Source organism: Lycium barbarum, chromosome 11 (assembly GCF_019175385.1).
Source record: "Lycium barbarum isolate Lr01 chromosome 11, ASM1917538v2, whole genome shotgun sequence".
Taxonomy (NCBI): Eukaryota; Viridiplantae; Streptophyta; class Magnoliopsida; order Solanales; family Solanaceae; genus Lycium; species Lycium barbarum.
Genome location: NC_083347.1, coordinates 14420983 through 14537515, shown reverse-complemented (window position 1 = coordinate 14537515; position 116533 = coordinate 14420983). Strand labels below are relative to the sequence as shown.

The window sequence follows — 116533 nt, the reverse complement described above, 5'->3', positions numbered from 1 at the left end:
GTGAAAAACATTCAATTCAATAATCATAAGTCTGAAAATAATAAGTATATATCATGAATGCCGAAATATGATAAGGTAGCCAACGAGGCTAACTTAACTAACATCTGACTAGTCTATGAAATCTCTAACATGAGTCTGACTGCGAAACCGACATACCTTAGCTGCACAACTAACATAAAAGTAAAGTAAGGATAACACCCCGAATGGAATGAGGCTCACCAATAGGTGATACGAGCACAATCCTGACGAGCTGATCTGACGTCCTGAAAATCTGCATCGTGAAATGCAGGCCCCCGAGCAAATAAAAGGGGCATCAATACATTTGAATTGTAGTGGTACGTAAAGTAAATGAATGAAATAACATGGCACATGAAATGATAGAACTGAAACTGAAACTGTAAGCTGAACATGAACATAAATATATATATATATATATATATATATATATATATATATATATATATATATATATATATATATATATATATATATATATAACATGAGTAAAACATTTTTGGTGGGAAAGCCATAGTATAACCGACATGTAACCACCACGTAAGTACGTGGCGTTTGATCTCTGTCCGACCAGCTAAGCCATCCTGTACCTTGCCGGGGTACAAGACATGAACATGAATGGATCCAATAACCTTCAATGGGTAAACATAAAGGTATCGTCCTAACTGGGCAGAGCGATTCAGTTTTAGGCTGTCTGAGCCTTCTCGGTAATCTGTACTACTCCCAAAACATGAGCATGGATATAGTTGGCTTAGAAGCCCATGAATTTCATAAACATGACTTGTAACATGGTATATAATTATAGTTTAACATGAACATGGATACATAATATAACTTGTATGACATGTAGGATTTCATGAAAATAAGCCTAATAGTTCATATCTTGCATGTAAGAACCCATGGAATGCAAAATATGAGTTTTCATGAATTACAGACAGATTCTCAATAACCAAAATGGAATATCAAGAATATAATAATGAATTATCAATACAAACATGGTATATCATGGTGCAAGAGCTTAGGGTTATCACTTATCATAAACATGTCTAGAACCCGAGTTTTCGGTAAGCTTCATATAATCAGGTAAGAACGTGGCGTGGGGAAGAACAATGAAGTTCCCACACATAGATAGAAACACTACATACCTGTAAGCGCTCCAATCCAACGAATTATCTTGCTTCTCTGATGAAGAACACCCAAACCCTAACTTTGAATCGTTGGAGAAGGATTACTGATTTTCGTAGCTACTGTTGATAGCTCAAATTGCACTGCTTCGGACCTCCAAATCAAATCTCCACTGTTTATATTTAAGACTTATATGTTATGAATACTCAGGTAAAATTTGGGATCGATCCAACGGTTAGATTATCAAGAAACACCAATAATACTAACTCTTCTGGTTAGACGGGTCGGAGTGAAAGCCTATAGATAATACTAACTCTTCATGACTCTTGATTTATAGGGTGTCGGGGTGGATGAATTTATTCTAGGGGTTTAGAAATGATGTAGTCTTGTAGAATACAAAGGCTCTTGATTAAAAGATTTAACTTGGAGGAAACCTTAGGAAACTAGATCGCCAAACCAAACTCTTGACGGTTTCTTGATTGCAAGAATGAGTTTCTTGCGGTTCTTGAAGGATTGGAGTGCCTAGGTTCTTTAGGGATGGAGGTAGAGAGAGAATAAATAGTCTCTTAGGGTTTAGAATAGTGTTAGGAACGTTTTTACTTTATAAAATAATAAAATAAGGAGTCCCAATTCGAGTAGGAAAAGGCTAAAAAGCGTAGCCCAAAATTTGAAAATTCTTCTCCGACCAGCGTTAAACAAACAGGCATAACTCTTAGCATAGAGCTCCATTTGAGCTGCACCATATATCATTAAAAAGTTATTTCAAAAGGCTACAACTTCTATTTTCTTGAATTTTCTCAAATTCCTTATAGATTTTTCCGAATACTCGCTTTAAGTGAGGCCTTGTTCAAACTCACTTGAAAACATGGCCCGTAGAGTAGCTTCCGACTATAATTTGCCCAAAGACTTCTTATAACTTGATTGGTTTTCGAAAAACTTCCTATACTCCTCATCTTGGTTCCATTATGTTCGCATCATAAGGGTCATACCTTAGCCCGAAGGTACGAGGCGTTACATGAGTTCATTTATGTCCTTGGCGTGAAACATGTGTTTCATTCGTGCCACTAACCACGTGGCAAAATCTGGTAGTAGTAGCCAGTAGGGCTCCGTCAGTAGTTAATGGCATGAATGAACCAAATGTGTCACGGCAATGACATAAATGAACTCAACTATTAACGAGTAGCATTAATGAGTCATTTCGAATAGTTCGATGACACATTTAAGCTTTTTTTCCAAAAATATTAAGGCGGGATTCGTTTTGTTTTTTATTGGAGCAGTGAAAGGATAGTACAAAATGCAAAAAGTGGAATGTAATGCTGGAAAGTTGTTTCTCTAAAACTATAATATAAAGATTGTTTTGGATATATTTATAAAGAAAGACCAGGACTATAATATTTAGGACATCTTTCTCGAAGTCTAGTAATGGGAGACTAGCTATGTAGTTTTCATTGTGGAAAATTTTTGTGGTTTATGGGAGACATATGCTTGTGATATTCTACATTATTGGAGAAAAAAGTAGTAAGTGTGGACAAATACTTCCCTAAAAATTAAAAGCTGATTGAGCCAACAAAAAAGTTACTCCATGCAGATAACTTTCCAATAAAGGTGGAGTTAATTAGACAAAAAGCTGAAGAGAAATATGAAACACGTTGATCATTGGGACATACACTCGAGCTAGAGGAGTCGGGGATTCGTTTTTAAATTATGTACAATGTATATATGAGATCGAATTTTTTTTAATTCCTTCCTGTCCTTTTTATTGTCATTACTAAATAACTTGTCGTCATCACTAAATATAGATGGTCCAAAATAGTTGTCATTTTAGAAAATCACTATAATTAAGAGCTTTTTTCCATTTGGCTCATACTCAGTATATGCGGAGAGAGATTAATATGGTAAAAAAGAGAGTAGTAGTATTAAATTCAGATAAAAGAATAAACAAGGATAATTCAGTCGAATTACCTTTTTAATTAATGTTTTCTTAAGAGGTGTGCAAAAAAAACATGATAAATAGAATGGACCATAGGGATTATGTATATTAGTAAATGTTGTATTTTCATGGTGTATTTGTGTACTTACTTCTTTATATTTTAAATTCATTGATCAATATCATAGCTCCACCACGGCATAGACTATTTCCCGATATTCTTTTCCAACTTCAAAAATTACTTTTTTAAAAAAAATTAAACCAAATCTCGTCCAAGCACCATAATTTAAAGTTCAAGTGGTCTAACAAATGGTTCCTGAATAAGAAGCCATTAGATAGTGACTTAAGTTGTTTGGCTAAGCTTATAAGATGGCCAAACTGACTATAAGCACATTTTACGCGCTTCGCGTGTGACCAATGTGCACACAATAATTTACATCGAGAATTATACTTTTTATTTGTCCTATAATTTAATTTAAATGTGAAAAAAACCAATCATATTTACAGGGGAAGTGTTGTTTTGGCATACAAACTTACTTAATCACGCGGTTGGAACTTAAAAGTAGTGTAATCGTTAACAATAGATAGAAAACTTAAAGGAAAAAAAGATATGTTAACACTTAACAGGAATTTTATTTTTGATAACATAAAGGTTCTTGATTAAAAAATTAGTATTTATTCCTTCCAAATGATTCAAATAGCAGTGGTGATGATAGTTCAAGTCACAGTAGCTATTCCGGTGAAACAAGTTTTCTGGATAATAATGATTTCAAACTAGATAATTTGAAACCCCACCTTCTTATAGAGCGTAATGATGATTTTGCAGCGTGAAATATTAAGATCCACAAGAATATTATTTCGGGTTACGCCGAGAATGGGCATATCGACATAACGAATCAGAACGTCTTGTTCGTGACTTGAAAAATCTCAACGCTCAAATCCAACAAGGTACTCAATGACCATGCCTCGAGTAGGTCCAGAAACTTGCTAGCTTTCCATACAAAGGATTAGAAAAGAAAATAACAGAATGCTAGCAAGACGTAGATTTTACATGCTAAAGTTGGCCAAAGAACAAACATCATTAACAAGTAGAGAATTAACATCTACAGAAAGAAGATATGCCTCAAGAAACGCAAAATATTATTCTGAGGACGATATTGAGGACTTCTATTCTGATGATGATTAGGGGTTATTTTGGTTCACTCTCTTAGATTTTGAGTCATTTAAGTTTCGGACTCATGCGGTTAATTTGTATTTTAGTTTATGATGAATTCATCAATTTGAATATTTTTAGTATGTTTTTAATTTGCTTTGATTATTATAGTATATTATTAATTTATATAAACTTCTTAGATTAGTACATAAAGGGTGCGGATTACATAATAAATGAAAACGTGCAACTAGTAAAAACAAAGTACATAAAAATAACAAACTAAATAGAAAATACAAAAAAAAAAAAATACATAGAAATATTAAACTTAATAAACAAAATACATAGAAATAATAAACAAGAAGAAGAGAGCACAGATAATCTTTCAAAATTTCAGTTTTTCTTTCAAAGCATTTTTCTCGTGTTGAGTGTCTCTAAGGTTAGCCTTGAAAAACTTCATTTTTTGTTGGATTCTTTCAGCAAGACCTCCAAAAGGTCAATTTTTTTGGAGCTTCCATAAGCTTAAATTGCAAGTCAAACTTCACGGTATCTCTAGTGATACGTGAGGTCGCAATATCTCTATCAACAGGAGGCTTTTTAAACTTCGCCGCCACCATTTTATCCACGAGAATGCTATCTTTCCAACGAAAATGGTTGCAACCACCCATATCCTATAAATATTACAAGAAAATCAGTTTTTTTTTTAAAGTAAAATATGTAGATAATGTGAAAAAAATTTAAACCCTAAATAATTATAAAAATACTTACTTCCGGCACTTTACAACGCTAAAAACGACGCCCCGGATTATCTTGGGTCCTTGATGTTCTTAGCTTACAATAATGTGAAATAGTGAAAATGAAGGAGATGAAGAAGAGTAACTTGAAAAAATGAAGGAGATGAAGAAGAGTAACTTGAAAAAATGAAGCTGGTAGGGTTTTTATTAACCTCTATTGTGTACTAATTTAATGCGCAATAAGACTTAACTGCACTAATTTAATGCGCAATAGGACTTACTGTAAAAGTGCAGTTTAGTCCTATTGTGCACTTCTCTGATTCAATCAGGGGGCTAATCTGTTCGGCCAAGTGATTTTTTTTTGTTCTTGAACCTTGGCCAACTCAAGTTGATCCAAGGTTCTTTCGGTCTCGGACCAATCCCCTGGCTCTTCTTCAGCCGCGGGAAGGCTTGGTTCTGTTGAAGTGTGCAAATGGTAGTTTGGTAATTTTTTTTTTGTGGGTTATTTTAGTTTTAAATCGCACTTTTTGGGTCATTTAAGTTGCGGACTCTGTTTTGGTAGTCTTTATTGACACTGACTGAAAACCGCATCCGTGTAGTATTACTGTTGGAATTATGTACTCTTATTAACCGAACGCAACCACCCTTTTCTTCACTTTACCGCATTCATTTACACTCTTTTCTTCTTCTTCTTCTTCTTCTTCTTCTTCTCATTTCTTCTTCAGTTTTAACTAGAGAGCAAATAGAATCTAAAAAAGCGTATGGAAGAATGTCAGCTTACAGGAGAGAGTAGTAATAGGAGGAGGTTGAGGCGTTTCAGCTTTGGTAGGCGAGATGCTATTGCTTATGGATCTGCTTATCAAAAAGCTGCTGCTTTAATTTGGTTGATCTTGTACGTGAATTCTACTCACCTTCAATGCTTACTGGCTATTGACTTTCATTTTTGAACTGGAATTATCCCTTCCTTTGTTATTAATGCTCTCCATGGAGTAGAGTCTGTAGAGATCTTAATAGATAGGCTGCTAATTGTGAACAACTTAGTGAAGTAGTAGTGTACTAGTGTTTGGGCTGTTGAAACATTTGACCTTTTGAAATCAGATACTTAGAGTGGTAAAATGGGGGCAGTGTCTAGTGGTCTAATTCAAGAATATATTGAGACCATTCCCAAAAAAGAAGGGAAATATGGACAATATGAGATGAGATGAGGCATACTAATGAGTGTCTGCAATTGCAAGGAAATTAATTTTCTGTAGGAAGTTTTAAAGACTCAAAGAGTGCGAAAAATCTGGGCGTGGACCCTTTTCTATATTTCGTGTGGTGGATACAGTACGAGACAACAAGAAAAAGAGAGAAGATATTAAGGAACTTAGTGACTTCCCCCAACATTTTTGCTTTTCAAATGTTTCAGACTGACTTTTTTTAGGCTTCCATTCTTGTGAAAGTCAAGGTCCTTTTTATTTTTTGGGTCAAGAATTCCATGTCCAACACACAACATTGTGGCAGGTTTTATGGAGAATCACTTTTAGCAAGGAAATAACTCTTCCTTTGTATGTCTTTTTGCTATACAAAATCTTCTTTTTTGTCCAGAGAAAGAAGTTTAAAGCAGACACTCAGATAAAACCTTATACTGAAGGACAATAGCTGAATATTCTATGATTTTTGCGTCCAAACAAATACTTTTTTGTCTCAAGAGAATAGGCCTGGATTGACCTGCAGGGTTATTAGTAATAAAATGATTTAACCGATTACTCTATTCAGTTACTCAATAGAAAAGCCTTGAGAATAATGGTTTGAAACGTGAAATAGTGAAATAGTTTTTTTGGATGATAAATGCTGAAATTTCGATGTTTCCCTTTTAGTCATAGTTTGGTGGGATATTAATCCCAGAAGTTATCTCATGCAGGCTGAAGACGGTGTTGGTCTACCTGAGGAAATTCTTGAGGGATCGAGCTTTGAGAAGGCAGCAGCTTTGTACTTTGTGTTTATTCGTTTTGACTTCCTCTGGTCACTTAATTATCTCGCACTAGTAGTTCTAAATTTCCTTGAGGTTTGTACAGTTCCCTTGCTGTCTATTCCAGCTTCAGTCGTTTGTATCTTTCCTGCGTGTTAAATTGACTTTATACTTCCTACTTGTTCGTTGAATTTAGAACTGGCAATTATAGTTTCAGTTATTTCCTGTTCATATTTTTCAGAAACCTTTGTGGTGTTCCAAGCATTTGGCTGAGTCTTGCAATAACCGAGACTACTACTATCTAGGAGAGCTGCCATATTTGACTGGTGCTGAGTCCCTTATATATGAGGTAAGCTTGTGCATGGCTGGTCTGATTGCTAAATACGAGTCTTTAATAGGCGTATGTGAAGAAGCTAATCAGAACTATCAATGGTTCCGAATTTTTCCTAATACAGCGAATTTTATTGGTTTCGGCCGTCATCAAGTTGATTATTCTGAAGAGCCTTAGGAGATGTTACCTCCTAGAGTTCAGCATTGATGCATGTGCTTCTGCATGGAAAGTTAAATTAAATCTCTATAGGAAGCTAGATGAAGTGTATTAAAGACTGTTCCCGAATTCTCAGCAAATGTTGGCAGGAAATAACGACATAAAAGAGAGATGGAGAGGATATTTTGATCAATTGTTCAACTCAAATCACTAGGATAACTTCGTAGATACATATAACCTTGCACAAGAATATTATTGCGGGTTATGCCGAGAATGGGCACCAGTTAAAGCTATGTCCACCAGAGAAGTCGTTTGGTGGATGTTAGAAAAAGGGAATATCATAGCTTTCTCTATGTCTATGAACATCACGCCTAGATTTTTCTTCCCCACGCGATAAACTTCCATCAATCTTCTCAACAAAGATATAACCTCCGCTGTAGATCTAGCAGGAATAAGTCCAAAATGGTTCTTTGTCACTTCTGTAGTGTCCCTAATTACACACTCTTATCACTCTTTCCCAAACTTTTACTGTGTGGCTCATAAGTTCAGTGCCATGATAGTTCGCACGACTTTGAATATCTCTTATGTTCCTACATATGGAATCCGGATACTCTTTCTCCACTAGTTGGATATCCTACCACTTCTAGCCAGGGGCGGAGCTACAATGTAACTGGGGGGTTTGGCCGAACCCAGTAACTTTTGCGTAGACCCTATATTTGTACTAGAAAATCTAGTAAGTTTATATATTTATTTGCATCTGAACCCACAAATAAATGCAAGCTGATGATTCAGTGGTTTGAGGCGCGGCTTGTAAGGCCCTTTGTTTCCCCGAGATGTGGGTTCGAGACCCACATGTTTCATTTTTAACGCTAGTTCCTATTTTGCTATATATATGCTCTCTTTTTTAAACAATAAAATAATATAGCTCACTCTTGTATTAGTTTTTCCCTAGGCTTTACTCAGAAGCTTTTTTTTTTCTTTTTCCTATGTGTAGGTTTTTATTTTTAAAAAACAAAACATAAAATTAATAATTGAAAAAAAATAAAAAAAACAACCTTTGCTCTAAAACAAAACATCCGACTGTTTAATATATTTATTTCAATATATTAATTACCGGTACTTGTTCATTAATTTGGCGGTTGTTATACATTAACTTGAGGTCATTGTCCTGTCTTAAAATTCCGAACCCACAAACCTCAAATCCTGGCTCCGCCTCTGCCTCTAGCATAAAATTAAATAGCTTGACCAGTCAAACTACTCCACCTCCTCAAAATACTTCCAAACCTCTATACGGATACCATCTAGACCAAACAACTTTTCTGATACTCATATATTTCATGGCATCCTTTACTTCTGACAATCTAATATTACGAGCGCAGGAAGAATTTCTATCGTGCAAGGTTATATGTATCTACGAAGTTATCCTAGTGATTTGAGTTGAACAATTGATCAAAATATCCTCTCCATCTCTCTTTTATGTCGTTATTTCCTGCCAACATTTGCTGAGAATTCGGGAACAGTCTTTAATACACTTCATCTAGCTTCCTATAGAGATTTAATATAAGTTTCCATGCAGAAGCACATGCATCAATGCTGAACTCTAGGAGGCAACATCTCCTAAGGCTCTTCAGAATAATCAAACTTGATGACGGCCGAAACCAATAAAATTCGCTGTATTAGGAAAAATTCGGAACCATTGATAGTTCTGATTAGCTTCTTCACATACGCCTATTAAAGACTCGTATTTAACAATCAGACCAGCCATGCAAAAGCTTACCTCATATATAAGGGACTCAGCACCAGTCAAATATGGCAGCTCTCCTAGATAGTAGTAGTCTCGGTTATTGCAAGACTCAGCCAAATGCTTGGAACACCACAAAGGTTTCTGAAAAATATGAACAGGAAATAACTGAAACTATAATTGCCAGTTCTAAATTCAACGAACAAGTAGGAAGTATAAAGTCAATTTAACACGCAGGAAAGATACAAATGACTGAAGCTGGAATAGACAGCAATGGAACTGTACAAACCTCAAGGAAATTTAGAACTACTAGTGCGAGATAATTAAGTGACCAGAGGAAGTCAAAACGAATAAACATGAAGTACAAATGTGCTGCCTTCTCAAAGCTCGATCCCTCAAGAATTTCCTCAGGTAGACCAACGCCATCTTCAGCCTGCATGAGATAACTTCCGGATTAATATCCCACCAAACTATTACTAAAAGGGAAACATCGAAATTTCAGCATTTATCATCCAAAAAACTATTTCACTATTTCACGTTTCAAACCATTATTCTCAAGGCTTTTCTACTGAGTAACTCAATAGAGTAATCTATTAAATCATTTTATTACTACTAACCCTGCAGGTCAATCCAGGCCTATTCTCTTGAGACAAAAAAGTATTTGTTTGGACGCAAAAATCATAGAATATTCAGGCATCATCCTTCAGTATAAGGTTTTATCTGAGTGTCTGCTTTAACTTCTTTCTCTGGACAAAAAAGAAGATTTTGTATAGCAAAAAGACATACAAAGGTAGAGTTATTTCCTTGCTAAAAGTGATTCTCCATAAAACCTGCCACAATGTTGTATGTTCGACATGGAATTCTTGACCCCAAAAATAAAAAGGACCTTCACTTTGACAAGAATGGAAGCCTAAAAAAAGTCAGTCTGAAACATTTGAAAAGCAAAAATGTTGGGGGAAGTCACTAAGTTCCTTAATATCTTCTCTCTTTATCTTGTTGTCTCGTACTGTATCCACCACACGAAATATAGAAAAGGGCCACGCCCAGATTTTTCGCACTCTTTGAGTCTTTAAAACTTCCTACAGAAAATTAATTTCCTTGCAATTGCAGACACTCATTAGTATGCCTCATCTCATCTCATATTGTCCATATTTCCCTTCTTTTTTGGGAATGGTCTCAATATATTCTTGAATTAGACCACTAGACACTGCCCCCATTTTACCACTCTAAGTATCTGATTTCAAAAGGTCAAATGTTTCAACAGCCCAAACACTAGTACACTACTACTTCACTAAGTTGTTCACAATTAGCAGCCTATCTATTAAGATCTCTACAGACTCTACTCCATGGAGAGCATTAATAACAAAGGAAGGGATAATTCCAGTTCAAAAATGAAAGTCAATAGCCAGTAAGCATTGAAGGTGAGTAGAATTCACGTACAAGATCAACCAAATTAAAGCAGCAGCTTTTTGATAAGCAGATCCATAAGCAATAGCATCTCGCCTACCAAAGCCGAAACGCCTCAACCTCCTCCTATTACTACTCTCTCCTGTAAGCTGACATTCTTCCATACGCTTTTTTAGATTCTATTTGCTCTCTAGTTAAAACTGAAGAAGAAATGAGAAGAAGAAGAAGAAGAAGAAGAAGAAGAAGAAGAAGAAGAAGAAGAGAGTGTAAATTAATGCGGTAAAGTGAAGAAAAGGGTAGTTGCGTTCGGTTAATAAGAGTACATAATTCCAACAGTAATACTACACGGATGCGGTTTTCAGTCAGTGTCAATAAAGACTACCAAAATAGAGTCCGTAACTTAAATGACCCAAAAAGTGCGATTTGAAACTAAAATAACCCACAAAAAAAAAATTACCAAACTACCTTTTGCACACTTCGACAGAACCAAGCCTTCCCGCGGCTGAAGAAGAGCCAGGGGATTGGTCCGAGACCGAAAGAACCTTGGATCAACTTGAGTTGGCCAAGGTTCAAGAACAAAAAAAATCACTTGGCCGAACAGATTAGCCCCCTGATTGAATCAGAGAAGTGCACAATAGGACTAAACTGCACTTTTACAGTTAAGTCCTATTGCGCATTAAATTAGTGCACAATAGAGGTTAATAAAAACCCTACCAGCTTCATTTTTTCAAGTTACTCTTCTTCATCTCCTTCATTTTCACTATTTCACATTATTGTAAGCTAAGAACATCAAGGACCCAAGATAATCCCGGGCGTCGTTTTTGGCGTTGTAAAGTGCCGGAAGTAAGTATTTTTATAATTATTTAGGGTTTAAATTTTTTTTCACATTATCTACATATTTTACTTTAAAAAAAAAACTGATTTTCTTGTAATATTTATAGGATATGGGCGGTTGCAAACATTTTCGTTGGGAAGATAGCATTCTCGTGGATAAAATGGTGGCGGCGAAATTTAAAAAGCCTCCTGTTGATAGAGATATTGCGACCTCACGTATCACTAGAGATATCGTGAAGTTTGACTTGCAATTTAAGCTTATGGAAGTTCCAGAAAAAATTGACCTTTTGGAGGTCTTGCTGAAAGAATCCAACAAAAAATGAAGTTTTTCAAGGCTAACCTTAGAGACACTCAACACGAGAAAAATGTTTTGAAAGAAAAACTGAAATTTTGAAATATTATTTGTGCTATCTTCTTCTTGTTTATTATTTCTATGTATTTTTTTTTGTATTTTCTATTTAGTTTGTTATTTTTATGTACTTTATTTTTACTAGTTGCACGTTTTCATTTATTATGTAATCCGCACCCTTTATGTACTAATCTAAGAAGTTTATATAAATTAATAATAGACTATAATAATCAAAGCAAATTAAAAACATACTAAAAATATTCAAATTGATGAATTCATCATAAACTAAAATACAAATTAACCGCATGAGTCCGAAACTTAAATGACTCAAAATCTAAGAGAGTGAACCAAAATAACCCCTAATCATCATCAGAATAGAAGTCCTCAATATCGTCCTCAGAATAATATTTTGCGTTTCTTGAGGCATATCTTCTTTCTGTAGATGTTAATTCTCTACTTGTTAATGATGTTTGTTATTCGGCCAACTTTAGCATGTAAAATCTACGTCTTGCTAGCATTCTGTTATTTTCTTTGCTAATCCTTTGTATGGAAAGCTAGAAAGTTTCTGGACCTACTCGAGGCATGGTCATTGAGTACCTTGTTGGATTTGAGCGTTGAGATTTTTCAAGTCACGAACAAGACGTTCTGATTCGTCATGTCGATATGCCCATTCTCGGCGTAACCCGCAATAATATTCTTGTGGATCTTAATATTTCACGCTGCAAAATCATCATTACACTCTATAAGAAGGTGGGGTTTCAAATCATCTAGTTTGAAATCATTAGTCTACTTTTCTTTCAAACTTTTCCAAACCCTATGTCATTAATCCACATATGATAGAACCAAAAGAAAACATTTCAATTCATAGAAGGTTAAATAGCTTCTAATTCATTTCCAGGAACCAGCAAGACAAAGATGCAGTAATTTGTATGGGAAAATATATCAAACAAACCAACAACAATAAGCAAAAGGACTAGACAAGTATTAACTAAAGGTCTCTTCTGCCAGTCCTCACAAATCACTCACAACAACAACAACAATAAATAAATAAATAAATAAATAAGATAATCAAGCTTCGCCTCAATTCCAAACTAGTTGGGGTCAATAACAGATGAAACATGAGAACTCTCCGCGGGTCACCCATCCTAGTACTATTCTCGCCCACGCACATTTAAAGTTCTGACAGGATCCGGTGCATAAGTGTTGGTATGATTCCATCCCTCAAAAAGATTAATTTTTACACCGGCTATCAATCGAAGACAACCTCAACTCAAGTAGTTCTTTCATCTTAGCACCTTATCTCGTACGAAGCAGCTTTAGTGATATAACGAACCCACTCAACTGTGTTGTAGCCACTCTTCTCCCATACCTGCACAGAATTGACTTACATGAAGCAGATATCATACCAAAAGGAGACCACTATTGAATTGTAAGTTTGGCAAACATACCTTAAGAAACCGAACACGCAAACCAGATGCTGTAAACATGGGAACCTGCAAAGCACAAAAAAATTGTCATGAACTCTAGCGCCAATAGAATAAACCATTGCAAAACAAGGAAAGAATGCCATTGTCGAAATTAATTTACTCCACGCTACAAAAAGCCTTCCAAAAGATCGATCCATACAAGGGATAAAGAAAATCGTCAACTTAAGCGAACACAGTTATCAGGTCTCTCCGGAGGGAAAATATTTACCTGAAATTCCATCTGAATTGGCGGCCAAGTCAAGGACTTCTTCTCTGTGATTGTCAAAATTAACTCAACCTCAGCACTCAATGTTGACTCAGTTTGTCTCGGAAATTTTCTTATCCTGCACCAAGTTGTCCATATTGAAGATCTGTTTTTGAAGAAGCTAGCTTTAATGCAAAAGAATGTACATTACATGATTAAGTAAATGAATACTCACTTCCAGACCAAACAGTCAATGGCTGGATTGTACTTTGCTTTCCCTGATGTCACCTGGAAGTTCGTTTTTCGAGTTTTCTTTAGCACTGGAATTTTAATAACTACTACAAGAGCAAACATTTTTGCACCAAACAAACTCTTAACCTGAAAACAGTCAAAGTTAGCAACAATAAATCATATAAACACAGATTGATGTTTCAAATCAAAATTCATTCCATATCAAACCTTAACATTCACTTCCGTACGTGTACGGCCTAATTCTTTGATAGTTGGTAATACACGGAAAGGAAGATTTACTCCTTCAGTAATGTGGTACTTGAAGAGAACCACAGGTTAACAATTTCAGACACTATTATATAAAAGTATGCACATGAATATCGGTATAATCTGAACCTCCTCCAAATCAAGTGATGTACATATTTTGAGCTTAAAAGCCAAACACAATCTTTATACTCTGGTCAATGAAGTTGGGATGAACTATGGAAGCTAAGGTTCAAATCTCCGTAGAGGTAAAATAAACATGTGGTGATTTCTTCCCACCTATCTAAGTCTTGGTAGACAAAGTAACTGTGTTGGTGGGAGATAGCAAGCACCCAGTGGACTAGTCGTGGTGAGCACAAGCTGGCCCAGTTAGTAGCATTAATTTAGCGTGACATGAAATGATTTAAGGAAGTTCAGCATTTGCTGACAGTCTTTTCTAAGTTGAATCTTGTCAAATTTACACATTGGTGGAAAGTAACATCATCGAGCTCAATAGTTTTACCACTGCACCAGGCAGCAGAGAAACATACTACGTTAACAATTAGACATAATTAACTATAGATGCAACTGCTGAAACTGATAGGACCAAACTGATACTCCCTCCATTTCAATTTGTTCGTCTTACTTTCCTTTTTAATCCGTTTAAAAAAGAATGCCTCTTTCCTCTTTTGGCAACTCTTTATTTCCAATATTCCACATAGCATGTTTAAGACCACAAGATTAAAAGCATTTTGGCACATTCTACATATCTTTAATTTAGGACCAGAGGATTCAAAAGTATTCTTTACTTTCTTAAACTCCGTGCCAACTGCCAAGTCAAGAAGACAAACAAATTGAAACGGAGGGAATAGATAATTACATGTTTGAGAACAGTTAGCATTGAAAATCTGCAGATAAGGAGAACCAACTGAAAGAAGCTGAATGCAATGATTATTATCTTTACTCTTTAAGGTTAATAAATTGAGGAGATGAATGACCAGTAAAGATAATGCTAATTTTTTCCTTTTTGAGGAGATCAAATTTGGACTTTGAAAGAACTAAGGGTGTGTTTGGTATGGAAAATGTTTTCCAATTTTTCATGTTTGGTTGGTGAAGATGTTTTGGAAAACACTTTCTTTAGAAAACAAGTTCCTTAAAAATGAGGAAAATAACTTCCCTAATGGCAGTCGGGAAAGCAAGACCCTCCCTGCGCCAACCGACCGCACCAGTGACTTGCAATGTTGCATTTGGAACTGGCTTATCCACATGCTGCAGGATTTTTTTGCATTGTGAAGGAAAAAAACAAATCAATGCTATACTCAAAATTCATTTTTATTATGTCACTGCATGATATCCCTCATGAATGATTTTATTAAGTAAATCAAAGAGGAAGCTTATAAAAAAAATAATTAAATAAAAAAGATAGATAATTTTAAATCTATTGTTCAAATGTTTTTTGCCATACTACGAAAGCAAGCACGGATAAAATAACTAACCTTTGATGAAAAGGATGACCTAACACCTTCCTGAGTAATGTAGAGTTTCAAGATTTCAAGTGAAAGATTTTGAGGGTAACCAAAATCCATAATTTCTGCAGTTTTAGACAAATAAAGGAAATAATGATTACACTTTTAGACATAAAAACATGAAGCCAATACACATTGCACTCTGTGGGTTCTAAGAAGAAATTATTAACCTTGGAAGATATGTGTACTTAACTTTTCCATAAATGGACTCGAAAGGCAACAAAGAATTGCCAATAGATGGTGTAAAATTTTTATGAACTGAAATGTTGGTAAACGGACACACTATAGGAACAAATTCTCAATTGACTCTGCACCCCAGCTTATAGTACTAATTAGGACTAAGAGATGAAAGAATAACTATCAAATAAGCAGAATGTTGAGCATTTTTAGGCTGACGAGGTAGACAGACCACCAGCCGTAAGTCAAATCTTGCATAGAATGAAGTTGAAGAGAAATCCACTTTAGGATATCCTAATGAAATGTTTAGATATCACCAACTAGTGGACTTGATATCAGTAGAGGATATGTCAAAGAGGATCCGTGCACCTGTCCCAGTGCTTTGAGCTGAAATTCTTTGAAGGATAAATTAATGATACAAAAATAGGGTCTCACCAAAGAAAACCAAGGTCAGTGTCCACCTACTTTTTTCCTTCCAATGATAAAAGAGGCTTCGAAACACTCTTAACCAAGACCTACATATTATCCCCTATACCTAATTCATGCTTTGGGCAGTGCTGTCAAAGGCATGCTTTAAGCGAGGTGGAAAACATGTTGAGCGCTTCACCTCGCTTTATGGGCGCTCCAGTGGACGTCAAGATTCATCTATTTACCAACTATGGCCTGGAACCTGTTATATCATTAACAATCATAATTAGTACCAAAAACTCATCACCAACTACCTTGAAAAGCTTCATTTGAGATCCCTAAATCCAAGTGAATGACCATGATCCAACTCTTTGTATGGGAAACTAACTGTGACTTTAAATTCACTACAAGAAAAAATATATCTGGCAACAATTTTTTTTTTGTTGCCATAGATTGATTATTGTTGCAAAAAGTACTTTTGGCAACAATTTTTTTTTGTTGCATGAACTTTTCCCAACGTCTGTTATTGTAACAACGTGCAACAACTTTTTTTTTTGGTTGCCAAAAGTACTTTTTGCAACAATATTCAATACTATGACAACAAAAATAAATTCTTTGGCAACAAAAAAATAATTTGCCAACAATAAAATTAAGTTGTTGCCAAATGTAAAAAAATTTGTTGCGATTTCTATACTTTCTTGTAGTGATTAAAGCTATAGGAATAGACTCAAGTGTATCAATATTGTTCAGCAACTCTACATAATGTTTCATATAATTGCTCCAATCAGTTAACAAGTAGAAAACATATACTACTTGTTTTTTCCTAAATCAATAAGCAAGAAGACATTCACTGTTGATCTATTATAGCAGTTCATTACCTGAGATCCATCCCAGAACTGGCCCCAATAAGCACTTCCAAAACCACCTTCTTCAATCCTGTTATCATAATTAAAATTATTTGTAGCAGAGTGGGTCTCCTTCAGAGAAAAAACCCTCCATGTTGGCTCCTTCTTCGCTTGCCCTTTTCTGTATTATTTCAAATCAAAAATCAATAACAACTAGTACAACTAGTCCCAACCAAGTTCGAGTTCGGCTATATGAATCCCCGCTTCTTCATTTAAAGTTCATTTCAAATGCAAAATCGAAAATCAATTCAGTGTAAAGGGGAAAAGAGAAAGAGGTTCCTGCGCTTCAATAAGCAGTATTTCCCAAATCAACACAACAAGAAGGCTACACAACAAGAAATTATTCAAATAAAACTAGAGGCTTTCAGTTCAATATATCATTCCAACAAATGCAATAGTGTCTACAGCAGTCTAGTACAAAACTTGTAAAAACAACTTAACATAAAGCTTAATTAGAACAATACAGTGATAAAGGTAATAGCTTTGAAGGAATTTAGTAAACATACAGTTCTGAACCCTTGACGCAGCAAAATATGGAGGAAAAAGCCATAGCTTTGGATTTTGAAACACCTAAACTCAACTTTCCCTTTTTTAACACAACTATATATCAAATTAACAAATGTCAAATACAAAAAATAAGCGCGTCAATCAAGAATCAATCTTTAGAACTCCATAGCACAAAAGAAGTAAACAGAGATAAGGCTAAAATTCATAATTGATCACTGAGTAATTATCTTGTAATTAGTTTCCTGAATATTTTAATTTTCAGATATACTTCAACAGAATTTGTGAAGAATGGAAGATAATACACCACAAAATAAATAAATTATTTGCACCTTCAAGCTTGGATAATTCCCTATATTCCTTTACATTATCTCCATTTTCCCAACCAAAATTTTCCAAAAGTTCACTCTATCTTAATTTGTCTTCCAAGTCCTACTACTCCTTAGTTCCTACTATATATCTATTCCTAGAAAACACTGCAATGATAACATGTGAAACGACTCTAATCTAACTCATAAAAAAGGTACTAAAACTGCTCAAACTACTAATGTTCAAAGTGATATATAATTGACATAAAGAAATACTTGTAATTATTAATTTGACTCAAAGGTACTATTAATTTTTTTGACGGTATCTCTGTTCTGACATTTTATCAAACACCACATAGGCTTCTTTAAGTTTCCCTCTTGAAGAAAACACTACACGTGATCTAGTATGAGCAAATAAATCAAAATTGGACCAAATCAAAGACAATATATATTGAAACAAATGAATCAGACTAAAGCTAGTCTCCAAACATAAACAAAATAAGCAAAAGTACCCTATTTTGACTCTCGTATTCTGAACGACTTCACACAAATTAGGTGTTTAGTCACTAGCTCCCATTTGTATTTTGATAATAAATCTTATGAGGTACAAGCTATATGTATCTGAAACAAGCTTTTTTCAACTAGTCCCCCTAGCAAATTTCTTAGCCAAGAAAACAAAGAAATCATACCTCAAATGGTTGGCCATGGACGGCGACAGCAACGACTGTACTGGTAGGGACGGCGACGACGGTGACCAGCAGGAATGATGGTGACGACATTATTAGGGTTAAGAGAGAAAGGGGGAGAGAAATGGTGAAAGGAAAAGATAGAATAATGCGAAAAACAAGGGTTTGGGTCTGATTTTAATTTTATTTGACTAGTTACACCGACCTCACGAGGTCGGTATATTTAATTATTTTATTTTTAACTTAAAATAATACCGACCTCATGAGGTCGGTTTATTAAAAATAATTTATAATATTTTTAGTTAAATAACCCGACTTCATGATGTCGGTAATTTTAATTATTTTATTTTTAATTTAAAAAAATACCGACCTCACGAGGTCTGTTTATTAAAAATAATTTATAATACTTAGTATCAAATAAATTTCCAACCTAATGAAGTCAGTATATTATTTTTTCAAATTTTAGTACAATATTACCGACCTCATGAGGTCGATTTATTTTTAAAAAATTGAAAAATAAATATTACTACTTTACCGACCTCATGAGGTCGGTTTTTTTCAGACCTCAACTGAGGTCGGTTTTTTGAGGTCGGGAAATCCTGTTTTTTTAGTAGTGATAAATTCCATGAAGGATATGTACGAAGGACCCACCACTAGTATGAGAACTTTTCCATTAAGGTAAGGTAATTACAAAAGTTTTCTATAACCGTGACACTGGGCCCGTAATTATTTACCCTAACTATGGGTAAACTAACACTATATTTGATGAGGTCCTATGATGTATACTGTTTGTAGACATATTGTGCTAATTGACAAAACTAGCAAGGTTGTCAACCAAAAGCTTGAACTATGGAGAAATACTTTAGTGAGCAAGGACTTTAGGATAAGTAGAAGAAAAATTGAATAAATGCAGTGCAAATTTAGCAACATATAAGAGTGAAGCCGAGATGAGATTAGCTAGAATTGCAGTGCTTAAATGCACAATTCAGATACCTAGGATCGATAGTCCATGAAAATGGTATGATGAATGAAGATGTTACCTAGAGAATCAAATAGAATGGTTGAAATAGAGAAGTGCTAATGAAATGTTATTTGATGGAAGGAACCTATCAAAGTAAAAGAATGGCTATAAGTCCAACAATGTTATATGAGAGTAATGACTATAAGACCAACAATGTTATATGAGAGTAATGAGCCTCTAAAGTCTACAGAATGGCTATAAGACCAACAATGTTATATGAGAGTAATGAGCCTATAAAGTCCATCATATTTACAAGATGAGTGTCACAAATATGCGGTTGCTAACGTATATTTGATATGCTCAAATTACACTAGTTAATAGCATAAAGCGGACGTTGTCAAATATAGTAGCCCAACTAGGTTGGGGTCGAATTCCACAGGAAATATGGTGTGAAAAGTTTACTAAACGAGTATTATACTAATCTTGCGGTCCTGGTGTATTCCAGAAAAAGGGTTTTATAAGAGTTTTGGTTTGTGGACTAATTTAGAGTGACTAGTAATTGAGTTGTGAATATATGGGTAAAAAGAACCAAGGTTGTGTCCCCGTCAGATAAAGTGTATGATCATGGGTCTTGATCTTGATATACTTCTAATAGATCTTTGTATGCATTCACTTAACCTCTATGTGAATCTAGACTATTTCCCAATAAGAAAATATTATTTCTTTCTATGCTTTTCTCAAAGATAAGAAAGTGTGCATGAAGAACGGTTAATTATGCCAAGTAAATTCCTCTTAATCCTAAGTGAATTTATTAAACAAGGTTTAAAGCCTTGAGTTTTTGTTATTTGTTCTTACCAAACCCCAGTTATTTTCCCAAATAAATCAAAGTTTATGGCGTTAGCTGATGTTTGCAACTAGTAACTATATGATTAAAACGAAGAACAAATAAACCTTAATAATCCATTATGCGTATATTAATCATAATCCCCAATCACAAAACACCCATCCTTAGGTTCACAACCTTAGTAAGGGTGTTTAGTTACTCATGACAAAGAAGAAGAAATAAAAGGTTGAAGAATTCATAAGTGCTTACTTTTGATGAAAAGAGAAATTAATAATACTTGAATTGATGTCGAAAGCTCCAAAAATAAAAGAGTATTGAATGCTCTAAGTCAAGAGTCAAAGTATATCAGATGATCCTAAATAAAACCCTACACTGAACTATTTATAAGATTCAAAAACATAAAAATTACAGAATTGCACTTTAGTCCCTGACGGCACCAATTACGGTTTGGATTTCCTGCTGAAACGTGGACAAAATCACCATTTAGTTTTACAGCCCGTAATTCATTTTACGGTCGGTAATCCACTGACTGTAATTCTTCATCTCCAAAACTTGTCTCTTTGTTTCATGACATATCAATTTTTACGTTTTGAATTACGGTCCGTAACAGTTGTCCATAAAATTTGATATTATTTTTTACACATTCTGTTTAAACTTATCCTTCATTACGCTCCAAGATTATGGACCGTAATGCAAATTACGACCAATAATTCTTCACAAAGGTAAATTCTACAACTTTTCAGTTTTTGTCCTCTAAATGCTTATCTACCTGCAAAACACTAAAAACATATTAAAACGACACTGACTTGCTTAAAAACAAGTAAAACTTAAGGTAAAAAAGCATCAAATGTGCTATAATTTCACGGCACATCAACACCCTCAACTTAAAGTCTTTGCTTGTCCTCAAGCAAGTAATACGACACAAACGACTCAACTAAACTTAGATACAACAGAGTACTAATGTCTACAATGATTTTAACTCCGAACTACAGACACACATATTTATCATCAGTAACCACCTCATTTTTTAAAAATCCGTACATGACTCATATTAAGGACACTACAACTCACAGTGACGTTTCAATCCATGACATAATATTATCAGACGTATCAATGTACACAGAAACGTCGCTTTTTTAGGGAATGCTCATAATTTAATCCTAATGCCCTCACATAGACCAAAGAATGTCCCTCACCTATATGTATAACGAGATAGGGACGAAGGCAAAGAAGAAGAGAAACACTCTCACTCACAAAGAAGTTCAAATATCACAAATGCACATACCATAGGCGTGCCCTTATTTTCGATGCTATACACTTCGAACTGTTTGATTGAGATCACTCTAGGACTTTTTCGGGTTGTAATGTAGGCTTCAGGATGGGAATGGTACATATTTGTATATTAGTAATTCTACCTCCTTGAACACTACACTATTGTTATCTCATTTCGCCTTTTCTTCTCCCTCTTTTTATTCCTTTGCTTTCGGTGTGGTTTTATCAACTTATTTCAAACTGCTATTTTTTTTCTTCAATCCTTTTTTGAATTTTCTTTGTTTTTGACTTTTTTTGTCTAGTTTTATATGTACTTACACAACTACTTACTCAACCACACCGATTTCTCTACTAGGTTACTCGCAGCACCCTTAACTTACGCTTTCACACACGTTTAACCTCCAACTCAGGCTTTTAGCCTCATTTCATCAATTCCTAGTGTCAAGGAGGGAACAAGTGCAAACAATGGGATATTTTCAAACAAGGGTACGGGCTAATTACGACTAGTCAAGAAAAGGCTAAAGGCTCAAAAGGGGAGACTAGTGATAATATTCAGGGACTGGGTAGACTTTTAAGGCAAAATTGGCTTCAATATTCACACAAAGAAAGCCTAGGATCATTTCAACAACCAAACTATCCTTAGTAATTAAGCACGACTAACGGGGCAAGTTCTAGATTACAAATGCAAATACATAAACATATACGAACAACTTACTCACACAATGGCATAAGGATTTCAACTTAACACAACATCCCAAGCGATCATTTATCTTACACGATACCCTCATAATCATTATGTCATGAAAATAACCAATCACGTCAATTCATAGCTACTCCTAAGCATGCATGCAAAATTTGAGGGGTTCACCATTTCTAACAAAAACAACACAAACATGCCGTAAGTTACAAGAGTACTACCATATAAGTCAAAACTACTCTATTATACCTAAACACTACTTAAACATGCCAGGTTTAACATAAAATAAACCCTTTGGGAAAAGAATACATGGCAAAGAAAAGTCGATGAGGTCGCTAAACTCATATATCCATTACACAAAAGATCAAGTACTCCCCACCCCAACTGAAAAATTATGCATCGCACCTGATGCATCAAATTAAGTATAAGTAGGAGTACATAATAGCTAGGTGCCCTAGGCGCTATGCTCATCCCGAGCAGGCTCTGTAGCAGCTGGTCGTCCGTCAGGGGATGACTGGACGAACCTAAATCCTGGAGCGACTCACTCAGAGAAATGCGCATAGCTTGTCTCACATGATTTTACTCCTCTCGCCGCAATCTCTGGTCCCTCTCTAGTGGGGTCCTTCTCTAACGGGTCTATCTCTTCCATTTTTCTCTTCCCTTCCATTAGTGTACGGGACTCGTCCCCATCCTCTTTCTCTGAGTTGAGCAAATTTATAACCGGGATCTCCAAATCCAAGTTAATTTGTGGGGCAGGAATTGGCTCATCTACTCGCTCGTGCGCCTTTAATGCCCCAAAGTTGGCCTTCAACTTGGCCAATTCATTCCTCAATGATGTCGGACCACCTTCGGGTGCGGTCATCTCTAAAGCAACAAGTATCGTCTCAAACCCATCTTATCTGGACTAGAATACATGGTGAGACTGTTGATATTTTTCTCTGATTTCCACCTTTGCCTCTTTGATTTGTGTTGCCACCTGAGGCTTAATCTGAGCCATAATAACCCCAATCTGCTTCTCCGCCTTTAATGTCCTGAAGGATATCTCGCGACAATTAGCTTTGGAGAAATTTAGCAACTCTGCATCTGAAGACGCTGCTCGTGGTGGAATAGACGAAGCATTGGCACCCGTAGAAGTCCCGGGCACCACAGCAGATGGTGGCGGCAGCATAGCATCAGTAACTGTAGTAGCAACAGGCACCAGAACTGAGTCATCAGCAGTGGCAGGGGCATTAGTAGCAGTAGCTGTAGCATCAGTACTAGTCGCTACGGGAATAGTGTGATCAAGGGCAGCACCCTCCTCAGTATGGCTCGAATTCACCTCAAACTGAGTCTCATCTCATCACCGGGCCGCTCTAACTGAGCATCATCCTCACCTCTATTCTTAATCTTCCTCTAGTCTCCTACGTGAGTTTCTTTGGTAGTATGGTCTCTCTCGGGAATATCTTTTACCAACGCTCTCCGACATAATTCTGTGATGAGATATGGAAATACCATAGAGGACTTAGGCTGGTGTGCTCTGCCTCAAATCTCTTCACTGATCAGAAGCCCCAGTTTCGGGCCATCAATGCAGCGACTGTTACTGCCTGATTAGTGGAGAGAACATTATTAGCTTGAGTCGGGAGCACTCTGCATCTTACTAAGCTCCACCAGAATTTGCCTTCGGTAGTCAGACAACTTTTGAAAATCTGAGCTTTTGAATTTGTTATCCATTCTTGATCACCCTTAGCTATCAGGGATGTGACCCACCTCTTCATAGATCTCTCATCATTTCTTGCTCTTTTATCAAGGAACTCATGTTCAGCAGCTGGCTCTACGAAATCATCGCCAAAGTATACCCGATTGATTGCTTTGGAGGAGATGTCTACCTTGACATTCCGAACTATGACAAAGTCAAGCATGGGAACTTCTAGCCAAGGGATATTGGGTTTCTTCATCTGAAATAAGACAGCCCCATAGATAGCACAAAACTCCCGCACGGTCTGTGGACAACACTCCTCTGGCGGAAGGCTAAGCACACCGAGCTAGTATAACTGTAAAGTCTCTGCAAGGCCAAGGTATGTAGACAAACCCTCGAATACCAACATCCGTTCTTCCAAAATATTCCTTTGCGGCTTCCCTCATTTTTTCGTTGGAGCTAACCCAGCATCATACAATTTTTTGGACCCTTTAACGGAGAATCGAAGTTTGTTTTCCTCCAATTTCCTCGTACGTATGGCCAATCGGCGACCCTCGCCTCCTTCTCCTAGATCCGAAGACGCCGCATAAACCTGGGCCTGGCTAGAATCTGGCTCAGAAGAGCCACTTGCTTGTTCTGTTCCTTCCGTTTCCTCAAGTCCCGATGTGGCCGAAACTGACTCCCCCTCTTCAGACTAAGAGGAGCCAGATTCGGACTATGACAGTGTCATTACTTCGGGCTCAACCTGTAGGGCCCCTCTCTTTTTATTTTCTGGGGGAACCTCCTCCTCCTCTTTAGACTGGGAGGGGGAATCATGTAATGCATGCTCAAGTTCAGGTTGTTTGCCTCGGCCTCTACCTCAGCCCGAAGCTCGAGGCCCCGTACCTCTTCGTGTACCATACTTCATTGTCATTTCTGTAAAAGAGGCACTTATTAGCTACAAGTAAACAACTAAGTAATAAAATGTTTTTAGATTTTTTTTTTGTTTCTGTGACCGTAATTGAAAGTTATGGACTATAATTTGAATTACGGTTCGTAACTGAGTCCGTAATTTTCAATCACAGATCACAGTGTACCTGAGTTATTATTTTTTTCTGTCTGTGATTTGAGTTACGGTTCGTAATTAAAATTATGGTCCATAATCACTGGGCGTTATTTTCCATGTATTAAAATAGTGAGTCTGATGATTTTCTTACCTGTTATCGCCCATGTGGTCTGCATTTTCATCCTGCACCAAAGCAAACGTTACCCTATATACACATTATCTAAGTTACAAAAATTCAAAACAACAAACATTAACATGGGTTTCCTTCCAAGAAGCGCTTGATTTAACATCGCGGCACGACAGTGGTGCCCATTTTTACTCTGGATCAGGAGTGTAGCCATGTTTCAGCCTGTGTCGGTCCATAATTCTATCTCCATCAATGCAACCTTGATAATGCTTCACCCTCTGCCCGTTCACTTTAAATGTTCGAGTTCTATCTCCGGACTTCAACTCAATTGCACCATGGGGTGAACCACTTACCACTTCGAATGGATCAGACCACTTTGATTTCAACTTTCCAGGCAACAGCTTCAGTCTCGAATTATACAGCAGCATCTAATCCCATTTTGGAAAATATCTCTTGAGGATCTTTTTATCATGGTAATGTTTCATCCTCTCTTTATACAGTGCTGCACTTTCGTAGGCCTGGTATCGGAATTCATACATCTCGTTAAGTTGAAACAACCTGAGTTTGGTCGTTCTTCCTAATTCATGTTCAATTTCTTCAAGGCCCACATAACCTTATCTTCTAGTTCAACTGGCAGGTGAAATGCTTTACCAAAAACTAGCTTGAAAGGCGAAGTCCCAATTAGAGTCTTGAAAGTAGTCCGGTAAGCCCATAGAGCATTATCGAGCTTGCAGGCCCAATCAGTTCTGAATGCGGTTCTGTTTGCATTCACCATTTTAGCCAAAATACTCTTTATCTCTTGATTAGAGACTTCAACTTGCCCACTTGTTTGAGGATGATAAGGAGTTGCCACCCTATGCTTGACTCTATACTTCTCCATCAATCCAGCAAAGACTCTATTGCAAAAGTGAGAACCACCATCACTGATTATCGCCCTTGGGGTACCAAAGCGAGTAAATATGTTCTTTTTCAAGAATTCCATGACGCTCTTGGCTTCGTTATTAGGTAAAGCCACTGCTTCTATCCATTTAGAAACATAGTCAACAGCCACCAAGATGTATTTCATGCAACAAGAGCTCACAAAGGGCCCTACAAAATCAATCCCCCAAACATCGAACACCTCAACTTCCATCACAAAATTCATAGGCATCACTTGCTTTCTACCAAATACTCTCTTGTCGTTAGCACTGATCACAAGACCACCCTATTAATTAGCATCATGAAAGAAAGTAGGCCAATAGTAACCACATTTGAGAACCTATGTAGCGGTCCTCGTACCACTATGATGTCCCCCAACTGGAGAGTCGTGGCAAGCCTTCAGAATATCTAACACCTCACTCTCGGGAACACAACGCCGAATAATGTTATCAGTGCATGTTCTGAATAAGTATGGCTTATCCCAGTAGTACTGACGAGAACCGTGCAAAAACTTCTTTTTCTAGTAAGATTTGATCTCATCAGGAATGATACCAGTCACCAAGTAATTAGCCAAATTCGCATACCAAGGTGCCACTTACATAGACATCGCCAAAACTCATTCATCCAGAAAAGCATCATCAATATCAAGTTCCTCTGCTGGCACCCCAGCTTCCGCAAGCCTAGAGAGATGCTCAGCAACCCGATTTTCAGACCCCTTTTGATCTTTCACCTCAAAATCGAACTTTTGCAACAAAAGAACCCAATAAATCAGTCGTGGATTAGCTTCTTTCTTTGCCATAAGATACCTCAATGCAACATGATCAGTGCACACCATAACCTTTGTTGGGGTCAAAGGTTATGGTGTGCTAGTAGGACTCTTAATACGGCGCAGATGAACTTCTCAAAAGCATACACTATAGCAAGCAGCTCTTACTCAGTCACTGTGTAGTTCATCTGCGCCGTATTAAGAGTCCTACTAGTATAGTAGATTGGGTGCATAACTTTATTGTGCTCCTGGCCAGGAACAACACCAATTGCAAAACCACTCGCATCACACATCAACTCAAAAGGCAAGGACCAATCAGGAGTAACAATAATTGGAGCAAAAGTGAGATGCTCCTTTAATTCATTAAACGTCGTTTCGCACTTGTCATTAAACATAAACTTAGCCTTTTTTTCAAGAAACTTGCACATTGGGTTAGCAATCTTGGAGAAATCTTTGATGAAGCGCCTGTAAAACTCAGCATGTCCTAAGAAACTCTGGACTCCTTTGACTGAGATAGGTTGAGGAAGCTTTGCAATCACATCTATCTTAACTTGATCGACCTCAAAATGACACTTCTCCCAATTCAGCACAAGATCTGTCTCTTCACATCTTTTCAATACTTGACCCATATGGTCAAGAAAATTATCAAACGAATCGCCCATAATAGAAAAATCATCCATAAACACCTCCAAGAAGTCTTCTACTATGTCAGAAAAGATCGACATCATGCACATCTGAAAGTTTGCTGGTGCATTACACAACCCAAAAGGCATTTCGCTGAACACAAATGTCTCATAAGGACAAGTGAAAATCGTCTTCTCTTGATCTTCTAAGGCAATGTTGATCTGATTATAGCCAGAGTACCCATCAAAGAAGCAATAATAAGACCTTCTAGCCAGCCTATCAAGCATCTGATCAATGAAAGGCATGGGAAAATGGTCTTTACAAGTGGCTGAGTTTAGCTTCTTATAGTCCATGCAAACACGCTATCCAGTAACATTATGAGTAGGAATCGGCTCATTCTTTGCATTAGGCACCACAGTGATACCTCATTTCTTTGGAACACATTGAACTGGACTCACCCACTTGCTATCTGCAATCGGATAAACTACCCCAACATCTAACCACTTTATGATCTCCTTTTTCACAACCTCTTGCATGTTTTCGTTCAATCTCCTCTGATGTTCAACGTTCGGCTTGCTATCCTCCTCTAGCTAAATTTTATGCTCACAAATACCAGAAGAAATACCCCGAATGTCTGCTATGGTCCAACCAATAGCACACCTATACTCGCGCAAGATCTCCAATAATCGCTCAATTTGTTTCTCAGTCAGTAATGCTGAAACAATCACTGGCAATGTCTTATTCGAACCAAGGAACTCATACCGCAAGTGTGATAGGAGCTGCTTAAGCTCACGCTTTGGTGGCTCAACAATGCAATAGTTTTATTTGCAAGGTCAAGATCAAGCTTTCTTGGGTGGTAAGTATCAGAACCCAGACCTTCAAGCGCATTTACAATTTTCACATAGCCTCCATGTCATCGGCATCAAAGTTCATCAGAACAACAACAAAAGCTTCTCCCAAACTTTCTTTTTCCATTTTATGTTCGACAACATCATCAATCCCATCAAACGAATTAATAACCGAGATATTCTCATACGTAATTGGCAACTTCATCCCCTTACTTGCTTGGAAAGTCACCTTTTCATCATTCACTCAGAACTTGATTTCGTTCTTTTCAGAGTCCATAGGCGCTCTGCCCGTAGCAGGGAAGGGTGTTCCCAAGATGTTGGGAGTATCTTTATCAACCCCATAATCCAGAATAACGAAATCAGCCAGCAACATGAACTCACCCACTTGTACCAACACATCATCTACAACCCCAACTGGTCTTTTGATGGATCTGTCCGCCATTTGTAATAGAAGTTGGTCTAGGCATTCCCAATCCGGATTGCTTATAAATAGCAAGAGGCATTAAATTGATACTCACCCTATTATCACACAAAGCACGAGCGATACACGGAATGCTAAACGGCCTCAGATCTCCCTTTTTCTGAATTGTGGTAGAAGCAATAATCGAACTTATGTGGTGAGTTAAATTCACTATCTCATGTTGAACAGACCTCTTCTTCGTAAGCAAGTCTTTCACGAACTTAGCAAATTCGAGCATCTCTTTCATAGCTTCTAAGAATGGAAAATTTACCGTTAACTGCTTCAATTGATCGTAGAAGTTCTGACACTTAGCATCATCATTCTTCTTTGCCAACCTCTGAGGTAAGGGAGGTTTTGGATTGTATATCTGAGTCAAAGGGCGAAGGGCCCCTTTTATCGTCTGTTTACTAGTATCAGCATCAACATCTAGAATATCAACAACTTTCTCTTTAAAATGGACCTCATCATCCACATTAGGCACATACGACTGCACCACTTCTTCCTTATTAACCGGATCTAGATCAACCACATGTTATACCCTATTTTAACACGAGTCAAAATAGTTTACAACATCCCGGTAATTCCGGGGTTAATTAAAGTTAGGAGTCGCCAACTAATTAATTATGGTGAATTAGGACACCTAAAGTTCATTAAAGTTATTTTTAAAATTAACTCCGTTTTAAAAGTCTGTGAAACCAAATGATTCTAGGTACGGGTTCAACTAATTTAAAAGGAAGGTATTAGGCATCCTTTAAATTCCATTAATAATGGTTAACCGACCGGACTTAGGTGAATTAATTAAGGCTAAAATGCAGATGTAGTATTTTACAACATTTAAGAAAATATCTTATAAGTACTGCTAAGGTTATAGATGGACATATAAGAACGCGATTTAAAATAGGACTTGTAGAAAATAATAATTTGTATAAAGAGTTTAATTATAAGTAAACTGAAGGAAATGCGGGATTGTACAACGTTGTATAAATATTTGTGAAAAATAAGTTATACCAATTAACAAAGTGAAGAATCATTATAAGACTAATAAGAGTAAAGTTTTAAGGTTTTAAAATATGACGAAATCATTAGAAGTCTGAGAGGACCAAATACGATCCAGGCCTTTCATTATTTAGAACGTTATGAAATCAATATGATTTGGTTCGAAAGGTATTGTTATTATTTGGCCTTTAAATAGGTGACTTGAAAAGAAAACAAGTTTAAAACATTTTTATGAACTTAGTCCACACGTTAAGGTAACGGAACAGGGGTATACCACTGTTGGATAAAACAAAATACTCTCTTAGCTACTAACTAAGGTGAAGCTTAGTATAACCGAACCAGCCTAAACGTTAATCATGTTATTCGCACATCACACAAGGTCTAAAATTATGGTCAAACAATCATCCAAATAGACAAAGAAAAACACATAAACAGAGCATGAGAATAAGAGTATTGAAAACTATTAATAGGGTGTCCACTGTTTTGCTGCGCCCCTTCTCGTTCGTTCTCCGTTTGGATGTAGTCCGAGAGGGCGAAAGGAGTAGATGAGTGACATGAGGAGGAGATGTTATCGGATTTGGTGGCGGCATTGTCTCCAAATGAGACCGCTCGGGCAGCGAGTCTTTATGAAAAACTCCATTTCACCCCGAGGTGTACATGTAAAAAAAAGATAAAGATTAGCATGGAACAAATGCGACCAGATCACAGAACTTCTAAATTAACTTAAGAATCAAATATTAGCGTTTGAGCAGGTAGTAGTACTTATAACAGAACCCCTTTTAGCTGTTAGTATAGGATGAACTAGTTGAATATATGGACAGACTTTACTCTACCACCTACTCTATTCTTGAAGAAGGGAAAACATAATAAGACAGACATATTCCAGAAAACCCAAGTAATGCTGAAACATCCACAAATTTGTCAATTAAACTAGGCTGACTGGTCTACTCTTCAGACTACACCATATTGATAGCTAAAGATCCTAACATATTCAAAACGCATGAATCATGATCACATGAAAGGAAGTGGAACCAGATTTCTTAGTCTTTTAAATTGAACTACAGGCTAATCACATGAACAAATACATCATGCTACTATTTAGATCTACATTGGAAGGGTGTCACGATAACTTCATGTTTTCTACTAACGCACGTTTAAACGAATCCTAGTACTAACCGCTTACCCAATAGATTGTAACCAAACAGGAACAGAATTGCAGAAAAACATCAAACAAAACCTTAAGGTGAATATAGGAGACTTACTTATCTAACTCTAACAATGTTCCGGAACTAAACTAATCTATAACGAAATTGACATACGTACAGAACTTAACAAAAGGAAATAAACTGAGATGAGGAAGAAATCACCTTTCTTGGGTGCAGTGAACGAGGCTTTTAGGTCCCGGATCCATGCTCAAATGCGACGAACGCGAAACCACTCCGATTAGCCGAAGGTTTCAAACAGGAAAGTGAAAATATGGTAGTTTTGAATAATGTAGGGCTGTATTTTCGTTGTTTTTCATTTTTAGATCCAGACCTCGTAACCCCTTCCTTATACTCCGAAGAGGTATTTATAGGAGAAGATCGAGTACGATTTTAGGCCGGATAATGAGACTTAAAAGTTTTGAAATCTCGTTAAAACTTATTTGAAATTCGAACGTTTGAGGAGTTTTTTGGACGAACTTGTCCTGTTCACGTGATTTGGTCAGATTCATACTCAAAGTGGTGAGATTTTGGTTTGAATTCGGGTTTGCTCTGCTTTAGTTTTATCCGGTTTTGATATGTGGGGAAACTTGCACGAAAATGGGAGGGTCAACATCTGCCATTGTTGTTGGAAATATGGACCTTGTGTGAAAGGGGAAAGAAATGAGATAGGAGGCGTGGCTGCTGTTTTTGTTGACTAGGGTTAGATGATATTGAAATAGAAGACGTGGGCCGGGTCAGTGGAAAGGGATAATGGGCTAGTCGCTTGGGCTATTAATTAACGAATTGGCTTTAGCCCAAGTAGTTTTAGGATGGACTGAATTAATATTTTGGGCTTCTAACTTAATAACTAGTACAATATATATTATGTGAAGACAAATAATAATTAGTATGTAGAAAGTAAAGGATTTATATTAAAATAAAATTAATTTAACGAGTACAAAATCCGAAAATAAAGTGATGACGAACCCCTTTGAAATTTGTGATAAAGTGATGCTAGTAATAGTAAAAAAATGCAAATAACGATATTAATAGTGAAAAATGTTTACCTCGTCAAAAAATCAGAAGCTCCAGGAAATAAATTGAAATAAAGGAGGGACAAAATTGGGTGTCAACACCACCTTCTTGTCAGCACTTTGAAGTATTTCGCTTCTCGTGCTAATAGCAAAAGAACGCTCTAACCCACCACCTCCATTCTTAGGGTTTGGAATAGTATCACTAGGAAGTCCTCCCTTTCCGAAGTTACCGTTATTGTTGTTGTATCTACTTTGGTTTGATCCACCATAGTTGTTATTGTAGTTCCCTTGGTTGTTGTTGTATTCACTTTGCCCTTTTTGAGGTCTCCAGTATCTTTGAATTGGCCCAGGAATATCCCTTTTTGTTATGTAGTCTGCATAGTGAACATTTTCAACTGGCGGAGGGGGATCCTCTTGGACTTGGTACATACCAAGCGGTATGCCTGAGATATCTTCACAAACGTTTACTTTCTTCACCTCGCTCTCATCAAACTTCTTTGTCAGTAAAGAGATATTAGTGGCCAGTTGTGCCAATGTCTATTGCGTCTCTTGGCTATCCTTCACAATATTTGAATCAATGGTGTCCCAAGTGATAAACTATCAGAATTACTCGAATGCCATGTTTGCGATCAAGTATATCAGTAATATTAGCATAGGACTTATTCATGAAACACCCACCAGCAGCATTATTGGCTATTGCTTGAGTCATAAGATCCAACCCTCTGTAGAACTTCTCTTTCAGAATATGATCTGGGAAACCATGGTTCAAACTCCTATCCAAATATTCTTTGTACCTCTCCCAAGCTTCAAAAAGTTGACGTTGTTTGAACTCGTAAATCTGATCACGAATCTCAGCTCTTTTACTCGCGGATACCACTTCCTGAGAAACACTTTGACCATCTCATCCCATGTAGCAATAGAGTTTCGGGGAAGCTTTGTGAAACATTTTCTCGCATCTCCGGCTAATGAATATTTGAAGAGTTTCAACCGAACAGCTTCTTGAGGCACACCCTTTTGGATATGATAAGAACATACCTCCAGAATGTTTGTTATATGCTGGCGAGGATCATCATCAACTGCATTCCGAAAGTATCCCTCTTGTTTGAGCATATGATAGAGGGACGTTTCAAACTTAATAGTAGTAGCAGTCACCCTAGGATAACCTATTGCAGATGCAAAGTCTTCCTCCATATCTGACTCATCACCAAAAACGTTCTCGACTGGAAGTGTGTCGTCTACCATGATTACCTAGTTTACAAGGTAGCAAACAAGGTGTGTTGGAATAGGACAAAGACTTTAAGAAGAGTAAACACTATTTAGTAATTTCAAAACCGTATTTCCCGGCAACAGCGCCAAAATTTGATACGCTCTAGTTAATAGCATAAAGCGGACGCTGTCAAATATAGTAACCCAACTAGGTTGGGGTCGAATCTCACAAGGAATATGGTGTGAAAAGTTTACTAAACGAGTATTATACTAATCTTGCGGTCCTGGTGTATTCCAGAAAAAGGATTTTATAAGAGTTTTGGTTTGTGGACTAATTTAGAGTGACTAGTAATTGAGTTGTGAATATATGGGTAAAAAGAACCAAGATTGTGTCCCCATCAGATAAAGTGTATGATCTTGATGTACTTCTAATGGATCGTTGTATGAATGCACTTAACCTCTATGTGAATCTAGACTATTTCCCAATAAGAAAAGATTATTTCTTTTACACTTTTCCGAAAGATAAGAAAGTGTGCATGAAGAACGGTTAATTATGCCAAGTAAATTCCTCTTATTCCTAAGTGAATTTATTAAACAAGGTTTAAAGCCTTGAGTTCTTGTTATTTGTTCTTACCAAACCCCAGTTATTTTCCCAAATAAATCAAAGTTTATGGCGTTAGCTAATGTTTGCAACCACTAACTATATGATTAAAACGAAGAACAAATAAACCCTAACAATCCATTATGTGTATATCAATCATAATCCCCAATCAGAAAACACTCATCCTTAGGTTCACAACCTTAGTAAGGGTGTTTAGTTACTCATGAAAAAGAACAAGAAATAAAAGGTTGAAGAAGTCATCAGTGCTTACTTTTGATGAAAAGAGAAATTAATAATACTTGAATTGATGTTGAAAGCTCAAAAAAAAAAAGTATTGAATGCTCTAAGTCAAGAGTCAAAGTATATCAGATGATCCTAAATAAAACCCTACATTGGACTATTTAAAATTTTCAAAAACATAAAAATTATAGAATTGCACTTTAGTCCCTGACGACACCAATTACGGTCTGTAATTTGAAATTACGGATCGTAATTCATTTTGCGGTTTGGCTTTCCTGCTGAAACTTAGACAAAATCACCATTTAGTTTTACGACCCGTAATTCATTTTACCGTCAGTAATCCACTGACCGTAATTCTTCATCTCCAAAACTTGTCTCTCTGTTTCATGACATATCAATTTTTACGTTTTGAATTACAGTAAGTAACAATTGTCTATAAAATTTGATATTCTTTTCTGCACATTCTGTTTAAACTTATCCTTCATTACGCTCCAAGATTACGGACCGTAATGCAAATTACGGCCAATAATTCTTCACAAAGGCAAATTCTGCAACTTTCCAGTTTTTGACCTGTAAATGCTTATCTACCTGCAAAACACTAAAAACATATTAAAATGACACTGACTTGCTTAAAAACAAGTAAAATTTAAGGTAAATAAGCATCAAATGTGCCATAATTTCACGGCACATCAATAGTCATACAAGATTAGACCAGATTAAAAATGATCACATTCAACAGAAGGTGCAAGAAGCATAAATAGAAGATAAATCGAAAGAAGTAGCTTGGGCTGGCTTGGTCATGTCCTACGCTGACCTCCAGATGCATCCGTCTGTAGGTGTCTAACCATCTGGTGAGTGAAGGTGTTTGAAGGAATGTGGTAAACCTAGAATTACATGAAAGGAAATTGTCCTGAAAGACCTAAAATCTCTTGGAGTCCATGCACACCTTGCGAAAAGTTTGGCATAGTGGAGAGAATCTATTCATGCAAAATCAATTAGTTGGGGTTAGTTTTGGTCATATCAGGGCATTTACTTTAGGTTGTTGCTATGAGGTTTTTGCTCGTCGTCAAAAAGATTATGCCGGTAGAGAACATCTAATACCAAATAAGCTTATTACTGTTAATATTTATTGATAGTTGTTGTTATTGTTATTGTTGTTGTTATAGTTATGGTGAGACGGCCTTATTGGTGAGACGTGGATTGTGAGAATTCATATAGCCGACCTCAACTTGTTTTTGATTGAAGCTTAGTTGTTGTTGTAAAGGAAGCTTGAATAAGGAAAACTAGGACTTCATGTTCATTTTTAAAACCATAGCTGCATTATTATTACACGAGAATTAGGGACAGTTCTTATTTGCTCGTGAGGATTTCTTTTTCATTGTTTCTTGTTCTTATTCTTTACTGGCTTTACTATGTAGCATTAAAAGAGGAAAATTCTTTGGTCTAATATTGAACAATAGGGCCAACTCTGGATGCATAAACATTACTATCACATATATGTAGTTAGCTAGGTAGCTTGAGAAGAGGAACTTCTGTGGTCATATATGAGGCTGTAGGAGAATCGTATGAGATGCACAAACATTAACACCAGTGATATCTACTTAGCAGGGTAGACTACCCCATTCTTCCTGGGCTACTAACATTTTCTTTTAAACTGTCATCTGCAGGGTGTTAGTCTTCTACTTCTTGTAATACACATTTTATTTCCCTTATCATATGAAGGCTGCAATCTCTACTGGAAAAGTCGTTTCAACAGACTGAAGGTATTTGATACCTTTTTTTATGAAGATAGTCTGACTCTGAAGTTAGTGCTTTTGCATTGATGTTCTTGTCACCCTTTTCCCTAAAAGTAGAAGGAGAAATATCTTGGTTGTGGTATGTCGGATTTCTGCAGTTGAAGAAAAAAAAACATGGTAAGATGAATAATGCATAACAGGGAACTCATTTTTTCCAAAATTTCTTACAGCAGTTGGCAATGGATGACTGAAAGAACAAGTCGTCGAAGCGAAATCGAGAGGGACTTAGCACCTTCATTTGATACAGAAATAAAGACTACCAATTTGTCATTAAGAAAGGCATCATATGGAGCCTGCAGTTGGTCTCTTCTTCCTCCTCTCCTTCCCCATTTTCCTTATATTCTACATTCACCATCAAACACCGGAAGAAGTAACTCTTTTAGCACGAAATATCCTTGGAGGTTGGCTTATGGAGTATATTACTAATTGGAAATGAAAAAATAAAATTATATTACATTGGAAAAGACTGGCTCCACCTCTGGTTCTGCTTAAACTGTTTTATGGTCAAATCTGACCTGCAGAACTAGAGTTTTCATAATGTTTTTGGAGTAAAGAAATTGTTGGAAGGTTCTTTTGAATTGGTGAATCTTAGGTTGCTTAACACTTCCACAGAAACTGATAGTAAAATTTAGTTAATAACAATTTCTTTCTTATTTGGCTTAATTTTTCAGGTCAGTTTGCTGTTAATCTTGGTTGCGGATATTGTGGTCTACATTCTCTTTCTAGCAGACTTCTATTATATACCATTCCGTATTGCACCCTATCTCCGCGTGGTGTTCTTTATTTCGAATATTAGGTACGCCATAGTAGGATCACCACTATTTTTCATTCTAGTCACAACCTCATTATTTATGTTTATGTTTTAACTTTCTTTACTCGGACTTCTCCCTCCAAGTGATCTCACTTTTCTCTTTTCTAGTTGTTTTTTTTTTCCTTTTACTTAAAAATGTGACATGTGATATTACTGGGAATATGGTTTTTATACGCAATTTGTAACTTCAGTATTATATGTGAAGGACCTTAAAGAAGTGAGCTTTTTCGCTGTTGTTTCCCAAAGTATTAAGTAAAATAGCATTGTGTTCTACTGCTGTTAATCAATTAAAGTTTCATGCTTATGTTCTTTCACTGTACATAATGTTTTTGCACCCTCCACCACCTCACCAAGGAAAGGTGGGCCTGATCTTCGGTGGTTCTATGAAATGGCTGCATTTTATCAACTTTGAAATGAATGGAAGGGTCCAGATATGATTTTAATTACTGTGTTCTCCCTCTCTCTGGTCATGTTGCCATCTTTGACTTGCTGTATCAGCTTCAAATGTGTCAAATATGTTTTGGAAGGTTGTGGAGGTGGTTGGTGGTGAAGGTAGACGTCGGTAGTTGTGTGGTGGTGATTGGTGGTGGTAGTAACGGGCGGCGGCTGCCTAAGTTGAAGTGATAATCAATAGAGTAGGGACAAAATGTTACATTCATAGGAATCTTTAAGTGAACATCTTAATGATTTTAAGACTCTATACAAAATATGAATGATTCAGACCTATTAATAAGTTGAGATCTTAATGACTCAGATTCAAAACTCTATTAAGTGCAAAGAAATGGGGCCTAAGCAGTGTAATCCACCAGATGTTCCTTCTCTTTTTCTCCCTTTCTAAGGTTCAAAAAGATGGCATGTTGGTTCCACATCCTGTACTTCATTTTTCTTGATTTACTTGGTTTCTTAGCTGTTGTTGCTAATATGATTTTTAATTTCATACGTTTGACAATAGGGAATTACGAGATAGCTTCTTCATCCTTGCAGGAATGCTTGGTACCTACCTTAATGTTGTGGTTAGTTATCCTTGTCTTTGAGGGTTATTGGTTATTTCATATCATAGGCTTTAACAGACACAATATGCTAAATGATATGATAAGCTAAAAAATTCACACCTGAATATTATCATCTTACGCCCTCTCTCCAACTCATTGCTAATCTAAACCCTTCTCTTTTTGTCTATGTTCTCTTTCCTCCCCAATGCAGGCTTTATCTGCTTTATTTCTTCTGTTCTCGAGCTGGTTAGCATATGTCTTCTTTGAAGACACACGGCAGGGGAAATCGACGTTTACTTCGTATGGCACCACGTTGTACCAAATGTTTGTTTTATTCACCACATCAAACAATCCAGATGTCTGGGTTCCTGCGTACAAGTGAGTGCCGTAGAAAATTGTCTTTAGTTCCCTTTTACTCTCTATAATATTGTTGAAGTTAACCTAGATCTAGAATCTTTAATGTGTAAGAAAGTTTTCGCCATTCCTTATAATAAAAGAATTAGTTTTTGCCATTAAAAGCTCTTAATTTTGATTATTTTTTTTTTGCTATAATTAAAGATAGTGTCTCCCACCTTCATAACAAGAGCGCCACCAGGGCAAAGTACATTTTGCTCTCATCGTCAAGCTTTCTTACTGAGTTTTTACTCTTATTTAAGTTAATGTTTGAGTTAACTTTTATTTCTATGTAAATTTCCGACTTGAAACCTGTAGTATGTATTTGTCCTTTCAGGGACTCACGTTGGTATTGCCTGTTTTTTATTCTGTACGTGCTATTGGGTGTTTACTTTGTTACCAACTTAGTTCTTGCTGTTGTATATGATAGCTTCAAAAGTGATGTAAGGTCTTCCATCGTTTTTGCTTCAAGCTATCAGAAATCATTGCTACCATGTTACTGTTTGCAATAGTTCGTACTTTTCCTGTAAATTCTGCACTTTGCACGTATTTATTTATTATCTTTTGGCTGTAGCTTGCAAAACAAGTGGCTAAAAAAGATCGTATGAAGCTAGGACTTTGAAGAAAGCATTTAGCTTGATTGATAACAGCGTGAGTAGGACACTTCATAACTGGTTCTCCAATTGAGTTTCTGTGGTTTACATGCATTTAATACCCTTCTCTTCCTTCCTTTTACCCATGGAAGAGAAGCTTATATCCCTGTTCTTCCTTTTCCAAAAGAGTGGCAGTAACAGCTGCCAATAAAAATCTTCTCCCTCACTAATCTCATGTAGGCATCCTGTATATTGAATGTAGTTGCCTGCCTTTCTTGCGCACAGATCAAATTTAAAGGGAACGTAATTTAGCACCAAAAAGAAGAGGGATTATTATTTATTGCTAAAGTAATAATTTTATTAACGGAGAAGGGCCAAACGAAGTGTCAAAAAAGTGTCTAATAAGAATCTTTAATGTGACGGGATTCTATTCAGTATTAGAAGATAGATTATACTTAGAGTAGAAAGAGGTAGTTGATACAGTTCCGCATGGGTCCACTTGACAAACACCTTCTGGTGTATCCAAATTTGATCTTAGATATAAGATTCAGAAGGGGTTTTGTGTGTCCTTAACTCTTTTGGTTGCCACTCCTTTTATAATTGTGTTCTTTTGGCATTGCAGAGCTTTGGGGTCCTCTACAAGAAGCAGTGTATCCTTCTGTTTGAGGAACTTAACAAATACAGGTAAAGTTCATTATCCGTCTGACCTCCCAATGCATTTCATGCGTGTTGGAGTTCTGCTGCTATGCTGTAGTTCTTTTCATTAATTGTCTTCATTTGTGGTGTGGCTCTTACTGCCATTCCTTGAAACTGAAATTGAACTAGCTGTCGCAACTTGAACTGGATAAGGCCGTTTGACAAAATCCAGATCAACATGCTGGCTGTAAAGCTTTCCAGCTGATAATGCAGTGAATCTGTGTTTTGGACACAGCATCCCCAGTACTGCACAGTGTTGTCAAAGGCGCACTTAAGCCCTGAAGCGAGGCTCAAAACGCATTGAGCGCTTCCCCTCGCTTAATGTGCGCTTCAGTGTCGTCATCAAGGTTCTACGACATACTTTTCCTTGCCAATGAGTGTCTCGTAGAGAGGCAACACTAAACAATTGATATATTACTTTATCGTAATTATTTTTTCAATTTCTTTGTCCATATATTTGTTTTTCATGCTTATAATTATTAGTCTTGAGCTAAACATATATATATTTGTATGTTTTCTCCATTTGCGCCTTTAAAGCCCACGCTTCATTTGCTCTTTGCGCTTAAAGCCCCGACGTACCTTAGAACTTTTTTACGCTTTTCGCTTTTGATAACACTGTACTGGCATGAGCCATTATTTAGACATGAACCTTCCACTGTTTTAGCGGCTTAATCGGGATATTGTCGAGGTTGCGCACATTGTAATAGTTGTGTGGGAGATATCATCCTTAGTGGCTTCATTCATCATAAATCTAATTAGATCATTCATGGCCCACTAATTGGATCTTCAAAATCCACCTATGACCTTATGAAGAATTTCTCACTTTTAAGTGGTGGTTACATGAGTGAACCTTTTTCCATTTTCTTTTGAGAGGTTGAGCAAGGAAAAGAAGATACCTTTACCTTTAGTTTTCATAAAAAGAAGTCTTGCATTTATCTGAGATAAAGGAATATTTGAATTTTGTCTATCATGTCTTCCATTTATCTGAGAGAAAGGAATATTTAAAGGGAAAATTACAGCTAATACCATTCGGCCATCTAGTTTACAAAATATGTACACAGTGTATAGGTAGTATATAAAGTATACTAAATATACATGTAATATACATACCTTTACACTACCTATTCAACCGAAGTGTATACTTCGGCCATGTTTGGTAAACTAGACGGCTGAAATGTACACTTAGGTAAGTTTCCCATATTTAAACAGTGATACTGATATACTTAGGAGTGCAATAACAAGATAGGAGGCATTCCCAACACTTGTATTTGATGGTTCACCTGTAAATTGCTGATTGTTCATGTACTAGTACCTGCAACTACACGTGTCAGTTTGCTTACCAGGATTTAGCTTGTGACACTGCTAGTTCATATGTGTATAATAGTGGGCCATATTGGTTCAATTTTGTATTCATATACCCCTGCATTCATGATGCCTCTCCTTCCTGAATTACTGGCCAAGGGGACACCAGTGAAACAGTAATCCCTAATATGAATTGTGAAAGCTGATCATGGTTATGAGCTAGCAGAGTGAAAAGGAAGAAGACAGTTGATTAGCTTATAGATAAAACTCATTTCATACCTTTTGACTAAGGTGCTTACTGGTCAAGTGGTCATTGTAATTGTGACAATCAGTTGTTGACTTGACGATCATTTTGGAAGTTTAGGAAACTCCTCTTTAACCTGAAGTCACTTTGACAGAAACACCTAAGATTATTGCATATATTTTCATTACAAGCTGGGCGCCCTATGATATAAGTTTAGCTAGTGTCTTCAAGGAGTTTGAGAAGGTATTTTCTGTTACTAAGCATACTGAGTAAACAGATCCATGTAGGGGAAATACAAAACCAAACTGAGTTCAGGTAATTAAAAGTAAGCATAACATTTTACGTTGTGATTAGGGATTTGATTCTTAGGAATAAATCTACCCTTCATACTCTTTTGCTTTTCTTAATTGTTATTGTCTTTTGAAAACAGCCTCTCTATCTCTACAAGTTAGAGGTAAGGTCTACGTACACTCTACCCTCCCTAGACCCCACATTGTGAGATTACACTGGGTATGTTGTTGTTGTTTATTTGTTTGGGGATAGAATTAAAATTCTTTCTTTTCCTGTTTCCAGATACTGCTGCGTTTGTATTGACTTATGTTATCTTATCTTTGGATGCATGACTATGTCATGCCCTTTTTCTTTCACATATATCTGTCAAGGTTCCACGTCGCAGTACACATTGATACATTATCATTAAATGTCTTCAGGACTTTGCCGAAAATATCAGGAGATGATTTTGAGTCAATATTCGCTGAGCTGGGTGATACGGGTGGCTTTAAGGTACTTATGAATCCTTTTGAATTCTCTGATACAGTGAGGTACTTTCATTCTCGTTACTCTCCATTTTTCTTGGTTTGTACACATTTGAATTGTTCTCATGATTGAATGGTGATTTTAACAGCTTATGTTAGTAATTATTTTCTTTGGAAACTTTTGAATTGTTTTGGTATTGTGAGGTGGTTACCTTTTTTCTATGTATATGTTGTTTGGATAGTGACCATCACAGTGATGCCCCTATTTGCGGAACTATTTATTGTTGCCAACAGTAATAGCAACTATGGCTCTTCTCTTACTGTTATGCTTTAGCTTTATTTTCATTTTAAACTTTATCTTGATGATCTTGACCACACAACAACACACAGAAGTAGATTTTATGTTTATAATGGAGTATACAGAACTATTAGCCTTGCCAAACATTTCTAGGAACATTGTTACATGGAAAACGGATTTTAAACTCTTTTAACTTGTGTCATTGATATTTATTCTTTTGAGTTTTGTACTTCAATGTCTCAAACTTGAATTTACCCTTAAGTTATGAAAACATATGTGGTAGATTAAACTACGGATTATGTATTTTCCGTTTGCTTCTCAAAGTCGAAATTTTTGGTTTATCCTATCAATACTTGGTGTATTATCGGAAAGGGTAATGAAGTCGAATGACGAAGCACCAGAGTTTGATGTTAAGCAATAAGCACATCTATCTTCTTCTTTTTTTATGACAAATAAGCACATCTATCAAGTACCTTACCATTTCAAGTTGTTAGATATTCTTAAGTCTAAGAACTTCACCTTTCTTATATTTATTCATGGAACTAGATGGGTGTCTGAATTAAAGGAATCTGATCCTTTCATGGACGAAATCTTCTCAATCACTAAAAATTCCATCTTCATTTTTGTTCCCACTTTTCTCATGAACTCCTCTGTTTCAAATGCAGATAAATTTGAAAGAATTTAATGATCTGTGCATTGCAATTGGACTGAGATTTCCAAAGGAAGAATCAGTGAGTCCATTTACCCTTTCAATTACAGGTTGAAGGTTAAACCAGAGAATCGTTCATGTTCAGTTTTTTATTGCAGCTTCCAATCTTTGAATATTGTCCAAATTTCTATCATTCACCAGCATCAGAGAAGTTGAAAGACTTTGTCCGTGGCGCTATGTTTAAGTACATAATAGTGTTCATTCTCCTTGTCAATCTTGCTGCTGTTATTATTGAAACTACAGTATGAATAAACTCTGTACAATCTATACTTGGATTTTGATCCAAATATATTATATTTCTACGCTTAAAGTAGCCCTAGAATACAGGTTTGTTAGTGGTGGTCTAATTTGAACTTGTGAAGTGATACTAACTCCTTTTGGTATCTGATCTGTTAATTCTTGAACAATCATGTCTATAAAGTAAAATGATATGGAGAATATACATTACCATTAGATTACCAACCACTGATCCCTCGACCTAGTCATAACTAGCAACTACCCTAATTGTTAAAACTGTGATCTTGATCAAGCTTAGTGTGGCGTGACTGGCATCCTTCCCTTTGTTATAAGAATGAGTACCTCCTGACTCCAACCACCATGCAGCTGAACATTGAACATGAACAATCGAGGAACTTTTGTCCTTTCTGCTTTATTTACTGTCTAGTGCTTTCGATACTGTGTGGATGAAACTTCAAGGGAGGGGGTTGCTCTTCTATGTATGATAAGAATAACACATTGACACTATACAAGTTTCTGCTTAAGTACCTCAGAGAAATCTCCTCTTCCAAATCATTTATGTTTTAAAAGACCGGCACACCTTACTGACCACCTGAGTTTTGAGGAAAGCATCAACATTCTCACCCCAAAAGAAAAATCAAGATCCTCAGATGCTATGATATTTGTGATGGTTTCATTTATTTTTTTACTTTCATGGATGTCAAGGGGTCCGCTCTTAACCCCTTTTTGTTTGCTTTGGCAATGGACGCACTGACAAGCCACATTCAAGGAGAGGTGCCATGGTGCATGTTGTTTGCAGATGACATTGTGCTTATTGACGAGTCGCTGAGCGGTGTTAACGCGAGACTGGAGGTTTGGCAACAAACCTTGGAGTCGAACGGTTTCAAGTTGAGCAGGACTAAGACAGAGTACTTAGAGTGCAAGTTCAGTGATGTGAGTCAGGTAGAGGACGAGGACATGCAGCTAGATACTCAGGTCATCCCGAAGAAAGAAAGTTTCAAGTACCTGGGGTTGATCATCCAAGGGAATGGCGAGATTGACGACGATGTCACACATCGTATTAGAGCGGGATGGATGAAATGAAAGCTCGCATCGGGGGTGTTGTGCGATAAAAAGGTGCCGCCTATACTAAAGGGAAAGTTCCACGGTACAAAAATATAAATCCACATCCACTTCCACAAACTTTATAATGTAGAAATATAAATCCACGTCCACAACGTTCCTAATGCCAAAAAGATAAATCCACTTCCACGTCCACATCCACAAAATCCACAGTGTGAAAATATAAATCCACATCCATTTTCAAAATTGTATAATGCAAGAAAGATAGATCCACTTCCGCGTCCACAATGTTCATAATGCAAAAAGATAAATCCACTTCCACGTCCACAATATCCACAATGCAGAAAATAAATTCACGTCCACTTCCACAAAATTTTATAATGTAAAAAAAATATAAATCCACTTCCACATCCACATCCACGGTAAAAATATAAATCCACATCCACTTCTACAAATTTTATAATGTAGAATTTCGTGTCCATGTCCACAAGATTCATAGCATGGAAATTTAAATCCATGTCCACTTTCACAAATTGTATAATGCGAGAAAGATAAATCCACGTCCACGTCCACAATATTCATAATGCAAAAAGATAAATCCACGTCCACACATCCACGATATTGAAATATAAATCCATGTCCACTCTCACAATTTGTGATGTAGAAAGGTATATCCACGTTTATATCCACATCCACAAAACCATTCGTGAAGAGATATAATTCCACATCCTAATCCATGTCCGGAAGTTAAATCTACAATTGTCCCCACGATTTAACATATGATGCAAGATTTCGATCCTGTCATCTCATTAAATATCACATTCTAAAAGAAATTGTTAGCGACTTGAAATAAATAAATATGTATAAAGTGATTACAAAATTGAGGAATTTAACCGATAACAGGTGACCATGTCCGTATCCACTTTGAAGAAGGTTAAATCCACGATCATGTGCCCTTGATCCATCCAGAAATGCCACGAGCGCCCTTGGTTGAGAAGATAAATTCATGTCCACTGTTGTGATCAAAATTTCATGAAGAATGGAACAACGTCCACCATTTAGCGCAAGCTAAATTTATATCCGCATTGAAGAATATTTCACTTTTGAAGAAAGCTAACTCTTTGATCAAGTCCACAATTAACATTTGAAGAAGAGTCAAATATGTGCCACATTCATGTTAATTGAACCTGTCTCATCAAAGAAAAATTGTGAGTTTAAAAGAAAATTGGTTGACTTGTGCATATCGGGGAACTTGGTCCTTGAATTGATTCTTGTCTCAGTCGCGCCCACGTTCTTCGAGGCCCCACCGGATGTTTTGCTTTGCCAAGGAGTTTCAGTAATAAGTAATAAAGAACGTCTTTTGAAATTAAGAGTAATGAGATTTGGATGACTTCGAAAGGGAATACTTAGTGGCTCTAATAGATAAAATAATTATGAAGACTCGAATTCAAACTTATCAACATTTTAGCAAGACATGGACGAACTTTATTTAAAGTTATTGAACATTTAAGACCACTTTTGTGCTACTTCTAAAAATTGTCCCAGTTTCCAGTCCTGGAGGCGCTTGGTTCTAAACAATTGAAAAGTGAGAACTTATAATGAAAGCTTTTGGAAGCGATTTGACCGATTTCAAAAATTTGTCCCAGTTTCAAGATACTAGGACACATGAATTTAAACAGTGGGAAGACCAAAATCTTATATATAAAAATCCTTATGTATCTCATAGGGACCAAAATGGTTGGACAAACCGAAGATATTGAAAATTTTAAAATAGAAGGGCCGAACCCGCCTTGGGTTGCTTACGTATCCCAATGGAATCAGGCCAGACGTAGTTCGTGAGTAAAAATAACAACTTTTGAGGTTTTTTTTATTTATTTAAAAGGAGGGCCGAACCCGATGTGGGTTGCCTACGTATCCAAAAGGAAATCAGGCCACACGTAGTTCCAACCCACAAAACAAAGACACAGAAATATTTTGAAAAGAGCGGCCGAACCCGATATGGGCTGCCTACGTATCCAAAGGAAGTCAGGCCAAACTTAGTTCATTACAGCAAATGACAAAGTCCTAATTTAGAAAGGCCGTAACAAATATAGAGGCGACATGACAAACAACTAAAAAACAAAGTTTCTAGCTTATGACTCCGGCCTATTACAAAAGGAAATTTATAAATTACTGAAACTCCCGGCGAGCCGGGGCTGAGATGCAAATCCAATTCTTCAACTCGGGTCCTGGTTCGGCAGCCCATAAGGTCGGTGTTTCAACAATGTCTTCAATTACCACAGCATGATCATCTTTATCTTCCACGAACAAGTTCTTGATCCCTTCCATAATATCATCATAGGCAACTTCAACAGTCAAATCTGAAGTTTTGGAGATGGCAGGTTTTGAGAAAGTTTGATCAATGGTAGGAACTGGTTTTGGCAAGAAAATCTCCTTTCCTTTATTCTTTCGTGCTTTCTTCACTTCTTCCTTAGTTGGTTCATATCCCAAACCAAATATAAACTGTTGCGCAGGGAGAACTACAGGCTCAACCCGCCCATTTAATGTCTTCCCTAACCCAAATCCAGGTTGGTACCCATTTTTCAGCATTTCCTTTGCAACCATGATCGCGGCGCATGACATTTTTGATTCTTGAGTTTGACTCCCTTCAACCACTCTAGTAACATTCATAACCTCCCAAGCATGGTAAGTTGTTCCATCAAACCCTCATGTTGCCTCAATGAATGGGATAGATTGCTCTCGATAGATGGACCCGTCACATTCTCCTTGTACGCATATTTGTTGTTGATCCCACTCAAATTTGACAGTCTGATGCAAAGTAGATGGCACAGCTCCAGCCAGATGGATCCACGGTCTTCCTAACAACATGTTGTATGTCGTGGAGATATCAAGTACTTGAAAATCCATAATGAACTCAGCAGGTCCGATCAGCACGTTTAGCTCTATTTCTCCAATAGGACGCCTTTGGGCTCCATCAAATGCTCGAATATTCACATCACTCGTCTTAAGCTCGCTAGTGTTATATCTGATCTTCTTCAGACTCGTTAGTGGACAAATGTTAAGTCCATAGCCCCCATCAATCAACACTTTAGACACAAACATGTTACGACACTTGACCGTTATATGGAGTGCTTTGTTGTGGCTACATCCCTCTGGTGGTAGTTCTTCATTATCAAAGCTGATTCGATGACTGTCAAGCACGCGCTCAATCATTCTAGCTAATGTCTCACTAGTTGTTTCAATCGGAACGCATACTTCACTCAAAATCTTCAAAAGTGAATTTCTATGTATATCTGAACTTAAAAGCAAAGAAAGGATAGGAATCTGGGCATTGGTCTTTTTCAACTGATCCACGACTGAGTACTCGCTGGCCTTAATTTTTTTCAAAAAATCTTCTGCCTCGGCTTCTTTCACAACCCTTTTGGGAGGCACATTGCTTTCTTTAGCTTGCCTCATTCTAGCTAGCTCTTCAGGGGTATAGCACCTTCCGGACCTTGTCATTCCTAACGTCTTAGTCTTGTCAGTGATCGTTTCCTTTCCTCGACACTCCATCACAACTTGTTGATAATTCCATGGTACGGCTTTGGTATCAAGCACTGGTAACTGATTTGGTGCTTAAACTACTTCCACAGGTGTTGATGAAGCTCCTAATATCTTGACAGGCACAAAACCTCTTACCACTATAGCCGGAGAAGCAACGGCTACAAGACCATGATCTTTCACGCTATCCACAGGCACTATAAATTTGGCCGGATCGTCATCATTTTCATCTATTCCAATCATATTTACCGAGGCCCCATCATGAGTCGGGAGTGGATTGTTAACCACGTTTGGTGCCGGTTGTTTGACCATGATCTACTTTGCTTTAATAAGATCTTCAACGTTATGTTTCAATGCATAACAACGATCAATGGAATGGCCTTTTATCCCCGAATGATATGCACACGTTTTAGTGGGATCAAAACTTCTAGGTAGTGGATCTGGAATTCTACCTTCCACAGGATATAATAAGCCTGAAGCTTGCAGTCTTTCAAAGACAACGCTCAATGGCTCCCCTAACGGTGTAAAATTGCGAAAAGGTCTATTTGGGCGAGGTGCGGATGTATTGTTTGGATGATGAAATTGTGATGGTGGAGCTGGGTATGTTGGTGGTCGTGGAGCTCGGTATGTTGGCTGTGTGTTGTAGACGGGGTAGGAAATTTGTGGTGATTGAGGCGGGTAAGATGACAAAGCTTGGTTGTATGGATGTGACGAATATTGGAAATATTGTGAGTGGGGAGCGTTAGACTGGTACCGCGGAGGTTGTTGATGGTGGTATGAGGTGCTTCCCAGAGCCATTACCGCTGCCGCGTCCTTTTTTTTTTCTTTCCATTTCCAAGAGCACCAGTTTTTATGGCCTAACTAGTAGACTGCAATGCCGCTAGACTTGTTATTCTCCCTGTCTTAATGACATCTTCGATCATGTCCCCAGCTTTGATCACCTCTGCAAAAGTTTTTCCGCCCATTGTCACCAAACGTTCATAGTACTCCGGTTCTAGTGCCTGAATGAAGAAAGTAACCATTTCTGTTTCCTCCATGGGCGGGTGTACCCTAGATGCTTCCTCCCTCCACTGTATAGCATATTCGCGGAATGATTCGATTGACTTCTTCCTTAATTTTGTAATTGAGATTCTGTCAGGAGCGATCTCAACATGAAACTTGTAATGATCCACAAAAGCATTTGCCAAGTCATCCCAAGTACGCCATTTGGTTGTATCTTGCTTGGAATACCATTCCAAAGCTTTTCCACTCAAACTCTGATTAAATAGTTTGACTCTTATCCCTTCATTCTTCCCCACACCAATCAACTTTTCACAATAGACCTTTAAATGGAAGAAAGGGTTTCCCGACCCATCAAATTTCTCAAATTTTGGAATCTTGTAACCTGGTGGAAATTCTACCTCAGGAAATGCACATAATTCTTCATATCTCACACTTTGGTTACTACCGAGTCCACGCAAACTTCTCATAGCATCTTCCAAACTTTTGAGCTTTCTATTTACCAATTCATCATTAACTGCCCTTGCCACCTTTTCTACTTCGACATAATGATCAACGTTTGTGTGACATAGTCCTTGGGTTTGGGTCATAGGTGGATCTGTGGTATAAGTATATACCGGCGGAACTTGATGCGCATTGGTGACATCATGTGCCGGCGGTATGCACTGAGCCTTTGAAGAAGCGGTTGTAAACAAAAGAGGAGCATTTTGAGTAACTAGGTGGGCGAGGGGTTCGGAATGAACTGGTTGAGAAATGGTAAAATAGTTTTCTTGGTTAAGTTCATCCAAGTTTGGGAATGGAGGTGGCATAGGCAAAGTCTGACGAACCTCATGAGATAGAGTCATATGTGGCGGAGTTTGAGAAAATGACCGATTTTGAAGTACCATGTGACTTAGTTCAGCAACTCGTCGCTCCAGACGAGCAATGATCTCCAAATGTGTTTCTGGTTCATTAGAGGATGTGGGATCACTCGTGATCGGTAAACTAAAAGATGGCTCAGATGAAGTGGTTGCATTGATCAAACTTTGCTCCATTTTAGAACGAGTCTTTTTAGTTAACCAGGTGATTAGTGATGAGTCAGAGTCTCATTTCTTGGTTTTAGACCGTGTGAAATATGGATGCTCCGCCAGTTCCCCTTTAGCACAAGTCAACCTTTTTGTTTTGAAAATAAGTTTAAAGAAAAAGATAAAATAAGAAAAGAAAAAGGAAACGAGTCAGTATACGGTAAGGACATATTATTGCATATAAACACATTATTGCACATAATACATCGCGTTCTATAATGCAAGGGACCTCTTTATGCCAGAGGTAGGCCTAACGAACATTTGAAGGACAAACATGTCTTTTATGTATCATTCCACAACTCTTCCTAAAACTAATTACAATAATAAAAATTTATTACATGCCAGTTAATAATACAATTCTAAGATATCTAATACTTCATCTCCATTGATTTCTTTCGGTTGTCTTCAAACCTCCGGCATTAATTGGATGCTCCATGACAACCTGCAACAAAATGTCAGCTTTCCTGAAATATTTATCTATAGAGTACTAGGTCCACATATTCCTCACATTTGTCCTTCAAATAATGCACATAAATAGTGAATAGTGTCACTTAGAGTCATAGACTCATTCGGACATTTGGTAAGGTTGACTAATGAACTCAATACGCCAAGGGTATTAAGCCTCCTAGGTTTAAAATGATGCATATCCTTACAAGGTTTTGGTTTTTGCTCTACCCTAGGTAGACTAAGAATTGGTTTCCTACGACACAAGGCTCCCCCAAGTGAACAACTTGGGAGTGGAAAGTCTGTGGCTGTCGACTGCACCGCTGATCGACTAAATCCACAAGATCGATCCAACTAAAGGGATAATTTAGTAGTGCACGGCCGCGAACCGCGAAACCGCTTTAAGTGTGTGAATTTTTCAGAAATGGAGGAAATATGAACGGAATGTCAGTTTAAGGAAAGCAGTAACATAGAAAATTTCTCATAATAAAACAGTCATTTAAAAGCACATAAGAAAACAATAAAGCAAAAATAAAGGCAAAACATCCAATTAATTAATTACTAACCTAAGTTATTATGGTTAAGAACCTAAAGTTCCCCAGCAGAGTCGCCAAGCTGTTATACCCCATTTTCAACGGGTTAAAGTAGGAGTACAACATATTGGAGATTCTTATCTTGCTTATTTTAAGGAGTCGCCACCTAATTAATTTAACGGTGAATTAGGACACCTAATTTATTAACTAAGGTAAAGTTAACTAAACCTCTGTTAATAGTCTGCTTAATCAGTGTGATTCTAGGTAAGGGTTCTATATTATCCTAAAGGGAAGGGGTTAGGCATCCTTTAGAATCCGTTAACTACGGTTATCCGACCAAACTTAGGTTAATTAATATATGGCTAAAAATGAATATTTTGAAAATATTGTACTAAAGTATATTTATTAAAATCTTACAAAATATGCATGCATGCGTAAAGCACTAAAGTAAAAAGTAGAACATCTATTAGTTTAAATTATATAAGTATAAGAACATAATTTGTGCCCTCCGAAGAAAATAAAATGTAGCTAATTTGTAGAAAGCTTCATACTGTTAAAAATAAAATATTGAGCAACATATGGGAAAAATGGTGACTTGATTTAACGAAATTGATAAAAGTAGTAAATTGACTTCTGGGCAAATTTGAAAAAATGTGATTTGATGTTTTTCTGGGAAGTCGTTTGAACTTAAATTTTGACTTATGAAACAAGTAAAACTCTTTTTTGTGGACTAAAGCTTGGTTTATCGATTAAGAAGGTTTATAGAATTCCATTACCGATTCAAACTACTTCATTAATTAGACATGAATCCTAGGTGTCAAGTGGCAAAGAGTGACATAACATTAAAGCATATAACCCATACTAATTCTCCCAAGCATCACAAAAGAGTAGGGGGGTAGGGAACTACTTCCACTATTTTTGGCTTTTACATAGTTAAGACAAGAGAAGATAATAGTCCAAAGAAAGTGACTCCGGGTCCACGCTCGGGAAGAGTCTTGCATTAAGACTCCATGTTTGCTCCAAAGTGTTCATGCAAATAAAACAAGACAATAAAGATTAATATGGAGAATCCCTAGATCCAACTTAATGAAAGCAAAACTAGACTAAATCTCAACAAAGACAACAAGAAAATAACGAATGGTTGGAAATCAAGACTTCTGAACTTAGCAAATTACTCTAAAAAAAATGGAACTATTCTATATTTGTATCTAAAATCTCAAGTTGATTACTAGTGTATGACATATTTGGATGGTTGTTCATATGTTTACTAATTAATTAATTAAACTACTAAAGCCATATGTACTTCCCAACAATGACGCCTCAGGTAAAATAATAATAATAATAATAATAATAATAATAATAATAAAATACAATAAAATAAAATAAGTAATAAACCATGACCTCATTTAGATAAATACATTAAAATAAACTCCTAATACCGTGACATCTAAAAGTTGAGAGAAACAACAATTCAGAATATAACTCACAAGTACATATTCAAGCTAACAGTATTTGGAAATTAAACATGCTACTAATACGTATTTGTGGAGATGATGCTAAAAGGTATCTCCAAACAAAATAGAAAAATAAAATAAAATTTGCATCCCTATTTCATGTGAAAGGAAATGGAATCGAACATATTATTCTCTACCATATTAAAAACACGATATTATATCCTAAGCTTTCGAGGGATGATTTTAGTACGGAAGATGAAAGCGAAACATAAGTAAAACATAGCTTCGTAACGCATGAAAATACCCAAACAAATGCAGCATATGTTGTACTCGGACTGTCAAAAAAATGGACAGATCTATTTCATGATTTTTCTGAACAAACACAGCGATTCAAACATAAAAAGTAAAAGCACGGTGTCGGATTATTACCTTCCACGGGAGCAGTGAACGAGGCTTTGAGGTCTTAGATCCACTACTACTCCCCCAATAAAATGAGAATTAAAACTTATAAATAACTAAAGTAGATAGATAAGAACTGAGAGATTTTTATTTTTATTTTGTTTCTCAAAACTCCCTTCTTCTTTTTTAAAAAAAGATTTTAGCCACTGGAAAACCTGTTTTTTCAGAGAATAAACGGGGGTTTTTCGATCTGTTCCCCAAACTTTAATTTTTCATGGGATTTTTTTTTTACCACTGGAAAACTCCTCTTCAGAGAATAACTAGCAATTCATTTATAGGGTTTGTCAAAGAAAAGAGAGAGGGAAGGAGCGGGAGAGAGAGAGGAGTAGGGTAGAGAGGAGTGGGGGAGAAGGAGCAAAATTTAGGGGAAAAGTAACATGCAGTCAAAAAGAAAAAGAGAAAACGTGTCGGGCCCAAAAAAAAAAAGGAAATCAGATGAGGGAAAGTTGGACTTTTGTCCAAAGAAAAAATGGAGCAGAGATTGAAAGAAAGAGACGCATGCTCTTTTTTTTTTTTTTTAATTGAATAGGGAAAAGGGGTAGATAGAATTATCAAGAGTTTTCCCCTTGTAAAATAATATTTTGACGAAATAAAAATTATAACACGTCGTTTTAAGATACGAGCTTCAAAATGAGTCTAATATTGATATACTTCCTAGCAATATTTAAAAATAAAAAAAATGCGATCAAAATGAGCCGTAATTCGTACGTCATTTTTAATTAATAATTTTTTCGAGTTAGACGGGACGGGCCTTGAAGAACGAAAATGATCGTTTGAATAGAGAATCAAATCTCTGAAAATGTGGATTTCTTCGAAAAGTTTTCCTTTCGTTTGACCAAATCGTGTGAAAGAGATGATGATTTTTAAAGACTTTCACCAAAATAGGCCTACAAATTCTGGTTTAGAAGTGAGAGAGATTGACTTTTGTTCATAAAAGGGAAAAGAGGTGGGCGGCTCTTGCTGGAAAAGATGAAAAGTTTTGCACCTTAATTTTGTTTCTAGGTTTTGTTTGGCTGAAGAGGACTTTCATTTGGGCTGGTTTGGGATTCATTTGGGTCAGTGGGGAGGGAAAAAAATGGGCTGCTGAGGTTAATTTTGATAAAAGGGCTTAGACAGATTTGGGCTTAGTTAAGGGAATTGGGCTAGAGGCTAATTGTTGGTTGAAAATGGTGTTGGATTGAATTGGCTGAACTAGTGGCCTTTTCCTACAACAACATTTTCTTTAACTTCCTTATCTTAATAATTTTAAATATGTTATAATTATAACACAGACTATTTACTATATATATATATATACATACTGTCACACCCCATTTTAACCGGGGTCGATTTAGGGAGTATGACGTATTGGTGATTCCTGTTTATTTTGTTTTAAGGAGTCGCCACCTAATTAATTTAACGGTGAATTAGGACACCTAATTTATTAACTAAGGTAAAGCTAACTAAACCTCTGTTAATAGTCTGCTTAACCAGTGTGATTCTAGATAAGGGCTCTATATTATCCTAAAGGGAAGGGGTTAGGCATCCTTTAGAATCCGTTAACTTACGGTTATCCGACCAAACTTAGGTTAATTGATTAAGACTAAAGATGTAAATATAATATTTAAATTTAAAGAAAATAGCTTGTAAATACTGCTAGAGTTTTAATATAAAATATTGCTTAAGATAAGATTTAGGGAAAATATAATAATTTGCATAAAAGGATTTCAAATACCATTTAAAACGAAATTGATAGAAATTGATAAAACTTTAAATAAAAAATGCTATTTGGAATGAGATTTGTAGAAAACGTGATGATTTGCATAAAAGGAAATTTCAAATGCCATTTAAAATAAACTTATAAATGTTGATATGATTTGGAATACTAATGCTATTCTTTGCAATAAAACCTGCAAAGATAATTTATATATGAATAGACGAAAATACGAGCTTATGCGACGCTTTCCCGAGATACTTGAAATAATTTAAATGGTGAGATGTTTATTGATTTTTAGGGACAAAATACAAAGTAGCTATTGAAAGTTTTCTTGATCCTTTCCATCACTTTTATTAACTATGCTTAGCCAAAAATATACATATGATTGATTCAAAACTTGAAGAGTTGTTTAAAATATATTTGAATTTATGTTTGCATATTAATGATGTTTTGAAATTAAGACAATAAGAATGTGACTCCTTTAATTCGTAAAATATGGATTTTATACTATCAATTATTCTAGAAGTAAATATTACGAATACTATAAATACTTTAATATAAAAAAGAATGGAATTTGTAGAATTGATTATTGGTCTTCTATAAGCTAACTCCCATTACTAGACTAAATCTATTAACTCACTAAGGTTTATGTAAACCAAATAAGAACAAACAAACGGTTAGTATACAAATTAAATGCACAGAATAAGTAAAGAAGAGATAATTTAAAATGGGCTCAACCCATATTTTAAGAAGGGCTGCTATTAAATGGGTCTGGCGAAGCCCAGCAGATTTCTTTTATATGCTGCTGCGGATTGGCTGTTGCTGTGTGGGCTTTGGCCCAATGACAATTTTTATATGCCGTTGCGGATGGACTGATGGGGAACGACTCGAGAGGATTTTGTTGGGTTTTAGCCCAACATCGAATGTGGAAAGGGACGAGTCCCTCGGACTCGCACGCAGTAGTCATGCATAAAATGAGAAGGAAAAGGATTAGAATATAATCAAATGAATAAGATTTAAACATATAAAATATAAACTCGAAGAAACAGATCAGTTTCAATATTCAAGACAAACAAATGAAGGCCCAACAGGTAACAATTTAAAGCAGCAACAAGCCCAAAATTCAAGAACGACCATAACATCAGTTTAAGTAGTCAAAATTCAGGTCATGATAGGTTACTGCTTAGTTATAAATCTAATGACAAAGGGAACAAACCTTCCTGATGTTCAAATCTAAAAGAGAAAGAAAGGAAGGGTTGATATGGGATGTCTTAATCTTGGGAACACATAGACAATTTCAAACACAAAAATATACGCAACTAGACACTAAATCAGTTCAGACTCATATGCACTAACTGAGCCTTTGACTCCACTACAGCTCCTATAAAGGTCAAAGATTGAAGAGAAGAGAGAGGCGCAGACCGTGACCATTAAAATTTCTCCTCTATCGTCAAGAAGAGGACTAGACAGAGAAGTGGAACAAATACTTTCTGGTAGTTGAAAAAATTATACACTTACAGATGCTTTCTAGTGCGAAATCTGTATAAGTATGCATTGTGGACATGTATATGATTGGATATACTTGACACTTATTTAAATCGTCCAATCAAAGAGATTTCAAGAAGTATGCATAGACTTGAACATGCATATTTCCTCTTATAGCAAGCACATCATTAGCTTGAATAAGCCTTAATCTCAACGCGTTATAATACTGTAGTCATTAAACCATTTCAGGCATAAGCAACATTTACAAAGATACTGCATACTATTATAAGCGAGTAAAGTTGAACTCAGGTTGTAAAATTGAACTCAAGCCTCTACTGGTCATGTTTAAACTTAAACAACAACAACTGAAATGGTCCTAGCAGTTCAAACTGGTACATAAACTCAACTAAGGGTATAAGCAAAATGCAGTGCCTGTATTTAGGCTCAAATATTCACAATCCCATCCAGACACATTAAAGTAGAGAAGGTGAAACTCATCTGTAAGCAGCTGATGAACTCATATAACAGCTAAACGAAACAGAGGACCAAAAGATTGTTTCCATATTTCATACCCATACCATAGCCAATGCAAAACTTAAACATCCATGAAATTTAATTAACTGACCATATGCTAATTCAAACATTCAACTGTCGTTATTGTTGTTATCGTATTGCCTGATGCTAATTTTGAACAAACAGAAACAGGGCTGGAAAACTACACACAAACATTAAAATATAATGTAACCATAGCTAGCTTATTTGATCACATGTATCAATTAAACGAGTGAGGAATCAGTACAACCAGCCACAGGGGAACTAGAAAAAGGACTGAAATAAAACTAAACTAAGTCAACACATAAGCATATAGCCACTGTTAACTACTAAGCAAGATTAAGACATAAGCATTTTATCAAATCCCACCAGCATATCACATGCTTCATAACCCATAAACTGAATTAAATATAAGACTGTTAAATCATGAAGACAATATAACACATGAACATTCCTCTTTTAGGACAGTAATCATAGACCCAAGCAAGATAAAATGACGGGGACTTGATACCCTTATTCTAATACAAGAATAGATAAGACCAAACACACAGACCACAATGACTTGAAAACTTAACTTGAGCAGATACGGACATGTCTCAGATATTCCAAAATCAATTGGCACACTACTAAAAAAAAACAAAGAGTTGAGTATGCTAGTCATGATGTCAAATAGAACAGTTTATGCATAATCTAATGTATCTTTAACCATGCCGATCAAATCCAACACCCATTAATCCATATTTGACATAAAACAGTTAATAGGCTGTCCAATCATAAACAAATTTAAGCCACATAGGCAGGATTAGTAGAATTCTGGGTCATAACTGAATATAAAAACTCATCAGATGTTATAGCAGTGAACCAACAAACCCATATTTTGAGTACAAGCGAAGATTAACATCACTCTTCTAAACAGTACATGGAGGCAAATCAAATAGGCATGATAATAGTTCCTGTTAGATCCTGATCAGACGAGATTCAGACTAACTAATCATGGAAGAAGGCTAATGCATACAAACACGATTAATAGGTCGCCTAATTTAAACCAACACATGATTAATCCAATGACATACCAGTCGACAAATATAGGCTTAAAGCACCAGGTTAATTCTAAACTTGCATATAAAATTAACGCAATCGCAGAACTGAACTAAACAGGGTCAAATATGTTTAATACGACTAAAATAACTGCTAACGAAATTGAAATACAACTAAGCAAACAAACCCATAAGCAGTTTCAGACATTACAACAAATACCAAAAGTAACTTAAGGGAAGGAAATTTACCTTCTTCGGGTGCAGCGAAGTGGGGCGAAGGTTTCGATATTTACCTCGAACACTTCAAATTCGATGTTGCGAGACTCGGATTCACAACAACCGCAGAACAGACGAAGAAATTGTTTGAGTATTTTTTGATTCGATATTTCGTGATATTGTGACAGCTAAAAGAAATTATTTTGCAAGGGATTCCTTGAACCGAAAATCAGTTATTGAGAAACTTTCTGAATCAAAGATTTCGCTCTTTTGGGGGTTTCCGATCAAGCTCCCAAAAAATCCTCCGTTTCTTGAGGTAATTTTTATGAACCCGAAAAAAAATCCTCTCCTTTATAAATGTCTTGGACAACGATTATATATAGGGCGAATTAGGGTTTTGTTTGAGAGGAGCGGGGGGGACAAGATGAAGGTGGGGAACAGAGCGAAGTGGGAGTGGGGTAGGCGGCGTGGTGGCGGGGAACAGGGAATAGTGGGTGACAGCGCAGGCGGCGGTGGTGGGATTGGGAGAGGCGAAGAAGGAGAAGGGAAAGGGGAAGGGGGTTTGAGCGGCGGAAGGAGTAAAAGAATAAAGGGAAACCCTAGGGTTTCCCTTATGTTGGAGCTGATGCGGGTCGGACCCGGTATTTTTTGGACTGGGTCCATTTTTGGACTGAGTATTGAGAATGGGCTAAAATTAAAAACATAGACTGGGTTTAAAAATTGAGATAAAAGATATGGGCTAGTCCAAAAGATATTAGGAGTTAATCGGACTTTAATTTGGGATTCGGTAAGTCGAAATGCGGACTGAGTGTAAGGAACCGTTTGTCTTCCAATATTTAAATAAGAGACTCATTTTGATTAACGATGTACTGAGAATGACATAATATCACATAATACCAAAATGTGTAATTATTAGAACTCGGGTAATAAAATTATATGATGTTATAATAGTCGTGCAATAATATTTTTTAAAAATTCACAGTAAAATAAAATACTATTATTTAATTATGCAAAGATAAATGCGATGCGTGTGCGTAAGCTGGCAAAATACTAAAATGATAAAAATTGTGAACTGTAATAATAATAATAATAATAATAATAATAATAATAATAATAATAAGTAACTGAAATATAATAATGAAACCCCGATTTTGATAAAAGGCTAATAATCATAGTAAATACAATATACATATTTTTTTAATTTTCCACAAAATGTTAGGAGCATAAATAGGTATTTTGGAAGAGAGGCGGGACAAAATTGGGTGTCAACAACTTGTCCCTCTTTGCCCGGTAATGATGAAAGAGTTATCGGGCAAAGACGTTGACTCAGTAGCCTATTTTGTCCCGGCTAAAAGAAACTTGAGAGGATTATGACCGAACTCCGGCCTCTGAGTTGCCTACATATCTCGGGCTGTACGAGAATCAGGTCGAGTGTAGTTCTGGGATACTTACGACACTTGAACCCCGATTGGCGCGAAGCTTGCAAAATATTGTCCCAGTGTTGAATTATGATAACACTGGGTATTATGATAGAAACTTGAGAATTCTTGAAAAATTGAATTGATAGAATGCAAGAGAATACTTGTAATTAGAGATGAGTGTTCGAGGTAGATCTTTGACCCGTGTCGGAAAGTCTGATTATCCTTCCCGACAAATTGCCCCAGTTCGCTGCCGAAGAAAAAGTTCCACGATTTGATGTGTGATGCCAACTTCGATATTGTTCAAAGCCAACAGCTAACAACAAATGTTAGCAATAAAGAAATATATGTGTAAATAAGACAGGGTTGGAGAAGTTACACTTGCAACCCCTGTTTCGAAAGTTGAATCCACATTCGGAGGTGGGTGCCTTAGTTGAAATATAAAATACCCGCATTCGGAGGTGGGTGCCTGAACTGAAATATAAGATACCCGCATTTGGAGGTGGGTGCCCGCATTCGGAGGTGGGTGCCTGAACTTTGAATATAAAATACCCGCATTCGGAGGTGGGTGCCTGAACTTTGAATATAAAATACCCGCATTCGGAGGTGGGTGCCTGAACTTTGAATATAAAATACCCGCATTCGGAGGTGGGTGCCTGAACTTTGAATATAGAATACCCGCATTCGGAGGTGAGTCCTGAACTTGAATATTAAATACCCGCATTCGGAGGTGGGTGCCTGAACTGAAATATAAGATACCCGCATTCGGGGGTGGGCGCCTGAACTTGAAATATAAAATACCCGCATTCGGAGGTGGGTGCCTGAACTGAAATATTAAATACCCGCATTCGGAGGTGGGTGCCTGAACTGAAATATAAGATACCCGCATTCGGGGGTGCGCGCCTGAACTTGAAATATAAAATACCCGCATTCGGAGGTGGGTGCCTGAACTTAAATATAAGATACCCGCATTCGGAGGTGGGTGCCTGAACATGAAATATAAAATACCCGCATTCGGAGGTGGGTGCCTGCACTAAAATATAAGATACCCGCGCCTGAACTTTGAATATAAAATACCCGCGTTCGGAGGTGGGTGCCTAAACTGAAATATAAGATACCCGCATTCGGAGGTGGGTGCCTGAAATAAATATAAGATACCCGCATTCGGAGGTGGGTGCCTGAACTTGAAATATAAAATACCCGCATTCGGAGTTGGGTGCCTGAACTGAAATATAAGATACCCGCATTCGGAGGTGGGTGCCTGAACTGATAGATAAAATACCCGCATTCGGAGGTGGGCGCCTGAACTGAAATATAAAATACCCGCATTCGGAGGTGGGTGCCTGAACTTTGAATATAAAATACCCGCATTCGGAGGTGGGTGCCTGAACTTTGAATATAAAATACCCGCATTCGGAGGTGGGTGCCTGAACTTTGAATATAAAATACCCGCATTCGGAGGTGGGTGCCTGAACTTTGAATATAGAATACCCGCATTCGGAGGTGGGCGCCTGAACTGAAATATAAACTACCCGCATTCGGAGGTGGGTGCCTGAACTGAAATATAAAATACCCGCATTCGGAGGTGGGTGCCTGAACTGAAATATAAAATACCCGCATTCGGAGGTGGGTGCCTGAACTGAAATATAAATCCACGTCCACTTCCACGGTACAAAAATGTAAATCCACATCCACTTCCACAGTGCAGAAAAATAAATCCACGTCCACTTCCACAGTTCAAAAATATAAATCCACGTCCGCATTTCACAGTACAAAAAATGTAAATCCACATCCACTTCCACAGTGCAGAAAAATAAATCCACGTCCACTTCCACAGTGCAAAAAATATAAATCCACGTCCGCATTTCACGGTACAAAAAATGTAAATCCACATCCACTTCCACAGTGCAGAAAAATAAATCCACGTCCACTTCCACAGTGCAAAAATATAAATCCACGTCCGCATTTCGCGGTACAAAAAATGTAAATCCACATCCACTTCCAAAGTGCAGAAAAAATAAATCCACGTCCACTTCCACAGTGCAAAAATATAAATCCACGTCCGCATTTCACGGTACAAAAATGTAAATCCACATCCACTTCCACAGTGCAGAAAATAAATCCACGTCCGCATTTCACGGTACAAAAAATGTAAATCCACATCCACTTCCACAGTGCAGAAAAATAAATCCACGTCCACTTTCGTGGTGCAAAAATATAAATCCACGTCCACTTTCACTGTACAAAAAATAAATCCACCTCCACTTTCACAAACTTTAAAAATAAATCCACTTCCACGTCCACAATGTTCATATGAATCCACATTCTTTCCCACGATATAAATCTACTTCTACTTCCACGTCCACATCCACAATGTAAATCCACGTCCACTAAAAAAAATAGTATTGTAGAAAGGTATCCACATTTATATCCACATCTTAATCCGTGTTCCGTTTGTGAGGGAAGTTAAATCCATAATTATCCCCACAATTTAATATACGACGCAAGATTTCAATCTTGTTATCTTATTAAAATACCACATTCTAAAAGAACTTGTTAGCGACTTGAAATAAATAAAAATGTACAAAGTGATGACAAAGTTGAGGAATTCAAACCAATAACAGGTGTCCAATGTCAGTATCCACTTTGAAGAAGGTTAAATCCACGATTATGTGCACTTGATCCATCGAGAAATGCCACGAGCTAAAACAACTGTTAGTGGTAAGAATATGTAAATAGCTGGGTTTGAAAGAATTACGCTCGCAGTCCCTGGTTGGGAAGATAAATTTATGTCCACTGTTGCGATCAAAATTTCATGAAGAGTGGAACAACGTCCATCGTTTAGCGCAGGCTGACTTTACATCCACATTGAAGAATATTTGCCTTTTGAAGAAAGCTAACTCTTTGATCACGTGTATAATTAAAATTTTAAGAAGAGTCAAATATGCACCACATTCATGTTAATGAACCTGTCTCATCAAAGAAAAATTGTGAGTTTAAAAGAAAATTGGTTGACTTGTGCAGGTCGGGAAACTTGGCCTTTGAATTGATCCTTGTTTCGGTCGCGTTCACGTTCTTCGATACCTCATTCCATATTTTGCCTTGCCTGGGGAGTTTCAGTCATAAAAGTGTATTTTGCAAAAATAAGAATAACGAGATTTGGATGATTTCGAAGGGAAATACTTAGTGGCTCTAATAGGTAAAATGATTAGGAAGACTCTATTTTTGAATTTATCCGCATTTTAGAAATATATGGATGGACTTTTATTTAAAATTGTTAAACATTTAAGACCACTTTTATGCTACTTCTAAAAATTTGTCCCAGTTTTCAGTCCTGAAGACACTTGGCTCTAAACGATTGAAAAATGAGAACTTATAATGAAAGTTTTTGGAAGCGATTTGACCGATTTCAAAATTTTGTCCCAGTTTCAAGTTACTAGGACATATGAATTTAAAAAGTAGGAAGGCCAAAATCTTATATAAAAATCCTTATGTATTTTATAGGAACCAAAATGGTTGGACAAACCGAAGATATTAAAATTTCAAAATAGAAGGGCCGAACCCGCCTCGGGTTGCCTACGTATCCCAAAGGAATCAGGCCAGACGTAGTTCGTGGTAAAAATAAAGACTTTTGAGTTTTGTTTTTTTTTTTATAAAAAAAAAAAGGGGTCGAGCCCTATGTGGGTTGCCTACATATCCAAAAGGAAATCAGGCCACACGTAGTTCCACCCATACAACAAAAACACTGAAATATTTTGAAAAAGTGGCCGAACCCGATGTGGGCTGCCTACGTATCCAACAGGAAGTCAGGCCAAACGTAGTTCCAACCACAAACAAAGATACTGAAATGATTTGAAAAGAGTGGCCGAACCCGATGTGGGCTGCCTACGTATCCAACAGGAAGTCAGGCCAAACGTAGTTCGTTACAAAACAAAAATGACAAACTCTGAATTCAAAAAGGCCGTAACAAAACATAGAGGCAGCATGACAAAAGGAACTAAATGTTCTAGTTGATGCCTCCGGCCTATTACAAAGGAAATTTAAACTTAAATTACTGAAACTCCCGGCGGGCTGGGGCTAAGATAGAAGTTCAATTCTGCAACTCAGGTCCTGGCTCAACAGCCTATAAAGTCAATATTTCAGCAAAGTCTTTGATTATCACAGCATGATCATCTTCATCTTCCACGAACAGGTTCTTGATTCCCTCCACGATATCATCATAGGCAACCTCAATAATTAGATCTGAAGGTTTTGAGAAAGTTTGATCAATGGTAGGAATAGGTTTTGGCAATGGAACCTCTTTCTTTTTATTCTTTCGTGCTTTCTTCATTTCTTCCTCAGTTGGCTCATATCCCAAACCGAATGTAAACTGTTGCGTAGGGAGAACGACTGGCTCAACCCGCCCATTTAATGTCTTCCCTAGCCCAAATCCAGGTTGGTACCCATTTCTCAGCATTTCTTTTGCAACCATAATCGCGGCGCATGACCTTTTAAACTCTTGAGTTTGACAGACTTCACCCACTTTAGTGACATTCACAACCTCCCAAGCGTGGTAAGCTGCTCCGTCGAACCCTCATTCTGCCTCAATGAATGGGATGGATTGCTCTCGATAGAAAGACGTATCCCCTTCTCCATGTATACATATTTGTTGCTGATCCCACTCGAATTTGACAGTTTGGTGCAAAGTAGATGGTACAGCCCCAGCCAGATGTATCCACGGTCTTCCTAACAGCATGTTGTATGTCGTGGAAATATCCAGTACTTGAAAATCCATAATGAATTCAACAGGACCAATCAACACTTTCAACTCTATTTCTCCAATAGGGCGCCTTTGAGCCCCATCAAATGCTCGAATATTCACATCACTTGTCTTGAGCTCACTAACATTATATTCGATCTTCTTCAGACTTGTTAATGGACAGATGTTAAGTCCAGAACCCCCATCAATCAACACTTTAGCCACAAACATGTTACGACACTTGACAGTTATATAGAGCGCTTTGTTATGCATGCATCCTTCTGGCGGCAGTTCTTCATTATCGAAACTGATTCGATGACTGTCAAGCACGCGCTCGATCATCCCAGCTAACGCCTCACTAGTTGTTTCACTTGGAACATATGCTTCATTCAAAATCTTCAAGAGTGCATTTCTGTGCACATCCGAACTCAAAAGCAAAGAGAGAATAGGAATTTGGGCATTGGTCTTTTTCAACTGATCCACAACTGAGTACTCACTAGCTTTAATTTTCCTCAGAAATTCTTCTGCTTCGAATTCAGTCACGACCCTTTTGGGAGGTACGTTGGTTTCCTTAAGTTGCCCCAATCTAACTAGTTCTTCTGGAGAATAGCACCTCCCAGACCTTGTCATTCCTGACGTCTTAACCTTGTCAGTGATCGTGTCCTTTCCTCGACACTCCATCACAGTTTGTTGATAATTCCATGGTATGGCTTTTGTATCGAGCACTGGCAACTGATTTGGTGCTCGAACTACTTCCACAGGTATTGATGAAGCTCCTAATATCTCGACAGGCACACAACCCCTTATCACTACAGCCGGAGAAGCAACGGCTACAAAATCATGATCCTCCACACGATCCACAGGCACTATAAATTCGGCTGGGTCGTCAACATTTTCATCTATTCCAATCATATTTATCGTGGCCCCATCATGGGTCGGGAGTGGATTGTTAACCACATTTGGTGTTGGTGGTTTGACCGTGATCTGTTTTGCTTCAATAAGATCCTCAACCTTATGCTTCAATGCGTAACAACGATCAGTGGAATGGCCTTTTACCCCCGAATGATATGCACATGTTTTAGTGGGATCAAAGCTTCTGGGTAATGGATCTGGAATTCTACCTTCCACAGGATATACTAAGCCTGAAGCTTGCAGCCTTTCAAAAACAACGCTCAGTGGCTCTCCTAATGGTGTGAAATTGCGAAACGGTTTATTTGGGCGAGGTGCGGATGCATTGTTTGGATGATGAGTTTGTGATGGTGGAGTTGGATATGTTGGTGGTCGTGGAGCTCGATATGCTGGTTGTGTGTTGTAAACAGGGTAGGATATTTGTGGTGATTGAGGTTGGTAAGAAGATGACAAAGCTTGGTCGTAGGGATGTGGAGAATATTGGAAATATTGTGAGTGGTGAGCGTTAGGCTGGTATCGCGGGGGTTGTTGATGGTGGTATGATGTGTTTCCCAAAGCCATTACCGATGCTACTTCTTTCTCTTTTTTCTTTCCGTTTCCAAGAGTGCCAGTTTGTATGGCCCTACTAGTAGACTGTAAAGCCGCAAGACTTGTTATTCTCCCTGTCTTAATGCCATCTTCAATCATGTCCCCGGCTTTGATCACCTCTGCAAAAGTCTTTCCACCCATTGTCACCAAACGTTCATAGTATTCCGGCTCTAGCGCTTGAATGAAGAAAGTAACAATTTCTGTCTCCTCCATGGGTGGGTGTACTCTAGATGCTTCTTCCCTCCACCGTATAGCATATTCTCGAAATGATTCGGTGAACTTCTTCTTCAACTTTGTAATTGAGATTCTGTCAGGAGCGATCTCAACATGAAACTTGTAGTGATCCACAAAAGCATTTGCCAAATCATCCCAAGTACGCCATTTGGTTGTATCTTGCTTAGAATACCACTCCAAGGCTTTTCCACTCAAACTCTGATTGAATAGTTTGACTCTTATCCCTTCATTCTTCCCCACACCAATCAACTTTTCACAATAGACTTTCAAATGGAAGAAAGGGTTCCCCGACCCATCAAACTTCTCAAATTTTGGAATCTTGTAACCTGGTGGCAATTCTACCTCAGGAAATGCACATAATTCTTCATATCTCACGCTTTGGTTACTACCAAGTCCACGCAAACTTCTCATGGCATCCTCCAAACTTTTGAGCTTTCTATTTATCATTTCATCATTAATTGACCGTGCCTCATTTTCAACTTCGACATAATGATCGACATCTGTGCGACATTGTCCCTGGATTTGTGTCATGGGTGGAGCTGTGGTATAAGTATATACTGGCGGAACTTGATGTGTATTGGTAACATCATGTGTCGGCGGTATGAACTGAGATTTTGAAGAGGTGGCTGTAAATAAAAGGGGAGCATTTTGAGTGAGGGGTTCGGAACGAACCGGCTGAGAGGTGGTAAAATAATTTGCTTGGTTAAATTCGTCCAAATTTGGGAATGGATGTGGCATAGGCAAAGTCTGACGAACTCCCTGGGACGGAGTCATATGTGGCGGTGTTTGAGAAAATGACCGGTTGTGAAGTACCATATGACTTAGTTCGGCAACTCGTCGCTCCAGACGAGCAATGGTCTCCAAATGTGTTTCTGATTCTTTGGAGGATGTGGGATCACTCGTGATCGGTAAACTAAGAGATGGCTCAGATGAAGTGGTTGCATTGATCAAACTTTGCTCCATTTTAGAACGAGTCTTTTTAGTTAACCAGGCGATTAGTGATGAGTCAGAGTCTGATTTCTTGGCTCTAGACCGTGTGAAATATGGATGCTCCGCCAGTTCCCCTTTAGCACAAGTCAACCTTCTATTTTGAAAATAATTTTTAAAAAGAAAAATGATAAAATAAGAAAAGAAAGAAAAACAAAATGAGTCAGTATACGGTAAGGACATATTATTGCATATAAACACATTATTGCACATAATACATCGCATTTTATAATGCAAGGGACCTCTTTATGCCAGAGGTAGGCCTAACGAATATTTGAAGGACAAACATGTCTTTTATGTATCATTCCACAACTCCTCCTAAAAGTAATTTGCAAGAATAAAAATTATTACATGCCAATAATACATCTCAAAATCAACCTAAGATATCTAATACTTCAACTTCACTAATTTCCTTTGGTTGTCTTCAACCTCCGGCATTAATTTAATGCTCCACGGCAACCTGCAACAAAATGTCAATTTCCTTGAAATATTTATCTATAGAGTACTAGGTCCACATATTCCACATATTTGTCCTTCAAATAATGCACATAGATAGTGAATAGTGTCACTTAGAGTCATAGACTCATTTGGACATTTGGTAAGGTTGACTGATGAACTTAATACACCAAGGGTATTAAGCCTCCTAGGTTTAAAATGATGCATGTCCTTACAAGGTTTTGTTTTTCGCTCTACCTAGGTAGACTAAGAGTGGTTTTCCTATGACACAAGGCTCCCCCAAGCGGACAACTTGGAAGTGGAAAGTCCGTGGCCGTCGACTGCACCGCCGATCGACTAAATCCACAAGACCAATCCAACTAAAGGGGTAATTTAGTAGTGCACGGGCGCAAACTGCGAAGCCGCTTTAAGTGTGTGAATATGTGTGAGTTTCCAGGAGTGGAAGAAATATGAACGGAATGCCAATTTAAGGAAAGCAATAACATACATATTACATAGAAAATGCATATAAAGAATAAAACAATAATAAAACATTTAAAAACATATAAAGCAAAAAAAAAAAAAAAAAAAACAAACAAAACATCCAACAAATTATTTATTAACCTAAGTTGTTATGGTTAAGAACCTAAAGTCCCCAGCGGAGTCGCCAAGCTATCACACCCCATTTTAACCGGGATCGATTTAGGGAGTAGTATGACGTATTGGTGATTCCTGTTTATTTTGTTTTAAGGAGTCGCCACCTAATTAATTTAACGGTGAATTAGGACACCTAATTTATTAACTAAGGTAAAGCTAACTAAACCTCTGTTAATAGTCTGCTTAACCAGTGTGATTCTAGATAAGGGCTCTATATTATCCTAAAGGGAAGGGGTTAGGCATCCTTTAGAATCCGTTAACTTACGGTTATCCGACCAAACTTAGGTTAATTGATTAAGACTAAAGATGTAAATATAATATTTAAATTTAAAGAAAATAGCTTGTAAATACTGCTAGAGTTTTAATATAAAATATTGCTTAAGATAAGATTTAGGGAAAATATAATAATTTGCATAAAAGGATTTCAAATACCATTTAAAACGAAATTGATAGAAATTGATAAAACTTTAAATAAAAAATGCTATTTGGAATGAGATTTGTAGAAAACGTGATGATTTGCATAAAAGGAAATTTCAAATGCCATTTAAAATAAACTTATAAATGTTGATATGATTTGGAATACTAATGCTATTCTTTGCAATAAAACCTGCAAAGATAATTTATATATGAATAGACGAAAATACGAGCTTATGCGACGCTTTCCCGAGATACTTGAAATAATTTAAATGGTGAGATGTTTATTGATTTTTAGGGACAAAATACAAAGTAGCTATTGAAAGTTTTCTTGATCCTTTCCATCACTTTTATTAACTATGCTTAGCCAAAAATATACATATGATTGATTCAAAACTTGAAGAGTTGTTTAAAATATATTTGAATTTATGTTTGCATATTAATGATGTTTTGAAATTAAGACAATAAGAATGTGACTCCTTTAATTCGTAAAATATGGATTTTATACTATCAATTATTCTAGAAGTAAATATTACGAATACTATAAATACTTTAATATAAAAAAGAATGGAATTTGTAGAATTGATTATTGGTCTTCTATAAGCTAACTCCCATTACTAGACTAAATCTATTAACTCACTAAGGTTTATGTAAACCAAATAAGAACAAACAAACGGTTAGTATACAAATTAAATGCACAGAATAAGTAAAGAAGAGATAATTTAAAATGGGCTCAACCCATATTTTAAGAAGGGCTGCTATTAAATGGGTCTGGCGAAGCCCAGCAGATTTCTTTTATATGCTGCTGCGGATTGGCTGTTGCTGTGTGGGCTTTGGCCCAATGACAATTTTTATATGCCGTTGCGGATGGACTGATGGGGAACGACTCGAGAGGATTTTGTTGGGTTTTAGCCCAACATCGAATGTGGAAAGGGACGAGTCCCTCGGACTCGCACGCAGTAGTCATGCATAAAATGAGAAGGAAAAGGATTAGAATATAATCAAATGAATAAGATTTAAACATATAAAATATAAACTCGAAGAAACAGATCAGTTTCAATATTCAAGACAAACAAATGAAGGCCCAACAGGTAACAATTTAAAGCAGCAACAAGCCCAAAATTCAAGAACGACCATAACATCAGTTTAAGTAGTCAAAATTCAGGTCATGATAGGTTACTGCTTAGTTATAAATCTAATGACAAAGGGAACAAACCTTCCTGATGTTCAAATCTAAAAGAGAAAGAAAGGAAGGGTTGATATGGGATGTCTTAATCTTGGGAACACATAGACAATTTCAAACACAAAAATATACGCAACTAGACACTAAATCAGTTCAGACTCATATGCACTAACTGAGCCTTTGACTCCACTACAGCTCCTATAAAGGTCAAAGATTGAAGAGAAGAGAGAGGCGCAGACCGTGACCATTAAAATTTCTCCTCTATCGTCAAGAAGAGGACTAGACAGAGAAGTGGAACAAATACTTTCTGGTAGTTGAAAAAATTATACACTTACAGATGCTTTCTAGTGCGAAATCTGTATAAGTATGCATTGTGGACATGTATATGATTGGATATACTTGACACTTATTTAAATCGTCCAATCAAAGAGATTTCAAGAAGTATGCATAGACTTGAACATGCATATTTCCTCTTATAGCAAGCACATCATTAGCTTGAATAAGCCTTAATCTCAACGCGTTATAATACTGTAGTCATTAAACCATTTCAGGCATAAGCAACATTTACAAAGATACTGCATACTATTATAAGCGAGTAAAGTTGAACTCAGGTTGTAAAATTGAACTCAAGCCTCTACTGGTCATGTTTAAACTTAAACAACAACAACTGAAATGGTCCTAGCAGTTCAAACTGGTACATAAACTCAACTAAGGGTATAAGCAAAATGCAGTGCCTGTATTTAGGCTCAAATATTCACAATCCCATCCAGACACATTAAAGTAGAGAAGGTGAAACTCATCTGTAAGCAGCTGATGAACTCATATAACAGCTAAACGAAACAGAGGACCAAAAGATTGTTTCCATATTTCATACCCATACCATAGCCAATGCAAAACTTAAACATCCATGAAATTTAATTAACTGACCATATGCTAATTCAAACATTCAACTGTCGTTATTGTTGTTATCGTATTGCCTGATGCTAATTTTGAACAAACAGAAACAGGGCTGGAAAACTACACACAAACATTAAAATATAATGTAACCATAGCTAGCTTATTTGATCACATGTATCAATTAAACGAGTGAGGAATCAGTACAACCAGCCACAGGGGAACTAGAAAAAGGACTGAAATAAAACTAAACTAAGTCAACACATAAGCATATAGCCACTGTTAACTACTAAGCAAGATTAAGACATAAGCATTTTATCAAATCCCACCAGCATATCACATGCTTCATAACCCATAAACTGAATTAAATATAAGACTGTTAAATCATGAAGACAATATAACACATGAACATTCCTCTTTTAGGACAGTAATCATAGACCCAAGCAAGATAAAATGACGGGGACTTGATACCCTTATTCTAATACAAGAATAGATAAGACCAAACACACAGACCACAATGACTTGAAAACTTAACTTGAGCAGATACGGACATGTCTCAGATATTCCAAAATCAATTGGCACACTACTAAAAAAAAACAAAGAGTTGAGTATGCTAGTCATGATGTCAAATAGAACAGTTTATGCATAATCTAATGTATCTTTAACCATGCCGATCAAATCCAACACCCATTAATCCATATTTGACATAAAACAGTTAATAGGCTGTCCAATCATAAACAAATTTAAGCCACATAGGCAGGATTAGTAGAATTCTGGGTCATAACTGAATATAAAAACTCATCAGATGTTATAGCAGTGAACCAACAAACCCATATTTTGAGTACAAGCGAAGATTAACATCACTCTTCTAAACAGTACATGGAGGCAAATCAAATAGGCATGATAATAGTTCCTGTTAGATCCTGATCAGACGAGATTCAGACTAACTAATCATGGAAGAAGGCTAATGCATACAAACACGATTAATAGGTCGCCTAATTTAAACCAACACATGATTAATCCAATGACATACCAGTCGACAAATATAGGCTTAAAGCACCAGGTTAATTCTAAACTTGCATATAAAATTAACGCAATCGCAGAACTGAACTAAACAGGGTCAAATATGTTTAATACGACTAAAATAACTGCTAACGAAATTGAAATACAACTAAGCAAACAAACCCATAAGCAGTTTCAGACATTACAACAAATACCAAAAGTAACTTAAGGGAAGGAAATTTACCTTCTTCGGGTGCAGCGAAGTGGGGCGAAGGTTTCGATATTTACCTCGAACACTTCAAATTCGATGTTGCGAGACTCGGATTCACAACAACCGCAGAACAGACGAAGAAATTGTTTGAGTATTTTTTGATTCGATATTTCGTGATATTGTGACAGCTAAAAGAAATTATTTTGCAAGGGATTCCTTGAACCGAAAATCAGTTATTGAGAAACTTTCTGAATCAAAGATTTCGCTCTTTTGGGGGTTTCCGATCAAGCTCCCAAAAAATCCTCCGTTTCTTGAGGTAATTTTTATGAACCCGAAAAAAAATCCTCTCCTTTATAAATGTCTTGGACAACGATTATATATAGGGCGAATTAGGGTTTTGTTTGAGAGGAGCGGGGGGGACAAGATGAAGGTGGGGAACAGAGCGAAGTGGGAGTGGGGTAGGCGGCGTGGTGGCGGGGAACAGGGAATAGTGGGTGACAGCGCAGGCGGCGGTGGTGGGATTGGGAGAGGCGAAGAAGGAGAAGGGAAAGGGGAAGGGGGTTTGAGCGGCGGAAGGAGTAAAAGAATAAAGGGAAACCCTAGGGTTTCCCTTATGTTGGAGCTGATGCGGGTCGGACCCGGTATTTTTTGGACTGGGTCCATTTTTGGACTGAGTATTGAGAATGGGCTAAAATTAAAAACATAGACTGGGTTTAAAAATTGAGATAAAAGATATGGGCTAGTCCAAAAGATATTAGGAGTTAATCGGACTTTAATTTGGGATTCGGTAAGTCGAAATGCGGACTGAGTGTAAGGAACCGTTTGTCTTCCAATATTTAAATAAGAGACTCATTTTGATTAACGATGTACTGAGAATGACATAATATCACATAATACCAAAATGTGTAATTATTAGAACTCGGGTAATAAAATTATATGATGTTATAATAGTCGTGCAATAATATTTTTTAAAAATTCACAGTAAAATAAAATACTATTATTTAATTATGCAAAGATAAATGTGATGCGTGTGCGTAAGCTGGCAAAATACTAAAATGATAAAAATTGTGAACTGTAATAATAATAATAATAATAATAATAATAATAATAATAATAATAATAATAATAATAATAATAATAATAAGTAACTGAAATATAATAATGAAACCCCGATTTTGATAAAAGGCTAATAATCATAGTAAATACAATATACATATTTTTTTAATTTTCCACAAAATGTTAGGAGCATAAATAGGTATTTTGGAAGAGAGGCGGGACAAAATTGGGTGTCAACACATACATAGCTAAATATAATATGAACATTATAACTAGAAAATATACATATAAACATATTATCTAAATAATAATACTAAGGATACGAATTATAATTTTAGTAATTAGCGTAGTGACTATTATTATTATTACTAATAATACGTAAGGATGATAGCAACATATGATTATAATGGTACTAATGTTAATAATAAGAGTAATAATAATAGTATTACCAATATAGTAGTTGTATTAGAAAATGGAAATAATTACGTTAATAAGTAAAAATTAATTATTAATGACTAAGAAGCGTAAAGAAATTATTTAGAGAAAAAGTGGGACAAAATTGGGTGTCAACAACAGGTGTTCAACATTAAACAATTTACAAGACTGAGACTGGCTATAGTTGATAGCATGATAATTGTTTCTGATTATGGAACTTAAGCCAATATCTTATTGTACACTGACTGAGACTCATACGATGTCAATACACAAGTATATAATGATTGCATAATGATTTCATGATATTCAAAATGATCACCATGAATGAATTATGAAACTATAACCCTAGAAGATAACGGTTCTATAACTATTCAAGAAACTAGGGCTAAACTATACTCTAAGTCAAATTACTGATAAGCATGTAGAATGAGGCGTATGGAGAATCATGAATATTCCCTAACGTAGATAGTTAGTCTCACATACCTTTATACGCTCCAAAACTTGTAAGAAAAGGTCTGAACATTGAGAAGAATCCCAAAAGCCTAGGTCTTGAACCTTTAGATGGATTTTCTTGAAAACCTTAGGTTAAGAATAATGAATTATTGCTTAATGTTCATTAACATGTGTTAGAATCCACTTGGAATAGGTTGGGATTTCTTACCTTAGTATTCTTGGTGATGGAGAAGAAAAGCAGGTCGACTCAGGTCTTGGAGAATGAAAAGTAGGGAAATAAAACTATCCCCGGGTATTTATAGTTTTTGGCCGATGTGGCTGAAGTACGGGCATCAGGTACATCCCGTACTTTGGGTGAAGTACGGGCACAAGGTACAAAGCCCGTACTTGGGTTGAAAATTCCAGTAAGTAAACTAATTTTCCTAGCAATATACGGGACAGAAGTACGTCCCGTACTTAGATGTATGTCTCGTACATCCAGCCCGTACTTAGGTGTCTTTTTCCAGTACTCTGTGGTTTTTCTCCCTATATGTACGCCTTCCATGTACGTCCCGTACTTCAAAGTACGGGCCGTACTTTTGACGTAAGTCACACTTCTCCCGTTCTGAGCTTATTTTTCCACATCAAAACTTCTGTCTTGATTTCTAAGTCCCTAAATCATGAACATAGGCTAGTTAAGGGTACGAGGTGTTACATAAGGGTATAGGTATGAAAAATCCAACAGGAAATAGATCTCATATATCACACATAGGAGACATTAATATGTTAAGATCCAAGTTAATAAAGAATGTATTGCATGTACCAGATTTTAAGTTCAACTTGATGTCAATGTCAAAAATAACAAGGGATTTGAATTGCATGGTAGGATTTTATCCTGCTTTTTGTATGTTCCAGAAACTTTACAATGGGAAGGTGATTAGGATTGGTAGAGAGGAAGGTGGATTGTATAAACTAAGGAAGCAAAGGCAATATGTAGCAGCAATAGCAACAGTAGTTACTGCTGTGAATAAGCAAAAGAGAATAAGGCTGTTACAGATAGATTGAAACAGGCTTCAAGGCAGTGGAACATCAAGTTCACAACTGCCTTGATTGGTGCTGGTTACTCTCAAAGTGCCTATGATATCTCTCTTTTCAGCAAAAGAGTTGGTTTAGACTTTGTCATTATCCTTGTTTATGTGGATGATTTACTGATCACTGGCAGTTGTTTCTCTCTCCTACAAGAGGCTAAAGACACATTGCATAATCATTTAAAAGTAAAGGATCTAGGTGAGCTCAAGTACTTCCTTGACATAGATATTCTAAGGTCCAAGGATGGCATTGTTCTATGTCAAAGGAAATATGTACTAGAGCTGATCTCTAGTGCCGGTTTGAGTGCTACAAAGCCTGCTAGCACACCTCTAGAAACAAATCACAAATTCACTACTGTAGAGTATAATGCACATGTTGGTATCAAAGATGATCCTGTCTTGTATGATATTGGTGCTTATCAAAGACTAGTTGGCAAGTTGATCTACTTGACTATCACCAGGCCAGACATTGCTTTTGCTGTCCAGGTTCTTAGTCAATTCATGCAACTATCTAAATAATCACATCTTGAAGTTGCCTTGAGGATTGTTAGGTACATTAAAACTTCTCCTGGTCTTGGGATTTTCCTATCCATGGGGAGTATACACACACTTGAAGCTTTTTGTGATTCAGACTGGGCTGCTTGTCCAAACACAAGAAGATCTGTCACTAGTTATGTCATTAAGCTTAATGGATCTCTTATTTCGTGGAAGTCTAAGAAGCAACAGACTATAAGTAGAAGCTCAGCAGAAGCTGAATATAGGAGCTTAGTTGTTGTAAGTGCTGAGATAACTTGGCTTGTTGGTTTGCTACAAGAATTGGGATTTTCAGTTCAGACACCTGTTTAGTTGCATTGTGATGGTAAAGTTTCCATTCAGATTGCATCAAATCCCATATTTCATGAGAGGACCAAACACATAGAGATAGATTGCCACTTTGTCAGGGAAAAGATCAAACAACACTTGATTCAACCTCAATACCTTCACACTCAATCGCAACTTGCAGATCTATTAACTAAATGCCTGGGAGCTACTCAGCATCACACTTTATTATCCAAGTTGGGCTTGCTAGATGTCTACCAATCTCCAGCTTGAGGGGGAGTATGCCAATTCATGCATCATGATATACAAATGTGATGCAAGTGTAATAGAATAGTATTTCATGTGTGAGTAGCAAGTAGTTAGCTGCCTAAGTTAGTTAGCTAATACACGCGGTAGTTAGTTGACAGGCTGTTAAAGAAGTTAGTTAAGCAACCAACTGAAGCAGTGGTGCAGTAGTGGTGATCCACGATCGTGTGGCAGCTGTATACAGCTGTCATATATCCTTACTCCTCTATATATACATGAGAGGGTGCAGAACTACATGTATAATATAGATATTTTTCCTTCACAATCAATGAAAGTTTTCTTCTCTCTAGAATAAGCTCTCATGCTTTCAATATTTGAGTAACTGCTTTGCAGTATATTTCATGTATACTGTGTGTATATTGCATATGAATGTTGGTAGTTCATGTTGTTAGATTCATAATTTGATACTATTGCTTCTGAATCACCTTATCTTAAAGCTACTGCTTTAGTTGATCTTGTAAGTCTGCTCATAAATTATAATGTATTACTACTTCATTAATATTTAATTTGGTTTAAGCATTCCTATATTTTGATGATGTTTAGTTTGGTTTAAGCAAGATTTGTTATTTGTGTTATTGAGTTGTGGATAATAATAACTCAAATTTAGTAGGCGTTTGTTTGCCCATAGAAACCAAATATGCTTCACTTCATTTGGAATTTTTTTATGGAGTTGAAGATGAAGTTGTGTTATAGGAGAGAGATCATTTTATTTGGAATTGTGTAGATGAAGTTGGAACACGGGGTTTTTCAAATTTGGAGTCCAACTTCAAGTTGAATTTGAAAATTTTCATGGTCAAACACTAATTTTCAAATAAAAGTGAAATATTATTCCAAAAAAAAAGTGATTAATTCTGCATAAAAGGATCGTTAGATTCAACTAGTAAATGAAATTCAATCAACATGTCAAGGAATTTCTCCTGGAAAAAAAAATGGAAGCCAGAAACAACAGAGAGAGAGTTCATTCAATCTTCTTAACAGTTCATTCAATCTTCTTAACTCCAAAAACTGCCTTGCAATTAGAGATGTCTCCCTTTATTTGAGTGGGAGTTACTTATAATTAAGAACCTAACTTCTAACTAGTGGCGAAACCAGAAATTTCAATAAGGGGATTCAACTTTTATAAAAATAGGTTATACGAAACTTCTGTTTCAAGTCAAAGGGATTCAACTCTTGTATTTATCATGTATTTTATTATTTTTGAGCAAGGGATATCATATGAACCCCCTTGCTTGAATGTGGCTCCGCCACTGCTGATAATAAAATATTGGGGGTCAGCCTACATTGGGTAACTCAATATCAGGGATAGTGGTGGTTCTGCCTCCATGTTGATAAAATTGAAACTTGGACCTAACTCAACCCCAATGCTAGCTCATAAGTTTTGTCCAATGTAACGTACTCGAATGAACAAGAATTAAATGGAAAATTTATAGACTATCTCGCCTCAGTGACAAGGATACAGACTTAGGCCTCATTTGTTTGCACTTAATGGAGGTCTGAATCTGAATGGTTCAGACCTTATGTCATTAAGTGCATTTGTTTACGTTAAGATCTAAGCACTTATTTGGTCTGAATAGGTCTTAATCATTAAGATCTTGAACAAAGTCTTAATATTATTAAGAGGTATTTTGTATGGATAATTTTTCCCACCAGCTCCACCCCTCCCCCCCCCCCCCCCCCCCCGCTCTTCCCACAACCCACCCCAAACCCCCCAACCTACCACCCCAACCCCACTAACCCTAACCACCACCCACCCCCGCCCTACCCACCCCACTACCCACCTCACCACCACCCATGCAAACCCTTCACTACCCACCCCAACCCTACCCCTCACTTACCACCACCACCCCTACCCCCAGACCCACTGCACCAGCACCACCTACCCCACCACCACCCCCACAACCCTCTCACCACCATCCACCCACCCCTCACCCCCAAAACCTAACCCACCACCACTATAAACATCTCCATCATTACTAGCAAACATAAATGTTTCATTTTTTTATCAAATAACATTTTTATTTTATTAAATTTGTATTTATTTTCTAATATTTAGTTACTTTTTTATTTGAATTGTATATTTATTATGTTTAAATAAATACATTATGCACATTCAGATGTTGAAAAACAAACAGTCTTAACCATTCAATGTTCAGATCTAGAGACAACATCTTAATCATTCAGATGTGCATTCAGATTCAGACTTCTTAATCTTAATGAAAACAAATGAGGCCTTAATAATTTATTCAACACAAAGATAAGGAAAAGATAGGGAGACAAAGAGTAGGAAGAAAGAAGGAGAGGAGCAAAGAGGGGAGTAAGAATCAGAAAAGGAGAAGAAAGGGTGCCAAAAAAAAAACAGATTTTAAGTTCTTCTTTCTCATTTGTGGGGCACTCCATATTTATAGAATTGTTGGCTGGGTAGTTATGTAATAACTTTTTCATTTAGTTTCACCAAACTCCCCAACTAATTTGATATTCTTAACTAGCTATTTTACTTATACGTGACACGCTAAGATCATATAAGGAGACTAAACCCCATACAATCAATCAATGTGGGACCTCTAAAGACGGGTGCTGCGTTGTCATTTGCTTATTTGTTTATCTTCTCATGCTGACCAACTACATATTAACCCTTTTTTTTGGCCCAAGATACTTAAGTAGTTGCTTTGCTTTTGCAGGGATGAACATTAATTTAATGTGAAGTAGTAGATACAGTACAGAGTTTGAGAGGCTAGGAGGTTAATTTTTTTTATTTTTTATTGTAGAGCTTGTAGTGTGAACTATACTGTGTACTTGGATTACTATTAGTTTGGTTGAAGCAGCAGACACTACTGACGAGTTTTCATCAAAGGTTCATCTTTTGTAATTGTTGTTGTATTCATATGTTTTGTTATACTAGTGCACAGATGAGGAGCATTATCTTATTACTTGTAGAACCCCCAAAAATTCATTTTGTACTGTTCTTTGAGTTTCTACTGTGAGCAAAGTGTAAGTGTAGTAGCAATTCCTTATGTATTAAATGCATTTCTCAAACGTTTTTGTATTATTAGATTCCTTTGGTCTTGTTCTAGATAGAAGCTATAGCCATTTCTCCTTTTATTTTATATCTCATGTCTGCTCTTTTCACTTGTGCTAGTTAAGGATCAATTTCACTTACTCTTCTCGTGGGATTTCTTTTTTGGTTGTATTACAACCTGTAGCTAAGGGAAAGTTGTGATGGCAGATTTTTTAAATAGCTAAATCTTGTCATTATCAGTAATAACTCACCATCTCAAATGTGGTCCTTATCTGCACCGAAGGACCAATTGTATGTTCAGATAGAAACAAGGAGGAAAGGTTAGTGAAAAACTGAAAAAGTTGTCGAGCTTGGGACTATAGCTTATAATTGAAAAAAGAGATTATTCAGGAATACATATTAATGCTGAGATTACGCATTGAATTTCTGGTAGTATGATCCATAATAGAAAAAGTGTTTGCACATGAAGTAAAATATTTTTTTTAAAAAAAGTAATATTCTTATTTATTGGAATTTGGTAAGTAAGCAAAAGAAGAATAATTACAAGAGCATTTACATCGTAACTTAATAAAACACTATGGGGTTGGAGTGGTCAAGAAGAGTGGGGGTTGGGAGCGTTTGAGGGTGGAAACGAGACAATGAAACTGACATGCCGCTTATAGAACTTATTTTGTAAGTTCCCAATTTTCCTTACTTTCAAGAATCTTGTTTATTAGACAATTAGTTTTGGCCTAACATAAAAAAAAAAAAAAAAAAATACCAAATACACCCTTTAAATTACACAAGTTTTCCTCCCCGTCCTCATTTCTTACACTCCAAAAAGAAAACAGAATTTCTGACAAGCTGAATAATTAAATTGTGATTGGCTGATTCCTTTCTTCATTTACTTTAATCACTTGATCATTCTTTAATTGATATCTTCTTAATTGAAGTTATAACTTAATCATATTAACTTTATAAAATTGAGGTGTAAATGCCGTATGGATAAGTTTTTGCTTAGAACCGAAAATTTCATATGAATGAGTTGACTTTGCACATGTGCTGTGGCCTTCCAACTGGCCAAATGCCAAAAATCCCATTTAAGTACTAATTATTTATGATTTCATTTTCTTCACAGGTGTATCCACATTTGGGGACCTTTTGTCTCGTTCATACTTTAAACAGTAAAATAATTTCTCTTTTATTTGACGTTTTCCTCGTTAGGACAGCTGTGTCCTTTCCAAACTTTAATTAAGTTGTACAAATATGTGGTACTATTGGGAGATGAAAATATCCAATATCTAGATATAATTTCAGGGAAAAATACTTCGATATAGTGCAAAGTAGATTAAAAGCAATATCAATTACATAGAATGGTGAATTAGCTATATCCAAGAAGGCAATTGAAATGAAGTTTGACTAAACCTAGTGAAACAATGTTGTTATTGGGCATTTTGAGAGCAAGAGTACTTTCTTATTATTGTTTTAAAGGAAGAGATCATCTCATATGACTATTGAGGACGAACTAAATCGAACAATTATATTTTTTTAATATTTTAAGTTGTTCTACGATATTAAAGTTGCTCTTCTATCTCATTTATTTTGTATCACTTTCTTTCATGTAACTCAAGTATTGAGAAATATTTGCCGATTCAACCGTTGTTACTATTTAATTTGTATAAACTTGAACATGATTATTGACCGATTAAATAAGAGAAGTAAAGGAAACTAAGCTAGCGTTTGGCATAGATTTCCATTTTTTATTTTTATTTTAAAAAAAAAACTTGATTTGGATGAAGTTTTTCAAGTTTTAAAAATGTGTTTGACCATAATTTTTCATAACATATTTCACTTTTTGTTTTGAAAAACATGAAACATTACTATACTCATAAGTTCTAAAAACTATCAAGAATATCCAACCATATACATACTTGCTAATCCTATATTATGCAGAACATGATAATTTAATAACAATTGCTAATAACACATTTACTAGCTACTACAATTCAAACTACACTACAAAGATCCATCCGTGCAAGAGAAAAAAAACAACGGTAGTAACTATCTATTCTTTAATATAATCTTCCCACAACAATAGTAATTGTGAAAACATGTAGATACGGCCTTAATGGAGAAACATGATAGATATAATTAGTTGCGTCATAAATGGATGAAGTTTTTTTTTATATAAAATACAAAAGTTTGGGGTAATTTTTAAAAGGTTTGAAAATGTCAAAACATAGATCTTGACTCAAAAATAGATTTGAATCAGAATTTGAGATTTGAAGATTTGTTTTCAAAGTCTATCAAAATTTAATGGCTAAATAAAGATTTGAAAACAAATCTTTAAAATATGCTTTCAAAATTTATGACCAAACAGGAGCTAAGATGTAATAATGCTGCTAATCAATACGATGGTAAGGAACTTTGTTTCTTTTTTAATTTGTTTTGTCAAATCTTCCTAAGCATATCCTTGTTTAACCTTTTCCTCTTCATTTCCTACAAATCTGAGTAATTACTTTGTGGGGAAAAACTGCAGGAATCAAAATGAGAAATAATGACACTTTTTTTTAAAAAAACAAATGCATACTAAACTCGTTGCAACGTGTACGTTTTTTGACAAGAAAGACAGAAAAATACCCTTTAAAATCGAATACAAGATGGGCAAGACTAATAAATTATTAACAGTGATAGATCTGTCGGCAACTTCATATATAATGTGTCAAAATTATTCCATAAAAAAATTAAATAAGAGTATATGGATGATGGGATATTAAAGTTGAAAACAAAATATACTAATTAGATTTGTTTACACCAAAACATGTTGCTGTCTTGCTGATCCCATTATCATTCCTGACAACTTCACATTGGTTTAACTGATGCACGTCCTCTATTTTTCTAATTTTTTATATTATATTCATCTTAACAGATCCAAATATGTTGTTGACTTTTGAATTAATGAGGGGGACCTTTGATATTGTTCCCAGTTGCCGAGTCATTATCCCTATTGGAATTGGTATACACAAAATCCCTAATCTTTCGATATAGAAATTAGCAGATAAGAAAGAGATTTAGACAACTTAATTGACATACTGAATTATTAAAGAAAGATTGTCATTTAACCGGAAACTAGAAATTTGTGAATTTTCAAACGAAACTCACTTTAACACAAAGGACCCTTTTTTGGACCAACACTTTTAAATAAATAGGAGGAAATCGCACACTGATACATTTTTTAAAGAATTTGAAGTCTGATTTCTCATGATTTTCATCTACGTTATTAAACGATAGCTAAGTCATGTACAAACTTCAATTTTTAAATATCAATTTCAACTTGAAAACAAATACTCCCTCCGTCTTAATTTGTTTGACACTTTTAGAGAGTCAAACGAGTTGTTCTTTGACCGTAATTTTTTCATGTCTTTTAAATATTTTAAATTATTAATTATAGTGACGTATAATACTCTTTACGTAGTTTCCAAATATATAAATCTTATTTCGAAAAAATTTAAGATTCTATGTTTAAACATACGGTCAAAATTTAAAAATTTGACTCTCGAAAAATGAGAAGTGTCAAATAATTTGAGACGAAGCGAGTACTATTTTTTTCCCAAATTTCACAATTCTTTATGTCCAAATGCCCACTTAAATTGACTTAAAAATTGGTCAAATAAACTTACAAAATTTACTTTTTGACTTATAACTGTCTGACAAACATTTTTGTAATAACAAAACCAAAAAGCAACCCCCAACTTTAATCTTTTTCCAAATAGTGCCTCTCGTATACAACTCCATGTTTATAATATAATCATAAAAATATGTTGAGCAATAAATTTTGACGATTTTGTGTCACCCCTTGCCAAGTATAGGGGTCTGTTTTCGGTAGTTTTTGTGAATTTTTGACCAAAGTAAGCCATTATTTAAATCAATTCATCAAAATAATACGTTTTTAAAAAAGTTTACAGAACTAGAATAAACGTATTCCTGAGTAACGTATTAGGTATTATTTTATTCAAAAACTCCAACGGGAAAAAAAGCTAGGGGTTAACGGTGTTAAAAGTTAATTCGTTACTGTGAGTAACGTATTAGCCATAATACGTTACTCATAGTAACGACTTTAGAGAATCCATGTATGAGAGTACAGGCAGTATAACGTATTAGCCTATACATTATACTGCTACAGGAGTACAGTCACTCAATACTGAAATTAAACTCTACATAATTAGTACATAAAACTCCTAGATTCACAAGTAAATGCCGAATTAGAAACTCGACTAATGAACTAATTTAATAACTTCTCAAACTAGACTAACACTTAAGTTTGACTACGGGCTGGACATTGACGCCTATCATGTCTGGTTTGCCTACACAACCCGCAAGCTCGCCCATATACTGCAAGACCACGATCCATCTCATTAGGAATTCTAGTTGTCCTTGGTCGATTGGGACAACGATAGAGTTCATTACTTGTCATTATAAAACTTGGAGATGGCCAATACGCCTCGTGCCCAACTGGTGAGCATGACCCGAATATATCGTATCATAATTCTCTATTGTGAAATACTCGCTGACAAAATTTCTAGCCAATCCTCCCATTCTTCAGTAACCTTCATGACATGTGAACATGGAAAGTGCAAATTAGCCCATTTTCCACAATCACATTTTTTTTTCATTCAGTGAAACACAGTGAGGATTGCCACCAGTACCATCAACCTGCATAGATCTAACCTCATATACCCTTGTGGGTATATTCAAATCATAAAAAAGTGCCTTTTTGAACGTTCATAGTTTTGTTCCCACTTCATTTTGAACCTCCCCGTCCATAGTTCATTTTGCTCCAGAAGTTGTTGCGCTGTTTGAGACCTACGAGTATACCGTTCAACAATTTTCCCCAATGACAGTTTAACCATAGCAGTGACAGGCAAGCCTCGTGCTTTCTTCAGAACTATATTGAACGACTCTGAAAGATTTGTTATTTGTTGTCAACACTCCCCATCTTTTTCCATCATCATAGTTAACTGCCCATTTGTCCAGGGGAATTTCCATGAGGTATTGATATGATTTAACATTTTCTCCCTTAATTTCCCACATCAAGGCTTCAAACTTCCTTATTTGATGGGCTGAAGCAGCCCTCCACATCAGTTTTACTGAGGTCCTTGTTTGGAAATCAAGATTGAAAGTTGCTCTTAAGATTCCTTAGGCAAAATCGATGGAAGGCTCGAGGCTCTTGATACCGCCGCAACTCCGATAAACTACTCAAAATTCCTTTTGCCCTATCAGAGATCACACATATATCTTCTCTATCCTTTATCACATCTGCGCTCAAATTCCTAAAAAAACATTTCCATGCCTCTTTCAACTCTCTGTCAACAATAACAAATGCTAGAGGAAGAATGTTATCATTACCATCAATTCTAACAGCAATTAATAATTTGATGTCATATTTGCCATACATATGAGTTCCATCCACTGAAATAACAGGGCGACACGTTTGGAATCCATCAATACATGGCTTGAAAGCCCAAAATACAAACTTGAAATTTTTTACCTCTAGTGAACTCATAGACTCTTCGTGTTTCCATTCCACAATTGTTCCATAATTAGAGTGCTGAAAAGCTGCAAAAAATTTAGGAAGCTCACTAAATGATTTTTTAAAGTCACCATACGCCAATTCAAATGCGTGTTGACGTCCAAGCCACGCTTTCCTATATGTCACTTGATGACCAAATTTCTCGTGAACCCTAGCCATGACATCTACTACTAACAACTTGAGATTTTCTCGAATTTGATTTAGAAATAAGGATGCAATCAAATTGGTATCTAGGTTGGCATGACCTATCGTAAGCCCTTTAGTGTCACATCTATGATTATCAACATACTTTCCTATCTTCCAAAGGTTATTTCCAACCTTCCGGCCTCGAAGAAACCATAGACAACCTAATAAATTATAAAACATGCATCTCACCCATAGACTTTTGTTTGACGTTACCACCTCGAACTCTTTATTTTTGCACAAACTCCAACTCGTCACTGCCCGTTTCAATTCTGCTTTGCTACTAAAATACATATTCTTTTCCAAGTCTTTTTTGGCATCCTCGGACCAAACTGAACAACATCCCATCTCAAATTCTCGTGTAGAGATGAAAATATCTTCCTCGTTATCCAATGTCGTAAAGTAGGGTATATCATGACATGGAATTTCGAACATACCATGATCAAATTGATTATAAGGACTTACACCAATATTATTTTGAAGCAAATCTCCAATATCACTGATATCTTCATCAGGTTCACTTTCTATTTCACTCTCTTCATCCTCTCCTGAAGGTTCGTCATCCTCTGAACTTTCGGAGCTAATTTCAGCATTTGCATCATTATGCATATCAACGCTGGCCTCAGCTTCTCTGTGGAGAAAAGGAAGAAACCATATTAATAAATTGTAGCAAGATTGTAGGATATATAAGCAATTTTTTTTTCTCTTAGTAGAAAATTTATACGAGCACGAACACATTTAAAAGTTAAAAAATGCAACAATTTTGAGGTTTCTAATAAACCTGTCCTAGCACTAAATAATTGAAGCAACAATTAAAAATATGTAAAAGTGCAACAATTGGCAGTACAAATATCTTCTGGGGAGTACATATGATTTGACTAATTTATTTGTTGAAAATATATAAACCCAAGCTATCGAAAAAAATATAATTTGTTGCTTTACCTGGCCTCATATTCTCCGTGGCTACTACTAATACGTCTTTGACTACTTGAGCTTTCATCAAATGATCGATGACCATGTGTGCTAGGACCTGCACCAAATGATTGACGGAAACCATGTGTCGCACTATATGATGACACATGGGTGTGAGATTGATTATAGAAATTTGGATTGTCGTGCATCGTCAATTGCCGGAATGATGGTTGAATAATCGGTTCTGCAAAATGAGGCTGACTGGCCATAGCAAATCCATAATTTTGAGCCAAAAAATTCGTGTGATAACCATGCTGACCACTCATTTGAAATACATTATTTTGATTTGCTAGTTTGGTCTTTACATAAATCTCCAAAATATTTATATCGATCTTATCCGCAAATTTTTGCGGTATGGCAAAAAATTGTAGCAAGAACTGGTCATTCTCAATTTTAAACTCAATGAACCTTGTATTGTTACCTTGAAATGAGCATGGATATTTTCCAGAAATATCGATTTGAATATTTTCACTATTTGTCCCCATTTTCTCATGCAATAGTTCAACCAATTCAGCATAGTTCGTTGAAATAAACATGCTAGCAATCATTTTGGCACCTTCAGTATACCTAAATCCGTTCATTTCAGTAATTATTTCGCCACCCCAATACAAAGCAACCATCACATTGTGTTCAAAATTGGCCATCTTTACTCCTACACGCGCAAATAAGACACTTCTTATTATTAATATAACAGAAAAATAAATTAAAACTATAATTTTATTTTAACACATTGCAACCTATTGGACTTAATTAACTCATACCTGTTGAATTTTTTAATGTTGTTCCAACAATAGGCCACACAAGTAGAAGCTTTGCTAAAAATTGTTGGAATGTGTTTGAACATTCGTTTCATACACTATATTTTATAATTATCTGTGGTTTGTACGAAAAGTATGAGGAAGAGGGACTTTAGCAGTGTGTCCTTATTGTGTGTCACGTTTTACAATTAAAATGTAACTGTAGATCACGTTTTATAGTCAAATCAGTCAGAAGGATTCCCAATTTGCAGGATTCTCTGCAAGATTCGATTGCCCATGCCTAGTTTCAGTAGAAACGTAACTGTTAGTTACGTTTTATGCTGAAATCGTAACTGCGAGTTACGACTTTTAGATCAATCAATGTCAAATTACGTAGAAGGATTGCCCGTACATGGATTCTCTAAATTCATTACTGTGAGTAACGTATTATGACTAATACGTTACTAACAGTAACGAATTATCCTTTAATGCCGTTAACCCCTGGATTTTTTGCCTGTTCAATTTTTTGAATAAAATAATACCTAATACGTTACTCAGGAATATGTTTATTCTAGTTCGGTAATTTTTTTTAAAAATTTATTATTTTGATGAATTGTCTTATATAATAGCTTACTTCAGTCAAAAAAATTCAATTTTCGTTGACACGGACTGAAAACGACATCTACATAGAAGCACTTGTTTTGGAATTATCATATATACTCTTATTAACTGAACCCAACCACCTTTTTCTTTTCTTTACTGCATTCATTTACACGCCCTTCTTCTTCTCATTTCTTCTTCAGTTTGAACAAGAGAGCAAATAGAATCTAAAAAGGAATATGGATGAATGTCTGCTTACAGGAGAGAGTAGTAATAGGAGGATCTTGAGTGGTTCCAAGGTTGATAGGAGAACTGCTATTGCTTATGGATCTGCTTATCAAAAAGCTGCTGCTTTGGTTGATCTTGTACGTGAATTCTACTCACTTTTACTGCTTACTGGAATGATCCCTTTATTTGTTATTAATGCTTTCCATGATGTAGAGATCTTAATAGGTAGGCTGCAAATTTTGAACAACTAGTGGAGAAGTAGTGTACTAGTGTTTGGGCTGTTGAAAGATTTGACCTTTTGAAATCAGATACTTAGAGTGGTAAAATGGGGTTAGTGTCTAGTGGTCTAATTCAAGAATATAGTGAGACCATTCCCAAAAAAGAAGGGAATTTCGGACAATCTGAGATGAGATGAGGCATACTAATGAGTGTCTGCAATTGCAAGGAAATTAATTTTCTGTAGGAAGTAGTATTAAAGACTCAAAGAGTGCGAAAAATCTGGGCTTGGACTTTTTCCTATATTTCGTGTGGTGGATACAAGAAAAAGAGAGAAGATATTAAGGAACTTAGTGACTTCCCACAACATTTTTGCTTTTCAAATGTTGCAGACTGACTTTTTTTAGGCTTCCATTCTTGTGAAAGTGGAGGTCCTTTTTATTTTTGGGGTCAAGAATTCCATGTCCAACATAAAACATTGTGGCAGGTTTTATGGAGAATCACTTTTAGCAAGGAAATAACTCTTCTACCTTTGTATGTCTTTTTGCTATACAAAATCTTCTTTTTTGTCCAGAGAAAGAAGTTAAAGCAGACACTCAGATAAAACCTTATACTGAAGGATGATGCCTGAATATTCTATGATTTTTGCGTCCAAACAAATACTTTTTTGTCTCAAGAGAATAGGCCTGGATTGACCTGCAGGGTTAGTAGTAATAAAATGATTTAATAGATTACTCTATTTAGTTACTCAGTAGAAAAGCATTGAGAATAATGGTTTGAAACGTGAAATAGTGAAATAGTTTTTTGGATGATAAATGCTGAAATTTCAATGTTTCCCTTTTAGTAATAGTTTGGTGGGATATTAATCTGGAAGTTATCTCATGCAGGCTGAAGATGGCGCTGGTCTACCTGAGGAAATTCTTGAGGGATCGAGCTTTGAGAAGGCAGCACCTTTGTACTTCATGTTTATTCGTTTTGACTTCCTCTGGTCACTTAATTATCTCGCACTAGTAGTTCTAAATTTCCTTGAGGTTTGTACAGTTCCCTTGCTGTCTATTCCAGCTTCAGTCCTTTGTATCTTTCCTGCATCTTAAATTGACTTTATACTTCCTACTTGTTCATTGAATTTAGAACTGGCAATTATAGTGTCACTTATTTCCTGTTCATATTTTTCAGAAACCTTTGTGGTGTTCCAAGCATTTGGCTGAGTCTTGCAATAACCGAGACTACTACTATCTAGGAGAGCTGCCATATTTGACTGGTGCTGAGTCCCTTATATATGAGGTAAGCTTGTGCATGGCTGGTTTGATTGTTAAATATGAGTCTTTAATAGGAGTATGTGAAGAAGCTAATCTTTTAAGGAGAACCATCAATGGTTCCGAATTTTGCCTAATACAGCGAATTTTATTGGTTTCGGCTGTCATCAAGTTTGATTATTCGGAAGAGCCTTAGGAGATGTTGCCTCCTAGAGTTCAGCACTGATGCATGTCCTTCTGCATGGAAAGTTAAATTAAATCTCTATAGGAAGCTAGATGAAGTGTATTAAAGACTGTTCCCGAATTCTCAGCAAATGTGGCAGGAAATAACGAGATAAAAGAGAGATGGAGAAAATAGTTTGATCAATTGTTCAACTCAAATCACTAGGATAATTTTGTAGATACATATAACCTTGCACGATAGAAATTCTTCCTGCGCTCGTAATATTAGATTGTCAGAAGTAAAGGATGCCATGAAATATATGAGTATCAGAAAAGTTGTCTGGTCTAGATGGTATCCCTATAGAGGTTTGGAATTATTTTGAGGAGGTGGATTAGTTTGGCTGGTCAAGCTATTTAATTTTATGCTAGAAGTGGTAGGATATCCAACTAGTGGAGAAAGAGTATCCCGATTCCAGTATATAGGAACATAATTCAAAGTCCTGCGAACTATCATGGCATTGAACTTATGAGCCATACAGTAAAAGTTTGGGAAAGAGTGATAGAGTGTGTAATTAGGGACACTACAAAAGTGACAAAGAACCATTTTGGTTTTATTCCTGGTAGATCTACCGCGGAGGTTATACCTTTGTGGAGAAGATTGATGGAAGTTTATCGCGTGAGGAAGAAAAATCTAGGCATGATGTTCATAGACATAGAGAAAGCATATGATATAGTGTCCAGAGAAGTCCTTTGGTGGATGTTAGAAATAGGGAATTCATATTAAGTATATAAATTCCATGAAGGATATGTATGAAGGACCCACCACTAGTATGAGAACAATATTAGGTGATACAAAAAGAGTTGTTTTTCCATAAGGTAAGGTAATTACAAAAAGAGTTTTCTATAACCGTGACACTGGGCCCGTAATTATTTACCCTAGTTATGGATAAACTAACACTATATTTGATGAGGTCCTATGATGTACACTGTTTGCAGACATATTGTGCTCATTGACAAAACTAGCAAGGGTGTCAACCAAAAGCTTGAACTATGGAGAAATACTTTAGTGAGCAAGGGTTTTAGGATAAGGAGAAGTAGAACTGAATATATGCAGTGCAAGTTTAGCAACATATAAGAGTGAAGCCGAGATGAGATTAGCTGGAATTGCAGTGCTTAAATGCACAATTCAGATACCTAGGCTCGACATTCCATGAAAATGGTATGATGAATGAAGATGTTACACATAGAATCAAATAGAATGGTCGAAATAGAGAAGTGCTAATGAAATGTTATTTGATGGAAGGACCCCTATCAAAGTAAAAGACAAGTTCTACAGAATGGCTATAAGACCAACAATGTTTTATGAGAGTAATGAGCCTCTAAAGTCCATCATATTTACAAGATGAGTGTCACAGATATGCGGTTGCTAACGTATAGTCATACAAGATTAAAAATGATCACATTCAACAGAAGGTGCAAGAAGCATAAATAGAGGATAAATTTACAGAAGTAGCTTGGGCTGGCTTGGTCATGTCCTACGTTGACCTCCAGATGCATCCGTCTGTAGGTCTAACCATCTGGTGAATGAAGGTGTTTGAAGGAATGTGGTAAACTTAGAATTACACGAAAGGAAATTGTCTTGAAAGACCTAAAATCTCTTGGAATCCATGCACACCTTGTGAAAAGTTTGGCACAGTGGAGAGAAGCTATTCATGCAATATCAATTAGTTGGGGTTAGTTTTAGTCATATCAGGACATTTACTTTAGGTTGTTGCTATGGGGTTTTTACTCGTTGCCAAAAAGATTTATGCCGGTAGAGAACTTCTAATACCAAATAAGCTTATTACTGTTATTTTTTATTGATAGTTGTTGTTATAGTTATAGTGAGAGGGGCTTATTGGTGCGATGTGGATAGTGAGAATTCATATAGTGCAATGTGGATAGTGAGAATTCGTATAGTCAACCTCAACTTGTTTTTGATTGAAGCTTATTTGTTGTTGTTGTTGTAAAGGAAGTTTGAATAAGGAAAACTAGGACTTCTTGTTCATTTTTAAAACCATAGCTGCATTATTATTACACGAGAATTAGGGACAGTTCTTATTTGCTCGTGAGGATTTCTTTTTCATTGTTTCTTGTTCTTATTCTTTACTGGCTTTACTATATAGCATTAAAAGAGGAAAATTCTTTGGTCCAATATTGAATAATAGAGGCCAACTCTGCATGCATATACTATCACATATATGTAGTTAGCTAGGTAGCTTGAGAAGAGGAACTTCTGTAGTCATATATGAGGCTGTAGGAGAATCGTATGAAATGCACAAACATTAACACCAGCGATATCTACTTAGCTGGGTAGACTACCTCATTCTTCCTGGGCTTACTAACATTTTCTTTCAAACTGTCATCTGCAGGGTGTTACTCTTCTACTTCTTGTAATACACATTTTATTTCCCTTATCATATGAAGGCTGCAATATCTACTGGAAAAGTCGTCTCAACAGACTGAAGGTATTTGATACCAGTCCTTTTATGTTCTCTCGTTATGACTGGTTCTCTTTTAATTTTTTTTCATACATTTCCATTCCTCCTTGTAAAGGATAACTTTTTTGTGAAGATAGTCTGACTCTGAAGTTAGTGCTTTTTTATTGATGTTCTTGTCACTCTTCTCCCTAAAAGTAGAAGGAGAAATATATTGGTTGTGGGATGTCGGATATCTGCAGTTGAAGAAAAAAAAAAAACATGGTAAGATGAATAATGCATAACAGGGAACTCATTTTTGCCAAAATTTCTTACAGCAGTTAGCAATGGATGACTGAAAGAACAAGTCATCGAAGCGAAATCGAGAGTGACTTAGCACCTTCTTTTGATACAGAAATAAAGACTACCAATTTGTCATGAGGAAAGGCATCATATTGAGCCTGCAGTTGGTCTCTTCCTCCTCCTCTCCTTCCCCATTTTCCTTATATTCTACGTTCAATATCAAACACCGGAAGAAGTAACTCTTTTTAGCACATTGGATTATGGAGTATATTACTAATTGGAAATGAAAAAATAAAATTATATTACATTGGAAAAGACGGGGACCTTCTCTCCTCACTGGAAAGAGAATAAGAAGCATCTAATTAATCAACCAAGTGCATATTTCTGTTTATGAAGAAACTGTTAAGAAATGGATCTTGGGCCTAACTCAACCCCAAAAGCTAACTCATGAGGGGAGGATTTCCCAAGTCCATATAAAGAGACCAGGTCCCTCATCCCTAGCTGATGTGGGAGAACTCAACCCCCCGCACGCCCAGGCCTGCCAACTGGAGCATGAACAATATAAATGGGGTCCAACATTGGTGAAAACAAAGAATTGGGATGGATCCGGCTCTGATACCATGTAAAGAAATGGATGTTGGGCCTAATTCAACCCCAAATCCATATCTGTATTTGTAATTTTAAATATATCTGTATTTGTAATCACCACGGTTATCAAAAAAGATAATATCTATATTTGTAATTTTAAATAACAGAATCACTTTTTTTTTTTGGAAAATGGTAATTGGTATTCTTCAGCATTATGGAGATATAATGCTGGGGACCTTTAAAAGAAAAACAAAGAGAGAAATACTTACAGAGATGCTAATAATTCTACCAACTGTTCTGTTTCCTCTATATCTTTTTCTTTACACCAGAAATAAAAAGATACAATACAATTCCACTTAACCTTCTAAATGGAATTGGACCTATCTTCAAAATTTCTACTATTCCTTTCTTTCCACACTGTCCACCATATGCAGTGTGGGATTATCCTCCACCATGCCTTCTGACTCTTACTTCCCCCTCTCCTAATCCAACAACTTAGCAAATCTGCAGTATGTTCAGGCATGGTCCACTTTGTTTCTGTGAGACTAAGAAAGATGGCCCAAATTTGTGTTGTGAAGCTACAATGCAAAAATAAATGGTTGTTGGTCTCTTCTGTTTTCCCACATAGTGAACACCAAGATACTACAATCATTCCTTTTTTCTTCAGAATTTCATGTGTCAAGCAAGCCCTCCTAGCAACCAACCATGTAAAGCATTTTACTTTGGTTGGTGCTAAGTTTCTCCAAACCTTTCTCCACAAGCTTTTGCGTCTGTTGTTTTGCTGGTTGCTTTCCATTTTGTAAGCCCTGCTAACAGTGAAAACCCCATCTTCCCTATGTTTCCATCTCAATGAGTCAGGTGCATTGTTGGTGCCAGGAAACATCCCTATTTCTTCTAGCAATTTGGCCACTCTCTCCACTTGCCAATCATTTTGTAGCCTCCTAAAAGATAAATTCCAACCCTGTGGTGTCCAACAATCACTGACATTAGCCTCTGGATTGTTGAAAAGAATGAACATAACAGAATCCCTTTCTATTTTCCTCTTTGTACTTCCATTCAATTCCTTTCCACACAGAGGGTAAGTTCCAACAGAAGTTCTCTCTCTAATAACCCACAATGTTTGTGCAAAAGCCACTCTTTTGGTTCTGCTTAAACTGTTTTATGTTCAAAACTAACCTGCAGAACTAGATTTTTCATAATGTTTTTTGAGTAAAGAAATTGTTGGAAGGTTCTTTTGAATTGGTGAATCTTAGGTTGCTTAACACTTCCACAGAAACTGATTGTAAAATTTAGTTAATAACAATTTCTTTCTTATTTGGCTTAATTTTTCAGGTCAGTTTGCTGTTAATCTTGGTTGCGGATATTGTGGTCTACATTCTCTTTCTAGCAGACTTTTATTATCTGCCATTCCGTATTGCACCCTATCTCCGCGTGGTGTTCTTTATTTTGAACATTAGGTACGCCATAGCGGGATCACTACTATTTTTCATTCTAGTCACAACCTCATTATTGATGTTTATGTTTTAACTTTCTTCACTCGGACTTCTCCCTCCAAGTGGTCTCACTTTTCTCTTTTCTAGTTGTTTTTTCCTTTAACTTGAAAATGTGACATATAATATTACTGGGAATATGGTTTTTATACGCAATTTGTAACTTCAGTATTATATGTGAAGGACCTTAAAGAAGTAAGATTTTTCGCTGTTGTTTCCCCAAATATTAAGTAAAATAGCATTGTGTTCTACTGCTGTTAATAAATTAAAGTTTCATGCTTATGTTCTTTCATTGTCCATAATGCTTTCGCACCCTCCCCCACCTCACCAAGGAAAGGTGGGCCTGATCTTCTGTGGTTCTGTGAAATGGCTGCATTTTATCAACTTTTGAAATGAATGGAAGTGGCCAGATATGATTTTAATTACTGTGTTCTCCCTCTCTCTGGTCATGTTGACACCTTTGACTTGCTGTATCAGCTTCAAATGTGTAAAATATGTTTTGGAAGGTTGTGGAGGTGGTTGGTGGTGAAGGTAGACGTCGGTAGTTGTTTGGTGGTGATTGGTGGTGGTAGTAACAGGCAGCGGCTGCCTAAGTTGGCAGTGGTAATAAATAGAGTAGGGACAAAATGTTACATTCATAGGAATCTTTAAGTGAACATCTTAATGATTTTAAGACTCTATAACAAGATATGAATGATTCAGACCTATTAATAGGTTGAGATCTTAGTTACTCAGATTCAAACCTCCATTAAGTGCAAAGAAATGAGGCCTAAGCAGTGTAATCCACTAGATGTTCCTTCCCTTTTTCTCCCTTTCTAAGGTTCAAAAAGATGGCATGTGGGGTCCACATCATGTACTTTATTTTTCTTGATTTACTTGGTTTCTTAGCTGTTGTTGCTAATATGATCTTAATTTCATACGTTTGACAATAGGGAATTACGAGATAGCTTCTTCATCCTTGCAGGAATGCTTGGTACCTACCTTAATGTTGTGGTTAGTTATCCTTGTCTTTGAGGGTTATTGGTTATTTCATAGCATAGCTTTTAACAGACACAATATGCTAGATGATATGATAAACTAAAAAATTCACACCTGAATATTATCATCTTACGTCCTTTCTCCAACTCATTGCTAACCGAAACACTTCTCTTTTTGTCTATGTTCTCTTTCCTCCCCGATGCAGGCTTTATCTGCTTTATTTCTTCTGTTCTCGAGCTGGTTAGCGTTTGTCTTCTTTGAAGACACACGGCAGGGGAAAACGACGTTTACTTCGTATGGCATCACGTTGTACCAAATGCTTGTTTTATTCACCACATCAAACAGTCCAGAGGTCTGGGTTCCTGCATACAAGTGAGTGCCGTAGAAAATTGTCTTTAGTTCCCTTTTACTCTCTATAATATTGTTGAAGTTAACCTAGATCTAGAATCTTTAATGTGTAAGATAGTTTTCGCCATTCCTTATAATAAAAGAATTAGTTTTTGCCATTAAAAGCTCTTAATTTTGGTTATGTTTTTTTTGCTATAATTAAAGATAGCGTCTCCCACCTTCATAACAGGAGCGCCACCTGGGCAAAGTACATTTTGCTCTCATCGTCAAGCTTTCTTACTGAGTTTTTACTCTTATTTAAGTTAATGTTTGAGTTGACTTTTATTTCTATGTAAATTTCCGACTTGAAACCTGTAGTATGTATTTGTCCTTTCAGGGAGTCGCGTTGGTATTGCCTGTTTTTTATTCTGTACGTGCTATTGGGCGTTTACTTTGTTACCAACTTAGTTCTTGCTGTTGTATATGATAGCTTCAAAAGTGAGGTAAGGTCTTCCATCGTTTTTGCTTCAAGCTATCAGAAATCATTGCTACCATGTTACTGTTTGCAATAGTTCGTACTTTTCCTGTAAATTTTGCACTTTGCACGTATTTATTTATTTGTTTCTTATCTTTTGGTTTTAGCTTGTAAAACAAGTGGCTGAAAAAGATCGTATGAAGCTAAGGACTTTGAAGAAAGCATTTAGCTTGATTGATGACAGCGTGAGTAGGACACTTCATAACTGGTTCTCTAATTGAGTTTCTGTGGTTTACATGCATTTAATACCCTTCTCTTCCTTCCTTTTACCCATGGAAGAGAAGCTTCTATCCCTGTTCTTCCTTTTCCAAAAGAGTGGCAGTAACAGCTGTCAATAAAAATCTTCTCCCCCACTAATCTTATGTAAGCATCCTGTATATTGAATGTAGTTGCCTGCCTTTCTTGCGCACAGATCAAATTTAAAGGGAATGTAATTTAGCACCAAAAAGAAGAGGGATTATAGTTTTTTGCTAAAGTAATAATTTTATTAACGGAGAAGGGCCAAACGAAGTGTCAAAAAAGTGTCTAATAAGAATCTTTAACGTGACGGGATTCTATTCAGTATTAGAAGATAGATTGGGATTCTATTCAGTATTCGAAGATAGATTATACTGAGACTAGAAAGAGGTAGTTGATACAGTTCCGCATGGGTCTACTGGACAAACACCTTCTGGTATATCCAAATTTGATCTTAGATATAAGATTCAGAAGGGGTTTTGTGTATCCTTAAATCTTTTGGTTGCCACTCCTTTTATAATTGTGTTCTTTTTGGCATTGCAGAACACTGGGGTCCTCGACAAGAAGCAGTGTACCCTTCTGTTTGAGGAACTTAACAAATACAGGTAAAGTTGATTTTCCGTGTGACCTCCCAATGCATTTCATGCGTGTTGGAGTTCTGCTGCTATGCTCTAGTTCTTCTCATTAATTGTCTTCATTTGTGGTGTGGCTCTTACTGCCATTCCTTGAAACTGAAATTGACCTAGCTGTCGCAACTTGAACTGGATAAGGCCGTTTGACAAAATCCAGATCAACATGCTGGCTGTAAAGCTTTCCAGCTGATAATGTAGTGAATCTGTGTTTTGTACACAGCATCCCCAGTACTGCACAGTGTTGTCAAAGGCGCGCTTAAGCCCTGAAGTCTTGCATTTATCTGAGATAAAGGAATATTTGAATTTTGTCTATCATGTCTTCCATTTATCTGAGAGAAAGGAATATTTAAAGGGAAAATTACAACCAAATATCATTCGGCCATCTAGTTTACAAAATATGTACACAGTGTATAGGTAGTGTATAAAGTATACTAAATATACATATAATATACACTACCTATTCAACCGAAGTGTATAGGCAGTGTATACTACGGCCATGTTTGGTAAACTAGATGGCTGTACACTTACGTAAGTTTCCCATATTTAGGTGAGTTTCCCATATTTAAATAGTGATACTGATTTACTTCGGAGTGCAATAACAAGATAGGAAGCATTCCCAACACTTATATTTGATGGTTCACCTGTAAAATACTGATTGTTCATGTACTAGTACCTGCAACTACGTGTGTCGGTTTGCTTACCAGGATTTAGCTTGTGACACAGCTAGTTCATATGTGTATAATAGTGGGCCATATTGGTTCAATTTTGTAATCATATACCCCTGAATTCATGATGCCTCTCCTTCCTGAATTACTAGCCAAGGGGACACCAGTGAAACAACAATCCCTAATAAGAATTGTGAAAGCTGATCATAGTTATGAGCTAGCAGAGTGTGAAGGAAGAAGACAGTTGAGTAGCTTATAGATAAAACTCATTTCATACCTTTTGACTAAGGTGCTCACTGGTCATTGTAATTGTGACAATCAGTTGTTGATGTTGACTTGACGATCATTTTGGAAGTTTAGGAAACTCCTCTTTAACCTGAAGTCACTTTGACAGAAACACCTAGGATTATTGCATATAGTTTCATTACAAGCTGGGAGCATCCTATGATATAAGTTTAGCTAGTGTCTTCAAGGAGTTTGAGAAGGTATTTTCTGTTACTAAGCATACTGAGTAAACAGATCCATGTAGGGGAAATACAAAACCAAACTGGGTTCAGGTAATTAAAAGTAAGCATTACATTTTACGTCGTGATTAAGGATTTGATTCTTAGGAATAAATCTACCCTTCATACTCTTTTGCTTTTCTTAATTGTTATTGTCTTTCGGAAACAGCCTCTCTATCTCTACAAGTTAGGGGTAAGGTCTGCGTACACTCTACCCTCCCTAGACCCCACATTGTGAGATTACACTGTGTATGTTGTTGTTGTTTGTTTGTTTGGGGATAGAATTAAAATTCTTTCTTTTCCTGTTTCCAGATAATGCTGTGTTTGTACTGACTTATGTTATCTTATCTTTGGATACATGAATGTGTCATGCCCTTTTTCTTTCACGTATATCTATCAAGGTTCCACGTCGCAGTACACATTGATACATCATCATTAAATGTCTTCAGGACTTTGCCGAAAATATCAGGAGATGATTTTGAGTCAATATTCGCTGAGCTGGATGATACTGGTGACTTTAAGGTACTTATGAATCCTTTTGAATTCTCTGATACAGTGAGGTACTTTCATTCTCGTTACTCCCCATTTTTTTTGGTTTGTACACATTTGAATTGTTCTCATGATTGAATGGTGATTTTGACAGCTTATGTTTTAATTGTTTCTTTGGAAACTTTTGAATTGTTTTGGTATTGTGAGTTGGTTACCTTTTTCTATGTATATGTTGTTTGGATAGTGACCATCACAGTGATGCCCCTCTTTGCGGAACTATTTATTGTTGCCAACATGAATAGCAACTATGGCTCTTCTCTTACTGTTATGCTTTAGCTTTATTTTCATTTTTACACTTTATCTTGATGATCTTGACCACACAACACCACACAGAAGTAGATTTTATGTTTATAATGGAGTATACAGAACTATTAGGCTTGCCAAACATTTCTAGGAACTATGTTACATGGAAAACGGATTTTAAACTCTTTTAACTTGTGTCGTTGATATTTATTTTTTTGAGTTTTGTACTTCAATGTCTCAAACTTGAATTTACCCTTAAGTTATGAAAACATATGTGGTAGATTAAACTACGGATTATGTATTTTCCGTTTGCTTCTCAAAGTCGAAATTGTTGGTTTATCCTATCAATACTTGGTGTATTATCGGAAAGGGTGATGAAGTCGAATGACGAAGCACCAGAGCTTGATGCTAAGCAATAAGCACATCTATCTTTTTTTTTTTTTTTAAATGACAAATAAGCACATCTATCTAGTACCTTACCATTTCAAGTTGTTAGATCTGCCTAAGTCTAAGAACTTCAACTTTCTCATATTTATTCACGGAACCAGATGAGTGTCTGAATTATAGGAATCTGATCCTTTTCATGGACGAAATCTTCTCAGTCACTAAAAATTCCATCTTCATTTTTGTTCCCATCCTTCTCATGAACTCTGTTTCAAATGCAGATAAGTTTGGAAGAATTTAATGATCTGTGCATTGCAATTGGACTGAGATTTCAGAAGGAAGAATCAGTGAGTCCATTTACCCTTTCAATTACAGTTTGAAGGTTAAACCAGAGAATCCTTCATGTTCTGTTTTTCAATTGCAGCGGCCAATCTTTGAATATTGTCCAAATTTCTATCATTCACCAGCATCAGAGAAGTTGAGAGACTTTGTCCGTGGCGCTACGTTTGAGTACATAATAGTGTTCATTCTCCTTGTCAATCTTGTTGCTGTTATTATTGAAACTACGGTATGAATAAACTCTGTACAATCTCTACTTGGATTTTGATCCAAATATATTATATTTCTACGCTTAAAGTAGCCCTAGCATACAGGTTTGTTAGTGGTGGTCTAATTTGAACTTGTGAAGTGATACTGACTCCTTTTGGTATCTGATCTGTTAATTCTTGAACAATCATGTCTATAAAGTAAAATGACATGGAGAATATACATTACCATTAGATTACCAACCACTGATCCCGCGACCTAGTCATAACTAGCAACTAGCCTAATTGTTAAAACTGTGATCTTGATCAAGCTTAGTGTGGCGTGTCTGGCATCTTTCCCCTTGTTATAAGAATGAGTACCTCCTGACTCCAACCGCCATGCTGCTGAACATTGAACATGAACAATCGAGGAACTTTTGTCCTTTCTGCTTTATTTACTGTCTAGTGCTTTCGATACTGTGTGGATGCACAATCAAGGGAGGGGGTTTCTCTTCTATGTCTGATAAGAATAACACAGTGACACTATACAAGTTTCTGCTTAAGTACCTCAGAGAAACCTCCTCTTCCAAATCATTTATGTTTTAAAGGACCGTCACACCTTACTGACCACCTGAGTTTTGAGGAAAGGATCAACATTCTCACTCCAAAAGAAAAATCAAGTTCCTCAGATGCTATGCTATTTGTGATGATTTCATTTATTTTTAACTTTCATGGATGTCAATGAGGAAACTTTTTTGGGTGGTGAGTTTTGTGTTTTTATGTAAAATACTTGAGACTAGGACTAACAACTCAAGAAATATCCTATTCGTTTCTCATTGTTTTTGCTTACATATTTTCTAAGTTCAGTATGAATCTCACTGACTTTTTCTTTTGGTGAATTCTAGCTTGATATACAGAACAACTCAGGTCAAACCTTTTGGCAGAAGGTGGAGTTCATCTTTGGTAAGTCACATAATGAATTTCAGGGCATCAATATTTCTAGAAATTAGATGTGTGCTTTTTCATTCTTCTGATTCTGGTTATAGTTTCGACCCCGATAGGTAGAAAGTTATCCCAGATTGTTTTATGTTAGTGGTAACAACTCCGGTTGCCGTTTACATTAAATATCTAGGCCATACCTAGTAGAGGGTTAATTAGTTTAAGGCAGAGATATAAATATATGGCTTCTGAAAGTTGCTGGTTGTATTTTTTTTTTTTTGAGACTGGTAACATGTATATTTATATATATATATATATATATATATATTAAACCTGCACCATGCCAGTGCAGCCATAAAAAAACCACCCCACCATGCTGAGGACTACTGCTTCACAAGGAACCTATCATATCAACTAGTGATTCAGCCTCTTCTACATAGTTTTCTTTATACCAAAAGTGAAACAAAATGACACAATTCATCTTGATTTTCTGCACAGAATTTCATTTGTCTTCAAAAACTCTATTGTTCCTCTCCTTCCAAATTATCCACCAAATAACTGCTGGGACAAGTTTCCACCAACTCTTTTGTCTTACTGCTCCCCCATTATAGTTCCAGCACTTCAATAACTCACAGCTGTTCGCCGGCATAGTCCAACTTAGTCCTACCATGTTCAGGAAAAATTGCCACAATTGTATAGTGAAAGGACAATGTATAAATAAATGTGAGTTACTTTCTCTGGCTGCATCACACAGAACACATCTAGTACACAGCTGGTTGTATTTTGCATTTTTATTTTGATATTTCAAATGTTAAAACTTTTTCTTTGTTCCTAACAATTCTCCCTGTTGAATTAAAGGACTTAACTTTAAGTTCTTGAGATTTGACTTTAATATTGTTAGATCCTTACTTAACAGTGCACCACCCTTTTTTTTTCTTGATTAAGTATAATTTTTTTAAATGGGAAAGCTTTTGTTTATAAGAGGTATACCATAAAATAGAGCATCTACAGACAGATATGGCTCTCTACTAGACACACCCAATATTCTATACAAATAGCAACCTCATGGTTACATCAAAAAGACATTAAAGTAGGACGCTATTCCTCAGACGTACAAAATCATGCTATTTACCTTCAAAAGCTCTCGTATTTCTTTCCCTCCATACGATCTAGATAAGTGCTAATAGAGCAAATCCCATGTCTGACCGCTGACGTCTTCTCTTCCGTCCTCTGAAGGCCTACTGAATATATCATCCTTCACAGTACCCGGCATGATCCATTGTATTGCCGAACCATCTAAAGAGCTGCCAGCATAGACGTGACGCTACCTGTCAATGTAGTAAGAGATGATCCACGTCCTCTGGCAAGTTTACACTTGAAGCATTAACTAGTTGAGGGGTACAAGAAAAACCTGGGGGTCCTAGGTTCAAATTCCCATTACAATACTTGAAATTTTTGTTCAAATGCCCATCACATTACTTGAAAAAAGGAAAGTGAGACACATAAATTGAGACAGAGGGAGTACCATTTATAAAAGGAATCATAAAAGAAGCACAAGACACCAATAAGTTTGGCAATATGGCAAGGTGCAGCACTGGACCACTTCTTTGTTTCTAAAAAAGTTTCATTGTCCACCTGCCATGATCATACTCAGCAAAGGTTTCTAGAAAGTTCCATAAAAACTTTATGGTGATGTCTCTATTGCCTGATAAATTGGCGAAAAGAGACCTTGCTAGTCATTTTATCTGTCAAGGAGGTTGTCCTCTGTCTATCCGCATTTTAGGGAAGTACCTTAGGATGTTGCCTTAAGATTTTTTTTTTTTTTTTTTTTGGTAAAGTAATTTTATTAATGATGGGGCAAATCCTGTATATAAGCAGTATACCAAAAAGTAGAAAACTTACACTAAAACATGGTTCTCTACGAAAGAAAACCAATCATCTATAGTTCTATACACATAGGCACCTCATGGGTGCACCAAAAGGAAATTAGATACAATCACTTTCAACCCCTTCAAATGCTCTCATATTTCGCTCTCTCAGGAGAACCCACATTATGGCTCATGGATGTTCCCTTTTTTATTGTCTCACTTAAGATGCCTGAAAAACGTTTAATAACCGAAAAGTACCAAGTCAGATAAGCAACGACTTCTTACCTGGATATGCAGTCTCCTGTTGCATCTGAGCTTCTTTAGATTCATGTAGCCGAAAGAAAGTTTTATGCTCTTTTGACCACCGAATAATCCTGCTAATAATTCAGGGTACCATGTACATAGCGAAAGTTATGTCGTTCTCGGCCTGCTCAGAGCTTGGGTAAACAAATGAAATTTCTCTTAAGGCATGAAGACATTACGGAAAGGGAAAGGGTATTGATGTTAAAGAACTAGATACTTTGTTTTCTTATCCTTAGACTTGGCAGTTGCCCTCTACAGTCAATTAATGCGTAATGACCTTGTAGACTTTGAGTAATTAATATGAATATTTGAATTTCTGCCTCTTTGACTTCAAAACTGTTTTCAAAATTACAGGAGCATTGTTCTTCACAGACCCTCATCTTAAAATTGTGGTGCTTTGCTTACTTCTTTGACTTATGCATATTTGAGATTTTACCATTTTCTATTTTGTTGCACAGGCTGGCTGTATGTTGTCGAGATGGCACTAAAAGTGTACACTTACGGTTTTGAGAACTATTGGAGGGATGGCCAAAATCGATTTGATTTTGTCATCACTTTGGTCATTGGTAGGTTTCAAAGGTTTAATTTTATATCAAGTACTGTGTGGATTGACATTTCAAATTGTTTGACTCATAGTTGTATTTCTTATCTCTCTTCATATTCAATTTGTAACATGTCAGTCTGTATCTGAAAGTATCATTTGCAGTACGCTATTCTACCACACCTTCGTTTGATAATGCTTGCAGTTTTTTTGAAGTTCCATATTGGTTATGGGTTGTGGTTCTGGTTTTGGACAGTCCTCACCTTATGAGTAAGTTTTGGGGGTTGAGTTAGGCCCAGGGTCCATTTTCTTATCATGGTATCAAAGCCAGACCCATCGATCCCTGTTGTTGTGATACACAATTTTGAGCTCCTTAACCCACGTTCTGGTTGAGTCCTGAGCGGGAGGGGAGTGTTAAGTCCCACATTGGTTGAGTTAACAGATTGTGGTTATGATCTTGGGCAATCCTCCCTGTAACTCTTGCAGTTGAGTTAGGCCCAAAGGTCATGTCGTCACATGTATTAATGGAAAGGATAGAGAATAGTCAAAAGATAAGAAATCCCCTAAATATATGTGCACTTCCATGATTTCACTTCATTTATTAGAGGTGTTTGTTTGTCTTTTTGCTAAAATATGGTGCACTACTGCCAATATTTCTCTGGGTGTTTAAGAGTGATATTTTTTTTCTAATAATAATGTGAACCCATTCAATGGAGATACTGCTTGTCAAGTTCTTTGCATTAATTGGCAATTCTCACTTCTCTGGACATAGTGAGATTGTTAAATCATTTTCTCTGCATTTACTGGTTTTAACTGATTTTATGGATGAATTCAATTTTCACAGTTGTTGGAGAAACAGCGACTTTTGTGACCCCTGATGGTCTGACTTTCTTGTCCAACGGAGAATGGTAAACCCCTCTTAATTATTTTGCTTTTGCGATTCTGGCATTTCGTCCATTCTGCCAAATTTTCTGCTCTTGCAATTCTGGCATTTCTTGTGTAATTTAATTATTTTTATGAATACCACGTTTGTGTCTTTTTGGAGGCAAGAATTAGATGTTTCTCTCCATGATTTGATTTCTGTTTTTCTTCCTCAGTAGGATGGATTTATGATTTTTTTCTGTGTTCTTTCCTCTGGATGCTATACTCTTGAAGTGAGGTGTTAATAACATTTAGATGTTATAGCTAGAGAGTGATTAGAAAAATTCTTAATATCCTTTTGCGGCTTGTATAACCTTTGCTTATAATGATAGTGAACCTGCATTAACCATAATAACATTATGTGCTTTTTATGGTCTCCAGAAGGATGATTAGTGGTGTCAAAATATCCAATGAATATGTTTCTAAATTCATACAAGTCTAGATTCATTGTACTTGAATAAGGAAATCATATAGAATATTCCAAAACTCAAATAGCTTCTGCTACTGCCGGGCCCGACCGACCAAGGTGTGCCGGCTGTTGGGCCGATGTTTTCTTCTTTTAGTTTACTTTTGGTGCCTGAAGGCACTTCTCTCTCCAGCAACCAGTGCTCCTATCTCCAACTACTGATAAGGGACGACCGGTGTTGCTACTTTTTATGCGACCGGCGCCGTCTAAGACTTTCTTGTCATTGTCCGGTCAATTCAACTTACTTTGATAATATTTGGAGATTTGCAACACCAAATCTCTTTTCGGTGATTGAGAAAAGATTCCTCTCTGTGTGTAGTGCAAGAAGCCCTTTGTGAAGTTATCAGCGACTCTCCGAAGGAAAGAATTCTAGCACTGCTTTTCCTTTGGTGATTGTCCACTATTCCAGCGAGATTCCAGGGTTAACTTTCTATGATTTCAAATAAGCAAACTCAAGTTGGTTTCCCTTTTGAGTTTGAGGAGGCATGCTAGAATAATTGAATATGTTTCTAGATTCATACACATCTAGATTCGTTAAACTCGAATAAGGAAATAATATAGACATATAGAATATTCTAAAGGATATCCTATATGTAATCATACCATATTTACTTACCTTGTTAGTATTGGGATTGATCACCTATCGTATTATACATAGGTTAAACTCTTATATAAGGAGCACCTCTTGTACATTGTATTAATAAATCAGGGATAAGTTTTTGCTTATAGCATCGTCAACTTTTGGAGTATGTTTTCTTTACTTGGAATGCATCCATTAGAAAATGAGAAACCCACTATTGAGTGCTTAAGTGGTCAGGAATATGGTTGCACAGTTTACTCAGTGTCTTCTCTTTCTGATGCTTTACAATTTAGCCCTCCTGTCTTATGGATAGACTAAATGCTTCTGTGTGCTGACAACTATGGTGCTTACAGGATTCGCTATCTTCTTATCGCAAGAATGTTACGATTAATTAGACTCTTGCTGCACGTTGCCCAATATCGTGGTTTTGTTGCCACATTTTTGACCCTCATACCAAGTCTGATGCCGTACTTGGGGACCATATTCTGCATCTTGTGCTTTTATTGCTCTCTTGGTTTACAGGTACACTTGACTTTTTTTGTTGCTATTAGCCTATTACTATGCTAATCACTCCATTAGGATTTCATTCCCCTCGTCTGAACTCTGTTTTTAATCTGTGAAGTATGGACCTCTTTGTCCTTAAAGTTAACTTTTTTCTCTGTTAGATTGCCTTTGGCTGTAGGTCATAGTCAATATGGCATCATACAAGAAACTAAAATAGCTTTTCCTCATCATTTTCTTTATCGATATTGAAGTATTGTTTGTCTACTCTTTTCCTATGCTTCTTCTGCCTTTTCACCCTTAGTGTCTTTTTAACTTGTGCAGATCTTTGGGGGGATTGTCAACACTGGAAACCCCAATTTAGCCCAAACTGATCTTGCGGATAATGAGTATCCTTTGTCAATGGTGAAATTACAGCATTCTACAGGACTGTTTTTATCGATAAACAACAAGTGGACAATCTTTTTGTCATTTCATGATAATCTTCTTGGAAGAAACTATTTTATCATTTAATATCAGATCCCTTTTTATTGTTGCATATTTTATGTAGTGTTCCCCACTTGCAAATCGATTTATCAACTTTGTTTTCTTGACAATATAAGCTATTTGCTTTTTAACTTCAATGACTATCCAAATGGCATGGTCACACTTTTCAATATATTGGTGATGGGAGACTGGCATGTGTGGGTGCAGGTATACTGATTTTAGGATTTCCTCAATTACATACTTACATACATACATACATATATATACGGTCATCTTTTATGATGCATATTCTCCATAGATTAGTCGTGTATTTTTCTTACCTTTAAAGGAAAACTTTAATGAACCAATGGGCCACCTTCAAGATTGGTATGAGGGATGATGACTCTGGCGACTGGAGCCTAGCCCAATCTTTAAGTGGCTGCGTTCTAACTTTGTTATGTTCCCTCAGTGCTGTGATAAATATATGCCTTTACATAGTGTAAAATGAATTCCTTTGGAAGAATGATTCACCTGGAAAATTGAGATGAAAGCTAGTCTTGTGGTTTTATGGAAATGAGAATCCTACACGAAAAAGTAACATCAATCTGTATTCAATTATAGAGAGAAATATTATTTGTAAGAGGTTTATAGTGCACGCATCATTTGGACTAGGGTTTCCTAAAGAGTATAATGGTTCTAGACAACTGGCCCTGTCAGAAAATATGGCACTTATCCCTCATTGGTTGCGTAAGGGTTTCCAAAGGAGCACAAATGGTCCTGAACTACTCCACCCATTGCCTTAAGGTTTTGATTTTTTGAAATTCCTCAACATCGTATTAGAGACCTATTCCTATTCTTTCTTTTACCCAATAATTGGTTCCCAATGTATATTGTCCACTCACCAATTGCCACTCCTAGTTGTGCCAGAGACAATACATTGGTTGAGAATGAGCTATTGTTTCTCCTTATAAGGTTTAGGGCGATCCTCACCTCATGAGATAGCTTTTGGGGTTCAATTAGGCCCAAAGGCCATTTTCTTAACCGCACCTGTCACTTTAAATTGGGTTGGATGCTCAAATATTTCAGCATGTATCTGACCCAACTTTTGGTCCCCAAATTTATATGGTCCACTCACTAATTCCCGTTCCTAGGCGTGAGGGAGACGATGGTGTTAAGTATTCCACATTGGTTGCGAATGGGCTGTTGCTTCCCCTTCATATCAGGTTTTGGGTGATTCTCATCTCATGAGCCAGCTTTTTGGGTTGAATTAGGCCCAATGTCCATTTTCTTAACCACACGCATTACTTCAAAGTTAGGTTGGATGCTCAAATATTTTAGCTTGTATCTGACCCAACTTTTGGTATACCTGTACAGACACTTGCAAGTCTGCTTCATGAACTCTATAATCAGGTTACACATGCAGGAGGATGTTGTAGATATACTATATCCTAACCGACTATATAAGGGTTTTCGAATGTTATACACTGATCTAAGACTATTCCACAATTAGGTTGATGTTCAGATTCTTTCATAATGTATATTTTGACAAGTACATATACTGGAGGTATTTCTGTTATCAGGAACATTACCTCAGCTTTGAGGTGGTAATTATTATGTACAAGGTAATTAACAATTTCGAGAGGAGAGTAGTTCTTTTTTCTGCTAAATGACTACACACCAAACAGATGGAAGTCGAAGACACTTGGCAAATTTCTGATGTTTGAGTGGTTTGTGACATGCCAATACTATTGCTTATCCTTCTGAGTGTAGTTTAAAAGATCAACATTCTATCAATATCACAAATCTTTTTTTTTTCAGATGGGTTTGGTTTCTCTTAGTGTCTTTTTTAGTATACATTATGTATTTGAGGATTCAATGAACCTTGGGAACTTATTAACTTTGAGTAACCTGTAGTAAGATCTTAGTTGTTACAAGTTGTTGCAGTTTTGCATCTTTCATTCATTCTACTTTAATGTGCTAATGTAAAGAGTTTCGAGATGATTAATGCCGCTTTGACAGTTTTGACCTAGCTGCTTTCCTAACTTAATGAATTTAAGTAAGTAGATCTTATTACAATGGGTGGTCCAAGTAGCTGATTATAATTACCTAACATTTCAGAGCTACAAGGAACTAACAGGGACTGCCTGGACTTATGTATACTTCGTCAGCTTCTACCTTATCTCAGTTTTGTGGCTGTTAAATTTGGTAAGATCCATGTCTACCCTTTGCAAAATCTGGTCTCTAGAATGATATGGCTAGATTTGTTCTCATGGCTGTCAAAATGGTTTCCGAAGCTTAGTTAAAGATGTACAGGTTGTGATATAAATAAGAAGTAATGCGTGAACGTAATATATTTGAATATTGGAACGAAATGGGTCCAAATGGAGCAAAATAAATAGTGAGGGTTCATATAGTTGATGCCAACTAGTTTAGGGTTGAGGCCTAATTGTTGTTGTTGTAGTACTACTGGTATGTGTACGACTATATTCTATATCAATGCAAGGTAGCTTAATTGTTCTATTCCTGTTCAATAAATTACATAAGTTATAATACTGCATCTCTTTCCCCAGACCCCACATTGTGGGATTTCACTGGGTATGTTGTTGTATAATACTGCATCTCTTTAAATTTTAGAAACTTTCAGTTAATGTTTTGTTTTAATTGATATCATCTTTACTTTTCTTTTGTGTTCGAACACTTTCTTCTATCCAATGTATTTATCCTCTGTATAGCCCTAGTAGATAGTCTCATTACCCTGCCTTATTAATAGTCGCATTATCGTAGTATAATTTCTTGTGCTCTAATTTATGCTATTATGCTATTATCTGTTATTTCCTGTGCTTTGATTATTCTATGTTATCTGTGTCGCTTGCGTTACTTCATTTCCATATCGCTTTGAATCTCTTAGCCGTATCTGACCTCTTTTTATGTTTTTATTGAGTCGAGGGTCTCTCGGAAACAGCCATCCTACCTTGGTAGGAGTAAGGTCTGCGTACACTCTACCCTCCCCAGACCCCACGTTGTGGGATTTCACTGGGTTGTTGTTGTTGTATAGCCCTATAGCATGTGTCAGTGATGAAATGACAAACAAACACTTCAACAATTAAAGAAAATTATAAACGAACACTTAACCTTTGCTTGGACTCTTTCAGATTGTAGCATTTGTCTTGGAAGCATTTCAAGCAGAAATGGATCTAGAAGCTTCAGCAAGCTCTGCGGATGGTGAAGACAAGGTTAGTTTATGAACCTGCATCAGCTGGTTCTCGTGGAGCAAGCTATTATTTACTAGCTATTCATTTGCAGGCAGGAACATCTTGACAGACTCTAGCGAGTTGTTGGAATTCTTGGTTTCATCATAGAAATGCTATATATAATTTACACGCATGAAAATTGTAGCCAGTTAAGTTTAGAAAGAGAACTATTCCTTCATGATCTACCAGGCTAGGTCACTCTTAAAAAGAGAAAAACGGAAGCTTTTATTCAAATCATGATAAAATATCACTGCTAAATGTAGTAGCACATGGAAATGGCACCAACAAATACCTAGGCGCAAACCTAAACTTTAGCTATATTTTTTAGTTAAACGAACCTGTTGTTACTAATCTTTGAGATCTACATCCCTTATTTTCGGTACTTAACAGTGTTGTCTTTGCTAATAATAATTATTTATAAGTACTCATGTCAACCTGAATTCTCTTTGTATAATTCAGGGCGAAAGAAGTGAGCGGCGGCGTAATGTTGGGTATGTGTGATTGACTTAATTTTAAAACTATGGGAATTTCTTATCAACACATATAGGATGTAGACCCATTTTCTAATTGGCAACTTCTTCCATTGTACAGTACTAAGACTCGGAGCCAGCGAGTAGATTTCCTCCTCCATCACATGTTGAGTTCTGAACTAACAGAATGCTCCAATGACAACAATCCATAAGTTTGCTCCTTTCTCCATGCTGGTAACTTCAATTTTTTAATCTTTTTTTTTTTTTTTTTAATTGAACCTTATTATTTTATTCCATAAACGGTCTTTAGCATTGCATCCTTCATCAACATAAATTTGATCGAAATGCTTGCATGTTAGGTGTCAATCTGTTGACTCTTAAGAGTCTTAACTATTTTTTTTCCCGTTAATTTCAGCTTTCTGCAGTCCTGTGAACATCAGAAGTTGAGTTATTTTGGTGGTGAAGAGAAATTGCAATGTACCTTTCCAACTAATTATGTGTATGTATTGTGAATTGTGGCGTGTTGTGTACGTTGGTGGTATAAATTCCATCGAGCCTAAAACAACATTGTGGCTGTTCCACTCCACCCACAGATGTAATTGCCAAAGTGATGTTTCATTTATGTGCACATTTCTTGTGGCACGTATGGAAACCTCACACGCTGTTGTGTTACTTAATATTGCACGTTGATTGCATGTAGCTTTTCACTCTTGTTTCTCAAACTTTCAAGTTAAAACATGATGAATGAATGGGGAAAAAAAAATCATTTACAGTTCATAGGATTTGAAGATTTCTCTCTCTTTTTCCATTTCTCTATCTCCTAGATATGATTGTTAATTCTGTTGGAATAGCGACTTTTCAGAGAGTAAATCCTTGATGTTATATTCTGTTGGCAGAGCGCCCAAAATATATAATGCCAAAATGTTATTATATTCTTGTTTTATTGGAGAATATGGCTAAAATGCTTTTACCATTTTACTAGGGTATTTATATCACATCATTTTCAAAACCATACAAGGATGGTAACACAAGTCATGTATCTAGATAGAGTGAAAGGGGAACTATAACGTTCCGCAGAACATGTCTACAAAAGAAAAATATATTTTAATGAAGAAAAGGAATTCTGCAGGAACACAATTGGTTAAGCATCATTATAATCACATTATTCCTTTAATATAATGCCAAACGTAGTCCTTTAATACTCAGATATCCAAATTTATCCACATGTAATAGAGTTTATATGTACCCGAAGTTGCGAATGGGGTAAATGAGGTGTTCAAATGGTTGAAAATCGAAGATTCAGCAAAAACAACTTCCTATGATCGTCATTATAATTCTATTTGGCGAGTTGAATGAGTTCATCTAGAATTATTAACTTTTATGACTTTTAATAGTTTTTATGTAATTTTTAAATATGTAAATTTACTTTTAAAATTTTGAAAAATTTATATCCGAATTCATACCGCAAATTAAGTTGTTTGGTTGCCACACAAAGTAGAACAGGGTAGCAGTTTTTATTGTTTATATTTTCTGTATTGGATATTGTTGCATGATAAATCTTAAACATGCAAATTTTCGCATGATAAATTTCCACACAACGTTGTTTAAATTTTTTATTTTTATTCAAAATTGAGAGTTGAAATTATTCAAACAAGAAGATTCCCACCTTACCTTCGTCGATCACTGATGATGAAGTGGAAGGAAGTTCTGTCAGGTGTACTTCCGAATTGGGAAAGTGCAATTGAAATGTGGGTATACAACCTTTATATTTCTTTTCCTTTTGCTTTATTTTTGTTTAGTTTTTCAGACCTTTTTTTGCTTTGTATTTTTGTTGGAACATTTGTTTTTTATTTTGATTAATAAATAAAATGGCCTTCATGGCTAAATTTAATTTAAAAAAAAAAAAAAAGAGTTGAAATTATTAGAAGTAGGATAAAAGTATCCTTGTTGTTAGTAAAATGGTCTGAATATGTATGTATCCCGTTTTAAGTACCTTCAGGTCTCATGTATGGTGTATCCCCCCTTCCCCTTTAAAACTTATTTCTTTACCGAGATAAATTGCACTTTGAAAAAAAAGGCTGCCTTTTTTTCTCCTTCATTGGAAAAAAGTAACTTTGTTGTTCTTGAACTTTCTTCACCACAGAACACGAAAGCATATATGTGTGACCTAATTGTTACTCCTAATAAAGTGGGATAAAAATTCATAGAAAACTCGGATCAAGATCTCAATAGAGAAAATTATCTGATATTTGTATATTTGACTAGTTTTTAGAGGATAGCATTATTCGATATTTGTACTGATGAAATGTAGCAGGTACTATAGTTGAGTTGTGCGCAAATCGACATTTTCAACTAGCATGAATGAAAATCACTGAAGTGACAACCACATTAATTCACAAATTTACTAAATTTATTCGATAGATGAATTAACTTATAACTCTAATAGCATGTTTGCGTGCAATTCAACAATTTCATGAGTAACTTCTATCGCTTGCAACTGTATATTTTGAATAATTCTTCTTTAAAAGCAAGACGGATAAATGGGAATAAATCATGTTTTTTGTGTAATTTTGTAATCCGAATTTTCTATGGATTTTTATGTCACTCTCTTACTAGTAATAATTAGGTCACATATATATGCTCTAAAATTTTATGAGAAGAAAGCTCAAGAACAAAAAGGGTACTCATTTTTTAAATGAAAGAGAAACACAATATATAAGAAATAAGTGGAGTAGCCTCTTTTTCAAGGTAGAGCAAATAAGTTTTAAAACTGGATAGATATGACCTGGAGGTCTGTTAATAGGATAAGCACACACAATTGGACCAATTTGCCACTAACGAGGATATTTTAGTCTTATTTTTAATAATTACAGTGTAACTAAAAGCGGTTTTTTTTTTTTTTTTTTTTGCAATTAAAGAAGATTTAATTAATCACCAACTGATAATTACAAACCAGGGGAGAGATAACCAACTCAGACCCCTTCTCCTGTTCTAACTATGAGCCTATGTAAACATAAACACTAGGAAACAAAGAACAAAACAAACAGCCAAGAAAACTAAAGAGTACTAATATAACCAAACAGTCTGCTACTGGATTTGATTCTACTGCAAATAGCAAGCTTCAGTTGGTGAAGCAATTGCTCCTTTGATGTAGCTCTTTGTTGGAAGATACTATTGTTCCTCTCAATCCAGATACCATGAATTACTGCTGCAAAACTAGCCTTCAAGATGATCCCTTTAGGGTGTTTGCCCCTAGCTTGCTGCATTACCCAGTTCCATATTGTTGCCTAATATTGTGATCCTCCTTGCCATTTTCGCCGATCCAAGATGCTTTTCCAGAGATTATAATTACAGGTACAGCCAAAGAAAAGATGATCCTTGGTTTCAGGAGTAGTTTGACAGAAAACACACAAAGATTCCCATTCATTCCCCGTGATAGCAATATGTCTTTAGTTCTAATATTACTATGAAGGCACAACCATAGCATAAAAACATGTTTTGGTTCAGCAATGTTTTGACAGATCAGCTTTCTCCAAGGGACATTTTGCACATCACCCCTCAAGATCTTGTAAGCACTGGATATGTGAAAGTCTCCTCTTTTTATGAATCTGCTACTATGTCCTAGTGTCTGCTAATGTTTCCTCATGTTAATGATCTTTCTTATCATCCAAGAAGCCTGCTTTGGCATTTCCATTGTGAGAATATCTTGTTTCTTGATGTAGTAAATGTGCACCCATGTTATCCATAATTTCTCTTTGTGTTGACTTAATGCCCATAGCAACTTGCAGATAGCTGTTTGGTTCCAGATTCTCAGATTTACAAGGTTCATGCAACCAACACCCTTAGGTAAACAGATTTTGTCCCAAGCCACCAGAGCCTTCTTAGTGATGCTTGCTTCTCCTGACCAAAGATAACTCCTACAAATTGCCAATATCATTTTGATCCCTTTTTTAGAAAGTAGAAAAAGTTGAGACCAGTATGTTTGTACACCAAACAAAACAGCCCTTATGAGTTGTAGTCTTCCAGCATACAATAGACACTTGGCCATCCAGTTAGTAATCTTTGAAGTAATCTTCTCCACTAAAGGTTTACATTGTTGCACAGTAAGCCTCTTAGTAGACAGTAGCACCCCTAGATACCTAAAGGGAAGGTCACCAACTTCATACCCTAAAATCCCCAAAATATTGTCCCTTGTTTGCTGATCAACACCACCAAAATACACTTGGCTTTTTGCTATGTTGGCTTTCAACCATGAAGCTTCAGAGAATATAGTTAACTTCTCTCTAAGCAGCATTACTGAAGACTCATCACCCCCTTGCAAACATGAGTAAATCATCTACAAAGCACAAATGTGTTATACCTAGTTTATGACACCTAGATGAAAGTTATAATCTGGTTCCAGTTAGAGCACAGCCAAACATCTGTGCCAGTATTCCATTAGTAGCACAAATATATAGGGGGACATTGGATCCCCCTGTCCCAGTCCCCTCTTAGCTTGGATGGTATCTGTGAGCCCTCCATTCACTTGTAAGGTGTAGCTTACAGTTTTGATACATATCATAATCCAAGTGACCATCCTTCTTGGGAACCCCAACTCTTTTAGCATTTGTTCAATAAAGGGTCATTCCACAGAGTCATATGCCTTTTGTAAATCCACCTTGATCATGCACCTAGGAGAAATGTGTTTCCTAGTGTATCCCTTCACTAATTCATGACTCAGCAAAATGTTGTCTGATATAAGCCTCCTTAGTATGAAAGCAAATTGACTCTGACCCACAATTCCATCTAATACACCCTGAATTCTACCAAAAATGACTTTGGATATGATTTTGTAAATTTTGGTGCAACATGCTATAGGTCTGAATTCTTATACTGTTTTAGGTACCATAGTTACCATAGTGTTGCTCACAGCCCTGAGCAATCTATTTTCATGAAAGAATTCCTTAATAGCCTCATGTACATCTCCCTGGATAATTCTGAATGCTTTTTTGAAGAAATGTGCATTGAACCCATCAATACCTGGAGCTTTGTTATTATCAATGCTAAACAATGCATCCTAAATTTCCTTCAATGATACTTCTCTACACATCTCTTGTTATTGTTGCATGTTGAGACTAGGCCCTTTCCTTATGATGGATAGATCAATAGCTGGAATACTTTCAGCTGCAGATCCCAAGAGTCCCTTGTAGAATTTAAGGATCTCTTTCTCAATGTCACCTGTCTTGCATCCTGCCATCCATTCCTTTTAGTACTGAGATATTATTGATGCTACAGTTGAAGAAATATTTATTGTTTCCATCCACTCCTCAATCCATTGTGCTTTTTATTTTTGCTTATATATCTTTTCCTAGATACCCAACCATTTATTGAGTTTTTCAGTAGCCTCTTTCTCCTTCATAACCAATTCCTGATCGAATTGAGCTGTTATAAGAGACTGAATAGCTGTCAGGGAGTCTCTAGTATCATTAATCCTCTTGTCCGTGGTCCCCAGTACTCTTTGTTTCAATTGTTTGATTGGGACCTTACAGAACTTTAATTTGCACCAGAGCCTGTACATACTAGTCCCCTTCACATGTTGTTGCCATACACTGTCCACCCTTTGAAGAAACTTATTATCATCAGCTAGAGCATTGATGAACCTGAAAGGCTTTTTGTTTTGAACTCCACCACTAGTAATCTCAAAATGAATAAGAGAGTGGTCAGAAAAATGATTTTCCAGGAACTGTGCTGTGACACCCCCATACTTCATCACCCATAAGTCGTTGCATAAAGCCATATCTATCTTGCTCCACACGTCTATTAGTCCATGTAAGGTATTTCCTTGTAGATTTTATATCAGTGAAAATGAGAACATCTACTACATTTTGAAAGTCCCTCACTTCACTATCAGCAAATTATTGACCCCCAATTCTGTCAGCAATAGTCAATGGAGAGTTTAAAGTCTCCATATATACACCAAGGCTCAGTCATAGTGGCCCCTATTCTGATAAGACCATTCCATAAATCCTTTCTTTCTACCAAGTTATTACTTCCATATACCATAGTTAGTGCACAAGAGAAATCAGTCCTTTTATCACTAATGAAGCAGTGAATAAACTAAGCATGTACCTCCTGCTGTAGCACACAAACTTCATCCCTTTTCCATATTAGCCAAATTCTACCATTATCTGCATGCGAGTAGTTATGTATGTAATTTCGTCCTCTAGCACAGTTCAGGACACTAGTTTGAAACTTTGGGGCCTTAACTTTAGTCTCTAGTAGCCTTGCCAGACAAATGTTATGTTTCCTCAGATATACTGTCACGATCCAACCCTGTAGGCCGTGACTGGTGCCCTAGTTGGACACCCATATACACACCTGTTAGCTATATATTCAGTCCACAACAATATAATATGGAACTTATAACGACCAGAACATAGTCTCGGAACTGTCGCATAAATGTACATATATGTTCAACAATCTGTCTCCTGAGGAGTCACAACTATCAACAGATAACACAGTGCATAAGCCGACAAGGCTGTCATAACATGTGGGAACGTCCCAACTATATATATAAACGCAAGCCGACAAGGCTGCTACCACAACATGACAATATCCGCAAGCCGGCAAGGCTACCACAACGATAGAACAAACATACTAAACATACACACAACTGTTCACATCTGGATACAACCCACATACATGTCTACAGACCTCTAAGAATTTCAACAGTGAAATATGACGGGACAGGGCCCCGTCGTACCCTTAGACAACATATACATATGTTTAGATCAAAAAGGATCTATACCAAAATCTGGGCTTCGGAACAACGGAGCTCTCCAAGATAGCAGAAGGGAAGTCCTAAGCTGGCGGCTCACCAAAGCGAGTATCTGTACCTGCGGGCATGAAACGCAGCCCCCGAGGAAAGGGGGTCAGTACGGAATATGTACTAAGCATGTAAAGTGGGAAATACAGTAAAAGGATCATGACTGAAATAAGAGGTATAGAAACGAGTACAATAATCAGAATACCAAAAATACTTGCTTTTGAAACATAAATCATGCATGTCAATATCATATGTCATATCCGGCCCCATTATGGAACTCGGTGAACATGGTCGCCACCCCGTCTCTGGCGCCATAACACAGCATACTCCAGAATATAATATAACTCCGTAACATCGCATAACTCCGTAACACAGCATAACTCCGTAACACCGCATAACACCATAACACAGCATAACACCATATATATATATATATACCGTACCCGGCCCTCTAGTGAGGGACTCATTGAACAATGCAGTGGAAGTGTGCACGATAACATACCCGGCCCGGGACTCGGTGAAAGATATATTGAGGCATGCACGAGCAGAGTAGTGAGAAACCATATGCAATTTTATACATTATCAAAGACTCAATGGGATAATCAAAACGAACTATCATTTGCAGATTCAATTAATAATCATATCAAGTACCTTCGGATGTCCTGTGGATTTTATCAAAAATGGAACTTTGAAATCATATGTACATATCAAAACAATAATAAATTCAAATTCTGAGAATCAAGAACACTAGCCATCCTAGTGGCTCTAAGAATGGAAATTCCTTTGGAATCATATACATTTCGTCTATTCGTTTCATAAGGATCATGCCAAAAGAAAGAAAGAAGTGTTAGCTTTACGTACCTTTAGCGCTTACTCGCCACACAATATGTATACGCTGCCCAATAATATCTCAACCTATATTAAGACGTCAACAACTACGGTTAAGCTACGGGGAGATTCAAAACGTATTCTAACGTTAGTAACTCCTTTCTAGATGTTTAGATGACGTTTTCCTTATAT

The 116533-nt window shown here is 36.4% G+C and overlaps 3 protein-coding genes and 1 long non-coding RNA gene across 6 annotated transcripts; 1 reads left to right on the top strand and 3 right to left on the bottom strand.

The window, feature by feature from the left end:
- Positions 1-6844: 6844 nt before the first annotated feature.
- On the top strand, positions 6845-109490 carry LOC132620320 (two pore calcium channel protein 1A). 3 transcript variants are annotated; one of them, XM_060334984.1, is made up of 24 exons: positions 86273-86492; positions 87459-87602; positions 87748-87855; positions 90401-90496; positions 92669-92793; positions 93759-93819; positions 94010-94176; positions 94529-94634; positions 94774-94851; positions 95447-95508; positions 97105-97225; positions 98161-98226; positions 98304-98447; positions 99309-99366; positions 101972-102079; positions 102899-102962; positions 104375-104543; positions 104847-104911; positions 105125-105215; positions 107106-107192; positions 108140-108220; positions 108698-108729; positions 108830-108942; positions 109124-109490. In XM_060334984.1, the coding sequence occupies exons 1-23, from the start codon at positions 86367-86369 to the stop codon at positions 108918-108920; spliced, it is 2250 nt and encodes a 749-aa protein (XP_060190967.1). In that variant the 5' UTR covers positions 86273-86366; the 3' UTR covers positions 108921-108942; positions 109124-109490. The 3 variants fall into 3 exon arrangements, with proteins under 3 accessions (XP_060190969.1, XP_060190967.1, XP_060190968.1); XM_060334985.1 differs by having other exon boundaries at positions 86274-86492; positions 97153-97225; XM_060334986.1 differs by lacking the exons at positions 86273-86492; positions 87459-87602; positions 87748-87855; ... (2 more) ...; positions 93759-93819; positions 94010-94176 and adding exons at positions 6845-6998; positions 7144-7251; positions 35545-35640; ... (1 more) ...; positions 37437-37497; positions 37688-37854.
- Positions 7552-9913, bottom strand: LOC132618431 (two pore calcium channel protein 1B-like). The gene is made up of 2 exons (XM_060333486.1): positions 9420-9913; positions 7552-9274 (listed from the first exon to the last, which is right to left on the bottom strand). The coding sequence occupies exons 1-2, from the start codon at positions 9567-9569 to the stop codon at positions 9026-9028; spliced, it is 399 nt and encodes a 132-aa protein (XP_060189469.1). The 5' UTR covers positions 9570-9913; the 3' UTR covers positions 7552-9025.
- LOC132618534 (uncharacterized) lies at positions 49525-52943 on the bottom strand. Its single transcript, XR_009574160.1, has 2 exons — positions 52229-52943; positions 49525-49810 (listed from the first exon to the last, which is right to left on the bottom strand). It is a non-coding gene; the product is annotated as an uncharacterized LOC132618534 (long non-coding RNA).
- Positions 109491-112339: 2849 nt separating the features above from the next.
- LOC132619459 (uncharacterized) lies at positions 112340-114484 on the bottom strand. Its single transcript, XM_060334362.1, has 4 exons — positions 114064-114484; positions 113866-113937; positions 113603-113727; positions 112340-113044 (listed from the first exon to the last, which is right to left on the bottom strand). The coding sequence occupies exons 1-4, from the start codon at positions 114482-114484 to the stop codon at positions 112340-112342; spliced, it is 1323 nt and encodes a 440-aa protein (XP_060190345.1).
- Between the last annotated feature and the right edge of the window lie 2049 nt (positions 114485-116533).

Bases quoted from the DNA above. Each gene is read 5' to 3' on its own strand.
- LOC132618431 (XM_060333486.1), bottom strand. From the start codon at position 9,569: ATGCAGGCTGAAGATGGCGTTGGTCTACCTGAGGAAATTCTTGAGGGA. The intron at 9,275-9,419 runs GTTTGTACAGTT...CATATTTTTCAG, and splicing joins TAGTTCTAAATTTCCTTGAG to AAACCTTTGTGGTGTTCCAA.
- LOC132620320 (XM_060334984.1), top strand. From the start codon at position 86,367: ATGGATGAATGTCTGCTTACAGGAGAGAGTAGTAATAGGAGGATCTTG. The intron at 90,497-92,668 runs GTATTTGATACC...TTAATTTTTCAG, and splicing joins GTCGTCTCAACAGACTGAAG to GTCAGTTTGCTGTTAATCTT. The intron at 108,221-108,697 runs GTTAGTTTATGA...TGTATAATTCAG, and splicing joins CTGCGGATGGTGAAGACAAG to GGCGAAAGAAGTGAGCGGCG.
- LOC132619459 (XM_060334362.1), bottom strand. From the start codon at position 114,484: ATGGCTTTATGCAACGACTTATGGGTGATGAAGTATGGGGGTGTCACA. The intron at 113,728-113,865 runs GTATTCCAGCTA...ACAAAGCTCCAG, and splicing joins CTTGGGATCTGCAGCTGAAA to GTATTGATGGGTTCAATGCA. The intron at 113,045-113,602 runs GTAACTATGGTA...TGTGCTTTGTAG, and splicing joins GGGCTGTGAGCAACACTATG to ATGATTTACTCATGTTTGCA.